The sequence below is a fragment of the Artibeus jamaicensis genome, unplaced genomic scaffold (assembly GCF_021234435.1).
Source record: "Artibeus jamaicensis isolate MK-2021 breed Jamaican fruit bat unplaced genomic scaffold, CSHL_Jam_final contig_456, whole genome shotgun sequence".
Lineage (NCBI taxonomy): Eukaryota > Metazoa > Chordata > Mammalia > Chiroptera > Phyllostomidae > Artibeus > Artibeus jamaicensis.
This window is the reverse complement of record NW_026521839.1, coordinates 494,685-616,580: the sequence shown is the minus strand read 5'-3', so window position 1 is coordinate 616,580 and position 121,896 is coordinate 494,685. Positions and strand designations below refer to the sequence as shown.

General features: G+C 37.6%; 1 protein-coding gene across 2 annotated transcripts; it reads left to right on the top strand.

The window, feature by feature from the left end:
* The first annotated feature begins 7,696 nt into the window (after window positions 1-7,696).
* Window positions 7,697-90,775, top strand: RBM27 (RNA binding motif protein 27). 2 transcript variants are annotated; one of them, XM_037163339.2, is made up of 21 exons: window positions 7,697-7,947; window positions 23,608-23,726; window positions 26,826-26,950; window positions 32,326-32,417; window positions 33,092-33,285; window positions 34,037-34,297; window positions 36,128-36,424; window positions 38,355-38,489; window positions 46,688-46,852; window positions 48,433-48,582; window positions 51,677-51,821; window positions 52,384-52,537; window positions 54,766-55,044; window positions 56,348-56,488; window positions 62,866-62,985; window positions 64,055-64,129; window positions 64,268-64,432; window positions 65,854-65,958; window positions 66,081-66,272; window positions 81,671-81,781; window positions 83,308-90,775. In XM_037163339.2, the coding sequence occupies exons 1-21, from the start codon at window positions 7,889-7,891 to the stop codon at window positions 83,389-83,391; spliced, it is 3,168 nt and encodes a 1,055-aa protein (XP_037019234.2). In that variant the 5' UTR covers window positions 7,697-7,888; the 3' UTR covers window positions 83,392-90,775. The 2 variants fall into 2 exon arrangements, with proteins under 2 accessions (XP_037019234.2, XP_037019233.2); XM_037163338.2 differs by having other exon boundaries at window positions 34,034-34,297; window positions 83,308-90,774.
* The last annotated feature ends 31,121 nt before the right edge of the window (window positions 90,776-121,896 follow it).

The following is a 121,896-nucleotide window of genomic DNA, read 5'->3' as shown; positions in this document are numbered from 1 at the left end:
CATCAAGATCATTTTTCAAAACTCCACAACAAAACTCACTTCTTGTTTTTTTTCCAAACCCACCCTGCCAGTATCTCCACACAATTCAACTGAGTCAGCATTCCTAAGTTTAGATCTGTAAAGCTATAATTAGCTTTGGCTTGTCTTTGAGTAGTTTTGTATTTGTTTTTCATGCATATTTACCTAACTTCCCCACTCTTGAATAACATAGTCAAGGAAGAAGTTGCAGGCACTTCTTTTAATAATTCTGTTCCATAAGCACGTGGCACTCAAAGAATATGGGTGTCACTTCCCTACCCTATTAGATACCTTTTGTTTTTTTAATTATTTTTTTCTCCATTACTGTTCTACTTTTACTTTTTATGCATCCTGAATGGTGAATAGATTTTTTTTATGATACAAGAAATGAGTATAGGGAAGAACGAAGAATCCTTTCAGGACTTACGGGCTTAGCTAATCTTGGGATTGCTGTGGTGTAACCTCTGACAGTTAATGGGCCTTAGAGGAAGACTGTGTGCATTGGTTGTGTTAGCAGGCTTTGGGGCAAGATGCTTGGGTCTGAATGAACTGTCCCATGCTAGCTTTGTTCCTTCAACTTGGGACTGTATAAAAGGTGGTGGATGATCATAATACCTACCCCTCAGGCCTGTTGTGAGAAAATGAGCTCACCAAGCCAGGCAATTAGCCAAATACCTAGTCTGTGGTAAGTGCTCAGGAAATATTAAACTAAAGAAAAAGGAAAGAAAAAAGTGAAGGATACTGGAAGCCAGTTTGATCAGTGCTTTGTGTTCCCCCAAAGTTCATATGTTGAAATCCTAATGACCAATGAAATGGTATTACAAGGAGGGGCCTTTGCTTAGGTCAAAAGGGTGGAGCCCACACAAATGAGATTAGTGCCTTATAAAAGAGAGCCCACATTTGAGAACCAATGTCACCCCAATAAATTCAATAAAAGTAAATAAATAAACATTTAAATCTAAAAAAGGAAACCCTCAAACCTTCCATCCCCTTTCACCTTTTGAATACAAAGAGAAGTGTGTGACCCAGAACAAAGCTTTCACTCAGCCCTGTTGGCACCCTGATCTCAGACTTCTAGCCTCCAGAACTGTAAAAAGTGAATTGTCTATAAGCCAACAGTTATAAGCCACCCAGTCTGTGATATAATTTGTTATAGCAGCTTGGACAGACTAAGTCAATTAACAGAAATTCTAAATCTGACTGACATGAGCTAGGAACAAGTAGCCATATTCATTAGGGAGACTTTTTATACTTAGACAAATGTAACCAAATTAGAGAAATTGCACTTCTCAGGTACAAATATTTTGAGAAACCCTTGTTGCCCTGATTTCTTCTAAAAAGGTAGTATTTGTCATGCTCAGGAATTAGAAATCACTCACTCACACCATTCCAGATTTGGGATCTACAAGCTTCAGTCAGCCACCTTGTCAACATTCCACAGAGCATCGCCAGCCCTGTCATAGGCTCAAATGGAAAATGTGACACCTGAGTCATCAAAACACTGCTTGTCACCACCATGACCATCACCAATGTGGAGTAGTCTAAGGGCTCCTTAAGAAATGGAAGGAAAGACAACTGTAATTGAACAACAATAAAGTAATTATGAAAAAAACAAGTGGAAAGAAGTAAGAAAGAAAGGAAGGTGGACAGGTAGGAAGGAAGGAAGGAAGGAGAAACAAAGACAACCAATGACATTATTGGGATTCTAATTCCAGTGACTATATTTTTAAAATTAATTTTGTGCATTTATTGTTTGTGATTCCTATTTCACAGTATCAATGAAATTATAGGGGTCTCAACTATATAAATTGGGGGCACAACCATAGTTCTACTTTTTTTCTCTTAATTGGTCAGGTTCCCAATATCTTAGCAGCCAGAAGTCAGTATCTTTCTGTGCCTGTTACTCCATATACTGAGAGTAGTGTCTAGTCAGATTGCCACACACCTTGGTGTCATCCTCAATTCCTCTTTGTGTTTCATATGGACAATTAATCTGTCAGTAAAACGAATTGACTCTACCTTCAAAAATATAACCAAAATCCAACCTTTTCTCCTCATTTCATTTACTGTGAGACTAGTCCAAACCACCAGCAACTTTTGCTTTGCTTATTGCCTCCTAACTGGTTTTCCTACCTCTACTTTTGTCCCCTCCAGTCTGATGATCATATGGCAGCCATAATGACCTTGATTGAAAAATTTTAAATGAGATATAATTTTATTCCTCTGCTTGAAACCTGCAGTGTCTTCCAGTCTCAGAATACAAATCCAAAGTCCCTACCATGACCACCAAAGTCCTTTGTGATCTGGCCTCTATTTCTGTAAGCTTTTCTATTGTCACTTGCCTCCTGAGCTCCCTCTGCGGCAGCTCCATTTTTTCCCCCTCTTTCTTGATACATGCAAAGCTAGTTCCTGCCTCAGGGTCTCCGTGAGTCCCTACAAAGCTCTTCTCTCACATATCCACATGAAGAACACCCTGCCTGTCTCCAGACCTCTGCTAAGAGTCCTTTTAACTTCCCCATCACTCTCATCTTCTCACTTTGCCTTATTTTTATTTATAGAAATATTCTCCCTGACCTATTATATTTATTTGTTATCATTCTCCTCCTGTTAAAATTGATCTCCAAGAGGATGCCTGTTTTCTTTATTGCTATATCCCTTGGGCCTATAACAGTGCTTTGACTATGGTAGGTTTTCAGTCAGTATTTCTCAAAAGAAAGAAAGGCTAAATGCATGCACTGAATGAGGCTAATCCATGCAGTGTTGCTGGGCAGAGTGCTTGGCAGGCGGAATATGAGTTATTATTTGATGCGTCCAAATCTCAAGGGGCTATTCAACCCAAAGAAGAGAAGGCAGTTCCCCTTGCCCCCCACCCCTAATATGAGAGGGATGACCAGAGAGAACTGAGAACTGGAGTCTAGTCAGTCCACTACTGTTGCTGCTTTCTGCTGTACATAAAAAAATGTCACTACTGCAGTGAAGCTTTGTACATTTTTCCTGGATGCTTCTCTAATCTCAAGGATGTCAGATCTGGGTCCCCACACAGGTCCAGCAGGAAACCATGAAGCACTTGGTGAATAGGGTAAGGACTGTTTCTGGGATGTGCACACCCAGAGATGCCACTTTGAAACTTTTCTTCCTGTTGACACTACGCTCAACTGCGTAAAGTGACTTTTTTTAAAAATTGACATACTTCTAGGCATATGCAGTTGCCAGAAATAATGTAGAGAAAACTCTTCACACTTTTCCCAATTTCCTTAATGGTTAACATTTGTAAAACTATACTACAATATCATAATCAGAATACTGACGATGATACTCGCTTTACTTATATTCATTTGTGCATGTTTGTATGTGTGTCTATAAGCTTTTCCATAAATTAAATTATATACATAAATTAAATTTTATACAATGTTATCACCACTGTAGTTCCTGTATCTACCACTACAGTCAAGATACAGAACAGTTCCAACCGCACATGTTGTTGCCCTTTAATACCACATCCACTTGTGCCCCCATCTCCCTCCTCTGCTCCTAAAATTCTGTCATTTTCTAAATACTATATAAATAGATATATATACATATAAATATGTAACATTTGGAGTTTGTCTTTTCTCCTCACTCATCATAATTTGTCCAAATTATTGCATGTATCAATAGTCTCTTCCTTTTTGTTGCTGAGTAGCATGCTCTGCTACATATGTATTGCACTTTGTTTTATCACTCACCTGTTTAAGGTCATCTGGGTCGATTCCAGGTTTTGACTATTATAAATAAAGCTGCTATACACATTCATGCATATGTTTTTATACGTGAATATAAGTTTTCATTTCTCTGGGATAAAAGCCCACGAGTGTAATTGTTGGGTCATATGCCAGTTGCAGGTTTAGTGTTTAGAGAAAACACTAAAAACAACATGTTGTTTTTCAGAGTATCTGTACTTTTTACATTATACCAGCAAAATATGCATAATCCAGTTTCTTTGCATCTTTATCACCATTAAATATTGTCAGTTTTTAAAATATCAGCCACTTCTATAGTTATGCAATATAAAGCAATTTTTTAAAAAACCTCATAACTCAATTCTTCTAGGAAAACAAACCTATATTTACATAACAAAGAGAGTATCTGATTGTCTCATTTGTGGGCCATCTCACCTTGTCTTTGAATAACTAGGATTCAAGTGATTTTTACTGAGGTGACTTTTTCTGAGCCAGGTGGTTACTTGTTCCAGAAGACACAGACTCAGGAGAGACTGATATTTTTGATGGTTGTATTGTTTAATTAAATAATCATCTATAAATATACAGGAAATAGAGGGCCTGTTTATAAGTATGAGTTTTCTGGTTTGTAATTCTACCATAGCTTAGTTTAATTGCATGTAAGGGAAGCACATTATGATTGAAAATTTCACAGAGAAAATTGGAAAATTATTCTCAACCACTTTTATTGTACATCTGGAACAGCTCTTGGCCACAGGGTGAAGAATAAGGACAAACAAAACAAAACAATTTGTGGGCACGCTCTAATCTGATACTGGAAAGGCCTATCTACCCTGTCAACACTTGCATGAAATTTCATTGTTGACAGTTTTTTTCTGGTTGAGCCCCAGTTATCCTCAAACCAAGAAAGGGAACTTGCCTTAAACAAGGATGGTTTAGACCATCTTCTTGTCACTCTCTTTTTAATGCCCCATATTAATAATCCCTGTGTTCTTAAATACATTGGTATCTCTTTCTCCCTCCTCTGTGAAGATAAACTGAGAAAAAGTCAAGCTTTGTTAAGTATCCACCTTAATTAAGGAAAGCAAATTTATTAAATATCAGTCCTTCTCTCTATTAATCAAGAATACTGCCAAAGAGATGGTGAAGGGCTCATTAGATATTTTTAATGACTTTTGAATGAACCACATATTTCATATTTCATTGTTTGGTAATGACATAGTTAAATGAAGGTTGTAGGTGTGGGCTTTGGAGTCAAATACACACAGTCAAAGCTGGGTCTTCGCACAGATTGGCTTGATCTTCCTGAGATGCAGTGCTCTTTCTGTAAATATTGTTTACTACCCAGGGGTACTGTGAGGATGAAAGGCAATATAATACACTGAAATATTTAGCATAGGGCATGTGCTCAACAACTGTGGCTATGATTATTATTTCTGATGCCTGACTATTAGACCATCAGAAATCCGAGTTTCCAGAAGGCAGTGGATGAATATAACTTTTCAAACTTTTGTCTCTGCCCCAGCCCAGAGCACAGAAACTGGCACATGGTAACCAGCATTCAATATCAGAGTGTTGAATTAATATGTATATGTATACATTGCATGCGGGAGAGCTCAATAACTGCATGGCTGAAATCAATGCCTCATTCAGTCACAAACTGTGAGTGAGTCAATTCTGTGCATAGGACGGATGTTACCGAATAAAGTATATGGATAATTCCGGGGCATGGTCATTGACCAAATCTAAATCAGCTATTTAGCAAATGAAGTGAGTCAGGCATGGGAGTAGGATTGACTATATTGTACCCTACCAGCCCCCTTCTGGAGAAACAACTTTTCTACAGATGCTACTTTTTCAAGATACAGTTTGGGATTCAATATCTACATTCAAAGCACTAGTCCTAATATGTATATAATGTATTCAATCTAGAAAAGTAATATAATAGCATCATAATTTGGAAAATAAAGGAAAGAAAAAAGATTATCAGGGTCCCCAAATCCCAATATTACTTCTGTAACCATGTCTGTTCTACTCCCTGTAAGATGCTTGGTTAAATGATATCCTTGGACATCACTAGGAAACCAGTGTTGCTGCACCCTCATCTCTGAAATAAGGCCATGAAAAATCTGTTCTATAAATACATCTGAAAAGTACTGTACTTTGAAATTATTGCGGGAGAGTGGTTTATCGTGATAAAGGCAATTTCAGGTCTATTATACTATCAAGTTCCAGTCTAGCTTTAGGCCTAATTAAGTCACTTTTACCTCCCTCTTTTAACTTTGTATAACACTTTATCTCCTTAGGGAAAATAAGTAAAGGAACAATGTTGATAGGTATAAAGAAAGAAGGGGAGGAGGAGAGAGGGAAAAAGAGACAGCAGTTGGGTGTGAGAAAGATCTGGGCTTGTTCTCAGAAAATCTGAATGCTCCTCAGCTCCATTTGCAGACATGTGTGATTCTGGGTTAACTACTCAGTCTCTTTGTGCTTTTTTGTTCATTTGCACAGTTGGAGAGAGAGGTCAATAAAGGTGGTTTATTAGATGATTTCTAGGTGCATTTTGCTTTTATTAGTTTATGTAAGGGGGACACGAACTGAAGTCAGCAGGGCAAACTGTGTGCCCCCTGTTTCTGTGAAGTAACCATGGCTTTTATACTTTAAGTGGTTGAAGGAGATCAAGACAATAAGATGTCATGTGGAAATTATGTAAAATTGACATATTCATGTAAGTTTTACTAGAAGTCAGCCACAATAATTCGTTTACATATTATCTGTGGCTTGTTTCATGCCTAGAGCACAGAGCTGAGTAGTGCTAGAGACCTGATGGCCCACAAAACCAAAAATATTTACTATCTAGCACTTTTCAGAAAAGTTCACCTACACCTGCTCAATGTGCATATAGTATACCTGCTTATTTTGGGTTGACTCATCTATTTTGTATGATATGTGCGCTCATCAGGTATTTTTCAAAATATTATTATAATGCATAATCCCATAAACTGCTCAGCTTCCTAAGAAGAGGGACTCTGTTTTGTTCACAATTAGAACCCTAATGCCTTACTCACAGTGCAGGCATATAGCAGGTGCTCAATGTTCATTGTTGAATAAACATTTTAACACCAGTGCCAAGCCGATTTCAAAACTCCAAAAGGAATTTCTCATCTAGTACAAACTAAGTTGCCTATTTTGGTAAGAGAGATCTAAAAACAGTATTTTAAAAACTTTTTTGCTGACCAAAATTCTCCCTGCATAAAATCCCCACTGAATTTTAGATATGCTATGAAAAGAGAATTTAAAAAATAAATTGGAATAGTTTTCCTGCCTAAATAAAGCATACGTGAAAAATACTTGGTAAGGTTTAAATGGCCTCAGCTCTTTACATCCGCGTGCCACGTTTTAAAAATGAGGATTATTGGAATCCAAGGCATGGTTGTCGGAAGCACTCTGCGTTTTTAAGCAGAGCGGCAAAAAAAAAAAAAAAAAAAAAAACCACCCCAAAACACAAGCCATGTGCGCTGATCAAAGTGAGTGTGTAAAGAACAAGATAAAATTTTGCATTCCTTGCAAAGTGAACATGTTGCATGTTGTGTTTCAGATTTATTACAGTTGAGTCATTTCGGGACACTAGTGTGTTTCCAGAAGAAAAGAGAGAAAGAAATCAAACTGAGGGACTTCTCCCAGGCACTAGCAACAGCGGACACCAGTATTCCAAGGCGGGTGGTGGCATGGTCAAAAAAAGGCGCCGCGGCCCCTTTAAGAGGTAGAGCACCTTCTCCAAGATACCATCTTGCACCAAGAGTTCACGTAAGCTCTCCACCTACCTTGCTATATCCCTCCCTGACTGGGCAAGACTGATCGGCGGGGAGAACGAGCCTTCTCATTGGGCTTGCATACGCAGCCTTCTCTCTTCTATTGGCTCTTACGCCCGCCACTCGGCGCTATGTCCCGCCCTCCTAAGCCGTTGGGCTCGGTTGAGTGAGGGCTCTGGGGTTAGTTCCTGTTAGGCCCGGGCCAGCGGAGTAGGTTGAAGTCTCGTAAGATGCCCGGTGGGCTGGGGCACCGGGAGCTGTGAAGAAGGCGTGAGGAGGCGACAAGGGAAGACCTCGGCAGGCCCGAACGAGAGCGGCGGCCGAGCCCGCCTTCCCTGCACCATGCTCATAGAGGATGTGGATGCCCTCAAGTCCTGGCTGGCCAAGTTACTGGAGCCGATGTGAGTGAGCCCAGCTCGGCCGGGGCCGGCGAACGTGGGGCGTTGGGGGCCCGCGGGGCGGGGGTGGGGTGGGGGAAAGCGGCGTGAAGGAGGGCGCCGCGGAGGGGCCGTGGTCTGGAGGTCCCAGCGTCGTCTTCCCTGTAGTACTATCACCATTATGGGGGGGAGGGGAGGGAGAGCTAGGGGCACACAGACCGTGTGGCTGTGGGGGCGGGGGGTGTGTGGAGGGCTTTTTAAGTATAAATCTTGTGGTGCTAGGAGGGGTGACAGGAATAGTGAGGTAGTAGAAAATATTGCTGTTTGAGAACTGCGAGCGATATCAGGGCTATCGAGGGGGTTTAAAATGTGAGTATTGGGATCTGGAAGGGAATAGAAGGATATTGAAGGCTTTACAAACAACGTTCCGGCACTAAAAGATCTAGAAGCGAAGAGAGTATCAGGGCCTCTCAAACCCTGAGGGCCGGTAGGGTTGGTAGGAACATTGAGGACTACATAAGCTCCGAGTTGAGGAATATTAAGGTATTTGAAAAATATGGGGTAGTTGAAAGGGAAATATAGACTGCGAAATATGTTAGGAATTATTGGAAAACTGGCAAGGATTTTAAGGGATGTAGAAGTATTGAGTTGATAGTACTAGGAGAACTGGTGACTTTTAAATACTATTTGGGGTTGGGGAAAAATTTGGATTTTGATATGTTCCATTGGGAGTTGTAAGGGCTACCTTGGTATCTAATAACAAATAATATTGGAGGAAAGACCGAAAGGGGTATACCTGCAGCATGTCAGGATTTTTAGATAAGGTGAAAAGGATAAGAGTTTTGTAAATATTGGAAGACCGAGAGGGCAACTGGAGATGTTGAGTAGGATTATTGTTGAGGTGCTGAAAAGAATGAGGAGCTTGTTTCAAGATATTTTGGTTAGTATTAGGGACCCATGAAAGGGAGAGCAGAGGTATCAACTCTTCTTTGTTTTGTAACCATTATAAAGGGGTGGGAGTGTATGTTTGGGACACGAACGTGTCTGTAGATGGTCTGTGGAGCACATCTCTTAGAGGGAAGGCTGGAGATTGGGTTGGAGAGAGGTGATAATCCTCTTGGGGAAGAAGGAAAGGGAAAGGGCAGTTTCCTGCCCCCTCCTGTGTGCTGCTTATCTTTCTGTTGGAGCTGGGGGCTTTCTTGCTTCAAGAAAAGGGGTAGAGGAAGAGATGAGCAGGCTTTGATTCATTAAATCAGATCACTTTAGTGGAAAAACGGGGTTTTTCAGAGGTGGAAGTGAGGGGTAGTAGAGGGGTGTGGAGGTAGGGTGAAGTTGGGGCTGTTGAGAAAGCTACTTCCTTTATTTTTTGGTCCTCCTGAGAAATCTTGTTAACGGATTTCTGTTTTGTTAACGCTAGTTTTTTGAGGTGGGATGGTGACACCTAGGCAAAGAGTCATTGGCAGTCCTCTCTGTCCTTTCAAAGGTAGGATGGGTAAGGGAGGCAGCATTAGGGGAATTCTGGTGTCTGAAATGGTGTTTGTATTCTGAGGATGAGGAGTATGTGACAAGAGCACAGGAAGAAAAAAGTGCATACTAGGGGCTGCTGAGTTTACTGTAGTGATGGTTTAAAGTGAAAGTGAATTGTTGACACACTTGAAGGTTTGTAAAAGAGATGAGCCTCTTGGATGTGCATCGCACTCTTTCTATAGTGAAAAGTTTTGGAACACGAAAATGAAGGTGGATTGTGTTGGAGGTGAGGAATAATGAAATCAGTCATATATGGAAAAGGTGGAAGAAAGAAAGAACTCTGTGTTTAAAAGTTCTTTACCTTTAATGTTATTTAACATTAAAAAAAAAACCCAAATCTTGGATCCTGCTTTTGTACACATGCTATTCATGTTGCCTTGTGTGTGTGTGTGTGTGACAGTTTTTCATACAAGTTCTGATTTTGTTTGTTGGTAGAGATCCTTTAAAAAGTATTGAATGTATATTTTATGTCTGGGTAGAAGATGACACATTTTAATATTATTGTTTGTTGCTTTTCTTTTTAAAGCTTCTCAAAATATTTTACTCTGGGTAGTGTTTTTTGTTTTTTCTTCCTTAATGTCAAAAGTTAGTTTGGGTAGGAACTTAAATCTCCTGAAGGTCTTTTCACTCAGCTTTGTTGGCTCTATACATGTTTGTAGATATTCAGTCATTTTTGTGGGTAAAATTATCTTTCAAAATTATTATTTGAGTTTAGTTTCCCCATTTGTTCTGAGTTTATGTTCAACTGAAAGCATACATCATGCTTCTTTCCTTTCTGTTGTCTTTAATTTTTGTTACTTTTTTAGGATTAAAAATAATCTAGAATTACTAAAGTTAGACTTTACCAATATAGTGGCATTCATAGAGCTTGAAAATAAAAATACTTCTTTTTAACTCACATAAGTAATGGTTTGGGGTGGAAGTGTTAAGAAATAATAAATATAAATACAGATATTGCATACATTTTCATTTTTAGTATGTTGTCATGGGAGGTTATTTTTGTTTGTTTAGACATCCTAAATGTAATAAATGATATGCTGAAGAGGGTTGTACTTGTAAATTTAGTCTTTGCGTATTCCAGATTAAGGAAAATTTTCATGGCTGATTGACATGTTGCTACAACATAGCATTTCAGAGCACTTGTTAGACTTTCAGATAGATGTAGTTGGCAATGGATATATTGGAATCATATTGTGGTACATGATTACCCACTGCACTTTTTATTTAGCTTAATTTACAGTTAACTAAATTTATATATTTTTTTAACTTTAGGGGTTTTGGGGTGGGCTGGGATGGGAGTAAAAGACAGAATACTGTAGTTGAAAAATAATTAAATAAAAAAATTAAAAAAGAACTTTAGGGGTTTTTAAGCATGTTATATCTTATCATTGGTGAAACAAAGGCATGTAAGAAGGTTATTTCTAAACCAATCTAGTTTACATATGATTATTCCCTGTGGACAAGTTAGAAGTATTATGTGCTGTAAGAGTTCATCTTTTACCTTCCTCTCTTTTTGTAGATATGGGCATACCTATTATTTGTACTAGAGGAAAGACAGAAGTAGGGAGCTTGGGAGAAATGACTCCTTAACTGGTGGGAGAAAATCCAGTACCATTTTTATTGGCAATGTAGTAAAGGGGAAAGAAACCATCTTAGTTAAGAAGTTTCTATCTATTTTCCTACTGCTGCATAAAAAGACTGAACTCACAGATTTTTGGGGGGTTCTTATTTTCCTCATTTTCAAAATATTCTAGAGGTCCTGGCTGGGTAGCTAAGTTATTTAGAGTGTCATTCTGATACACTAAGGTTGGGGGTTCGATTCCTGATCAGGGTACATACAAGAATCAACCAATGAAGTCATAAATAAGTGGAACAAATTGATGTTGCACATTCATTCTCTCTTCTTCCTTCTCCCTCCCTTTCTTCCTCTCCCCCTTCTCTCTTGCTCTAAAAATAATTTTTTTTAATATCCTAGATATCCTAGTTGTACAGCCTGTGTAGGGATAATGCACATTTAGGAGATGTCACAGTTTCATTCTATCAGAAATAACTGTTTAAGTATGGGAACCCCGTAAAAAGTAAGGTTCTAAGTAAATCTCAGGGATAAATTAATCACTGAAGAAATTTCTACACATTTAGAAAAAGTTCAGGCTAAACTTTTCCTTAAAAGTTTTTTTATTTGTTGATTTTAGAGAGATGAAAGGAGAAAGAGAGAAACATCGATTGGTTGATCCACTTATTTATGTATTCATTGGTTGACTCATGTATATGCCCTGATCAGGGATCAAACCTACAACCTTGGCATATCAGGACGATGCTCTAACCAACTAAAATACGTGGCCATGGCCAAGTGTTTTTAAATAACATGCATTTCTACCTGAAGTGTCTTTAATGGGGAGTATTTTAAGTTACTTGTATAATATATATTAAATATATATAAACATACGCAATTCACTGCTATTTGGCTTATTGTAAAAATTAGTCTTTTTGAAAAAGTGTCATATTTTTGGAGAGTTGTACATACCTGTCCATCCTAGTTAAGTATCGTTATATGTGTAAATCAGGGCATTTGGTTTCTAGTTCTGTGTCTGCAATTCATTGTGCTACTTTGGAGAAATTGCCTAACTTTTTTCTATTGAACGATGTTAATTTTATTATTAGCCTTTTACCTACCTCACAAACATGATTTGAATATTAATGATGCAGACTTAATAGTGCTTTGTGTACCTCAGAATCATTAAATATAGATGAAATTTTATGGTTTTGGAATGCGAAAATATACTAAACTCTTCCTGCAAGAGTAGTTTACTTACTAATGTTAAGTAAGCACCACTGCCACTTACAAAATAATAATCAGTCTTGTGCATGACAGAGCTAGAGTCTTATCGTGGGCAAGAATTGCTAATGAAAGCTATAGACTTGATGGACAGTGTTCGTGAGTACAGGCCATATTAAGGTCTTTGTAAGTATAATAGGAGACTGAATATGGTATTGCCATCTCTGATAGAAAAGGCAGCAATAAGGTTCACAGACTGAGATTATTTTATTGGTTCATATTTATTGGTTTAGTGGTCATGGAAGGTATACTTTGATTTAACTCTGTAAAGTTTACATGCGGCTACAGATACGCAATTTTTATCAAGTTAAAATGACTAGTAATCTCTGCAGTTGCTCAAATGGTAGGATAAATGATCACCTTGCAGCTGTTAGACTTTACCTCTGTGATAAATTAACTACTTGGGTGAAATGAGTATTTTGGAGGTATGTTCATAAAGTTGAGAGTACTGATAATTTTCTCACATGTACTTTATGGCTTCAAAGAATTAGTGTGTCTTCAAAGTGCTGTAGCACTTGTTCAAGGAGACCATTCACTGTTTCATAGAAGAGGACTTATTTTGACCAGAAGACTTCTCGGCAAGTTGTAGTATACTAAGTTAAGAGCATACTTGTTCTTATGTTTTTTGCTATGCCTCCTAAATATGTCTAACTTCATTCTTCTGGCCCAATTGCTATAGGCTAGAAACCAGAAGTTGCTTTTATAGTTCTGTGTATCCTACAACTGTCTTCTCATCCTTGATTTGAGAGAGAGATGGAGAGACAGAGAGAAAGGGACATAATGTGAGAGAGAAGCATCAATTGCTTGCCTCTTATACCTGCCCTGACTGGGGATCAAACCTGCAACCTTTTGGTGTATGAGACACTGCTCCAACCAAATGAGCCACCAGGCCAGTGCATTAACTTCCCTTTTAACCATTTGTTATTTTGTACTGTAATTATTTGTTTTCATACCTATCTCTTGGCCAGTGACTGCAGGGCAAAGTCTGTCTTGCTCAAAGTAATTCCATTACCCAGAAAGATGCTTAGTACTTGGTAAATATTCAGTAAAAGTTTAAATGAATCCATGTGCTCATATGTATATTTAGGTTGGTAGACAATTAGAAAAGTAATGGTCCAACATTCTGGGTATCCTTCCAAAATAAATGATTTCTGCTCTAGGACCCATAGTCCAAATAACAAAGTAATATTTGCAGCTGACCCATGCATGGATATATTTTCCCCCAAATAAATATAGGAGTGTTTTATCTCATATCCTATTCATTCATGAAAGCCCCCTCATTTATTAAGGGAAAGATGAAAGCTTTTACTTGAAAAGAAGTAGAAGTACCAATATTTACCTTATTTATTTACTTATTTATTTAAAATATATTGTATTGATTATGCCATTACAGTTGTTCTATTTCCCCCCTTCATTCCCCTCTACCCTGCACACCCGCTCCCTCACCATTCCCCCCCTTTAGTTTATGACCACGTGTCTCAAGTTCTTTAGCTTCTACATTTCCCATACTGTTCTTGCCCTCCCTCCTATTTTCTACCTACCATCTATGCTACTTATTTTCTGTACCTTCTCCCCCCTTCTACTCCTCCCACTTCCCTGTTGCTAACCCTCCATGTGATCTTCATTTCTGTGGTTCTGCTCCTAATCTATCTGTCCTCTTAGTTTGCTTTTGTTTTAGGTGTGGTTGTTAATATCTGTGAGTTTGCTGTCTTTTTACTGTACATATTTTTTATCTTCTTTTTCTTAGGTAAATCCCTTTAACATTTCACATAATAAGGGCTTGGTGATGATGAACTCCTTGAATTTGATCTTATCTGAGAAGCACTTTATCTGTCCTTCCATTCTAAATGAAAGCTTTGCTGGATAGAGCAGTCTTGGATGTAGGTCCTTGCCTTTCATGACTTGGAATACCTCTTTCCAGCCCCTTCTTGCCTGTAAGGTGTCTTTTGAGAAATCTGCTGACAGTTCATGGGAAGTCCTTTGTAGGTGACTGTCCCCTTATCTCTTGCTGCTTCTAGGATTCTCTCCTTCATTTTAATCTTGGCTAATGTAATGATGATGTGCCTTGGTGTGTTCCTTCTTGGGTCCAACTTCTTTGGGACTCCGTGAGCTTCCTGGACTTCCTGGAAGTCTATTTCCTTTGCCAGATTGGGGAAGTTCTGCTTTATTATTTGTTCAGATAAGTTTTCTGCTTGTGGCTGTTCCTCTTCCCCTTCTGGTACCCCTATAATTCGGATGTTGGAACTTTTAAAGATGTCCTGGAGTTTCCTAAGACTCTCCTCATTTTTTTGAATTCTTGTTTCTTCGTATTTTTCTGTTTGGTCATTTTTTCCTCTTTCTGGTCCACTCCTTTGATTTGAGTCCCAGTTTCCTTTCCATTACTATTGGTTTCCTGTGCATTTCCATTCATTTCAATGAGTTTAGCCTTCATATGTTTCTCTAATTTGTGACTAAAATCAACCAGTTCTGTGAGCATCCTGATCACCAGTGTTTTTAACTGTGCATCTGAAAGTTTGGTTATTTCTTCGCTTAGATTTATCGGCTCTGGGGCTCTGAGTTCTTGAGCCATGTTTTGATCTGTTCATGCCTGTTATGTATGAGGAGCGGAGCCTTAGTTTTTCAGCAGGGCGGGGCCACCCAGGTCACTGGTTTGTGACGCTGTATGTGGGGGCGGGTCAGAGAGGCCACCCAGGTCGCTGGTTTGTGACGAAGTACGTGGGGGCGGGGTCAGAGAGGGACAATGGTGGTATCTCCACTTCCTGCCACTGGGGCCCGCAAGGTCTGTCTCACCGCTCGCTCCTTCACTGGTTTATCTGCACTCGAATGTGTGACCACGGAAAGCCCATAGTGAGTCCACCGCCTTGTGCCCTCAGTGGGTCTGCCTGCTACTCCACACCTGGGATCCGCCCATAGCTGCCCGTGCGCCTGGGTTGTGCGCTGGGTCGGTCCAGTGGATCTTTCCTGCCTGACCCCACTCTGCTGCTGGCTCTGCCCCTCTTACTGGTTTGGCTGAAGGGTTCATTGTTGTCAGACTTCCGTATAGTTAAATTTTCTGTGGTTTGGCTGCGTTTTTGTTGCTAAAACTTTGTTGTTTTTAAACTTGATTGTGTGAGAAAGCACAGTGCTTCCACCTACGCCTCCATCTTGGCGGAAGTCCCAATATTTATCTTTAATATGTGTTAACAGGTTCTTAGAACTTAATAGTTACTCACTTAATATTCTTTGAGGAACTAAGCTCAGATTTTACTTATTTTTTATCTTATCAAAGAGGCAGACTTTTTGTTCTTTTATTTATTACTTCTTTTTTTTTCCTTGTTTTTTTTAAAATTTATTTATTTTTTTAAATTGATTATGCTGTTACAGTTGTTCTATTCCCCCCTTCATTCCCCTCCACCCTGCCCCCCCAACCCCACCATTACCCCCCTTTAGTTTATGTCCATGTGTCTTAAGTCCTTTAGATTCTATATTTCCCATGCTATTCTTGCCCCCCCCATCTATTTTCTATCTACTGTCTATGCTACTTATTTTCTGTACCTTCTCCCCCCATCTCCTCCTCCCACTCCCCTGTTGCTAACCCTCCTTGAGATCTTCATTTCTATATTTCCACTCCTGATCTAGCTGTTCTTTTAGTTTGCTTTTGTTTTAGGTATGGTTGTTAATAACTGTGAGCTTGTTGTTCTTTCACTGTTCATGTTTCTGTAACTTCTTTTTCTTAGATAAGTCCCTTTAACATTTCATATAATAAGGGCTTGGTGATGATGAACTCCTTGAATTTGATCTTATCTGAGAAGCACCTTATCTGTCCTTCCATTCTAAATGAAAGTTTTGCTGGATAGAGCAATCTTGGTTGTAGGTCTTTAGATTTCATGACTTGGAATATTTCTTTCCAGCCCCTTCTTGCCTGTAAGGTCTCTTTTGAGAAATCTGCTGACAGTCTGATGGGGACTCCTTTGTAGGTGATTGTCCCCTTAGCTCTTGCTGCTTCTAGGATTCTCTCCTTCATTTTAATTTTGGCTAATGTAATTATGATATGCCTTGGTGTGTTTCTTCTTGAGTCCAACTTTTTTGGTACTCTCTGGGCTTCTTGGATTTCTTGGAAGTCTATTTCCTTTGCCAGATTGGGGAAATTTTCTTTTATTATTTGTTCAAATAGTTTTTCCACTGGTGGTTGTGTCTTTCCCCCTTCTGGTACCCCTATAATTCGGATATTGGAGCGTTTAAAGATGTCCTGGAGGTTCCTAAGACTCTCCTCATTTCTTTGAATTCTTGCTCCTTGACTCTTTTCTGTTTGGCCATTATTTGGTTTCTTCTGGTCCACTCCATTGATTTGAGTCCCAGTTTCCTTTTCATCTCTATGGGTTTCCTGTGGAATTCCATTCATTTCCCTTAATTTAGCCTTCATATGTTTCTCTAATTTGTGGCTATAATCAACCAGATCTGTGAGGAAGCTGATGACCAGTGTTTTAAACTGTGCGTCTGAGAGTTTTGCTATTTCTTCGTCGCTTAGATTTATCTCTGGGGCTTTGAGGTCTCCCTGCGACATTTTTGGTCTGTTCTGGCCCTTTAAATGTGAGAAGCTGGCGCCTTGGACTCCCAGGTCGCTGGGTTGTGACGCTGTATGTGGGGGCGTGGTCAGAGCGGGGAAATGGCGGCGCCCTCTATCGCCGCAGCGGCCGGTCCAACCGCCCACTCCCTCGCTCGAGCGCAATTAGGCAACCGCAGTCAACTTGCTGTACCGCCTCCCCACTGTCTCCTCTGCGGTCGCTCACTAGGTCCAATCCTGGGTTTGGAACCCGTGCGTCTGGATTCGCGCGTCTGGATTCCGCGCCCGGGTCCGACCGAGCCCTCCTTTGCAACTCCTCACCAGACGCCGGTTTCGCCCCTTACCAGTCGGGCTGAAGAATTTGTTGTTAGCGGACTTCCGAAAAGTTCAGTTTTCCGTGTTCTGGTTGTGTTTTCTGATGCTAATATTTAGTTGTCCCTAAACTTGGTTGTGTGAGGAGGCACGGCACATCCACCTAAACCTCCATCTTGGTGGAAGTCTCAAAATCCAAGAGGATTCTAATCCTAATCCTCTTTTTTTTTTTTTAAGGTTTTATTCATTTGTCTTTAGAGGGGAAGGGAAGGAGAGAGGGAGAGAAATGTCAGTGTATGGTTACATCTCATGCATCCCCTGCTGGGAACTGGCCCACAACCTAGGCATGTGCCCTGACTGGGAATCGAACCTCGGTTATTTGGTCCGCAGGCTCTCTCTCAATCCACTGAGCTACACGAGCCAGGGCTATTTATTACTTCTTTAACAAAGTAAAAATAAAAGCACCATACAACAAATATAAAAAGGAGAGAAAAGAATAACATTTTTAACGAACTTTTAAAAAGACTTTATTTATTTACTTTTAGAGAGTGGGGAAAGGGGAGAAAGAGAGGGAGAGAAACATCAATATGTGGTTGCCTCTTGCACACCCCATGCTCGGGGCCTGGCCTGCAACCCAGCCATGTGCCGTGACTGGGAATTGAACTGGTGACCCTTTGGTTCGCAGCCCTCGCTCAATCCATTGAGCTACACCAGCTAGGGCAAGAATAACAGTTTTAATGGATATTTATTTCCAGTTTCTCGTCATTGTATGAACTTTCTTATAGCTAAAATCAGACTCAAATATATAGGTTTTTTTTTTTTTTTTAGATTTTATTTAGCCTGGTTAGTGTAGCTCAGTGGATTGAGCACGGGCCTGCTAACCAAAGAACCATGGTTCGATTCCCAGTCAGGGCACATGCCTGGGTTGCAGGCCAGTTTCCCAGCAGGGGATGCATGAGAGGCAACCATACATTGATATTTCCCTCTCTCCTTCCCTTCCCCTCTAAAGATAAATAAATAAACGTTTTTTTAAAAGATTTTATTCTGGGGGTGGGGGTGGGCTGGGATGGGAGTACAAAACAGAAAACTGTACTTGAACAATAATTAAATAAATTTTAAAAAAGGTTTTATTTATTTATGTTTAGAGAGAGGGGAAGAGAGGGAGAGAAACATCACTGTGTGGTTGCCCTACTGGGGACCTGGCCCACAACCCAGGCATGTGCCCTGCCTGGAAATAGTACTGGCGACCCTTCAGTTCACAGCCTGCACTCAAATGCACTGGGATACACCAGCCAGGGCTACAGTTTTTTATCTTGATTTCTCCAATTGACATTACATCAGAAGCATTTTTCATACTTGTGTATTGTCTTCAAAACCATCACTTTGGTTTTTTTTTAATTAGAAAGTATGTTTGTTTATTGATTTTACAAAGAGTGGAAGGGGGAGAGAGAGAAACATCAGTTGGTTGCCTCCCATACATACCCGACATGTGATCAAACCCACAAACTTCTGGACAATGCTCCCACCAACTGAGTCACACTAGTCAGGGCTGTAACCATCACTTTGGGTGCCCAGTGTTTCATAAACATTCAACAATCAGAATGATTACTTTGACTTTATCTTTTCTGTTTAAAAATAATGCTGTGTTTATACAATAAACATATATTTTTAGTGTGTCTTAGGAACCAGTATTGTTTTCTGTATTTGGCTTTATTCTGAGCTTAGTTTCCCATAAGCACAGCTACTATACAAGTCAAAGAATGTGAACATTTTAAAATGTTTTATTTATTTATTTTTAGAGAGAGGGGAAGGGAGGGAGATTGGGAGGGAAACATTGATCACTTGTGTCACGGCACATGCCGTGACTCATCTGGACCTGGGAGAGAACCACAACCCAGGGAACTAGCGACCTTTCCCTTTGAGGGACAGCACCCAACCAACTGAGCCATGCTGGTCAGGGCTACTTTTTTTATTTTTAAAATAACTTAAGAGAGAGATAATTTAAACATGTTCTTAGAACATTGTTATGCAAGATGTAAATTTTAAGGTTTTTACATTTGTAACTTCATTAAACTTTAGGAACTTTTTCTTTAAACTGAAGGGTAACTGTTGAGACAAATTAATTTCACATGTAGATATACATTAGAAAACTGTATGTGCTGTAAAATAAAGTTTACTTGTGTGGGATTGCAGCTTGCTTTTAGTTTCATGGGTATGCTGTCTGCCCGATCTTGCCTGATTTTGATTGGATCACTTAATTTGTCTAATATATGCAGATTTAGTTACCTGTAAAATGAATAATAATTCATTGATTATGCTGTTAAGGCATTTTAAAGACTCTGGGAGTAATTTTAGATAAGTATTATTACCTTTGAAAATCTCTTTGTTATAAGCCCCTTTTTGTCTAGAAATGTATATAACATAGCAATGAAGCCAAAATTTTCAAATCTTTTTATTCCAAAGTATGCTGGATCTATATAGATAAGCAAAAATGAATTTTCGTAAACTTTGGTTACAAATAAATAGCTGAAAGGTGTTACTCCTCTTGGATATTACTTCTTGAGTAAGAAAGAAATAAAAGTGGTCCGGCATTTGTCTTATTCTCTATCAAGGGTCTCAGTCATGTGCAGAATTTTATGGCACACTTTTGAATGTCTCATTGTGCTTCTTTAGCATGCGACCATAGCTGCTGCAGTATTGTAATTGCCTATTTTTCAAGATTTTGTAGTAAGGGGTGGTGAAAAAAAAAAGAATAAACATAAAGGTACAGAAAATTACAACAAAACTGCCCATTGTTTTTTAAGTTTTACCATTCAGTTGGTGCCAGTTATTTTTTTAAGCTTTTATTTATTTTTAGAGAGAGGGGAAGGGAGGGAGAAAGAGGGAGAGAAACATGGATGTGAGAGAAAACCAAAGATCTCTTGACTCTCCCCAAGTGGGGACCAAACCTTCAATCCAGGCATGACCATGCTGACTGGGAATCAAACCGGTAGCCTCTCACTTTGCAGGACAATCCCCAACCAGCTGGGCTACACTAGTCAGGGCCTGGTGCGAGTTATTATTTCAGACTGGCAATTTTACCTCTATAAGGCACTTTATGGGTACGTATTAGGAGCCATTAATTTAAATGATCCCATTCCTTTGGCTACAAACATTCTTTTGTATTTGGTGCAGAATTCTGTCAGTTATTAACAGTTAGTTCACTCGCATTAAATAAGTATTTAGAGTCAGCGATCACTTTCTTTTCCTTGTGTCTAGTATTCTTCTACTCTTATACCTCCTATAACTATTTGTCTTGAGTTTTAACACCATCACATCAAATATATATTTCATCAGGAGCAGCCTAACTCTACATTTGTTTTTCAGAGTCTAAATACTAAGCATATGAGTAATAAGATATCTGGCTATGTTTAACCCACCTCATTTATCCAGTACTCTTGAGTGTTTTGCCTGTTTTTCACTAGAACCCTTATATCCCTACCCAGCATTATACTGTCTTGTTGAATGTTCTCATAACACCAGAAAAAATAATATTGCCTCTTTATGCCATTCTTATTTTTTCAAAAAGATTTTATTTATTTATTTCGAAAGAGAGGGGAAGGGAAGGATAAGAAAAGGTAGAGAAATACCGATGCGCGAGAGGATCTGTTGCCTCTTGCACCCCCTGCAGCCAGGGACCTGGCCCCCAACCCAAGCATGTACCCTGACTGGAAATCGAGCCAGGGACCTTTTGGTTTGCAGGAGGATGTCCAAATCACTGAGCCACTCCAGTTACTGTGTTCTGACTTCTTTTTAAAAATCTGCGCTTGCTGGTGTGGCTCAGTGGATTGAGTACCAGCCTGCAGATCACAGGGTTGCCAGTTCCGTTTGGTCAGGGTAACATGCCTGGGTAGCTGGCCAGGCCTCTGGTTGGGGGCATGTGTGAGGCAGCCAATTGGTGTTTCTCTCACACATCGATACTTCTTTCCTGCTTGTTCTCCCTACCTTCCCCTCTCTCTAAAAATAAATAAAGTCTTTTAAAAATCTTTTTTCCCCCTGTTTAGAATATTTTTCTTATTCAGGATCTGAACTTTCTAAGTAAAGATAGATATGCGATTCCCCCCTCCATTTGAATGTTGATCGGAATTATACTGATCAGTGTGTTCTTGGGAGTGAAATTAAGTCTACCTACGTATTTCTATTTTGAGGTAGTAATGGGATAGCTAAGGTGGACATGGCATGTATAACTTTTTTGAAGGTAGAAATGCTATATATCCATTTTAGATTTAAACAATTGGATTTACTAAGGTAATTTGTTCAAAATGATCCAAACTGTAATTTATACATTTTACTTGAGAAAAATGCTAACTTTCTTTTAAATGGCATGTGTTTATTAATATGTATCTCATCATCTTTGACTCATAGTCTCTCCTAGTGCATTTTGACCTTTGCCCATAATTTATTTTTATTTGCTCTGAGTTTTATAAAATTGATAGTCATTGAAATTTGCTTTGAGAATTTGGTGCATGAATGTGCATGTGTGTTTTAAGAACCAACTTTTCCCACAAAACCTTAATATTGGTGATGAAAAAAATTCTATTTTATTGAATTATGAACTTTAAAAAGAGACCAAAAGGAGAAAGTAAAAGTGCTGGTGCTTAGTCTTTTTTTGTTGTTGTTTGCTAATCTCATAAAGTTGTTGGAAATGTGATTGAAACTAACTTTCTGATTGATAGGGGAGTCCCAAAGATTATAGAACAAGATCCGTTAGATTTGAATAGTATTTGACAGGGATATGATCTCTTTGCTTTCATATTAATTTTAATTACCTTGATCCTGAGGTTTTAAAATTTTTATTATTTTTCAAACTTTTATTTAGTTATTTTTCAAGTACAGTTTTTTTGTCTATTTCTCCCATCCCAGCCTCCCCTGCCCCTTGCTCTCCACCTCCCTCCCATTTCCACCCGCCTTAGTTCTCGTCCCTGTGTCCTTCCTATTTGTTCCTCCAAATCCCTCCCCCTTTTTCCCCTTAACTTCCCTTCCCTCTCCCCTCTGGTCACTGTCCCCTTGTTCTCTATTTCAGTGTCTTTGTTTTTTTTCTTTCTGCTTGCTTGTTTGTTTTGTTGTTTAGCTTCCTGTTAAAGGTGAGATCATATGGTATTTGTCTTTCCACCCCTGGCCTATTTCACTCAGCATAATGCTTTCCAGTTCCATCCATGTTGTTGCAAAGGGTAGTAGCTCCTTTCTCTCTGCTGCATAGAATTCCATTGTGTATATGTACCACAATTTTTGGATCCATTCATTTACTGATGGGCACCTAGGTTGCTTCCAACTCTTGGCTATTGTAAATTGTACTGCTATGAACATTGTGGTGCATAGGTTCTTTGATATTGATGTTTTAGGATTCTTAGGATATAATCCTAGCACTGGAATTGTTGGGTCAAAAGACAGGTCGATTTTTATTTTTCTGAGAAAATTCCATACTGTTTTCCATAATGGTTGTACCAGTCTGCAGTCCCACCAACAGTAAACTAAGGACCCCTTTATCCCCACAACCTCTCCCACATTTGTTGTTTGTTGCTTTGTTTATGATAGCCATCCTGACCGGTGTAAAGCGGTATCTCATTGTGGTTTTAATTTGCATCTCTCTGATAGCTAATGATATTGAGCATCCTGAGTTTTTAAATTTTAGCTTTACAACAACCCTATGAAGCCACAAAAGATGTTACTTAAATGTACATTCATGAGGGAAATAGAATATTAAAAAATACATATTTGCAACATAAAACTTCAACTTTGTTGTAAGGTAGATATAATGTTAAGTCTGACACATTGGAGGTGGCAACTTGAGGATCATGTGCTGCCCTGGCATAGGAGAAAATTTTGGTTTTCAAAGTTGGGTTACTACTGACTAGGCAAAAAATGTGAAGCAGGTCAAGGTTATCTCTACTGCCCTTCCACCACTTTTCTTAGCCTTTCTGTTCTAACTCCCAGATCTTTTCTCTCTTGCTTATAGCTACTAAAGTGTTTGCCAGTAATAATTAAGGTACCACCCTTTTTGTGTTCTCACTTTTTAAAAAAGGTCCTTAAGATACTCACGAGGTAGATGAACAGTGTAGTCGATCTCCATTTTTGGGTGCTGGTGCCTAGAGTTAGAGGAAATGGGGGAAATTGTCCTGTCACTTTTGCTCCTTCTTTCTCATTGGTCACATGAAACAGATAGCTCCAGAGACATTGAGATTTGGTTCAAAAGTCTGGGTATAATTAGAATATTGAAAAGAGGAGACAAACTATTTTATGAAAATTAGCAGAAAAGGAAGATCTTACTCATTCTCTGTGTATGCTGTTTGTTATAATAGTCACTTGTGTTTGCAGTCACTTTAAAATGAAATTTTCACCATTAGCTTTCCAAAATAGAGGTGATTTGATTAATGATACTACATTTGGATGGAAAAAGTTTAAAATTTTGTGTTGTCTCTTTAACTAGATGTGATGCTGACCCTTCAGCCTTAGCCAACTATGTAGTAGCACTGGTCAAGAAGGACAAACCTGAGAAAGAATTGAAAGCCTTTTGCGCTGATCAGCTTGACGTCTTTTTACAAAAAGGTAATTACTATGGGCCTTCCTTCAAGTATTTAAGATTTTCAATTTAAAATTTCCTGATAAAGTCTTGAAGATGCAAGCTTGAAAGGAAATTGGTCAGTGTCCTTTAATACTTGAATATATCCATTCATGCTTAATTATTTATCATGTATTTTGGCAGAACTGTTTTTCCCTTTTCTTGTCTGTTTCTTTCCTATGTTAAGGCAGTGTTAACAAATGCTTTTTAGGTGAACAGGTCCCTTGTGGCTTGTGGCAGGGCCTACTTGATTGGTGGGGGTGTGATTTAAGAGTAATGAAACTGCTTATTTTTACAGTTTATTAAGATAATGAAGCTGTTTTTTCCTCCTTTTGACTGGGGCTTTTTGGTCTCCATGAAGAGATGGGCATAATCCTCTTCTCTTTGTGCCTTTAACTTCCCATCTTTTTACCAAAGTCCTTTCTGTAGTACACAAAGAATCCTAAGAGTTCTCTTCTGCTGCTTTTCTGACCTCATTTCCTACCTGCCTCCCTAGTGTTTATTCTAGCCACACTGACTACCTTGCTGTTTTTTTTTGTTTTTTTTTTTGTTTTTCAGCATGCCAAACATGTTCCCCACTCAGGGCTTTTGAATTCTCTTTAAATCTTCCTGGAGCATGGTTTCTCCCTTATGGTTTCTGTTTTCTTTTCAGATGTCATCTTAGAGCAGCAATTTCCAACCTTTTTTCATCTCATGGTGCATATAAACTTATTATTAAAATTCTGTGGCATACCAAAAAATACATTTTTTGCCAATCTTGACAAAAAATAGGTATAATTTTGATTCATTCACATTGGACAGCTATTGTTGTGTCGGTTGTCATTTTTTAAATTTCGCAATCTAAAGATAAAGAGCTCAGTGCCTCTAACTAAATAGGTGTTGCATGTTTTAAAAATTCTTGAGGCACACTGGTTGAAAATCTCTTAGTTTCTTCTTAGTGCCCTGTATGCTTATGCCTATAGTCACTCTCTTCCCAACCTTGCTTTATTTATTTTTTTCATGGCACTTGTCATTCCCTTTCATGTTATATGTTGATTTGCCTGTTTATATGTACTCTCCCCCAGACCCCATTTTGTCTTTCCCTTTGTTGAGTAGAGACTTAGAACCTACAGTGCCTGGCACACAGAAGATACTCTGTAAATATTGCTGAATACAAGAACAGAAATGTGGATTATTTACACTTACTGATTGATCTGTTTATTGGTGGTGGTCCTTTAACTCATATTTACTGAGAAAGAAAAGAGTAATTGTGGTTCCTCAGTCTAAAACATAAGATTACATATTTTTTGTGCTATTTTAAGGCTTTTCTATGAAAAAAAATTACTGATATCTAAAGAATTCCTCCCCAGTATATATATTTTCTTTTCTAAGTATATTAATTTGTATTACTCGGTTTCCATTAAAGATGAGTCCTATAAAATGTAGAGCCACATTGCAAAGACATTTGAGGTAAGAGGCAAATGTATGTTTAGGCATCTAAGAATTCCTTGTTATAAAAGCTTTAACATTTTTAGTAACTTTTTAAAAAGAATTAACAAAAACAATAGACATGAAGAAGAATTTTAAAGAAGAAAATAAATTGCCATACATTTGCCACCAGAGAGAAAATAACTGATCATAGAAATAAAGGCTTTTCAAGGGTTTGATTAATTTATTTTTTAAAGTTTTATAACAGTTAACAAATTGTAACAGTTTTATAATCATGAAAAATAACACAAATTAATAGCATAAAGATGCTTTTCTGTAGGAAAATTAGATGTTTTAAAAATAGCTGTTTATGTAAAATGTGTAATTACAATGTAAGCAGAGTCTGTGTTGTACTTTTAATATGCTCTTTATTCCTTAGGATAGGACCAATGAAAGTTTTTAAAATTTGATTCAAATAACAAATATTTTGACATTTGTATTTTTAATAAATTCATCTGGTTCTCTCAGTCCAAAAATGTTACAAAACTGAGCCGCCTTTAAAACACAAAAAGATTCTTTTATATAATTTTCATGTCTAAATTTTTTCAGCTGATATAAAAATACTTTTAATTAAACTTTTGAGTAGGCAGTGCATGTAATCCAGCACAAAAAGGGGTGCTGTGAAAATTGTCTTTCATCTGCTCTCTTCCCACCACCGGTACGCATTTTTTGTGCCTTGTCAGTTTTTTTGCAAATATAAACATACAAATATTTATTGTATCTTTGAGAACTGATATTATTAGTACTCAATTCTTTCTACGTTTACTGTGTATTCTGTTGTATGTTTGTCACATAATTTATTTAGCTAGTCTCTTATTCATGGAAATTTGTTTTTCCCCCAATTGCTTACTGTTACGTACTGAAAAAAAAAACCCTGAAATTATCTTAGGGACGGTGGGCCCCTTGTACAGGCTTCTGCTATTTGAATGTTCTAGGAACCCATCTGTATCAGTGTACTGACTGGCTTTGTTGTGAGAGGCTGTGTTCAGCTTCAGTGAATTTTTTTTTAAAGATTCTTTCAGTGCATTTGCTCATTTCACAATGGGTGATTTACCAGTGCCTGCACCTTGCTGAGTGTTCAGCAGTTTTTGACCAGAAATAGCATGAGCCCCATGCCCCACTCACCCTATTCACCTGATCTCGCCCTGAGTGACTTTAAAAAATTTCCCTGAATGAGAAAAGTCCTCAGAGGGGATTGTTTTGCCAGTGTGGAAGAGGTGAAACAAACCAGCAGAAGGACTGAAAGGGATAAAAATCAAGGAGTTCAAAAACTGTTTTGAGCAATGGAAAAAAAAAACATCTCAATAGGTGTATTGCATCAAATGGAGAATACTTTGAAGGTAACTGAAGTTTAAACATGAGAATAAATACACAGTTTTTTATAAATTCTGGTTTTGGGGAGTGTGACCTGCATACGTCACTTTGTGCATGTGCAAGTATGTGCAAAGGACGTAAAAGCCCAGAGGTCCGATTCTCTCCCCAAAGGGGTTAGACTCATTTTTAGTCCCATCAACAATATAGGAGATGTTTAATTTTCCTCTACTTTGTTAATAGAGTGTGTGTTGTCAGATTTTTAGTTTCTGTTTAGGAAATGCTTAAGTAGTATTTTTTTTCTTCAGAAACTTCAGGTTTTGTGGATAAACTATTTGAAAGTCTCTATACTAAGAACTACCTTTCACCTTTGGAACCAGTTAAGCTTGAGCCAAAACCACCAGTCCAAGAAAAAGAAGAAATTAAAGAAGAGGTAATGCAGAGTTTTCTTTGGCTTTTGGGGCATCTTAGGTTCTGTTAATTAATATTCTTAATTGGAAGTTGACCTCTTTCGAGGTGATTATCTATTGACTGAAATTTGTGGGGCATGGGCATGGTGCACATTTTCTTTCAGGGCTTCTTAGTTCCCTGGACTTGAAGAGTTGGAAGAATTTTGGATTGCTTGTTTAGAGATCCAAGAAATATTTTAGTAATATTGAGGAATTCAGAGAATTCATATCCAGTGATTTTTAGAAAAAGAAAGCTTGGGTAAACATGTAGGTTTAACTAGAATTAAAGTACTAATGAAAACTCAAGAAAACTCATTAGGTAACACATTTTCATATAAATAGAGAAACCATTCCCTCTTTTTTAACCAAATAGAGTTTTTTATAGTTAATGTAATTATAAATGTCACTCCTAGGACAGAAAAGGAAAAAAATGTTTTTACAATGTTGAAATACAGAAACATAGTTATAGGTAGTTTGAATTTTTGTATCAAAGAAGAAATTTTACAAAGTTCATTTTGTAATTCTTTTTATGTATACATAACATAATACTATGATAAGTCTGTAAGTTTTAGAAGCAAGCTGCATGAATTAAAAATATTAGATTGGCCAAAAAGTTTATTTGTTTTTGGTAAAATGTCTCCAGTGGTGCTTAGTTGTCTTTAATTTCATTCAAAACAGTTTTGTTAGATTATATTGTGACACCTTTCATATCAGCGTGCATTTTTTAAAAAACTTATGAAAATTGGTGAATTTTTTGTGTAGCCATTTTAATATTGAAGATGGAAGAAAATAAACAATGTTTCTAGTATATTATGCTTTATTTCAAGAAAGATTAAAATGTAACTGAAATAAAATGAAAAAAGAAAAAGATTTGTGCATTGTATGGAGAAGGTCAAAAGTGGTCAAACCTGTCAAAAGTGGTTTGCAAAGTTTCATGCTGAAGATTTCTCACTGGATGATGCTCCACGGTCAGGCAGACCAGTTAAAGTTGATAGTGATCAAATTGCAACATTAATTGAGAACAATCAGTGTTGTACCATGAGGAGGATAGCCCACATAATTCAAAATATCCAAATCAATAAAGTTATTGGCAAATGAAAAATGTGTCGTTTATTTTATGGAAGAAACCATACAGGCTTTTTGGCTAACCCAATAGTAGCTCTAAACTAAGTTACTTAACTGTTTCATTTGCACATCAGCAAAATAATGATCATAGTAGTACTTGTCTCACTGAGGATTAAATGAGATTTTCTGTACGTACACACATCCTAGTCTAGGGCCTGGCACATAAGTGTTGGTTATTATACAGAAATATTTTACAACTTTCTTTTTTTGTTTGTTTGTTTTTAGTTCTATTTTATTCCTTTTTATTGAATTTATTGTGGTGACACTGATCAACAGAATTATCCAGGTTTCAGGTGCACTGTTCTACAACACATCATCTGTACACTGTATTGTGTGCTCGCTATCCCAAGTCCAATTTTTTGTTTTTATTAATAATTACTTAATAAACTTTTTTAGAGAATAATTTTAAAATACAAAGATTACAAGAATACTACCACAGACACCCATATACCATCTGCCTAGGTTTACTTTTGAAGATTTGCCCCATTTGCTCTCTTTATCCATACTCAGAATTTTTTTTCTGAATCATTTTGGAGTAAGTTAGACACATCATGATCCTTGACCTCTAAATATTCAGTGTGTATATTCTTTTAACTAGTAGTACCATTATTAGTTTCAGTAAATTTAACTTTTGATAAAATAATCTATCTTTATTCCATTTTTATCAGTCGACCAGTAATGTCCAATTTTTATAGCCTGGTGTTTTTTTCCCTCTTCATTCTAAGGATCACATATTGTATTTAGTTGTTATTTCTGATACATTTTTAGTTGCTAGGCTGATAGAATTGATTCAACATTAAAAGAAAACAAAATGTGGCTATCCTTAATTAAGATTGTTTGACACCACTATCACTTTTTTTTTTGTCTCACGCCCTTTGTCTTATAAAATCTTTAAAATTCAAAAAGCCTCCCAATATGTTTTTTTCAAGTAATGGAAATAGGAAGACACTTTTCTCTCTTACTTGATAGTGTAGAATTTTGGTCTGTGGTATGTAGGTTAAATAATAGTGAAAATTTTTGTCCATTTATATTGTCATTGAAGGTCAGTGGATTAGAAACATCTATTTGAAAGATGGCTGGTTTGAATATAAGAGAAAAATTGCATTATCTTGAGTTTTGAAAGTTTTTTTAAATTTAATCTTTTTTTTCATTACCATTTAGTCCCCTCTACCCGCTTCCCCCCAGCAATCACCACAATTTTCCATGTCCATGATTGAAAGAAGTTTTAAAAAAATGCTGCAATTATTTCATTTTGTATCTTTGAAGCAAATCCAAATTTTGAAAGTTAACCAAAATAGATACCAGCTTCTTTGTATAGCTAGCTCAAATGATGCTGTCTGGCATTTCTAAGATTTTATATATAACTTAATTTTCATTACTGACATAAGTAATATATGAATATAATAGTTTCTAATAATTCTGTTGGACAATGTGGAAGGAAAGGGGTTTGAGGTAGCACATACCTTTGGCTAACTGTCTCTTTTTTGGTCTGTACTTAGTTGATGTGGTTGCTCTGAGCAGGGCGCAGAGGAGTAGATCCATCGAAGGACTAGCTTTTTTGACTCTTTGGTCCTGAGCTACGTTACACCATCATCAGTTAGTTGTTTTACAATTAGACTGAGTCACAGGGGGAACCAGGTGAAAGAATATGGATCTTGGAACAACTGGCGTCCTGTTGCTACAAAAACACTTGGTAGATATATGCTAGGATTTATGAAGAAACATGCATTTTATATGTAGTTGGAAAATTACTTATAAATTTAGCATGGTTATAATTTGTTATTAAACCCTTTACCCTGAGTTTATGAACATGCAAAAGAGCAATCTATGAAGATAATAGATCTAAATTCCTTATTCACACTATATCCCGATCATCTGAAATGTTAGAAGGCAGTTTTCTTAGACCCAGCACAGGGAGCCGTGCCTAGAAATTTGAGATCTTCTGGCACAGTTCTTCCCCTTCCCCCTTTTGTTTGTATGGGAGTACCTTTATTTCACTTTAATTTTATTAATTTTTAAAAGATTTTATTTATTTATCTTTAGAAGGGAAGGAGAGAGGGAGAGAAATATCAGTGTATGGTTGCCTCTGGTGTGTCCCCTGCTGGGAACCGGCCCCTGCTGGGAACTGGCCTGCATCCCAGGCATGTGTCCTGACTGGGAATCAAACTGCGATCCTTTGGTTCGCAGGCCCATGCTCAATCCATTGAGCTACATCACCCAGGGCTCATTTTAATTTTTTAAAAAACCTATTATAGAAAATTTTCAACAGACATCAAAAAGAGACAGCATATGAATTCCCAAGTATTCATCACCCCACCCTCAATAACCCATCAACCAAAGGCCAGCCTGTCCCGTCCATAGTACTATGTACTACACTCTTTTCTTTTCATAAATATTTTATCTTATTTTTAAATTAATAAAGGGGAGAGGGGAAGGGAAAGAGAAAGAGAGGGAGAAAAACATCAGTGTGTGGTTGACTCTCACATTGCCTGCACTCAGTCCACTTAGCAACACCACCCAGGGCTGTAGTATACTTTTATATCTAAAATGGTCCTATGGGGTGGGGGCTGTTAGACTTGTATAGTATGATAGACTAAGATAATAAATAATAAAAACTTGTTAAATAAGTGTATAATGATCAGACTATTAATTGATAAGAGGTAGAAAATTTAAGTCAGGCGGACAAGAAAGAAGAATAACTTCAAATTAGCATGCCTGGTTATAATCTGATTTTATTTTAAAAATCTACTTTTCATATTCTTAGAATGGTAGCATAAAAGTAGATAAGAGGTTTGGGTGTATGAAGTCAACACATATAGTGAATTAAAGAACTGTAAGTATAATGCCATATAACTCATTTCAGAATAAAAGTTTAAAATAATTTCGGGAAAACAATCTTATCACAGGAAGTCGTGTACAAAACACAGTGGTTTTTATTATTTCCAGAGTTGTGCAGTTATCACCACTGTCCATTTTTGAATAGTTTCATTGTCCAAAAAAGAAATCCCATACCTGTTAGATATCACTCTCCCAAGTCCTCCCTCCTACTGCCCGAGCTCTAGGTAACTATTAATCTACTTCATATCTTCATGGATTTGCCTATTCTGCACATTTCCTATAAGTGGAATCATACACTATGTAATCTTTTTTGACTGGCTTCCTTCACCTATTTAACATACTGCTTTCAAGGTTCATCCAGGGTGTAGTTATATCAGTATGTCATTTTTTTATGGCTTAATGGATAGTGTATATGTATAGCACGTTTTCTTTGTCGAGTCATCAGTTGATGGATATTTGGGTTGATAGAAGGGTGGTTAACATTTTGGGCTGTTAGGAGAAATGCTGTTGTGAACATTCCATTCACAAGTTTTTGAGTGGCCTTATGTTTTTATTTCTCCTTGATTCTTTGACTTTTTAAGAGTATTTTTCCCCCTAGGAATTAATACATGTTCATCAAAAAAGTCCTTGATGGGAGTCCTTGATGGTTTGTGGGAGGATGACCACAAACACAGAACAGCAAAAAGATGTTCAAGTTGATATATTTTAAGTCTCAGTCTTTAAATCTTCATACCTGCCTATATATTTCGTTCTTTTCCTCACCTGCTTTTTAAAAAACTGTTTTATTTTTATTTTTTATTTTATTGAAGAAATTCAGTCTTTCATCTTGTAGAGTTTTCCACTGTTTGGATTTTTTTCATTGCATCCTAGTGGAGTAGTGTATCCTCTGTATTTCCTGAAAATTGGTAGAGAGAATGATTTTCAAACCTAATCTAATGATTGTATAGTGTTTTTGTACCATATGGTTGCCATACTGTAACTGCCATTTTATAGCTCATTAACTTTTTATTCTTGAAACCTTTTCTATGAAATCTAGAGTTCTTTTCAAATGAATTATATGTATGAGTGTATTTTATAATTAGGAAAACATAAATCATTTTACTATATGATGCTTAGAAATAGAGATTTGTTATTACTTCTGTTTGAACTTCTGTTTTCCTCCTACACTGCTATTTTGTCTTAAGTTAAAATTTAAAAATCAACATATTGTTGGTAAAGTAATTACAGCATCTTTTTTATCCGTCCCTGTTTTCAGACTTCTTAGGATGTGATTTAACTTTAGTATTTCAGTTGATTTATTTGTTCTCTCTTTGTGCCAGAAAGGTCATCATCAGGTGGATGTGTTTCGTAATTTGTGGGAGGACTGTTCTTGTTTCTAATAAATGTTTTCATATAGGTATTTCAGGAGCCAGTGGAGGAAGAACGAGAAGGCAGAAAAAAGAAATATCCTAGTCCCCAGAAGACTCGTTCAGAATCTAGTGAACGAAGGTTTGTATATACTTTTAATTAGGAGGACATTGGTAACTCACTTTTCAGCTATGCTGCAAGGGCATTAAAGGGATTTTTAAGATATGAACTGACTTCTCTCTCTCTGAACTAAGTAAAGAAATTTATCTTTCTTCCTTCCATTCTTTCTTTTTGTTTTGTCATGCTTTGTCTTCCTTTATAAACAGTCATTGTTATGTGCTTTCCCCAAGAGCTCAGAGGTGGGAGCAGTCTCCTTAGAGAATAATAATGAAATGTTCCATTTGGTTAGGGGTGTTTAGTATTAAAATAATCCATAGCTTTTTTATATTATAATTAATTCATTTTATATTTTGAATAATCAGCCTACCATCAAAAAAATTAGTCTTTATTTAGGAAAACTTTGTTTTGAGACTTCTTTTCTAGCTTTAAATATCTCTTTTTCCCCCACCCCCTCCATACTTTGGATTTACCTCTTTTTTTTTTTTTTCCTCATTTCTTCCCTCCCATGTACTTGAGGGAATGTTGTTTCTTTTCATGTAGTGGATTAGAGAAATTATGTAGTGGTGTTATGGCTTTCTAAAAAAGCATAGATGTTACGAGTTTTGATGTATCAAGGAGGATATTTCATTCCACTGATGCGTTTGCAGACTTGGTTTCTATAGTGTACCTATGGCTTTTATATCCGTGTATTATAGAACATGTGAGAAGAAAAGAGAAGATGGCAAGTGGAGAGACTATGACAGGTACTTTGAGCGAAATGAATTGTACCGTGAGAAGTATGACTGGAGAAGGGGCAGGAGTAAGAGCCGAAGTAAGAGCCGAGGCCTAAGTCGAAGTCGAAGCCGAAGTAGGGGGCGTAGCAAAGACCGGGATCCAAATAGGAATGTCGGTGAGTAGATAAGGCTTCCCCTTAAAGACTCCCATAGTTGCTTATCTTCCTTTATCACAAGAGTACCAGAAACTTCTCTTAAAGGCAAATGTACCTTTAATATATCTGAGCGGTGTAAAATCTGTAACTGTCTCCAAAACTTAATACTGATTTTATTACAAAGGGCTTTATTCTCTGGATAGTGTCAAAGGAGTTTGACTCAAAAGAAGTGATTTATAAATGCATCATAGTATGTACATGCGTTGACTTAAGCCATTTGTATAATAGAAATAAATATCCTTTGATCAACAAAGCTACCTCTGGAGGAAGAGGATTGTTGGCCTGTCTCCTAGAACCCCCCCAAAAAAGAGTTGCATTAAGGTTGTCTTGAGTTTATAAAAATTAAAAAGAAAAAATTTAAGTAGATTACTGGGCTCCCAACCACTGATCTGGTGGGATATTAGTTTGGAAGTAAATTCTTGGATAGCATTTTTATTAAATGTGAGAGAAGAAGCTGGCCTTTCTTCATTGTGTATTGGTGTTGGTGTTACAGAAGATGATTTTACACAAGTCATTGGTCAAGATATATCACTTTGTTGATGTTCCTGCCTTTAGAATACGTTAATAATGAAAGCACTTTGAAATATCAATAGCTCAGTAAGCTTATTGTACTTCAGTATTCTCATCTTTTCTATTTTTTAAGTGAAAAAAATAAACATTATAAGAATAAATGTCTAATCTAACTCATTTCTTATTTTTGTTTCTAAAGCAGAGCACAGGGAAAGATCCAAGTTTAAGAGTGAAAGGAATGACTTGGAGAGTTCATATGTTCCTGTGTCTGCACCACCTCCAAACTCTTCTGAGCAGTATTCCTCTGGGGCACAGACTATCCCCAGCACTGTTACTGTGATCGCACCTGCGCACCACTCTGAAAACACAACGGAGAGTTGGTCCAATTACTATAACAATCATAGCTCTTCCAATTCTTTCGGTCGAAACCCACCCCCAAAGAGGCGCTGCAGAGATTATGATGGTAAACATTACCTTTTATGCTGTACCCAAAAATACTAGTAAAGCAGATGTTGCTAACATTGCATAACTTTTCATTGAATTTCAGATTTTATGAAAAGAGGTGAATGAAGAGGTGAATCTCTTTTGGCAAATGTTTATTTACTTGTTTAATTTAGTAGTTTGGTTCTTGTTAAGAAAGGGTTCAAATTTAATCTTTTGTATTTTGCTCTTGTTACTCCAGACACTTAATATACCACAGAATCTAGTAGACATTAAGGGTTACAACTTCTTTGGTGTTTGGTGCTGGGACTTTGTTATTTGTGCACTTTCCATTTGAATGAATGAATTGGTGTGTATTTTTTAAAACATTTTATTAAGAAAATATTATATAAGTAGACAAAATAATATAATTAACCCTGGTGTGCCCGTGACTTCACATCAACAGTGACTAACTCATTTTCATCTATATCCCATCATTTCTCTGTGACCTATATAGTATTTGAAGCAAATCACAGACATAACTTTTTTCTATAAATATAGAATGTATATGTTTTTACATTTCATTTACTTTAAAGTAAGGAATAGAATAAACTCATAATTCAGTCATTACCTTACTTTCACCCTAGTCTCCCTAGTCACAGAGCTTCCTTCGTAAAGCCTGTTTAATGTAATTAATTTCTTGTGTATCTTTCCAAACATAGTCTCTGCATATGTACATAAACAAATACATATCTTCTCCCCCCTTTTTTACATCACTGTTAATATACTATTTACATTCTTTTAAAATTTTTTAAATTTATTTTTTATTTTGGAGAGGGGAAGGGAGGAAGGAAAAGAGGGTAAGAAACATGTATGTGAGAGAGAAGCATCGATTGGTTGCCTGGTTGCCTTCTTTACATTCCTCAGGGGACGGAGCCTACAACCCAGATGTGTCCTGCCCAGGAATTGAACTAGTGACCTTTTGGTTTGTGGGAGGATGACCAACTGAGCCACACTGTCCGGGACTATACTGTTCCCATTCTTCCTAATGTTTTTCACTTAACAATAAATATTTCTTTGTAGTCATCTTACATTAATATGTAAAGAACTTCCTCAATATTTTTTAGGTTTTTTAATGTCATATATGTACAAAAAATGTGTTTAACTTACTCTTTATTGATGCATTTTTGGGGTGTTTCTCATATTTTGCTGTTATAAACAATGCTGCAATCAATAATCCAGTACATGATGTCCACTTGAATATTTTATTTTATTTTTTAAGATATTGTTTATTTTTTAGAGAGAGGGGAAAGGAGGGAGAGAAATGTAAATGTGTGAAAGAAACATTGATCAGTTAGTTGCCTCTTGCATTCCCCCACTTGGGAATGTAGCACTCAACCAACTGAGCCACACCAGCCAGGGTTGAAGATTTTAAACTAAAGTTTCAACTTGCAGAAATAGTGAGAATAGTTGCTTTAGAATAATATCATGAAAATAGTAGTGGAAATTAGGTCATCTAATTCAAGCCTTTTATTTCCCTCCATCATACTCCCAGCCTTTGTTAAATTGCTATTTGTTTAAACTGAATTTTTATTATGAAAATTTCATAGCAAATAGGTTAATATGACTGTAATCAGTTTTTCACTTTGTTATTTGCTAACTCAACAGATCATAGTCTTACAGTGTATAAAGCAGAGTACACCTGCCTTCACCTCAGGGGTATGGGATGATTAACAATAACACTCAAGAAGGGTTTAGACTCCTTGGAGAAAAAACACTATAAATCAGATTGGTGGGTTTTTCAGGGACTTACTTTGTTTGTTTTTTGAATTCTTAAGTAGATTGTGGTAAGATTCTTCTTTTATTCTTACAGAAAGAGGATTTTGTGTACTTGGTGACCTTTGTCAGTTTGATCATGGAAATGATCCCTTGGTTGTTGATGAAGTTGCTCTGCCAAGCATGATTCCTTTCCCTCCACCTCCTGGGCTTCCTCCTCCACCACCTCCTGGAATGTTAATGCCTCCAATGCCAGGGCCAGGCCCTGGCCCTGGCCCTGGCCCTGGCCCTGGCCCTGGCCCAGGCCCAGGCCCAGGCCCAGGCCACAATATGAGACTTCCTGTTCCCCAAGGACATGGCCAACCTCCACCTTCTGTTGTGCTTCCCATACCAAGTAAGTATATGTTGATTGACTGTTTCTTTCTTTAGTGCAGAATTATATTTCAAAGAACCCATTTCTTTCAGCTAAAGTTAGTTTTTAAAAGTAAATTAATAATAGAATTTAGGTGCTGTTTCCTTTTTTCATCTATTGTTGTGTTGCATTATTTGTAGTTTCTCCAAAGTGTGAGTTTTATCAGCAGTTACTTAAGTTATATTGACCTGGAGTCAAAATCTTGCTAGTTGATAGCATCTTAAGAAAGCCAGTGTTTTGAAGATATCAGGAAAAAAACATGCCAGTAGTTTAATGAAATTTCCCAGGCTTTAAAGAAAAATTAAGAATATTGAAATAATTTAAAAAACACTTTATTGTGGAAAATTTCAAATATACAGAGAGATGGAATAATATGTGTACTACATGTACTGTCATCCAGTTTTAGTGGATTATCAATATTCATCTGTTTTTGGCTCATTTATCCCTACCCCCAAAATTGGGGGGCGGTTACTTATTTTTGATGGAGTAAATGTCAGGTGTCATCATTTTACCAGTGTATACTTCAGTGTGAGTCTGTTCACTGAAAGGACTGTTTTTGGCTTGTTTTTATTTTTTATAAAAATAATAATTAAGCCGTGGCTGGTGTGGCTCAGTGGATTGAGCGTGGGCCTGTAAACTAAGGGATTAGTTTGATTCTCAGTCAGGGCACATGCCTGGGTTGTAGGCTAGTTCCTGGTGGGGGACACACGAGAGGCAACCATACATTGATATTTCTCTCCCTCCACCCCTTCCCTTCCCTTCCCTTCTAAAGATAAATGAATAAAATGTTTAATGATAATAATAATAATTAATATGCTATAAACAAATCTACTAAAATTAAGATTAAGAAATGTTTGAAAATGATCATTTAAAAATCTTAAGAGTTGCTAATTTATCAGAAACAGAAGTAAAGCTAAATTTTTTAATGTAATTGAAAAATAGGTGAATAGTTTGTATGTGTGCAAAGATATATGAAAATACTTGACGACATTTCACATTGCCAGGAGATTGCAAATTATTATTTTAAAAAATGATTGTCATTCAGTTTACATGCTAAAGTACTACTTTAACTTTTCCTTTTTTTTATGTTGTTTTGAAATTATGCTAGAGTAACAAGAAGTTGCAAAAATAGTTTAGTTTAGATTTCGTGTACCCATCACCTAGCTTTCCTGCAGCAGTGTTCTTTATAGAACACATTTTATTCAAGTTTCTAAAGGTTTTGAGACATGTAATGCATAGATGTGGTCAATAGAAATGTGGTTCTTTTAACTTGGCATTTGTGAATATTTAGTACTGTCATGTAAATGGTATAATTATAAAACTCAAGATTTTATTCTCAGGAAAATAGCATCTTTATTTATAGGAATTCTCAGAATAGAAGTTAAATCCTAGACTATCATTTCCCCCTAACATTTTGCTATGGAATATTTTAAGCAAACAGTAAAGTCGAAAGAAGTATACACTGAACACCCATATACTCACCATCTAGGTTTTACAATAAACATTTTACTATATTTGTATTATCACATATCTTTTAATCTCTCCATTTTTGTGTACTTATTCATTTTACAGTGTGTTGTATTCAGTCATTAGTATACATAAAACATGTTTACCATTAGCTTAAGACTTCTATAGAACTTTATCATCACCCCAGATTGTTTGTTCAAGTCTCTTCCCAGCCATTTTCTATTCCCATCCCCCAGGGGCTACCAATACTGCTTTTTTTCACCGTAGAACAGTTTTGTCTATCCTAGAAATAAAATGTCATTTTAATTATGTGACCTTACAGTGCTTAAGCATCCATATATCAAATTCCTTAAATCTGTTCTAAGCCAAGTAGGTGTTTTAAGTATGAATATCCAGATTGGTACTTGTGTATTAATGCTCTGTCTTTCACTCTTTGTTATCTCAGGGCCACCCATAACACAGTCAAGCTTAATAAACAACCGTGACCAGCCTGGGACAAGTGCAGTGCCCAATCTTGCACCAGTGGGAGCAAGACTACCTCCTCCTTTACCCCAGAACCTCCTTTATACAGTTTCAGAACGTAAGTAAATGTTGTTTGACTTAAAATTTCTAGGGCATAGAGAAGCCAAGGTTTTTTATATCCGTGTTATACTTTTTAAAAATATATTTAATTTGTATTCTAATGGATCATGATATATAAAATTATATTTGTATTGACAGGGTAGTTTACTGTGTAGGTATGCTATATAGTTGGATTTTAATTTTTGTGATAATGGGAGAGAAGAGCAAAGCCTTGTGTTTTGGAGAAATCTGTTCTGCTGTATAGTAGCAACATTTAATTTTCTAATGGAAATTTATTTTGAAGCTTCTGTTAAAAAATTGTTTCTCTGATTGAATTTCTAAAACATAAGGATTATCTCCTAAGAGGATACAAAAAAATTGGATAAAGTGTGCCTAATATTTTTTTAAATTGTATGCTGAAATGAAGACAGAGCATAATTCAAATTATAATATTTAGTGGTTAGGCTGTTTATGGTATTTATGTTTAACTGTAGTAATATGTTTTTCTTGGATCCTAATTCTTTTTATTTATCAAGTGCTTTTTTCTTGTTTTTAGTTTACCAGAGCTTTTAAAAAATTTCTTTCTTTAAAAACATAAAAGTAAGGTAGTTGGTAACTTTATAAATAAATTTATTTTTTATATAACTGTGTTTATCATTAACATTTTTTCATCTCTATCATATTATGGGGAGGCAGTTCAGCAAGTAATTAAGCTCAGGTTCAAATCCTGGTTTCATCCTGTCACTGTTACTGTCTATGACTTTGGGCAAGTAACTTGTCTGTGTATCTCAATTTTCTGTTCTCTAAAATGGAGATCATAATAACATTACTCACCTCATTAAGGTTGTTTTGAGGAATAAATGAATTAATACATATAAAGCATCTAGAATAGTACTTGGCATCTAGTAAACTATATATAAAGATTAGTTAGTATACTGTTGTATTTATTATTTCCTCCTTAAGCTTCAGCCTCCTGAAATCTGTTATCTTTTCCTTAAGTCTCTCCCTCCACCATTCCTGTCTTTATTTGCCTGTAGATATGCTACCCATGTAATCACCTGGAATTGAAACTTTGATGTGACTACCTCATTGCTTGGCTTTTTTATATCTAGTTGATCAAAAATGTTCTTTTTTTTCTCTGAAGTAACCCTTTCTGTCTATTCTTACTGTGGCTTCTGCCCTCATCCACACTTGAATCCTGGCACATACTAGGCTTTTAGTAAATACTGAGGATTATTTATTGCTACTGGCTTCACCCCACTAAGTTATGTCACATGATGTTGCTAAACTAATTTTTCTGAGAGAACCAACAGTGAGTTCTTCATGAGATATTGTCAGTGGCCACTTACTTCCTTTGAAATCATAGGTGAATCTCTCTCTGTGGCTTCTAACTCTTTTCTACAATTTACTTTGCCCTTCTTGGTAGTGAGTTTTCACTATTCCCTGCCTCTTCTCTGGTCAGGTTGGTTATGCCCTGTCATGGCTCAATTTGTTTTCCTATCTTCATTCCTAGTAATAGCGTCTCCTATTCTTTTAATGCCCAAATCTAATACATACATGGGAAACGTTATTGCTCTGTTCTAAACTCCTACCATATCAAAAACCTTTTATCACAAAATGATAAACAATTGTATGTAGGCCTATTGTTTGATTTCTTTTCATGTATATAAACCTTGTTCAACGGAGCTTCAGAACAGAAACCATATCTGATTCTTAAGTAATAGTTCTTCCTGCGTCACACTTGTATCTCACAGTCTTCTAATTACTATAGTGTTATTTTACAGTGCATGTTTGTTTTACTGTGTCTCTCATTTTTTAATTTTGGAAAATTTCAAACCTACGTAAAAATAAGATAGTATAATTCATCCAGCCTCAATAGTTATCAATCCTTTCTCCATCTGTTCCCCCTGAATCAGATCTTAACATTATTTCTTAATGCCTTTGAACTGTAAATATGAACATGGATTATTTATCTGAGAGTTGAGTCTGTTCTATGTAGCACATCTTCATACTATTAAATTTAGCACTGTGACTCATGATCAAAATTCTGTTTTGTTCTAATTGTTAAAAATTTCTGGCAATTACTGTTTTAATATGAAGTTTAACATTGGGACTTACTGTATAAAAATTTAATTTTGATTTTAATTTTTAAAAAACCTGGAAGTTACCATTTCATTGACTCAACTTAATATTAATTAATTCAGCATTTATTGGAGGCCTACTATGTCCCAGGCATTTTGCTAGACACTAAAGAGCCAAGATGAACAAGATATCTGACCTCATGTGTTTTTGAAGACTGTTTTTATTTTTTAAAGCAAGACTCTCTTATAGTAAAATCAGTAAAGGCCTTTTAGAACAGAAATTTTAAGCATGTGTTTTTCAGAGGCTAGAAACATTTCTAAGAATATTTGGGGGACCAGTATAGTGAGCAACTTTTATTTTGCTATGTCAAGGAATTTACATGAAAACATCTAATATTTTAATCTTTTTTTTTCTAAATATTTATTTATCTTTAGAGGGGAAGGGAAGGAGAGAGGGAGAGAAACATCAATGTATGGTTGCCTTTCATGCGTCCCCTGCTGGGAACTGGCCAACAGGGAACTGGTCTGCAACCCAGGCATGTGCCCTGACTGGGAATCGAGCCGAGATTGTCTGGTTTATTTCAATCTTAAAAATACATTTTTATACCCCAGAAAGATGGATAAAGGACCCCGAGATAAAGGAAAATCTTTTTATATTCAATTTTATGAAATATTAATGATATGTTTTTCCGTTTTGTCTCAGACCAGTAAAAGGTGATAACTTCCCATTGGCGTTTGTGAATTAAAGTTTTAGAGGATTGTCTTACATCTGTGTCAGTATCTCTAATGAGTTTTACCGTAGTTTGTTGGCAAATGAATATATTGAAAGAAAATATTTATGTTGGACAATTTAAGTCCCTTTTACTATGCAAACTACTTTTTTCCTTTTTTGAAAGTTAAGATTTGATTCTAAAATATATGGAGAAATTTGAAAAGAGATCTTTCCTGATAACAATCTAAACATTGAAGGGATTTTTTTTGGTATAGTTATTTAATTATACTCTTTTTATATCTTTTTATTCAGTTGATTTAAAAATAGTTTCTGAGCCCTAGCTGGTGTAGCTCAGTGGATTGAGCACAAGCCTGTGAACCAAAGGATCGCAGTTCGACTCCCATTCAGGGCACATGCCTGGATTGCAGGCCAGTTCCCAGCAGGGAATGCACAAGAGGCAACCATACATTGATATTTCTCTCCCTCTCTCCTTCCCTTCCCCTCTAAAGATTAATAAATAAAATCTTTAAGAAAATAGTTTCTGTGTTTAAAAAAAATTGCCTTTGAGAATTATTCAAGTTTACTTTTCAAAAAATTAGCACTTCAGTTCAAAGTAAAAAGCTATATGTATGTTTGCATTGTAATAGAGAACTTGAGCTATGCTGAAAAGTTTTTAACAAGTTGAGAAAGTGAAAATTATGGATATTTTATTATTAAAATTACCATTAAAATTCACAGCACAAAAAGTGGTGTAAGTGAAGAACAGTATCAAATGGCATTTACTTGTGAAAATTATGTCACTAGAGTACACAGAAAAGTGAAATCGGGATTTTTGGAGTTAAAAGTAGGACTGTGCTCAGTGCTAGCTACGTACTGAGAATATACAGATAAACAAGGAATGATTTTTCTTTTTTTTTAAATATTTTATTTATTTACTTTTAGAGAGAGGTGAAGAGAGGAGAAAGAGAGAGAGAGAAAGATCAGTGTGTGAGAGATATATTGATTGGCTGCCTTTTGTGCCCCTAACTGGGGAACCTGGCCTGCATCCCAGGTACCTACCCCGACTGGGAATCGAACTTGAGACCTTTTGGTTCCCAGGCTGGCACTCAGTCCACTGAGCCACACTAGCTAGCCAGGGCTAATTTTTCTCTTAAGAAGCAAATATTTAATAATGGGGAAGAAATATATAAAAACACAAAACCCCAAACCAGTGGTAGTGTATTAAATCTAAATGAACAGAGTGCCTCAGAAACACAAGTGACAAAGGACCTAATTCTGCCAAAAACAAAACCCTCACCTAGTCTATAATTATCAGTAGTCCTAGAAGAGAAAAATTGAATGTTAAAAGAGGAAAAAACAACCAACTGTGAAACTGGGTAGGATGTATGCTATTTAAAAGTTGTCAAATGGTTCTGGTTTAAGGGGAAAAAACCTTTGAAATTTTGTTGTTTTTGTTAAAGCATCACAGATACTCTGAAAAGGACTTAAATAATGAGGTGTAATTGGAATTGTCTGGAAAGACAGTGGTGTTTTACACCTATTAAAATTAACTATGTCCTCTGAAATATTTGAATGTTTTGCTCAAATTTGAAGTCAACAACTTAGCCAGTGTCCTTTATTTTCATTTTCACAGGATCATTTTTAAGTTGACTCTTTTCTGTCTTACATTGGGTCTGGTTTTGTTGCTTCTTTGAAGAAGACAGGGTAGAAATATTTTATGACTGCTAAGCTTATTGTACTAGGTGTGTGGAAAAGTAATAGTACAATATAATGTCATGGATTCTAGAGCCTGATTCTTAGGTTGAAGACAGTTGTCCACTTTCAGATAAATTTACATAAATTATCTTTGTCTTTCCGAAAATACATTTTCTGTTATCAACAGTGTAAGATAATTCAAACACTATATTCCTAAACTCAAGGCTGCTCATTTTGTGGAATGTGTATTATTTCTTTGTGCAGAATTGTGGATTTTGACATATAGAGAAGTGAATCAGTGTCCAGCAGAATCATTCTATATTGTCAATGGTTTTTCTCCCCTTGTTTATGACTTGAATTTGTATTGCATTAGTTATCATTTTGCCCATTTCAACATAGTGATATTCATCCAAAGAAATAATTATCATTGGGATACTTTTAATAAATAAGCTCTCATCTCTTTAAATGACTCTTCATTGAGTTCCTGCTATGCACTAGGCATGGCGTAGGCCCTAGAACTTCAGAAGGTGGGCCAGGGAGGGACTGTGGATTCACTAATAGAGAACATACATGATAAATTTGGCCAACAATTAGAAGGTATAGCTTTATATTTTTTCTAATTGGGCTTTTCATTTAAAACTTATTTTAGAATTTTTTCCCCCTGTGAATGCACTAAAAGTCACAATGAGGAAACTTACAAAGAGTAGCTAAAATTTGAGTTTGAATAAAGACTATCTTCAACTCACTGGAGTTAATAATAATGTGAAAATGTTGCTATCGGGTATGTAAGATAAGGACCAACGTAAGATAGGAACATGAGCTTGGTATGTTTGAAGTCTGGAATTACCCAGTCACTGTGCACTGGTTAAAACTGAATTGACTGTATATACATTGTGAATGGCTCATCTTCACCATTGTTATAACATATTTGATTTTTTAAAAACTTTTTATTATGGAAAATTTCAGATATACACAGGAGAGTAAATATTCTATAGTAGTTTTTATGCATTCATTTACCATCTTCAGTGTTATCAACATATGGTTAAAAAACTTAATTATCTTTCTCTAAAAGATACGGATTAAACACGCACAATGATAGCGCTTTATCACACTCCCCAAAAAGTTGATAACAGTTATCCTTTGTCAAGTACGCAGTGAGTTCAGTGTTGGTGTTTCTCACTTGTGCTGTCAATGTTCTTTTACAGCTGATGCATTTGAAGCTGGATCCAAACAAGGTTACACAGTATATTTAGTTGATATATTTCTTTTAAGTTTTTAAATCTACAACAATTTTCCATATGTTTCTTTTTTTTTTCCTCCCTTGTTATTTATCAAAGAAACAGGTCATTCGTCCTGGAGAATTCTTTTTTTACTTTCTGGTCTTGGGACATTGCTTCTCCTGGTGTCATATAAAACATTTCTCTATCCCCTGTATTTCCTGAAAATTGGTTAGATCTAGAAATAGGTTCATATTTGGCTTTTTCTTTTTTGGCATGAATATTTTTGATGGAGTTATATACTTCCTACTGCAGTACCATATTAGGTACATAATAACCTAGTTGTCTCTGTTCTGTTATAAAGATTCATCAGTGTGTACAGGTTTTGTCCTCCCCATCCATCCATTTTAAAGGTTGCTGATGGTTTTGGCAGCCATTGTGATTATTGCCTAGATCTGTTGTTTCATTAGCAGTTATAAAAGTGTCATATTGTAATTATATAATTTCTGGTACATTTATTGGCTAGCATTCTACAAAGTAAAACTCAGTGATAATTATTTGGTTAACCTGAAATTTTTGCAGGAAAGAAAGCATAAATGCTTGTTTTCTTTTACTTACCAGTTTTGGAATAATGAGTTGGTTTCTTAGTATCTTCCAGAAGGGACCACTGTATTTTTAAAAATATCATAATGAACTCATACATTTTTAACATTTAATGTATTTCACTCCCTTACAGCCTTTTCAGTGTCCACATTTCATCTTTGATCATTGGGATCTTCTTCATGTTGGCTCCTGCAGGTGGTTTTGTTTTTGACAGGCTAGTGTTTGATAGCCATCGTGCTTCTGGAAGGATATGGTATACCAAGGTGCACCACCAGCCTTATCTAATAACATATCTTCCCAGACCTAGAAACAGTCTTTAATCAACAGAACTCTTTAATTTTGAAATAGTATTTAGAGAATTCAATTGGTATTGAAGAAAATTAGGGTTCATCTGAATAAATGACAATCTTTCCAAAGTGTTTGAACACATGTCCTTTGACATTTGTTTTTAAAAGAGACACTGTGCAAACTAGCCTTCTGGTTTCCACTTTGAGATAATTAATTAAATATACTGTTACACAGAGTCCTGCATCACAAATTTAAACTAGTCACATGGCCTGAGATTGTACTTCTTGTTTTTTCTTTAGCATGCTACTTCATTCTGCAAGGAATTCTCTGCAGTAGGTCATCCTCACAACTATTTTTAGATCATTGAGGATATGTTGTTTTTGCAATATAATGATTGATCCTTTTCTAATGTAAGTGTTTGAAAATATTGGTGCTGAATCCATAGTATGTATTCTGCTAATACTGTGTGTCACCTCCTTTGCTCCATATATAGAAAGAGAAGGTAATAAAAGTTTAACACATCCATTTTCTTCCCTCTACATTTCCTGTGAAATGAAATGGTTGCTTTGTGCCTTGTCCTATTAAGTATATTAAAAATCTTGTGAAATTTTACAGTTTTTAGGGTGATTTCATAGGGTGTTTTAAAAGATTGTGTATTCACTTTATTTTTTCTTGTGTCACATAGTGAATGTCTAACTTTAGTTGTAAAATACTGAATTAATCTTATAAGTAAGTCTCATAGGGGTAGTCAGTGAAAAAGTACTATCAGTGAAAAAGTACTATAAAGGGAGATCTTGCTCCTTGATACCTTTTCTTTTTTAATCTTATCCTACAAAATTTGTCTTCCTTGAGTCTGACATTCTTGCATCTATGTATAAGATCTAAAGGTTTTCTCTTTCATAAAGTAGTTCTTAATATCTGAGATTATTTCATATGTACAGTGGTGGCTTATCTGTTTATCTGGGAGTTTGTTCTTTTTTCCTGTTTCTCTATATTAGTTATCTACCTGCTTAAGGGATAACAGATTTTCACTATTCAGATTTTTTCTTTTGAGTGTTTCTTGTTATCTGAGGTTTTGCTTGTGGTGGTGTTTCTTTCTTTCTTTTTTTTTTTTTTGAGTTCTTTTATTACTGTTTTTTTCTGCTCCCAGATATGGGAGTGTGTTTTGTGCCAACCTGAAATTATGTGAGTTTGAGGAGGAGTATTTTTTTGTTTGTTTTTTAGTGGGCATGACAGCCTTTATAACCACATGTCTCAATGGATGCAATTCTCTACATGACTAATAATAATAGCACAGGGTTCCTTTGTCTAATAACTTGACATGGTTGATTTTTCAGTTTTAGGTATAATTAGCACATAGTTATTCCACTAAGCTTATAAAAGATGAAAATTATGCAGTCATAATACATAATTCTTATTCTTTCTTTATACCTCAGTGCATCCTAAGCAGTTTGCATATCGATTTCTTGAGTTACAAAGAAGTCTCAGTAATCTCTTCCTCAAATACTGTTCCTATTGGTGTACTTTCTCTGTTCTTGGCTGGAGTCTGGGAAGTACATCACTGCCTAAGAGAAGCTTGTGACTCTCAATCCCAGCTGCCCTCCTATTCTTTCCTCTATAGGACAGCCCATGTACTCTCGTGAACATGGTGCTGTTGCATCTGAGCGACTTCAGTTGGGAACACCGCCTCCTCTGTTGGCAGCTCGTTTGGTGCCACCTCGAAACCTCATGGGATCCTCCATTGGGTACCATACCTCAGTCTCCAGCCCTACCCCTCTGGTCCCAGGTAAGCGTTGCTACAGATGGCCATCCACTTCTCCGATCTTTTGTAGCATAAGATGGCTAGCCTAAGAGATGATCTGGCATCCTGCTGTGCCATCACTAATTCTCCTTAAAGCTCTTAGTGTGTTGCCACCCCCCCCATTCTGCTTCTTTGGTTTGTCCCTAGTGGCTCCTAGATGATTAGGCTTCATGTGTGTCTATCATCTCTGATGTCTTTTGTATTTACTTCCATTGCCTTAGTAACAAAAGTCATGCTTGTTTCTTAAACTAGTTTTTAATCTGATAGATTTCTAATCAGTTATATATTATAAGAAAAACTGGGCTAATTTTTTTTAAAACATCTGGTTTTGTGTTGGTTGTGGACAAATGTGCTCCCCCCCCCCCCGCCTATTATTGTGTGGAATGGCTGTATAATTTCCTGAAAACTCATTTCTCCTACTGACAAGTAACATTTTGAAGATCTTTGTACTGCTTTGTGGGTGTGTCATGAAGTTTTTAATATTTCTCACTTTGTGTTTAGATTTTAGTTTATTATAATTAACTAAAGGACTTTTTAAAGTTTCTTGGGTACTTTGGATTCCCAGGAATTATAGAACAAAGTCATGTGATTATGTAACTTCTTTAAAACTTTCTGCAGCTTTAAGTAGATTTTTTTTGTCAAGAGAACAAAATGGTACCTGAAAACTTTATTATAATTTGATGGTCTTATACCCTGAATCACAGAAATGATTGGTCAATATTAAAGATCTTTTAGTTGAAATTTAATATGAACGATATAAAGAATTTTTCCATTAAAGGGAAAAATAAGAGATGCAAGCACTTCTAAATTACATTTGCAAAAAAATGCAATTTAGCATGTTTACTCGATCTTAACCCTTTCATTTTATGTAGAATGAAGAGGATCTATTCTATTCGGATATCAACATTCAAAAATTATTTAATACTAACAAAATACTTAGTATTGGAATTTAAAAAATGAAATTTTTAGTTGTAGAGAAAACAAAAGGGACATGATAGAAATGGCATTGATGGGGTAGATTGTAATAACATGATGATTTCATTGATAAATGTAAAATTTACCTTATTTTGCTTTTTGAAATAAAATATTTGAAATATTATGTATGAAACCAGCTATTATCTCCCCAGTGTAAAGTGCAGATAACCTAAGTAATAGATCTATTTTCCTCCTAATTAAAAGAGTACCTAGAAGTTGGTGACACATAACGAAAGAGGAAAACTCAACCAGTCTATTATATAAAGTGTTCCATGTTTGTGAAAATTTCTCTTAAAAATGTCCATTGAAGTTGGAATGAGGTGATTTATAGGATAAAAATGAGTAGTTAAATAAATCTGGAAGCATATTAATAGTTAATGAGAATTAATTTGTGTATCTGTATTTTGTGATGGAGCACTTTTATTTCTCTTCTGATAGGTGTATCTGTATACTGTAGTTCATAAATATATGTGGATTGATACAATTAAATTTATTGAAGGAAATTTACTTTTTTCCATTTATTTTATAGTAATGAGAAATTATTTAAGTATGTTCTGATTTGTTACATGTTTTGTTTTATTTTTCCTCAGATACGTATGAACCAGATGGTTATAATCCAGAAGCTCCTAGTATTACCAGTTCTGGTAGATCTCAGTACAGACAGTTCTTCTCAAGAACACAGACACAGCGCCCAAACCTGATTGGCCTGACATCTGGAGATATGGATGCAAATCCAAGAGGTGAGAGCACCTCAAACTTTTTCTGATGCTAAGTGTTGTGCAGGAGTTGATAATAACATTTCTGACTTCACTGAGGTCTAAAAATATTTACATACTATCTCTGAAGGGTGCTATATAATCACCTAAATAAATGTTCTTGAACAACTTTATCTCCAAAGTTTATTTTAAAGCTATAATCAGAAAGTATCTCTAAATAAAAATTATACTAGTGGTATTTAATTGCTTTTTTTAGGATTTTAGGCTGTTTAGCTATGTACCAGGCACTGTGCTAGATACTAAGCATAGAAAAATGAAGTGACTTAGAATCTTGTCCTCAAAGAATGAACCAGTTATTTAAGGGCCTCCTTTGTATTGTAATTTGTAAGAGCTGTATTCTGTACTAGTAACAATTGAGAATCTAAAATCTTGCAGTGAAACCATTTGACCATTTTTAGTGTTTATGATTGTAGCCATATGTTAGGACCTTTAGAAAGAATAGTCATAAACCTTAGAAGATGAAATTCAAGCATTTACCTTCAGAATGGGTTGATAACTTCCTTTTTCCTTCTCAAAAATGTTTGGGTGAATATGATGAGATTTCAATTTTTTATTATCGTTAGATTTTCATTATTTAATTCAGTTTGAACGATTAGCCATAGGCCAACCTAACAAGATTTTTCTGCTTTAATTATACAGTGAGTATTTTCCTATCCTGATTTTTTAACCTTTTTTAAAAAACATATTTATTTTCAGAGAGAGGGGAAGGGAAGGAGAGAGGGAGAGAAATATCAATGTGTGGTTGCCTCTCATGTGTCCCCACTGGGAACTGGCCTGCAACCTAGGCATGTGCCCCGACTGGGAATCGAACCATGATCCTTTGCTTCACAGGCCCGCGCTCAATCCACTGAGCTGCACCAGCCAGGGCCTGCTTTTTTAACTTTTTTTTACTAACACTAATAACACCACTACAGGTCAACAGTTTGGTGTCTACTAAACCACATGCTTTTATATCTATTATTATCTTTTATTTTCCTTACCAACAAATCTTTTGAAAAGGTACTACTTTATTGTCTTTTTATAGATACAGATATTCAGGATTAGAGAGCTTAAAGAACTACCCCAAGTCATACAGCTCTTAATGGCAGAACTGAAATTTGAACCCTGGTCTAATTCCAAAGAATATGCTCTTACCTTCTATGTTTATAGTAAAGCATATATTTTTACCAAATTATGGTAATTAGCAGGAAGATCATATTCTCGGAATTTCAAGTCTTTGTCACTAGCCTGATCTGTCTGTATATTTATATACAGTAATCCATTAATCTTTCTCAGTGTAGAAGTTATATGGTTTTTATACAACAGGCTTTTTTTGTCTTCTTGGGCAAGTCGACCTCTAAGTTATGTCTCTTTTTTTTTTTAACACTTCTTTTTTTTTAAAATATTTTATTTATTTATTTTTAGAGAGAGAGGGGAAGGGAAGGAGAAAGAGTGGGAGAGAAACATCAATGTGTGGTTGCCTCTCATGAGTGCCCTGCTGGGAACTGGCCTGCAACCCAGGCATGTGCCCTGACTGGGAATCGAACCGCAATACTCTGGTTCGCAGGCCCGTGCTCAATCCACTGAGCTACACCAGCCAGGGCTAAGCTATGTCTCTTTATAAATCACTTCAGTCAAGAACAGCATTAGGCAATATCAGGTAGTGATGGTAACTGTTTTAGGGACAACATAATGGCATCTTACATTCCAGAATGCTTTATGTCATCACAATTGCTCTCTCATCTGTTAGCCTCTGAAAACAGAGAGGCCTAGAAGGTCTGGGATCATATTTTACTAATTTATACCCAAGATATAACACAATTATCAAGCTATAGCAGATGCTTAAGAAATATATGAATGAATGAATGAATCTACATAATAATTTTCCTTTCACATAGATGAAATGGAAAATAGCATAAGCAACCCCCATTCTTATTGTAGTATTTAGCCCTCCGTATGTTACTTTGCTGCTGATTTCACTTTTGATGTAATTGCTAAAGATAAGGAGAATACTCAGAGTATTAACAGGCATTATATTGTGTTAATTTACATTTTTGTTCATCACCTTTCTCCCACCCAGAAATAATTCATTGTAAGGTCAGTTTCTTATAATATTTTAGTCTTAACTGTTGTAAATGAAATGTGCTAGTTTTTATTGATTTTGGACTCTTCCTGTCAACTTTAAGTTAAAAAATTTTTTTAATTTTTTAAAAATTTAATTATTGTTCAAGTACAGTTTTCTGTTTTTTTACTCCCAGCCCAGCCCCCCCCAGTGCTTCCCCGCCCCCCCCAGATTTTTAAGCCTATAGAAAATCAAAGAAGTGCAATGAACACCTGAATACCTTCACTTAGATTCACCAATTGTTAACGTTTTGTCACCTTTGGACACAAATGCTTGCTTGTGTGCCTGTGCACTCTGACTTCCTCTCCTTTTCCCTTACATTTTTTTAAAAATTAAATTTATTGGGTGACATTGTTTAATACATTATATAGGTTTCAGGTGTATAGTTCTATAATACATCATCTGTATATTGCACTGTACAAAGTCTAGTCTCCTTCTGTCAATCATATATTTGGCCCTGTTTACCCTCTTCATCCCCTCACATTTTTTTCTTGAATCACTTGAATTGTAGATTGTGACACTTTTGTTTACATCTAAGAATAAGACATAGTCCTATTCTTAGATGTTACTGTGTTACTGTCACACATAAGAAAATTATAATTCCATAGTAGTAGCCTATCCTGGTGAACTTCTTATTTAATTACATCAGGAGACAAATAATATTACTGTTCATGGTGCTGAGTTTGATTGTTTGCCTGGGGTGATAATTCATCATTGTTCTGTCTCTCCATTGTAAAGTGAATAGTTCATAGCGTGATACTTTGGCACCAGATAAATACCTTGTTTTCCAACAAAGTAGGAAAAGGAGGTAATTGAAGTTTTGCTTAGGTTTTTCTGAAAAGGAAATAGTTGGGTGCTATTCACAGTGATTCTTAGCTTTTGGACTAAATACGTTAGTCATTTGAAATTCCCCAAATGTAATGCATTGTCAGTAATATTAATTTTTGTTTTCAACAGCTGCTAACATTGTCATCCAGACTGAACCTCCAGTTCCTGTTTCAATTAATAGCAACATAACCAGAGTAGTTCTTGAACCAGATAGCCGAAAAAGAGCAGTGGGTGGTTTGGAAGGGCCACTCACAAAGAAACCTTGGCTGGGAAAGTAAGATAATTTGCTGATTAGTAACATCTGATAGTTGTTTTTATTATTTTGTTGAATTAGTAAATTTGTATAATTAAGAGTTGTCATTAATAATTAATCATTCTGTGTGTCTCAAAGGTAGCATTCTCAGAGATACCCTTAGAATGTGTTAAAAATTGAAAAGCTAACAGAATGTAATATTGTAAATATTAATAATTTATATTTACTTCTTTCTAGGCTTAACCTGATATTAAGAATTCATGAGACTCTGGAAATGAATAAAAAAGAAAAAATTCTGTAATCTTGCAGAAGTTAAAAAATGCACCATAAAAATGTTATTCTGATCTTGCTTTAGTGTTAGATTCCTTGATTATTGTGGTTGATCTTGTTAGCATGATTTTTAATCTTAGTTTTGCGATTTCCATTTAATAAGGATGTAAAAAACTTTTAATACTTTTAAGAATTTTGAGTGCTTACAAAAGACACTCTTAGTAAATACAACCTTACATTCTTGCTGACATGTCATCTCTTGGCTAGGCATAAGGTAAGAGAATTAACCAAGATTTATTATTTTTCCTTTCAGGCAAGGGAATAACAGTCAGAGTAAACCAGGATTCTTGAGAAAGAATCAGTATACAAATACCAAATTAGAAGTCAAGAAAATCCCTCAGGAATTGAACAACATCACCAAGCTCAATGAACACTTCAGCAAATTTGGAACTATTGTGAACATCCAGGTACATGTGGCTATTTTGGTGACAGAATCCATGCATTTTAGCATTTTTGAAAATATTTCTACCAGCTTACCTTGTTTAAAAGAGCCAGTGATTAGTTTGGTTACCTGTGCTATCACTACATATCTGTATGTCTAATTTAATGATGAAATTGTTAAGCTGAATTTGTTTTTTTAAACTGACTTAGTTCTTTTCTGCAAATTCACACTAATTAAGTGTTAAGACACTGCACTAGCTATTGTACTTTTATAGTTCTGTCTCTGGACAAATGACTTTATTGCCTGCTTTAATATTCTAACTAGGTACGTGAGATTCTTGGTAATTTCTAAGATTGTAATTTTGTCTACCAACTGACTCTTATATTGTGGTGAAGTAGTTATTGCTTAAGGATCATCCTGAGAATTTTAGGCAGCACAACATGTTTTCTCACATCAAATTGTAGCTTTTCTATTTTGCTGTCTACTTACTAAATATTTTAAATTGGAAATTTGTGATTGGGTGTTATGCTATAATTGAGGATATTTGGAAACCTACTTAAGTTACAGTTTCAGTCAGTTACCTCTGATATTTAGTGTTTCCATCAAACCAAAATACAATCTATATAACTGAGTTTGAGAAGGTAGTATAGGGAGACTTGATATTTCAAAGAATTGAGGTATACTATTGTTTTTGAGAGATTTTTGAGCAAGTTTTCCCCCTGAGTGCTGAACTAATGCATGTTTAATTTTATAGATAATTGGGAATCCGTTAAATAAAAATAAATAAGCAAATCACCCAAATCTCAACCCTTAGCAATAATAATTATTAATCTTTTGATGAAAAGACATACTGTATTTATATGGAAGAATACATATGTACATAAACACACTTTCTCTTTTTAAAAATGCTTCACACACTTAAGAAAATACAAAAGATAAGACCATACCAAAAGTCTATCTTTTTTCTCTTAAGTTTTTCCTAGGTTATTATTCTTTTATGGCATTTAGAAAACTTAGCTTAGTATAGATGGGTGTATTGGTCTGCTTCAGTTGCCATAACAAATTCCATGAACTAGGTGGCTGAAACAATAAAAATTTATTTGGGGTAAATCTAAGAATAAGGTGCTGGCCAAAAGGGTTTCTGATGAGTACTCTCTTTCTGGCTTGTAGATGGCCACCTTCTTGCTACGTCCTCACATGGCAGAGGGAAGATATCTCTTCCTGTAAGGCCAATAGTCCAGTCTGATTAGGGCGCCACCTTTATGACTGCATTTAACCTCAATTACATCTTAAAAGTTAATTCTTAAATAGTCATATATGGGGTTAAGGGCTTCAACATAACAAATTTTGGAAGGGCCATTATTTAGTCCATAGCAATAGACCATAATTTATTGAACTCTTTCCTGTAGTTGGGAGTTTATGTCGTTTTTATTATTTTATATAAAAACAATGCTCTGGTGAGCTTCTGTATGGATAAAGCTTTCATTATTTTTTATGGTGCACTGCTGAATTAAAGGGAATTTTAAGACCTTTTATTTGAACTGCCAGATCATTCTCCAAAAGGGTTATGCCAATTGATACCTCCAAATGCAATGTCTAAAACCTCATCAACACTATAATATGCATCCATTAAATTTTAAAATTAAGCTTAAGTGAAAAATTGTTTAATTTGCTTTTTTTCTTACTATGTAGACCATGACCACTTACAGCTCTTTTGGATTTACCTATCCATTGTCTTTGCCTATTTTTTTATGGAAGACATTTATAATAATGCTCTTTCAAGCCTTTGGTTATCATACATGTTAAAAATAACTTTTCTCACTTGTCATTCATTTTGTTTATGTCATATTTGGACTGACAGGTTATAAAATTTTATGTTGCCAAATCTGTTGCTTGCTTTTATGGATCCTACCTTTATAGGTATGCTTACATGGGCTTTTTCAAACCCCGAGATTATATAAATACCCACCTTTTTTCTCCTGGGTTTGTATGGGGTGTTTTGTTTCTTATTGTAAAATATTTTCTCTCTGTGGAGTTAATTTGAGTGTGAGATATCATGGAGGGATCCAATGTTCTTCGATATATAACTTTGAAATAGGCATATCTTTTAGGGGATAGAGAACTTTATTTACAAAGGATTCATAATGGATTTCAGCAGGCTGTTTTCTACTTCTGAATTCTTAATTTACTTGCATTTAACTATTTGTTATATCTTGAGTTTTCGGTTTTGTTGCTTTTGTTTTTTTCTCATAGGTTGCTTTTAAGGGAGATCCAGAAGCAGCCCTCATCCAGTATCTTACCAATGAGGAGGCCAGGAAAGCCATTTCCAGCACTGAAGCAGTTCTAAACAACCGATTCATCCGAGTCCTGTGGTATAGAGAGAATAATGAGCAACCAGCACTACAGTCCCCAGCACAGCTGCTCCTGCAACAGCAGCAAACACTTAGTCACTTGTCACAGCAGCACCATCACCTGCCTCAGCACCTTCATCAGCAGTCTTCTCCCGCAACGGTACATGGAGGTATCCAGAAGGTAATGTGCTGTTCACAGGGAATTTGTGGTCCTTTGGTCTTCTACATTACAGCCCTTCAGTTTGATCTGCAGACCAGCAGCATCTAATGTCCTGAGAGCAATTTCTTGGGCCTCACCCCAACATATTGAATCAGAATTCCTGTGGTAGGGCCCAAGAATCTTTATTTTAACAAGCTCTCCAGGTGATTCTTTTATACTCTAAAGTTTGAGAGTCACTTACTGGGGTATAAATTCCTGGGCCTTGTCTTTCCATACCTATAGTCAATCTCTAGATATAGGGCCCATAAATCTTCATGTTTAAGAAATACCCTTAGTGATTCCTCTTAATATTAAAGTCTACCACTGAACAATTATGAACCTAGAACTTAATGAGTTTTGGGATTAGAATCAGTTACCCTTGTACCCATCTTTTTGTTCTACTTTTTTTCATTTAGAAAAATTCTCTTCATTTTAAAACTGAAACGGAAGCTGCAAGGAATGAGATTTTTGTTTGTTCTATCCATTCTATCCCTAGTACCTGAAAACAAGACCTGGTACATATTGCTCAAAATACATTTCAATGAACAGATGAAGGAAAGAAAGAACAAACATTAAACCATGCATTAAAACCATTTAGATATTGGTGATCATGATTATTTCCTCCTAGGTGTTTTGTTTAAATGCATTCAGATTTTTTAACTTATTCCTTAAGTAGTCTTAACTTCATCATCCTGCTTATTTGCACCTATCTCTGCTTTTGTTTTGTCTAGGTCCCACTTCATATTAGGGCCCAAAGGTAAATGCTTCCCCTAGACTTTGGCTAAATGGTATATAAACAAGTAATATCATCACCTCTGTGATCGTTAGACCCTTTTATGTTAATGAAGACTAATATGTATTATGTTCAGGGGTGGTCATAATACTATTAATTTATAAGTAAGCTGCTGTCAATTAAAACTCTTATATCTGTAAAAACATATTGAAGGAATTTTTTAAACTATTAGAAATTTTTCTCTGTATGAGTATATACACTTGTATGCATGCATTTTGTTGTGACATACTTCAGATGAGATTGGGTAAGTTCAGGGTGGTATGGCTGTAGACTTGTTGTGACATATTTCAGACATTCAAAAAAGAATGAATGATAATAATCATTGGTGTATCTTCACTTAAAAAGTAAATCTTACAAATAACTAAAGCACCTTTTCTTTCCATTTTCTTTCTTACCTTTCTCTCCAGGGTAATCACTATCTTAAATTTGTATCATTCTTAAGCATTTAAAAACCTTTTATCACATACATATGTATTTATTTTATATATTCAGATGATGAACAAACCACAGACACCAGGTGCATATGTTCTTAACAAAGTTCCTGTGAAACATCGTCTTGGACATGCAGCTACTAACCAGAGTGATACAGCACACTTGTTGAATCAGTCAGGTGGTGCTGGAGAGGATTGCCAGGTATATGTTTCTGTGAACTTCATGTATATTTAGAGTTGTCAGTGACACAAAGAAATTAACAAATTGTTAGTAATTCAGATTTGTTATGTCTTATTTCTCTCAAATAAGTGATAGCTAATGTAAGTGTGGCAAATATACTTCCCAAATTTCCATGATTCAGCTAGAAGTTTGCTAAAGTTTTTTGTTTTCTGTTTGAAGCTAAATAGGAATTTGAGAATTTTGGACATTTATTAATAGGATCAATGTCTTTATTAATTGATATCTTTTATAATTTTTCTCTTTAAGAACATAGTAAAGGATTCTGTTATAATTAAAAGCTAAACATTGACTATATTTTAAGTAGTTTCTTTTGCTTTTAGGAATATATTTATAAACAGTGGCTCTCCACCCAGCATGGCGATTATTTCAGAGAACTAGGAAAACTGAAAAAGAACATTATGAGGGGGCTAGCTGTACTAGACATTAAAAGTACTGTGAAGCCTTTATAACTAAAACAATTTGATACTGGCACATGAAGAGACCATCAGTGGACCAGAATAGAAGATCGAAAAATAGGCTCACTTCCAAAAGGAATTTGTTTGCCACCACAGTATCTCAGATCAGTGGGACAAATATAGACTTCATGATAGTGGTGTTGGGACAATTGGTTAGCCATATGGAATAGATAGAATTTGATCCATTTTTAAAATTACATAATAAACTAGGATAATTTTCACAAGGATAAGAGATTTTAGTTGCTGATAGAAATGCTAAATGGTCCCTGGCTGGTGTAGCTGAGTGGATTGAGTGTGGGCTGTGAACCAAAGGGTCGCTGGTTCAATTCCAGTCAGGGCACATGCCTGGGTTGCTGGCCAGGTCCCCAGTGGGGGCCACATGAGAGGCAATTGCACATTGATATTTCTCTCTCCTCTCTCTAAAAATAATAAATAAATAAAATCTTTTTTAAAAATGCTAAGTGGTACAGCCCCCATGACAGGAAATTTGGCAGTGTCTGGCAGAATTATGTATGTATTTATTCTAACCAGTAATCTTCCTTCTAATAACTGATGCCAAAGCACTGCTAAGCAAACTATGAAAAGACATGTTCAAGACCTATAAACTCTTTATAATAGCAAAAGACTGGAAACAATTCAAATATTCATCAGTAGAGGACTAGTTACTTAACATGCAATACATCTATACCACAGGTAGCAAACACAAGGCCTGTGGGCCGAATCCGACCCTCCATCTTATTTTGTCCAGCCTGGTATCTTGTTACTACCCAATGGTAGCACTGAGCTTCTTGCCCCTAGTTAAGACGCAGTTATATTTACACAGTTCTAAGATAACATTTGGTTGTTGGAAGGCAACTTCAAGGCAGATGTGCCCCTTGGTGAAAATGAGTTTGACACCCCTCATCTACAAGATAGTATATGTGAAAATTTGCAAAGGAATGAGTGATACACACACACACGCACACACACACACACACACACATACATATACACATACATGGTTCGATTCTTAGTCAGGGCACATGCATTCCTTACAGGCCAGGTGTTGTGAGGGGCAACCAGTCAGTGTTTCTCTCCCTCTCTTTCTTTCTCCCTACGTTCCCCACCTTGTAAAAATAAATAAGTAAAACCATTTTTAATACATTTTATTGATTATGCAATTACAGTTGTCCCATTCTCCCCCTTCATTTCCCTCCACCCTGCATATACCCCAACCCCCTCATTCCCCTCCTTTAGTTCATGTCCATTCTATAGACTAAATTCTGTGTTTCCCATAAAATTCTTGCCCTCCCCCGTCTATTTTCTCCCCACCGTCTGTGCTACTTATTCTCTGTACCTTCTCCCCCTCTCTCCTCCTCCCCTATTGCTAACCCTCCATGTGATATCCATTTCTGTGGTTCTGCTTCTGATCTAGCTGTCTGCTTAGTTTGATTTTGTTTTAGGTATGGTTCTTAATAACTGTGAGCTTACTGTCCTTTCACTGTTCATATTTTTTATCTTCTTTTTCTTAGGTAAGTCCCTTTAACATTTCATGTAATAAGGGCTTGGTGATGATGAACTCCTTGAACTTGACCTTATCTGAGAAGCACTTTATCTGTCCTTCCATTCTAAATGAAAGCTTTGCTGGATAGAGCAGTCTTGGATGTAGGTCCTTGCCTTTCATGATTTGGAATACTTCTTTCCAGCCCCTTCTTGCCTACAAGGTCTCTTTTGAGAAATCCACTGGCAGTCTGATGGGAACTCCTTTGTAGGTGACTGTCCCCTTATCTCTTCCTGCTTCTAGAATTCTCTCCTTCATTTTAATCTTGGCTAGTGTAATTATGATGTGCTTTGACATGTTTCTCTTTTGAGTCCACCTTCTTTGGGACTCTCTGAGCCTCCTACACTTCCTGGAAGTCTATTTCCTTTGCCAGATTGGGGAAGTTCTCCTTCATTATTTGTTCACATAAGTTTCCCACTTGTTGCTCTTCCTCTCCCCCTTCTGGTACCCCTATAATTCAGATGTTAGAACATTTAAAGCTGGCCTGGAGGTTCCTAAGCCTCTCGTTGTTTTTTTTTGAATTCTTGTTTCTTTATTCTTTTGTTTAGTTGTTTCTTCCTTCTGGTCTACTCAACTGATTTTAGTTCCAGTTTCCTTCCCATCACTGTTGTTTCCCTGTGCATTTTGCTTCATTTCATTTAGTGTAGTCTTCATTTTTTTTATCTAACTTGTGACTAAAATCAACCAGTTCTGTGAGCATCCTGATCACCAGTGTTTTGAACTGTTCATCTGATAGGCTGGCTATCTCTTGGTCTCTTAGAAGTGTTGGCTCTGGGGCTTTGAGATATTCTTCTTCTTGAGCCATAATGTTTTGGTCTGTGTGTACCTGTCATGTATGAGGGGTGGTGCCTTAGATGTTCACCAGGGTGGGTCAACCCAGTCACTGGGTTGTGATGCTGTGTGTGTGGGTGGAGTAAGAGAGGGGCAATGGCGTTTTTTCTGCTCTGTCTTGTGTTTTGTCCCCTCTGCTGCTTCCCGTAAGCAAATTGGGTCCTTCTGGTGCTGGTTCCTGGGTGTATAGGCTTGTGCACCCTCCTGGACCCTGTAGGTCTCTCCAGTGAACTCTCTGTGAGCTTGGGAGCCTCTCCCAGCACCTCGACCCCCCAAAGTTTTTTCAGTTGGTGCTTTTAGGCTTTAATTCCCGTCACTGGGGCCTTGGGTTGCGTAGTCTCTCTCACTGCCCATTTTTTGTGCCTGGTTTATCTGCGCACAAGTGTGTATCTACAGTAAGCCAGCCCCCTTGTGAGCCTTACTGGGTTTGCTTGTTTTGTGTTCACATCCGCCCATGTGCCCAGGTCCACAGGTCCACTGGTTGGACCTTTTAACCACCACCTTTTCCACCGGCTGCTGACTGCGCTCCTCTTACCAGTCTGGATGAATGGTTTGTTGTTGTCGGACTTCAGTACAGTTCAATTTCCTGTCTGTTTTGGTTGTGTTTTTGTTTCTAAATCTTTGTTCTTAAATTTGGTTGTGCGAGGAGGTACAGTGTTTCCACCTACGCCTCCATCTTGGCCAGAAATCTATTTTTTTTTAAATACATATTTTATTTATTTATCTTTAGAGAGGAAGGGAAGGAGAGAAACATCAATGTGTGGTTGCCTCTCGTGAGTCCCCTGCCGGGAACTGGCCTGCAACCCAGGCATGTGCCCTGACTGGGAATTGAACCGCGATCGTTTGGTTCGCAGCCCCGCGCTCAATCCACTGAGCTATGCCAGCCAGGGCCAGAAATCTATTTTTTTAAAGGACTTATTTTAGGTTTAGTCTGTGTTATGTGTTTGGGAAACAGGGTTAAGAAACTTGTAAGAAAACAGGAGTATTTCTATGATCAGGTATAAGTCTAGCTAGAAGGAGGAAAGACCAGAATGAAGCTAAAATATCAGTAAAAAAGCTGTAGTCATTTCTGTTAGCCAGGAAAGAGAGGTATAGTCATTTTTATAATTTGAATAGAATTTGCATTTCTTTCTGTGTTCTGTCATGATTGTGGAGTGATCTTGTTATTGTCATGATCCATCGTGGTCACAAGAGTGACCTGTCTGAGGTTGATATTCTGTCAAACTGTTTATTTTTAAAAGGAGGACCTAGCTGTGAGTGGCAGGCCAGCTCCTAGGTGTGAGAATTTGCTGTCCTTTTTAATCACAATTAAAATTAAGAGAGAGAAGAAAAATATGTGATTGCTTCAGAAATACAACACTAGGGACTTAGGGCCAAGATGGAGGCGTAGGTGGAAACATTGTGCCTCCTCACACAACAAAGTTTAAAGACAACAAAGATTTAGTAACAAAATTGCAACCAAAACACACAGAAAATTGAACTATATGAAAGTCCCACAACAACGAACCATTCAGCCAGACCGGTAAGAGGGGCAGAGTTAATGGCTGGCAGAAAGGGGTCGCATAGGAAAAAGTGGCCAGACTGACCCAGGTGCGTAGGTGGTGGTTGGCAGATCCCAGGCGTGGGGTGGCAACGGGCAGACCCAGTGAGGGTGCAAGGTGGCTGGCTGACCAGTCAGTCCCACATTTATGCGCAGATAAACCAGGCAAAGGAATGAGCAGTGAGACAGACCGTGCAACCCAGGGCCCCAGCAACAGGAATTGAAGCCTAAAAGCACCAGTTGAAAAACTTTCAGGAGTTGAGGTGCCAGGAGAGGCTCCCAAGCTCACAGAGAGTTCGTTGGAGAGACCCACAGGGTCTGGGAGGGTGCACAATCCCACACACCTGGAAACGAGCACCAGAAGGGCCCAATTTGCTTGCGGGAAGCAGCAGAGGAGACCTAAATCTGAGAGAGCAGAAAAAATGCCATTGTCCCTCTCTCACCCCTCCCCCACATACAGCATCACAAAGCAGCAACCTGGGTTGCCCTGCCTTGGTGAATACTTAGACCTAAGGCTCCACCCCTCATACATAACAGGCACAAACAGACCACAACATTTTGGCTCAAGAAGAACAGCTGAAAGCCCCAGAGCCAACATTTCTAAGCAACCAAGAGATAGCCGGCCTATCAGATGAACAGTTCAAGACACTGGTCATCAGGATGCTTGAAGAACTGGTTGATTTTAGTCACAAATTAGATGAACAAATGAAGGCTAAACTAAGTGAAATGAAGGGAAATGCACAGGGAAACAACAGTGATGGGAAGGAAACTGGAACTAAAATCAGTTGAGTAGACCAGAAGGAAGAAAAAAATGACCAAACGAATGAAGAAACAAGAATTCAAAAAAAAAAAAAAACGAGAGGCTTAGGAACCTCCAGGGCATCTTTAACATTTGAATTATAGGGGTACCAGAAGGGGAAGAGGAAGAGCAACAAGTGGGAAACTTATTTGAACAAATAATGAAGGAGAACTTCCCCAATCTGGCAAAGGAAATAGACTCCTAGGAAGTGTAGGAGGCTCAGAGAGTCCCAAAGAAGGTGGACTCAAAAGAGAAACATGTCAAAGCACATCATAATTACACTAGCCAAGATTAAAATGAAGGAGAGAATTCTAGAAGCAGGAAGAGATAAGGGGACAGTCACCTACAAAGGAGTTCCCATCAGACTGCCAGTGGATTTCTCAAAAGAGACCTTGTAGGCAAGAAGGGGCTGGAAAGAAGTATTCCAAGTCATGAAAGGCAAGGACCTACATCCAAGATTGCTCTATCCAGCAAAGTTTTCATTTAGAATGGAAGGGCAGGTAAAGTGCTTCTCAGATAAGGTCAAGTTCAAGGAGTTCATCATCACCAAGCCCTTATTACATGAAATGTTAAAGGGACTTACCTAAGAAAAAGAAGATAAAAAATATGAACAGTGAAAAGACAGCAAACTCACAGTTATTAAGAACCATACCTAAAACAAAATCAAACTAAGCAGACAGCTAGATCAGGAGCAGAACCATAGAAATGGATATCACATGGAGGGTTAGCAACAGGGGAGTGGGAGGAGAAGAGAGGGGGAGAAGGTAGAATAAGTAGCATAGATGGTAGGTAGAAAATAGATGGGGGGAGGGAAGAATAGTATGATAAATGTAGAAGCTAAAGAACTTTTGCCAGATGGACCTAAACTAAAGGGGAATGATGGGGGAGGGCTGTGCAGGGTGGAGAGGAATGAAGGGGGAGAAATGGGGCAACTGTAATGGCATAATCAATAAAATATATTAAAAAACAAATACAACTATTGCTAAAAATTAATTTTTGTTTTTATAGTTGAGTGTCAGTTGAATTATATATAAAGAGCTAGCAGTATAAATATAGTTTTTAAATGTAAAGTATAAAATTGTACTCCAAGAACAACAGAAATATATACGATCTTTATTGAAAATGACTTTGAAGCATTTCTAATATTTTATTTATCATATTCATTTTTCACAGATGTTTCCATCTTCATGCCATCAAAAAATGATTTATAGCTCCTCAAACTTAAAGACTCCTTCAAAGCTTTGTTCAGGGTCTAAATCTCATGATGTTCAAGAAGTTCTTAAAAAGAAGCAGGTAACAGCTTTGACTTTTTTTCCTTAAACAGAAAAGGACCCACTGAATTCTTAAAAGATTATGTTAATAATCATGTTTATTTAGCTGCTGCTGAATGTGGTGTACCTTTTGTTCAAGGTGCACAAGCAGAAAAAAATGTTTTATAATTGCCTTTTGGTGGCTACATTGAGCACAATGAAAGATCTTTTTCTGTGTAAAAGTAAACATCCAAGCTGTCATGGTTTTTGGTCTCCCAAGACATAGAAACAGATATTTATTTCATTATTTATTGGTTTCTTTTTTTTCTGGCTTTGTAAGTTAGACAATGTTTCACATAAAATATAACCTTTATGCCCTGGCTGGTGTGCCTCAGTGGATTGAGAACTGATCAGGGAACCAAAAAGGTTACCAATTCAATTCCCAATCAGGACACATGCCTGGGTTGCAAGCCAGGTTCCCAGGAAGGGCATGCAAGAGGCAACCAGTCAATATATGTCAATCACAATGATGTTTCTCTCCCTTTCTTCCTTCGGTTCTCTTTGAAAGTAAATAAGATCTTTAAAATATATATATATAACCTTTATGTAGATATTATTCACGACTCAATTCTAAGTTTCATATTATCTTAGATTGAAATTCACATAGTTTTTCAAGTGAAATTATGTATTATTTCAGTGTAATTCAAGATTTAATCAACAGGGGTGGGAGGCAGCATTTGCCTGGTAAAAGCCATAGATTTTGCTACTGTTTTTAGCCGGTAATCTACCCCACATTTTTAAACTTCTAAAATAAGGATTTGGTTTATTACATCAGCAAGTGAGACCAGCTCTTGTTTTTCCTCATAGATAACATTCAAGTAATTCAAGTGAGTAAACCTCACAGATACAGTTAGTTAGTGTTCAGCATTTTAAATAAGTACAGTTATAAAAGTAACCCTTTTATACTGGAAGTGTTGGGAAAATATATTTAAAGGTTTTGTCTCTGGTTTCTGATATTTTTTGATTAGGAGGAAAAATCTTGTCATAGGGATGTCCCAGAAGAAATGAGTTGGCAAATTTTGTTTAAATTTTTTTTTTACCTGTTCATGTAGGAAGCAATGAAGCTACAACAAGATATGAGGAAAAAAAGGCAAGAAGTATTAGAAAAACAAATAGAATGCCAGAAGGTAAGACAAGGAGCTCATTATTTCCATTTTGGTATTGATGTATAGAATGGATTTTACAAAGATATCCCTAATGGTAAGAATCTTAAGGATTGTTATAAACTTTACTAAGCATAGTTTTACTTTCTGTTTGTTTTATAGATGCTAATATCCAAGCTAGAAAAAAATAAAAATATGAAACCAGAAGAGAGGGCAAATATAATGAAGACTTTGAAAGAGCTTGGTGAAAAGATCTCACAACTGAAAGATGAGTTAAAAACATCTTCTGCAGTCTCCACACCATCTAAAGTGAAGACCAAAACAGAGGTATCTGTTTGCATTTTGTATTCAACATAGGGCTATCAAGCGTCTGTTACATGCTTGGCACTTTAAAACTACAGTGGAACCCTGTACTAGATGGCTAATAGTCTCATGGGGAGACAATTATAATAACAAGTTTTTAAAATATTTCTATAGATGCTGTGTGCTCTCTTTGAAAGAGGTTATAATACCCCATTTGAATAAAGGCGTGTTTTTTTTATTGAAATTTTTGCTTCTCTGTGCTGGAGATGAAACCACTAGAGTGATAGTGGGCAAACAAGTTACTTACTATTTTAGCCAGCAGTTTTTTTTTAAATTCTATAATACTGTTGTAATAAAATAATTTTATTAATAAAAAATATTTGCTTTAATACGGGTAAAAATGTGGCATTCTATTGGAATGAATAATCTAAAATTCTATATCTGTTTAAGTCTAATTGTATTTCCATTTGTTTTCTTATTATAGGTGAATATTTGCTTTACATAGTGGTTCCTTTATATCATAGCTCTGTAGTTGGATTTTAGATTAATTTTAAGTGCTTTGAGAACTGATAATAAATTTGTCAGATATGTAGAACACAATTTTTTAAAATTTTATTTATTTATTTTTAGAGAGAGGAAGGGAGGGAGAAAGGGAGAGAAACATCAACGTGTGGTTGCCTCTCATGTGGCCCCCACTGAGGGACTTGGCCTGCAACCCAGGCATGTGCCCTGACTGGGAATCGAACCGGCAACCCTTCGGTTTGCAGCCTGCGCTCAATCCACTGAGCTACACTAGCCAGGGCAAAACACAATTTTTAATGTAAAATATTATATTACTTTTCAAATTGTGGTTCTGTACTAGCATAGGAATGTAAAGTGTTTTATTAAGATTTCTTTTTAAAAATATAATTTAAAAGTTTATATTGAAATTTTCCACAATTATAGAAAGAACATGTGCACATTTCAAAAATTAAAGGGAATATATATGGTAGAAAAATAATCTTACACTCATGTACCTGAAGATTATCTGTCTCTCACCAAAAAGAAAAAGTGGCAATAGTTAGAGTTCATAACAGTTAAGTAACTGTTATGTTTGTACCATTATTGACTTTTTACTATATATTTATTTTTCCCCATTATGTTTTATTTATGATGTTTTATTATGTGAAAATTATTCTCAGCTTCCTCATCTTAGATGACTGTTTTCAAGGTCTGAGTTTTTGTTCATCTTCAGCAGTAATACTGCTTATTGTTTTTACTGAGACCCATAATACCCTCTATGCATTGTCAGTATTATGTCTGTAAAGCTACTTTCTCTAACACCCTCATGTTTATTCATCTTCTCACTCTCATTTTCCCAAAAGAGATGTATGTCACTCTGTAAGTATAATATTCTGAATAAGATCTTGTAAATAATCTCAAAAATACACTGAATTTTTTCAAAGGCTCAGAAAGAACTATTAGATACTGAATTGGACCTTCACAAGAGGCTGTCCTCCGGAGAAGACACAACAGAATTACGGAAAAAACTCAGTCAGTTACAGGTTGAGGTGAGACCTAAGAGGAGTTACTGACCACTACATTTAACATCTGAAAAAATAGCTTTCTCTTTTTCTGTTTTCCAAGGTTTAGTCTAAAAGTGTATATTCGATCTTCGGTTGTTGTTATTCAGGCTGCACGATTAGGTATCTTACCAGTGGGTCGAGGAAAGACCATGTCCTCCCAAGGTCGAGGAAGAGGCCGGGGTCGTGGAGGAAGAGGAAGGGGCTCACTAAATCACATGGTGGTGGACCACCGGCCCAAAACACTTTCAGTCGGGGGACTCATTGAAGAGGAAAAAGAAGACTTACTTCAGCATTTCTCAGTAAGTTTTTTAAGTAGCAAATACAAACTCCAAAACCACTTTATTCAGCATTTCTTAGCTTCATTCTATATAAATGTCACATGTTTTATAGATTAGAAAAGTAAAAACATGGGTATTAGCAAAATTTTTAAAAATAAATTTGAAGGTCAAGAAGTAGCTCATGTTCTGGAATTCCATAATACTCCTCATAAGTGCATTTGTAGTGACAAGTTGTTCCAAAGCTGTCTTTGATTTTTGTTTTAGGGTTATTACATAGTTTACCAGGTTTTCATAGTTAATAAGTGAAAATAATCTGAGATGAGAGGCAAAATTCAAAGGAGGAATTTATTAGGATAAGAGACATGGTTAGTTATGTTCTGTATGTATGTACAACCATTTACTTTTAAACAAACATGCAGAGATTTGATACAGGTAAATATCTATTATTTGCACATAAATACTATATTCTCTTTCCAACCACTTATTCATTCAGTAAATATTTATTGAGTGGGAGATAGAGCATTGCATACATGATCTCATTTAGTCTTAAATAATCATATAAAGTACATATGAGATCCCATGTGTGCAGGTGGGAAAACTAAAGCTTGAATGTTAAGTTAACCAAGATCTAACAGTTAACTGACACAATTGGCTATTAACATCAGGATCCGTATTCCTAAGACAACTTTTTAAAGATTTTATTTCTTTTTAAATAAAGGGAGAAAAACATGGACATGAGAATAAAAACATTGATCAGTTTCCTATCATGTGCACCCCAACTTGGGGGCTGAACTCACAACAACCCAGACATGTGATCTGACCAGGAATTGAACCAGCAACCCATTGCGGGGATAACACCCAAACTACTGAGCTGCACTGGTCATGGCTCAGAGAACATTTTAAAGAGAAAGCATTTTCAACCTTATTACTATATTTTGCCATGTAGAATGCACTTCTGTGCATAATGGGCACCCACATTTTAGCACTATTTTCCTGTATAATTGTGCATCCTTATTTTTCCCTCAAAAGTTTGGGCAAAAGGAATGTATTATGTACATGACAAAATATGCCAAGTGTGAAAGTTTCTTATTAGTTTAGTGCCCATTAATCCTGTTTCACCCTGACTATTGAAGAATGGTGGGTTAGAAAGTGTCCAGATTTTAGAACCTTTGAGGTGTGGCTAGTTGACTGTTGAGTCAGTTCTTTTCACTAGTTTGCCTCTTTTGTTTTCTCTTTTTGTAAAGTGGTAGGGTTAAGTGACTTCTTTGAAGGTAGTAGATGGAGTACTATGCGTGGGTAGGGTATTCTGTATAAGCTGAGTGAATGTTACCGTATTTTTTGAACCATATGATACACTTAGGTTTTAGAGGAAAAAAGGGGGGCAAAATTTTGAAGCAAAAAATGTGGTAAAATATTTAATAACATAAATAACATAGTATTTCACCAGTGTAAATGTAAACAGAACTCAACAGCAGCATTAACAGCCATTATTTCTCCCAAATTGGGGGTGGGGGTGCGTCTTACAGTCCTAAAAACAGTGTTGTACGGGGTTTGTTTTTATTTTAAATTAATTAATTTTTGTCTTGAGTGTATAAAATTAAAACCTCCATACCAAATAAGTTGGGCATAGAGTCAGTGCCAGTTCTGGTGAGGTGATACTGGGTGTTGTAAAGCATAATTTTTATAAATTTGTCTCTGCAGAAAGTTCTAGTTATAAAACGTAGGCAATCATAGGAAACTTCATGCTCTGCCCTGAGGGTCACTGGAGGATTGTATGTAAATGTTTTTAACCCAGGAGTCATGTTCATACGGATCTCTTTCCTTCTCTTAAGTAGAATAATTTCAGAGCATCTAATGATAATCAGTTTTTACATGCATGCATTTGATAAATCTAAAATACAACATTTGGTTTCTGGAAGGGGGTATGGCTAGGCAATTGGGGAAGGAGCAAAGCCAAGGCAGTGAGGTAACTTCAAGGAGATGCTGCCACTGGTTTTGATGGTGTTTTGTGTTTGTTTGTTTTTGTTTGTTTTGATAAAGTAAGTCTTTATTAGACTTTCTCTAGTACTAGAAACACATTTAATAACAGATACTTGGGCACTATAGTATGCCTTCTTTGAAAGATACAGAAATACATATGCCTAGGTGTTAGTGTAAATAGATGTAGCAGGCTTAAAGGGTAACTATTTGAGGTCTTACATTCCACAAAGGCTAAGGTAAAATGTGTATTTTCAATATCTTTTTACTATCGGTTATAATTGTAAAATGATCATGGAAGATTCCTATCTGTATGAAAGATGATGGATGGATTTTGGAGAAGGTATTCTGAAGAATGAGGACCTAATTCTGGAGTTCTTCAGTTTATTTTGTATTCAGCAATCCATTTGTAAGAATTTAACACAAGGGAGTTTTAGAGTTGTATGCAAATGTTATTGCTAAGTATACTCAGTGTAGCATGCTTTATATTTAGTTAAAAATGAAGATAATCTAAATAATGACGAGTACGTTGTTGGTATTAAAACATTTTTAAAGAATAGTGACATGAGAAAATTCTTGGGATTAACTTTTTGGTTAAAATAAAGGTGGCATACCCTCTGGCCAGTGTGGGTCAGTTGGTTGGGCATCATCCCATGAACTGAAAGGTCATAGTTCCATTTCCAGTCAGGGCACATGCTTAGATTGCATGTTCAGAAGCCGTGTAGGCCATGTGCGAAAGGCAACCAATTAGCGATTCTCTCTCATCAATGTTTCTCTCTCTCCCCCTTCCTTCTGCTGTTGCTGAGGGGAGGGCCGCGGAATTGGGATACAAGATTAAAACATAAACAAAAAAAAAAATGGCCCTGGCTGGTGTGGCTCTGTGGATTGAGCACAGGCCTGCGAACCAAACAACCACGGTTCAACTCCCATTCGGGGCACATGCCTGGGTTGCAGGCCAGTTCCTAGCAGGGGATCCATGAGAGGCAACCATACATTGATATTTCTCTCCCTCTCTCCTTTCCTTCCCCTCTAAAGATAAATAAATAAAATCTTTTAAAAAATGAAAGTACAGTAAATTGTTAGTTCTGGGTGGCAGATTTCAAGTTAGTTTTAAGTATTTTTCCTTCTTAGTACTTTATTTTCCCAGCTTTCCAACTAAACATATATTACTTTTTAAATTAGATATTTTAAACTCACATTTACTTTCAGGTGAAGTGTTAGTGTTCCTATGGTATATTTTAAAACCAAATTTGAGGATATGTGTTAATCTTGGGCTTTTAGGTCCCATGTATCTATATAAAAGTATGTGTAAAATAAAAGTATACACAAATTTAAAATGCATAAACATTTAATATGTAATGCAAGCTGTATATATAGCAAAAATAAAATGTATGTAATAATAGATAAATATTTTTATATTTCAGGTCAACAAACTTTATTTTAATCCTCACCTCAGGATATATTTATTGATTTTAGACAGAGAAGGAGGGTAGGGAGAGAGAGAAGCATCAATCTGAGAGAGAAACATCGATTGGTTGCCTCCTACCCCCACCCTAAACAAGAATCTAACTTGCAATTTAGGTATGTGCCCTGACCAGGGATAGAACCATCAACTATTTGGTGTGCTGGATGATGCTCCAACCAACTGAGCCACTGAGCTAGGGCAGCAGATTTTTTCTATAAAGGATCAGATTGCCCCCCCCCTCCCGTTTCCCTCTTGTTCTTTTTCTTTAAAAATATAAGAGCTATTCTTAGCTCACAGCCATTGAAAAAAAAGGTGCCAAGCCACATTTGGCCTTGAGGCTATTGTTTGCAGATCCCTGATATATATTATTGTGTTATTTTATATGTTAAATATTTTAGTTTAAAAATATGAAATAGTCCTGGCTGGTGTGGCTCAGTGAATTGAGTGCAGGCTGGGAACCAAAGGGTCACTGGTTCAATTCCTAGTCAGGGCACATGCCTCAGTTGTGGGCCAGATCCCCAATGGGGGCCACATGAGAGGTAATCATACATTGATGTTTCTTTTTCTTCCTCCCTTCCCCTCTCTCTAAAAATGCATGAATGAATGAATGAATGAAATAAGAATATATAATACATAAATAGGATTTTATATATTTATACATTAAAATCAGTGAGTCTAAAAATAACTTTATGGATGTGTTTTTATTTATGTATCTTTCATTTGACAGAGTCTGAGGATATTAAAGATCTTTCTCAAGAATTTCCTTTAAATATTTTCTTTTTCTAAATATATTTGATTAATTATGCCATTACAGTTGTTCTATTTCCCCCCTTCATTCCCCTCCACCCTGCACACCCCCTCCCCCACCATTCCCCCCCTTTAGTTTATGACCAAGTGTCTCAAGTTCTTTAGATTCTATATTTCCCATACTATTCTTGCCCTCCCCCCTATCTGTTTTCTACCTACCGTCTATGCTACTTATTTTCTGTTTCTGTACCTTCTCCCCACTTCTCCTTCTCCCACTCCCCTGTTGCTAACCCTCCACATGATCTTCATTTCTGTGGTTCTGCTCCTGAGTTAGCTGTCCACTTAGTTTGCTTTTGTTTTAGGTGTGGTTCTTAATAACTGTGAGTTTGCTGTCCTTTCACTCTTCATCTTTATCTTCTTTTTCTTAGGTAAGTCCCTTTAACATTTCATGCAATAAGGGCTTGGTGATGATGAACTCCTTGAACTTGACCTTATCTGAGAAGCACTTTATCTGCCCTTGCATTCTAAATGAAAGCTTTGCTGGATAGAGCAGTCTTGGATGTAGGTCCTTGCCTTTCATGATTTGGAATACTTCTTTCCAGCCCCTTCTTGCCTACAAGGTCTCTTTTGAGAAATCCACTGGCAGTCTGATGGGAACTCCTTTGTAGGTGACTGTCCCCTTATCTCTTGCTGCTTCTAGGATTCTCTCCTTCATTTCAATCTTGGCTAATGTAATGATGATGTGCCTTGGTGTGTTCCTCCTTGGGTCCACCTTCTTTGGGACTCTGTGAGCTTCCTGGACTTCCTGGAAGTCTATTTCCTTTGCCAGATTGTTGGTGTTCTCCTTTATATAAAGTTTTCCACTCGTGGCTGTTCTTCTTCTCCTTCTGATACCCCTATAATTCAGGTGTTAGAATGTTTAAAGATGTCTGAGAGGCTCCTAAGCCTCTCCTCATTTTTTTGAATTCTTATTTCTTCATTCTTTTCTGTTTGGTAGTTTCTTTCTTCCTTCTGATCCACTGGATTGATTTGAGTCCCAGTTTTCTTCCTGTCACTATTGGTTCCCTGTGCATTTCCCTTCATTTCACCTAGTGTAGCCTTCATTTTTTCATCTACTTTGCAACCAAAATCAACCAGTTCTTCAAGCATCCTGATCACCAGTGCTTTGAACTGTGCATCTGATAGGTTGGCTATCTGTTCATTGCTTAGTTGTATTTGCTGTGGAGCTTTGATCTGTTCTTCCATTCGGGCCATAATATTTTGGTCTGGTCGTACCTGTTACGTATGAAGGGTGGAGCCTTAGGTGTTTACCAGGACAGGTCAACCCAGTCACTGGGTTGTGATGCTGTATGTGTGGGTGGGTCAGAGAGGAAACAATGGCGCTTGCTCCTCTCTAGTATTTCAGTCCCTTCCCCTCCACCCACAAGCAAATTGGGCCCTTTTGGTGCTGATTCCCTGGTGAGTGGGCTTGTGTATGTTTTAGGACCCTGTGGGTCTCTCCAACAAACTCTCCTGTGAGGCTGGGAGTCTCTCCCTGCACCTCAGCCCCTACAAGTGTTTTTAATTGGCGCTTTTAGGCTTTATTTCCCAGCCCTGGGGCCCTGGGTTGGGCAGTCTGTCTGGCTGCTCGTTTGCCAGGGTTATCTGCACGCAAATATGTGACTACAGTCAACCAACAGCCTTGCACACCTCACTGGGTCTGCTCGTTTCCTCCATGTACCAGGGATCTGCTAGCCCCGAGCCTCCTGGGCCCAGGGTCTGCCAATTATTGCTTTTTCTTGCCGTGACCCTTCTCTGTCGGCCACTGAGTCCGCCCCTCTTACTGGTCTGGATGAATGTTTGTCGGACCTCCATGCAGTTCAGTTTTCTGTCAGATCTGGTTGTTTTTTTGTTTCTAAATTTTTGTTGATCTTAATTTGGTTGTGTGAGGATGCACAGTGTTTCTACCTATGCCTCTATCTTGGCCGAAAGTACCTAAGATTATATTTTTGAGATTCATTCCTGTTGTTACATGTAGTACTAGTTTGCCATTTTTATTGCATAATTTTTAGTTTTATATATATATATATCAATTTATTTTCTCCTTTTCCTATTAATAGGTATTTGGACTGTTTTCTTATTTAATTTGTTGGGATGACATTGGTTTATAAAATTATGTAGGTTTCAGGTGTACAATTCTATAATCATCTGCATATTGTATTGTGTGTTCACCACCCCAAGTCAAGTCTCCTTCCATCATCATTTTTTCTCCCTTTACTATCTTAAACCTCTTCCCACTTTCCTGTCCCTCTGGTAATCACCACACTGCTATTTGTATCTGTGTTTTTTTGTTTTTGTTTTTAGTTTTGGGGGTTTTTACTTTACTTTTTTACCTAGCTGCCCAACCCCACCTTCCCTCTGACAGCTGTCAGTCTGTTATCTATGAGTCTGTCTCTATATTGTTAGTTTATTTTGTTCATTAGATTCCATATATAAGTGAAATCATATGGTATTTGTCTTTCTCTGACTGACATTCCCACCAACAGTGCATGAGGCTTCCCTTTTCCTCACATCCTGGCCAATACTTGTTTGTTGATGTATTGACGGTAGCCATTCTGACAGGTATGAGATGATACCTCATTGTGGTTTTAATGTGCATTGCTCTGATGATTCATGACATTGCATTTCTTTTCATATGTCTTTTGGCCATATGTATGTCCTCTTTTTTATTTATTTCATTTATTTTTTAAATTTTTTTAATTGATTATGCTGTTACAGTTGTTCTATTCCCCCTTTCATTCCCCTCCACCCTACCCTCCCATTTCCACCATTACCCCCCTTTAATTTATGACCATGTGTCTCAAGTCCTTTAGATTCTATATTTCCCATGCTATTCTTGCCCCCCCCCATCTATTTTCTATCTACTGTCTATGCTACTTATTTTCTGCACCTTCTCCCCCCTTCTCCTCCTCCCACTCCCCTGTTGCTAACCCTCCTTGAGATCTTCATTTCTATGTTTCCACTCCTGATTTAGCTGTCCTTTTAGTTTGCTTTTGTTTTAGGTGTGGTTGTTAATAACTGAGTTTGTTGTCCTTTCACTGTTCATGTTTCTCTAACTTCTTTTTCTTAGGTAAGTCCCTTTAACATTTTATGCAATAAGGGCTTGGTGATGATGAACTCCTTGAATTTGACCTTATCTGAGAAGCACTTTATCTGTCCTTCCATTCTAAATGAGAGTTTTGCTGGATAGAGCAATCTTGGTTGTAGGTCTTTGGATTTCATGACTTGGAATATCTCTTTCCAGCCTCTTCTTGCCTATAAGGTCTCTTTTGAGAAATCCGCTGACAGTCTGATGGGGACTCCTTTGTAGGTGACTGTCCCCTTAGCTCTTGCTGCTTCTAGGATTCTCTCCTTCATTTTAATCTTGGCTAATGTAATTATGATGTGCCTTGGTGTGTTCCTTCTTGGGTCCATCTTCTTTGGTACTCTCTGAGCTTCCTGAATTTCCTGGAAGTCTATTTCCTTTGCCAGATTGGGGAAATTCTCCTTCATTATTTGTTCAAATAAGTTTTCCACTGGTGGCTGTGCCTTTCCCCCTTCTGGTACCCCTATAATTCGGATGTTGGAGCGTTTAAAGATGTCCTGGAGGTTCCTAAGACTCTCCTCATTTCTTTGAATTCTTGCTTCTTGACTCTTTTCTGTTTGGCCATTATTTGCTTTCTTCTGGTCCACTCCATTGATTTGAGTCCCAGTTTCCTTTTCATTGCTATTGGTGTCCTGTGCACTTCCATTCATTTCAATTAGTTTCGCCTTCATATGTTTGTCTAATTTGTGGCTATAATCAACCAGTTCTGTGAGGATCCTGATCACCAGTGTTTTAAACTGTGCGTCTGAGAGTTTTGCTATTTCTTCATCACTTAGATCTATAGGCTCTGGGGCTTTGAGATCTTCTTGCTCCATTTTTGCTCTGTTCGCGTGGGGGCGTGGTCAGAGCGGGGAAATGGCGACCCCCTCTGCTGTTTCTCACAGCTGGGTGAGGATTAGTGTCTTAGGTGGTTCACCTGGGCCGGGCCACTCAGAGTCGCTGGGTTATGACGCTGTATGTGGAGGTGGGGTCAGAGCAGGGAAATGGCGGTGCCCTCCACTGCTGGCTGCTTGCCATGGGGACCCACCGGGCCTTGGTCCAACCGCCCACTCCCTCGCCTGTCCACCCGTGCACAAATGCGCGACCACAGTCAACACGCAGCCCAGCTCCCCTGCTGTCTCCCGCGGTAGCTCGCCTGGTCGCTCGCCTGCTTGCTCACTAGGTCCAACCCTGCGCCTGGATTCCGCGTGCCTGAGTCCGTCTGACCGAGTCCTTCTGTGCAACCCCGCTTCACCAGCCGCTGGTTTCGCCCCTTACCGGTCAGGCTGAAGAATTTGTTGTTAACAGATTTCCGAAAAGTTCAATTTTCCGTGTTCTGGCTGTGTTTTCTGTTGCTAAAATTTAGTTATCTCTAAACTTGGCTGTGTGAGAAGGCATGGCACATCCACCTATGCCTCCATCTTGGCGGAAGTCCTGTATGTCCTCTTTAGGGAAGTTTTTATACAGGACCTTTGCCCATTTTTTAATTGGATTGTTTGGGTTTTGGTGTTGAGTTATATGTCTCATACATTTTGAGTATTAACCTCTCACTAGAGCTGTCTTAGGCAAATATGTTCCTATTCAGTGGGTTGTCTTTTTCATTTTCTTGAGGGTTTCCTTTGCTGTGCAAAATCTTTTTAGTTTGATGTAGTCTTGTTTGCTTATTTTTACTTCTTTTCCCTTTGTCCAAGGAGGAAAAAATAGTGCTATGAGAAATGTTCAAGAATTTAGCACCTGTCTTTTCTGTTAGGATTTTTAGGTTTTTAAGTTTAACATTTAATTAAGTCTTTAACTCATTCTGAGTTTGTTTTTGTATACAGTGAACTAGTTCCTTTATTTTTTGCATGTATCTGTCCAATTTCCCCAGATCCATTTATTGAATAAACTATATTTATTTCATTATGTGTTCTTGTCTTCTCTTATTTAACTTTATGTATTTATTTTATAGAGAGAGAAGGGAGGGAGAAAGAGAGGGAGAGAAACAACAGTTGGTTGCCTCTTGCACGCTCCCCTCGCTGCGACTGAACCCACAACCCAGGCATGTGCCTTAACTGGAGAATTAAAATGAGAACCTTTCACTTTGTGGGATGTTGCCCAACCAACTGAGCCATACCAGCCCGGGCTATTCTTGCCTTCTTTATCAAATATTAATTGATCATAAAGGCACGGGTTTATTTCTGGGCTCTCTGTTTTATTCCATTAATCCACATTTCTGTTTTTATGTTAGTACCATGCTATTTTGATTACTGTGGCCTTGCAGTATAGTTTGATAATATGTAACATGATTCCTCCAAATTTGTTGTTCTTTTTCAAGATTAATGTGGCTATTCTGCGTCTTTTCTGGTTCGATGTAAATTTTTGGAATATTTGTTCTGTGAAATATGCCATTGGTATCTTGGTAAGAATTGTGTTGGATCTGTAGATTGCTTTGAGTATAATATGGGTTTTTAATGATGTTAATTCTTCCTATCCATGAACATGGTATATTCATTCACTTATTTGTATCTTCTTCGGTTTCTTTCCTTATTGTTATGTAATTAATTACGGATCTTTTGCATCATTGGATAAGTTTATTCCTGTAATTTTTGGGGGCACAGTGGTAAATGAGATTGTTTTCTTAGTTTATCTGATAGTTCATTACTGGTATATAAAAATGCACTGATTTCTGGGTATTTATTTTGTATCTTATTACGTAAATTCACTTTATCAGTTCTAATAATTTTTTGGTGGAATCTTCAGGGTTCTCTACATACAGTATCATGTTGTATGCAAGTAATGACAGTTTTACTTTTTCCTTTTCAATTTGGGTTCCTTTTATTCTTGTCTGATCACTATGGCTAGGACATCTAGTACTATGTTGAATAAAAGTGGTGAAAGTGGACATCCCTGTCATGTTTCTGATCTTAAGGGAAATGCTTTTAGTTTTTTCTCATTGAGTATGATGTTAACTTTTGGTTTGTCATATATAACCTTCATTACGTTGAGGTATGTTCCCTCCATTCCCACTTTGCTGAGAATTTTTATCATAAATGGATATTGGATTTTATCAAAGGCTTTTTCTGTATGTAGTCATAAGATCTTGTCATTTTAATTCATTATTTTTATGTGATATATTACATTTACTGATTTATAGATATTGTCCCAACCTTGCATCCCTGGAAATAATCTCACTTGATCATGGTGTGTGATTTTTTTTTAATGTTTTGCTAGATCTGGTTCACTAATACTTTGTTGAGGATGTTAGCATCTATGTTCATCAGGGATGATGTAATTTTTTTTGTAATGTCTTTCTTTGGTTTTGGAATTAGGATAATGGTGGCATATAAAATAAATAGACTCCCTGGCTTTGGGAGTCTTTTCTCTTGAATATTTTGGAATAGTTTGAGGGCAGGTTTTAGTTCTTTGAATGTTTGGTTAAATTCATCTGTGACACCATTTGGTCCAGGACTTTTGTTTGTTGGGAGCTTTATGATAACTGCTTCAATTTCAGTAGTTGTAATCTGTGTCTTCAGTTTTTCTGTTTTTTTCCTGATTTGGTTTTATAAGATTGTATGTTTCTAGGAATTTATCTATTTCCTTCAGATTGTCTAATTTGTTGGCATGTAATTATTTTTACTCTTACAGTCCTTTGTAAGGATTCTGTGGTGTCAATCCTCTTTCATTTCTGATTTTATTTATTTGGGTCCGCTTTTTTCCTTAATGATTTTTCATTTCAGATATTATGTTCTTCATTTCTTGTTTTGGTTTCCTTATGTGTTTCATGTCTTTTTTTCATACTGTTGTTGCTCTAAGTTCCTTGCTCATTCTTACAACCATTTCTTTGAATTCTGTATCTGATAAATTGCTTACCTCTAGAAAATATAGCTCTTTTTCTGGTGATTTCTCATGTTCTTTCACTTGGGGGGGTTTTCTTTGTCTCCCTATTTTGGCTGCCTTTTTGTGTTTGTTTCTATATATTAGTTACATCTGCTATAACTTCTGGTCTTGGTAGGGTGGTCCTATGTAGTGGGTGTCCTTGGGGGACCAGTGGCACAGTTTCCTTGATCACCTGAGTTGGGTGCTCCAGGAATGCTTCTTGTGTGGGTTCTGTAGGCCTTCTTGTTGTAATTGTTTTTATTGCTCTTGGCCCATTCCTGTGTGGTTTCGCCCCTCAGACTGGCTGACTGTGGGATTCAGCCCTGACTACAGTCTGTGAGCTGCTGTGCAGGTGATGACCACATGAAGCAGAATTTGCCTTAGCGGGGTCTGGTGCCTGCTGAGATTTCCCTTTAAATATACTGCTTACGAGGTGAATTGGATCTTACTCTGATGCTGTCTGAAGGTGGCCACTAAGTGTATGGGTTTTGCAGCCTCTTGGGAGGAACCTTGGTGCATGCCAGTGTCAGACACTGCTTGTGACTGGCTTTGGGCAACCAGTTTAGAGCTATAAACTGATCCACAGTTTGTGGCTGCCTCTGCTGGGCATAGGAAGGATCAAGCTGCACACCAAGGCCGGCTTTTACCAGTCCCAGGGGCAGGTCAGCAAAAGTCCCAAGGCACCATTGAAAGAGTCTATGGTGATACTGAAGTCGCATGAGATAGGTTCTCAATGAATCACCAGGTAGGGTCAATATGTGTTCACCAGATCTGATACAGGTTTAAACTCAGTTTCAGTGTTGTGTCTGAGGCCATTTATCAAATGTCCCAGAGTATACCAAATCTAGCTTCCACCTGCTGGGTACTCACACACCTTTGTGGTAGGGTGGGGTATTGGGGAATTGTCATGGTGAAGCCAGCAGATTTTATCAGGGCCAAACAGACCAAGATTTGTCTGTGTGAAGGAAGGGCTCTGCACTGGTGGACGGACCATGTGCAGAAAATTGCCCCCATTCTAGAGCCCCACAACTTAGTGTTCCAGATTCTCACAGGAGCCAAATCTCAGCTGGGTGGGGCTACCTGGAGTTGAGAGGATGGGGCTAATAGATCTGCCAGAAGGTGCCAGTCAGGTTTACAGGAAAGTGGGGGCAATGGCCCCCTCCCCAAAGCCATGCCTCAGTCATTGGTGCCCTTGGAGTCCTCCCAGACCTCAACCACCAGCAGCTAACACCTTCATAGTAGCAAGCTCTGCAGGGTGGGGTGACAGAGAGTTGGGAGCATGGGGCTATTGCACTTCCCCAGGCTGATGCCAAATGGGGGGAGTGCTCCAAGAAGAATGGTGTCTGCATTGTGGGAGAGGAACTATGCACAGTGATCCTGGTGGCTGTCCCTTCAGCTCTCCCCAAAGCCCCAAACCCCAATCTTCCTTCATGTAACTCTAATCTGCTCCGCCCTCCCTCCACCAGAGACCAGGGTGGATGGCTACTGACGAGATTGTGTGCATGTTGTGCGGGCCCTTTAAGAGAGTGACTTTGTTTCTAGAATACCTGCTGCTTTTCACAGGCAGATGTTAGGTGCCTCTTCTCAGATCTGGTATTCTGGACTGGGGAACCTGATTTGGGGTTGAGACCCCACACTTCTCAGGGGGAATATTTGCAGCTGAGATATCCCTCTGGAATCAGCTGCTTCCCGGGGGAGTGTGGCAAGCCCTTTTCACGTCTCTGCCCTTCCGTCCAGTCTCCATGTGGCTTCTTTTGTAAGTTCTTGGTTATAAGACTTCAGCTAGTCCTCAGTTGGTTATTCAGGTTGCTTGCTCTGTATTTCAGTTGTAATTCCAGTTTGGTCCTGGAAGAAGGTGAATGTAACATCCTTCTACTCTGCCACCATCTTGGGATAGTGCCACTGATCTCACTTTATTTTTATGAATGGTGTTGCTGTTTAACATTTTTATGAATGTCATTTAGTATATATGCATACACATTTCTGTTGAATATACATGGAATTGTTGAATGAACCCCACGAATTTTATTAGATTCCCACCAATAGTGTATGAGAGTTCCCAGTGCGGCATAATTAAAATGCAGTTGACCCTTAAACAACACCAGAGTTAGGGGTGCTGACCACTCACGCAGTTGAAAAATCCTTGTATGATTTAGATTGGCCTTCTGAATACTTGGATTCCCCGCCATGGATTGAAAATAAAGTTGACACTTGAAATCTGTGTATAAATGGACTGGGCAGTTCAAACCTGAGTTATTCAAGGGTCAACTGTACATCTGTTTTTCTAATTACTAATCTAAATTGTTACACAGTGGGATTTCATATTTTTGGTCTCTGGCTGCACACAAACTAAATTTTTAACTCTTTATTAATATACAGGGTGGGGCAAAAGTAAGTTTACAATTGTGGGTGTACAAAACACAGAGTTTATTCTTGTATTATTTATTTTTATTACAAATGTAAACCTAGTTTTGCGTACTCCATATATACAGTATATTTAATATCATAAAGTTCCTTTGGGAGAACAGAACTATTACTCTTTTTGGTGGGCCACACAATTAATATAGGTTAAAAATCTGTATGTTATTCTGATTATAAATTAACAAATAACAGATATGGTCTAATGATCTAATTATAACATGACCATGATAGTTGATAACAGTGTATTATATAATTAAAATTGGTTAAGAGAGAACTTAAATGTTCTCACCAAAACAGCAGTTTAAAAACACAGGTAAATATGTGAAGTGATGTATGTGTAATTAACTTTATGGAGGGAATTATTTCCCAATTTATATATCAGATCATCATGTTGTATTAAATATCTTACAGTTTTGTCACTTAGACTACAATAAAACTAGAAAGAAAAATTCAAATAACACAAAAATGAACAGAACAAACTGAAACAGCCTCTCTGTAGTTGGACCATTTGTTACTCTAACGAGTAAGGACAAGGGTTGTCTGTTACACACATTACCTGATTTTTTATCCCCCAGGTTTACTGAGATATAATGGACATATTATTAGTTTGTATGTATTAGTTTAAGATGTATGACATAATGATTTCATATATGTATAATCGTGAAGGGATTACTAAAATACATTTAGCTAACATCACCTCGCATAGTTATTTCTTGTGATGAGAATTTTTAGAATCTACTCTCCTAGCAGCTACCTAATTTTTTTTAAATGGTAGATATGGTATTTGGATAGGGCTGTTTTGATACATTAATTCTATATGTTCCACAAGGCAAATGTTCAGTGTCAGATTATAAATGGTCATCCCCCATAAGGGATAATGGGAATTTTTCCTTAGATCACAGACCAGTACCTATGCAAAACAGTAATTAACTGGTATGGGTCTGGCCTACTGTACACTATTGCAATGCAGTGAGCTGAGTGTTCTGTGGAAACATTAGGCAAATGCTTCATGAAGCTCTTAACATTTATTTTAGAAAAGTAAAGTGACACCCCAAATTTAAAACTTTTATCCCATTTTTCAGAATTAAATCAAGAATTGGGGATACTCTACAATCCAGCATGGTTAATAGGAACACTGGAGGAATAACAAAGCTTTCCCTTATATGATGAAACTTTGTGGCCCTATTCTTTTGTCTTTGTTGTTTTGTCTTTTAAAATTCAACTTTTGCTTTCTCTTATTATTGAAATTTGCTGGGAAGGGGAAAACCGTTTATACTGTAGTACTGAGGAATAATTTGAAGCAGAGCAGGTTTACTTTGAGTTAGGATAGTAGGTGTTTAACACTTGTTGAGTATGTAGATGAGCTCGGGAGTACTTGTCATAGTTGTATGGCATTTCAGTACAGAAAATGGGAGGAGTTTTGTCAAATACAGGTGGGTTGTAAGAGATGCCATATGATGAATAAACAGTTTAAAAAAATAATGACTTAAATTTTTCAGGTTTCAGCCTAAGTAATGTAGATTATCAAAGTCAAAGGCCAATAATTATATTAAGACAATATTTGTTTATGATCCTTATATCATTTCTCCTAAGCAATTTATTATCAAACCAAGATGGCTTTTATTTACATGACAGAGAAATAAATCATGGGTTATCTTGGGCAAATCAGAACATATGATCCACTAATTAAAAGGGACATCAATTTTTTTAGCTTGCATTGGAGATTGTTTGTAAATCTACTTTAACAGATTTTTCTCCCCATCAGTTACACTTTTTAAGTATCACACCGTTTGAAGAAATAATTACTGAATATAAGTACAAACTTTTGTGTTTTTCTAAAATCTATTTTAGGCTGCAAACCAAGGGTCAAAATTTAAAGACCGTCGGCTACAAATATCATGGCACAAGGCCAAAGTGCCTTCTGTATCCACTGAGACTGAGGAAGAAGAAGTTAAGGAGGAGGTAATATAATGATTGAAAATAAGAGTTAGGGAATAAAAAGAAAGAAAAGTTGAATAGATTGTTTCCCAATTATAGATTTTTCTTGACATTAATGTAAATGGTAATAAAAATGTTTTGTTTTTTACAAATTATAGCTTTCTAATTTTTTGAGATGATTTTATTTATTTTTAGAGAGAGGGGACGAGAAGGAGAGAGTGAGGGAAAGAAACATCAATGTGTGGTTGCCTCTTGCGTATACAGTAGTGGGGGCCTGGCCCATAACCCAGGCATGTGTCCTGACTGGGAATCAAACTGGTGACCTTTTGGTTCACAGCCCATGCTCAGTCCACTGAACTACACCAGCCAGGGCTGAATTCTTTCTTGAATGCGACTAGTCTAAAAGTTTATTAAAGTAGGTAACAGGTACAGAAATATAAAAAGCTCTTTGAGTGATTATTTTCTGGTATAAGAGAGACTGTTCTTTTTTATTTGCATTTATTTGCACTCTAGTTGTATTTTTATTCTGGCAAATGAGGACACTGATTATATGAACAAATTAAATTTTAGCTGGTTGTTTTAGCTTTTCATTTTTGGGGGTTGCATAAATAATGGATTTTACTTTCATTCCATTTATGTATAATTGGTTAAAATAACAGTGTAAGAAAGTAAGACATAACAGGGAAGACTAGGAAAGTCAAGGACTTAAATAAGTATTAAATAATCAGCCTATTAAAATATATGAGAATTGATTTTGCTTTTTTACTCCTATATTTCTCATTAGTTTATTAAAATGGACACTCAACCAGCATTACAAATTACTCCTGATTTATGACAATTTTGGTTTAAGAGATATTTAGCATTTATGGTTGATCAAGAGTCTTTTAGCTCCACAGGTAATTTTATGTAACAAAAGCAGAAACATTTCCTTGTTAAAAAGAAGAAAAGAAAGAAACATCTCAGTATTTTGGGAATATTTCTAGCTACTTCTCCTTTGTGTAGCATTTTACATTCTTATATAAGATTTGGAATGTCATTGACATGGGGAAGTTAGTATATTCTCCCCTCATAATAATCAGATATAAAGGAAAAGTTTAGGAATGGTCACTTACTTACTTGCCTCATTTTACTTTTATTTTTCCTACTAAATGTTCACATATTATTTATTTTTCTGATGACATTAGAATAGAAATCCTAGTCTGTTCTAATTCTATTTTCTATTCAAACTAAGCAACGTTAGCAGGGGAGAATATACAGACAGGGTGGGACAAAATAGCTTTACATTTGTGAGTACATAAAACAGTTTATTCTCGTATTATTATTTATTAATCATATTATTTTTTTATATGAACAACTGTAAACCTACTCTTACTTTACTGTGTACATTTAAACATGTTTTAGGGTTTTGTTTTGTATGTGTTTTTTGTCTAGAAAGATACTTGTAAATCCTGCCTGAGCTTTTATATTTAGTCTCTTTGTCCTTTATTCTAAAATGTATTTTATTTAACTTGCTTGTACCACTAAGCAGATTTTTTCCTCTCTTTCTCCAGGAAACAGAAACCTCAGATTTGTTTTTGCCTGATGATGATGACGAAGATGAAGATGAATATGAGTCTCGTTCATGGCGAAGATGAAATCTGAAGCAAGCTGTATAATTTTTAGGAATATTGTTTAGAAGAACAACTTTTTAAATTTATTTAAAGAAGTCAATGAGCCAAAAAAATTTTTTATTTTTCTTTTCAAAACAGTAGATTTAAGGACAGCAAATTTGCTAATTAAATACATCTCATAACTGTTCGTGGTATTAAAGCACCAAAGGCCTAGTGACTTTTATGCAGTTGTGAAGATCCACAGAAATGACATGGATAATCTCTAGAGCCTTACTTTCCACACCATCTGTTTTTGTTGCTATTGGTGTTGGATTATGATGTAAATGACAGGGTGTTCAGAAATCTTATTTTGGATTATAATCTGCTGATAAAATTTCATTAAATGTCAAAGTTGCCTGGAATCTCTTAACTCTTAGCTATTATGGAAGGGTCGTCAGACAATAGGAGACATTTGTAATTAAAATACCCTTTTGCTTTCAAGAGTTCTCTTGGAAGAAAAGTAAATTTATTTTATTTTTTACTGAGGAGGAGCCCAGTTTGTGTTCAGTCTAAATTTTGAGGGGGTGGGGGTTATGTGCACTAGTAAATCCTATTTTAGTGTGAACCGTAACAAACTCTGTGTTCTTAAATGCTATAAGGTAATGATAGCTAGTTCCATAGTATTTTCATTCTGTCATTATAGTAACTCTCCTGGACTTCTGTTGCTGCTGATCCTTAATTTGCTTTGAAATTAGTGAGCATTGGTTCATTTTTTTTTAACATTTTCAGAATATAAAATGTTTTCACCTATTGCCCCTTTCTGTTCCCCATATTCTTTCTCCTACCTTTTTATTAATAGGCCTGACTTACCCGTTATTGAGATAAGTGATTCTTTTAGGCCACCAAGAGTCAACCCCCAATAAAAGTTTAAACCAGCACCTTGATAAATAAGTGTTTTGATGAGAATAATGAAAGAATTTATGGGGGAGAGTCAGTCACAGCTTTTTTTTTTTTTTTTGATGCTTTAGTTTAATAGTTCAACAAAAGGGTTAAAAAAATATCTGAAATTCTTTTCCTAAATTTAAACCATGGTGGTGAGGTGGTAAGGTTGGGGCTGGGGTAGGGTAGGGGGATGGTGTGCTAGTAATAAATGGGAGTCATAACTTGACTTTGATCAGATGACCTTATTTTTTGATAATTTTGTAGCTTGTTGCTATCCATGAACATATGCATCCTTCAATAGACAGTTTCCTTCACTGTGTGCATTCTTACTGTACACTATATAGAATATCTGTTGAGTAAAATATATGTAAATTTATGTCCTTGTGTTCTGAATGTTAGATGGAAAAGCAGAGGAGCAACACTACACTGTATTGACCCTTGGGGAAATAAACGATTAATGTACATAGGATGTCACTTTTTCAAAGATATACACATTTATGTTTTTATATATATGTGATGTGAAAATTTGAAACTTCCTGTTGGCTCCAGAAGGTTCTTGGTGATCACTATATCAACTATTTTGTTTCTTGAGGTAAAGACTGTTTCTCAAAATAGAAACTATTCATTAAGAAACTTAAAACCATCAGGACTCTAGATTTACTTAGCTACAAGAAGTTAAATCTCACGTTCTGATTATCTTTTCTACTCATTTTCCTGGAATGATGTGTCAAACCAGGATCATATTTATGTTCATGTAACTTTCCCTTCATATTGTAATAACAAGGACTTCCTCTTCCTAGGTGGTTGTTATATTTCCAATAACACTGAAACTAAAATAAGCTTATAAAAGAATGGAAAACGTTACAATGGGGTACCTAGAATAAGCAATCTTGCTCCTTCCTCCTCCATCATCTCTAATGAAATTTTCTTGATGTCTGTGGCTCAGTGGGTATATATTTTGAAAGATGCATTGTGGTGAATATTTTGAGTCCTGACAGTTTAAATGTGATAGAGGGAACAAAGGATTTATATATTTTTTGTACAAAGTTTTTTCTTAAACTGTATAATTTTGTAAATAATTTGTTTGGTTTTTTTTTTGTGTGTGTGTGTGTGTACTAAAACTACCAGCGTATAGATTTCAATAAGAATTGTTGTATTTTTGTATTTGGAAACTGAAAATTGCAGTAAATTAATGGAGCTGTAAGAAAATTTTCAGTAGACTGACAGTTCAACAGAATGAGATTCCTTTTCATGTGATTTTTTTAACCTCAAAATTGACATCTTACTACACTCTGTATGGGGAAAATTGAGGGTTTGTTTGCCTTTTTAGTTCTTGGGGGAGCGGGGGTGGAAGAGAAGAATGTTCAAGTGAAGAATAGATACTTTCCTAGTAATATTTGAGACCCTTTGTATAAAACTTTTTCAATATACTTATATAGTACTGAAATACTTTTAAAATGTTACAAGAATTCTAAAACATCTTTGACTCTTAAAAATGAATTCAAAATATGTGTTAAATGTAATATTTAAAAAAGTTAATGTTAGCATAAGATAGTTGAACATATATATTTTTTTCCTTTAGGATTTTGGATTCCCAACTCAAGTCCCCAACTGTTAGTATTTCTCCTAAAAATGACCATGACTTTTTTTTTTTTTTTTTTGCGTCTTCAGTTGCAGAGATAACATATACCATCCGAGGCAACCTCTATTCTTTTTAATGTGTATGACATGACATCTTTCTAAGTAGGTGATGACCAGTCTGCCTAGACCAGCCAGCCTGATTTACTAATGGATTGCTGCCCAAGCTTAAAAAGGGAACCCCAGGGAATGCAGAATTTCCCTCAATTTCTTCAGGTTGTATCAGTGAAATAATGTCACTAGCTAAGATGATAAATCGGAAAACAGTCTTGTTAGAGTGAAAAGGTCCTAGTGACGAATCATTTTTGCAAAAAGAAGGGGGAAAAAATCATGTGAAAAGGAATAGTGGTTCCTCTTTATGTATAGTATGCCTGTATTATAGTTTTTATCAAATTGTGAACTTGTGTAATAGTATAATAGGAGATATTGTTGAATTTCTAACTGTTTATACATTTAAATTCATATATGTAATGTTTGTTTTATCAATTACAATCTGAATTTCTAAGCATGTTGACTTTTGCAATAAAGATGCAATATGGAATGGTTCACGATTGGAAAAAAAGAAAAGAAAAAAGATAAAAGTATTATGAATTTAAAAGAATTTGGAAAATTTATGAACCATTCCAAAAATTATAATAATCACCAAAAGAGCTGTAATTCTGGCTTGTTCTGGAAAGAAAGAAAATGTGTGTGTATGCTTGCTTGTGTGTGAGCATGAGTGAGTAGTGGATATATGTGTGTGTGTGTTTTATGTTGAGTTTGTATACATGAAAGAATGCCACTCTGAATTTGGGCACTGAAGTCTCCAGCTATGAAATGTTCAGTAGAGTAACTCCCTCAATAGGGTGGTCTTGGAAATGAAAGAGAAAGGGATTAGAAGTATTACTTGTGAGTGAGCTTTGATAGCCATATTTCTTTGTTCAGGATGGGTCTTGGTATCCCAGATATAAAGCACAAGAAATTTTATGAAAGCCATTGTTATCTTGAGGATATTCAAGATGCCTGCCAACAATATGGGAAAAATGTTTTTTTGAAGCAGAATAGAGAGAGAAGAAAGAACATGTTGAAGAGGTGACCTCTGGTGGAGACTTGTAAGGAATGACAGAAGGAAGCTAAGGACTGGGAGGTGATGAGAAACAGAAGTTTATTGCTTGGGCTTGTAGTTTCTCGTTTTAAAAATTGGCTTCTTACAGAACTTCCCTTTAAATATTCATTGTCTAAGAAGAGTCATTTTGAAGGTCTCAGCTTATCCAGGAAAATAACTAAAGAATGGGAATAAATTTCATTTTCAGTCTTTTCAAATAAACAGATTGCATCTGTATTTTATGAATTAGGTAAATAGTAAATAAGCTGTGTGACCATTTGTTTTGAATAGATGATAATTCTATATATGTTTATAATAGTTCTGGGAATTTTAGCAGGGACAAACAATTCTACACATGGTTATATCTATGTAATAGTCAAATGTTTTACTAAAATAGATCATTAAAATTACTGGTTTTGTGTGGGTTTTTTTAAACTAACTTTCATGTAAATTATTCTAAAGCTAAGGGTAAATTTTGAATCATGAGCCTCAGTATACTACCTAGTCTGGATTTAATTATGTTCCAGTATCAGTAAATGGAAGATAGGAGCATTTATGTCAACACTTGGGATCGTTTTAGATGGCAGAGTCAGGGTTGCTTATACCAGCACATGTGCCATTTTTGAGGGGGCCAGTGACCACCAATTCAAAACTAAGGCTATCAGCTGCTGGTGCATGTGTTATGAATCACCTTCATTTATGCTCAACTGATTTTTTGCAGCCAAGTGATCTCTTTTCTACAGGATCATCTACCATTTGGTTTCGTACCTGGTTCTGCAATCAACCTTAGGTTAACTAAACCATCCCTGCATTCTGATAGGTGACTTGATACAGGTAAAATTAAGGTCAGAATAGTGTTTGGGGACTGTTGCAAGGTATTTGCAGTTTGGGTGTACACTTTTTTTAGGCTACCTCTGCAGACTTTATTTGTTTTTGACAGTGGTGGTCATTGAGCATGATAAACATTGCTGAAGGCCCTATCTAATCCCAGAGCCCATTAGCTTGTTGTCCATGAACTAAGCCTGTGTTTCCTATATCACTTCATATAATTCTCATAGTTTGATATAGTGGTCTATTAGTAATTAAAATGATATAGTTATTTTTTATATAGGGCTACTGGTTTAGTATTTGATTGCTCAAAATTGTTGTTTACTTTATGTTTTGTCAGGGTGTCAAGGTTGGAAACAAGCCGCCTTAGTTGCCCAGGCCTGTTCCTGTTAAAAACTTCATAAAAGTGAATGTCTTGTTAACAGTTTTGTAAAGTCCTTGTGATTCCATCTTTTCTAAGTTTGCCCCAGAGGGCTATTAGTGTGAGATACTGATATATTTCTCCCAATTTGAAGTTAAATTAGATAATGACTAATAGAGGCCTTGCCCAATTCTTTTGGTTTCTTGAGGATGATTTGGCCTCAAGGTTGAGGCTGTGCACGTGATTAGTTTGAGCTTTTAGACTTAACACTGCCTGTTTATTTGTGTAAACATTTGTTCCTGTGTAAACTGTTGAGTCCTGGTTCTGGAACCACCCTCCAACAAAAGGTTTGTTTATTGTAGGATTCAAGTTTTTAACACTTAGAGCCTGTAGGGGGCTCTAGGAGGCAAAATATAGTCAGCCTTAGAGCAGTGACCATCTTTGAGAGCAACTCAGTGGAAAATATTTTTCATTGCAATCCAACATACACATACACCCCCAAACAAAAGCCTACCAAACAGGCCCTGGCTGGCATAGCTCAGTGGATTGAGCTCGGGCCTGCGAACCACACGATTGCAGTTTGATTCCCAGTCAGGGCACGTGCCTGGGTTGCAGGCCAGTTCCTGGCAGGGGACTCATGAGAGGCAACCACACATTGATGTTTCTCTCCTCCCCTTCCTCTCTAAAGCTAAATAAATAAAATATTTAAAAAATAATATTAAAAAATAAAAACAAGTATATATATATATATATATTTTAAAAAGCTTACTAAACAATACCCTGACTACTCAGTATGCACCTGAAATACTTTATTCTTGTCAGGACCCACTGTTTGGCTTTCAGAATTTCAGGTTAAAAAACATTAGCTTATTGAGGTACAGGGTGAATTAGCATTTTAAATCATCTCTTCTTTGCTGTGTTATTCTACTCAAAATACTATTTTGAGTATGAAATGATACAATTTAACATTCTGTATTTTGCTTGGAAAAGTAGTCTACAGTCTGAAATTAAAGGTGGAAATGTAAACATCAATGTCTGTTTGATGTTCTTGAACCTGAAGTTACTCTCTAGATTTTTAATTTTTAAGATGGACAACTGTGAGTGACTTAACTTGCCTGCACTTTTATATTTTTGTCATTATTTGACCTGGGAAGGGAGTAGAATACTGGTATATTGGTGCTACCTTTTACGATATTCACATCACTTTCTAGAAATTCTTTATAAAAAAAAAAAGACCTATTTGTGAAGTCCATATACCTATAGCTCTTTAGTGTCTGAATCAATAAAAGACTATTTGGTATTGAGTTTTGCATTTAGAGTCACCTTAGCTATCAGCCATCAGTGTATGCCAAGCTTGATATCTCTGTGAGAAAATTGTATACATTCCAGCCTTGTGCCATTACATGTCACCATTTTAAAACATTCTCTCCTAGGTTTATGAGAAATAGGAGATATTGATAGATCCCTATATAAAATATGATGATGTAATTCTTGCCACTTTCCTTAGGCATGTCATTTTTATCTTTACATGTCTGAGCTTTTCTAGTTTGTAAAATATAAAGGGGAAAAATGTGAAGAGATTAAGAATGTGTTGACCAGAATGTTGCTGTATCTTCAGAAATCCACAGAAGGAGAACCATTAAGTGCAAAGTAATGAAATCAGCCCTAATCATTGAAGTGTAAGTTATTTGTACATTTCAGAATTTGTCCTCTCTGTATATTCCTTTTGGGATTCCTTAAGCAATAAAACCTGACTTTCCTGTAATACCTTGGTGCTGAGTAGATATTTTCAACTTATGTGGTTGATAAAATTTTAAACTGTTCACTTAAAAAATACCTGGCATATAGGAGTGGATCAATAGTTTTCCTGCATCCACCCTGTGTTGGTAGCAGCCCTTGGAAGATGCTCTTACTTTCCTTGTTCAGCTTTGAACTTGGTTTAAGAGAGATTAAGTGCTACCCTGGAGGTCTCACAGCCTGTCATGGTAGGAGTAGGATTTGAACAGATCTGACTCCAGAATGCATGCTCTTAACCTCTGTGCTCTGCTGCTAATAAAATGGAGTATTGCAAGTCTGTGGAATATCACTGGTCTTTCTTATTAGTGTCTGTCAAACACTGCCATTCTGGTCCCATCTATGTCATCTGCCTTGGATTGGCACCATGCTCCCATGGGGAGCAGCAACAATATGCTTTTAGGTAGCATATTGGAAACCATAGCAAACTTTATATATGCTAATTTGTGGGGAAACATTTTAAAGTAATTTTCGGTGACCTCCATAAGGTACAGCCAGCCAATTTGATACATTTTACAGTAATTTGGCTATATCATAACATGTTTATTTTATTTTCAATTTTATCTTAAATAATTTCCTGTGGCAAACCAAATTATGATAATCTTGCAGTATTTCTATCTTGTTTCTTTGTGTTTTTCAATATTTCTGGTGCCTTCTTTTAACCTTGGCATTAAAAAAATCATGTTGTACATAAATAAGTTACATGCTTCAATTTAATGATGTTTTTCATATAGTATACTGAATTTCCTAGACAGAAAGTGCTGAGAATAGCAGTGTTCATTTATAGTTATGTTTATGCCATAGATTTTTTAAAAAGAATATATTCTCAGTGAATAGAACTGATGTTCATGTTCTATTGTTTATGAATTATTTGACTTCTGTAAGTTTTTTATTTTAATAGTGCTAGTCTAAATCCTTATGGATTTCTAATTTTAACTATTTTGGCAACTAAAATGTTTATTGACTACTAATTGTGTGGTAGTAATTGTGATCTGAAAAAAAACAAAAAAACAAAGTTGTAAGCACCCTTGAGAGAAAGGGAGCTTTTATTCTTGACAAATTTAGTGGCCACTGGGAATATTTCCAATGTGGTAACTGTATCAGAAAAATTGCTGAGACAAAATGACTATAACATTTTCTTGATAACAGTACATGTTACTAGAAAGGTGTTTACCCCTAAAAGTTGGGTTGTGTCATTGAAAAATATTTTGCTGTCATCAAATACTTAAAAATCATGTGTATTTTTAAAGCATTGTCAACATGTTTTCCTTTGCAGTATTAAAGGGGGGATTTTTATACATAGAACTTAGTTTCTGAAAATCATAGTTTTGTATTTTTTTTAAATTTCTACCAATGACTTTGAAGCACTTCTCTCCCTGTGATTTATTTAAATCCTAATAAATTATACATTTCTGCACATTAGCTATTCATGTGAAAATTATTTAGAGTTATCTCAATAGAACCGTGCTGTGTGGTCTCCTGAGGCCCCAAGTATGTCAAAGAAGTTTCATCCACTCTTAGTTCTATGTTTTCAAATGACTCCTGTTAATAAAGCAGATAAAGCTGAAGGGAAGTCTTTAAAGATTGAAGTGAATGATTAAAATCTACTTAGAAGTGAGAACTTATTTATGCAAGCACTCTTTTTTTTTTTTTAATAGCAAGCTTCTGTGCTGAGTTCCTAATATTTTTTGGAAAGTTATTTGTGAACTGTAGGCATCTTTTCTCAGAAATGGCTGTATCTTGAAAAAAAGAAAAGAAACTAGTACTTTCAGGTGTTCAGAAAACTTTGAACATTGTCTGTAGAAAAAATGCACAGCATATTTTGTTTCTCCTTTTTTACAACCCAGGAGGACTGGCTTTTCGTTCACTTTGAGATTTGATTATTTTCACTAGTAGTGGTTTTGTGCTTCATAAACATAGAGTTGGGAGAAAGGATTTCGTAGATGGTTTCACTTGTTTTTCTTTAGGGCTACATAAATTCGACACAAAATAGAAAAGTACAAAGAGTTTTGATTATGTTTGACATTTTCAGTTGGGCTATCATCATTTTTGCACAGAATGTGTGTGTGTGTGTGTGTGTGTGTGTACACCATAAATAAGAAAACATCAGACAGGGTAAAATATTCTGCACACAGAAGCCCTTGAATAACTCAAGTAAATGGCTTGAATAACCAGCAAAAATAATTTTTATTAAAAATCTATCTCTGCCTTTTATTTGGTTAATTTTTATTTCATTCACCACAGTCAGTTTTAATGGTGCTAAGAAATTGTTGTAAACTTGGAAAAGGAATTGTGAAGACTATTATCATTATTGTTATTATGTAAAGATTTTATTTTTAGAGAGTGTGGAAGGGAGGGAGAAAAACAAACATCAGGTGTGAGAGCAGCATCGATGGGGTGCCCCCGCAACCCAGGCACATGTCCTGACTGGGTATCCAACCAATGATCTTTTGGTTCACAGGCCCCTGAACCACACAGGCCAGGGCAAGACTGTTATTATTTCCCATGAGTTTTGTTTTTCATTTTACTCAAGCATGGTGCCATTTTTTGTGTATACTTTTAATATCAATCTGGAAGAAGGAGGGCAAGCAGAACACTGAGGACCCACAGTTCTGATGCAGGTAGTTCACCTCCCACCATTGAGTGGTCAAGAAAATCCCAGCCTTATTTCGTCCTTTCAACAACTCTGTGAGGTGCACTAGGCGTTTTCCCTTTTTGTGTAAGGGGAAGAGAGGGGTGTGTCACTTCCAGTCTCAAAGCAAAACCAACAATTGAAGCTCCCTTATATCTGAGTTCAAAGTAAGTCTTTTAATCATTGCTCGATACTGTGTTCATGTCCCAGTTCATGCTACCTGGGTGAACTGGGGTTAATTCATCTTTTGAATGCTCAGTTTACTCTCATAAAATGGGCATTTGTGCCCCGGCTGGTGTGGCTCAGTGGATTGAGTACCAGCCTGCAAACTAGAGGGTTGCTGGTTTGATTCCCAGTCAGGTCACATGCCTGGGCTGCAGGCAAGGTCTTCAGTAGTGGTCGCAGGAGAAGCAACCACGCATTGATGTTTCTTTTCCTCTCTTTCTCCCTCCCTTCCATCTCTAAAATTAAATAAAATCTTATTTTAAAATGGGTATTTGTTCACAGGATGGCAATAAATGTTAAGTGAGTTCGTGTTTCTGTAAGTTCTCTGTGAAATGTAATCCACTATTAGCAGACCTTTTTTTCTAATTTTTATTGAATTGTTTGAGTGGAGTTATTCATACCTACAGTTCAATTTTCTACATTGGATATTAAATCTTGTGGAACTGCCTAAATGTGTTGAGCAATGCTGGAGAAAAGAGAAAGGAATACTTCATACCTGAGTTTGCACTTCTACATTTCATTCATATGCCCCTTAATCAATTAGATGCAGACAAACAGACTCTAGGCAGTGCCATTTCTAGTCCTTAGTAATTTAAAATGTACATTTCATCTAGCCATGAGGTAGGTCCCGTTGCTTACAAGTCACTTACTGCAGATGGTTGGAGGGGTCTCTTTCCTGACCAGAATCCCCTTACCAGTCTTTCACAGAAGAACATATTTCTCTACATATTGATGCAGTACACTACAGAAAAATATTTCCCCAAAGTCTCAATCCCTTTGACCTGGGAATTCATTTAACAGTCATATTTCAGAATCACCCTTCCTGGCTGTTTTGTTTACTGTATGATCTGCTGTAGTCGGATAAATCCTTTAGTGTGAATCTCTTAAGTAAAATGAGATTGTTCCTTGTTTTAACAATGCTGTACAGTGTATATTCTTGTATATAAAATGGTGGTCCATGAACTATGCTTTAGGGTGACCATTGGGAAACAAAATAGTAAAATTGATACTATTTTGCATATAGATTTGGGGAACACTGGAATTAGCTGTTATATATATCATAGTAACATGTATGTGAAGTAACTGCACAAATTGCTCATGCATTTTGTGTTTCTAGATAAAAGGCAGAAAAAATACTTAAAAGCAAGCTGTCATTTTCTCCATCTCTACAAAAAAGTATCAAAGGTACTGAAAAGAATTCTGAAAACTATTAAGCATTTCTTTAGTTACATTGTAACCATTTAAGCAAATGTATTGATTTGTTGAACATTCTGGAAGATAAAAATTGCTTTAAACACTCAAGGAATAGACACACATTTTGTTTAGAGAGAATGGTACCTTCCCTGTGCTTGCTCCCCCCTCCTCACTCTTAACTTACCCCACCATCATCAGAGTGACCACAGGGAAGCATTTTCTTTTTGAGACTGTTTTTATAGCTGTTTTACACTTTCTCAGGACTGCAAGCCTTCCCACCTTTGAAACCCATTCCCTCTAGCAAAGGGTTCCCCTTCAGGGTGAAAGGAGGCTGTGGCCCCATGACTCCCTCAGAGATGGCCAGCAGCAGTAGGCTTCATTCACTAGGCCCTGAGGGGGGGCTCTGCCCAAAGGCCTCCCCCCCACACTGCCACCCGCTGCCACGGATGAGAATAAGTCTACCAAGACATGATCTGCTTGGGGAGGAAAGGTAGCCGACCTCTCAAAGGAGAAGGGGCAAGAGCCTTTTCCTCAATGGGCTTTTATTGGGTTCAGTTTGCATAGGAATACAGGTAAAGCTCATCAATCATTGTCAGGCAGTTAGGATCAAACAATAGATAACATACAAAGAATTATGAGGGCTTATTCTGAGATGGTCAGTTAGCTAAAAAGCTATAAAACTTTGGGAAACAAACTCATTTCATGCTTGGACCCTTATCAGAAAATTGAGGGCATTCTTAGTAAAGCAGGTTTCACAGGATTTAGTGCCCCTGGGGACCCTGTCCTTTCCAGCACAGGGCTGTACCCATTTCTGGCATCATTTCAGGCTTAAGTCAGGCAGGGGAAGTAAGACAGCCAAAAGATTAGAAGACTCCTTATAGACAGAATGAGGACTCAGGCTATGTCAAAGCCGAGGGGTGAGGGTCCATCACCCCCTTTTTCTATAGCCCCTCAAGTCCTTCCCTGAGGGCCCCCTCATGACTATGCCTGTGTTAGGTCGTCCCTCCTTTGAGGAATCTTACCTGTCATTGGCTAACTGGTCAGGCTTGGCCAAGCAAGGTGAAATAAAGGGGGTAGAGGCAGTGCCTCTGCCTGGGTGATAAGCTCTGTCTCCTTAGTGGCTTATGGTCCCAAGGTCTCTCACTCAGCCTTAGGCCTGGGGAGTTATAGCTTCTGAAACCAGGCAGAGTGGCTCCCAACAAGCCGCTTTGTTTTCTGCCTCATTCTTCCTTATTGTTGGAGTGATTAACTTAATGTGATTACCCAGAAGCCAGAGGTGAGATTGCACTTCAAATTTAAAATCAAAACGGGATAGCAGGAGTGAAATTTTTGATAATGGCTTTATCTAAACTAGAGCTGGAACGTTATGTGAAGGGGCCTATAATGGCTTTATCTAAACTAGAGCTGGAACGTTATGTGAAGGGGCCTTTTCTACTGTAATGAATATTACCTGTGGATTCCATTATAACACTGTATGGTAACCCAAAGGGTATGCACAAAGCCTATCTCCTAACCAACACAGTGCTTTCTTCAGGCATCAAACCTGAGAATCATAGGATCATTCAAACCTTCACAATGGTATAGTACTTTCCACCTGGGGTCATGGATTACAGGAGAGTTTGGTGCTTTCTCATAGGAAAAATCACTTGCTCATGTCACTCTTTGTAGTGGTAATGATACTGAACATCTTTTTGAAGGATTTATCTGCTGCATGGCATCAGAAACAAATGGGTGTCATCTGCTCATTTGTTTTAAGGGTACATTAAATTATGTGATAAACATAGAAGAGACATTCTTGCCGTGTTTCCCCAAAGTAGTTGATTTTGCATTGCCTTAATGAAGCTAATAAGCTCAAGTTTTTAAGAAGAATTGTCTCCACCTTCTGAGCAATAGGAAGCTGGCAACACAGGGAAGAAAGGTCCTGGAATAGCTGTTTAATTGTCTTCCTCTGTCCCACTAGCTGCTTTAATTGTTATTGCAATACACTCTACAGACATTTTAGTAATGGGTACAATTAGGGAGGTGGCTTTTTAAAGGTGATAATTAAAGTAAAAATGCCTGAGCAGAAATTCATGCAGATCAGTTAAATCAGAGTGGGATGGAAGTTGAGACTTTGAAGACCTTCACAGGCACTTTAAAATTTTGTTGCAGTGCGGCACAAAACACACAACCAGTTGGGTGATCAGCAACCAGTTGGGTAATTTCTCTACTTCCCACCCCCACCTTTTTTTTTTTTTTTTTTTGGTTTATAAAGTGTTTGTGATTCTAGTTCAGATCAATTGCACCCTGCTCTGTGAGAAGTTATGTATTTTTACAGATCACACAACAGATAAGCATGTCCTTCAGGTCAGAAATGTAGGGAGAGAGAGAACCATGACCAGCATGGGCAGAAAGACCTAAATGGACTGTTGCCATACACCTGAGTGACCCTTTGAATTCACTTTGTCTCTGTGCAGAGTGCAGCATTAGCTAGAGGGTCTGGCAGGTTGTGTTGTTTAATAAAACATAGAAGAGAGACAGAAAGCTTTGGCTGCACATTGGGTTTGATTTTGTTGGGACAGATGATGGCACAGATGTGTTGCTCAGCCCCTGCCTGTCCACCCCGCCCACCCAGACACACCGCCATTTGGATAAATGAGCTATTTCCAGAGGGCTTGGTTTTAGGTAATAAGTTCTCCTCCCTTCCTGGTGTTTCTATATTAATTTCACACCCTAACGATTAGCCCAGGGTTCACTGATGCAAAGGGAGTATTGCAGGGGGTGGTAGAAAGCAGGGGAGGATGGAGATACTAAAAGAATCTGTTGTTCTCGTGTTGTTTCACACCTATGTCCTATTCCATCTCCCATTGGTCCTTGGCAGGAACCATCCCAGCTGGGCAGACACAGAGGAAAACCTACAGAAGCATTGAAGAGAGCTCAATGGAGGTGTGTGAATCAATTCATAGCAGTGAGAGGACTCTTGCTTTAAAGGTTAGATGGTTACTCTGGCCCATAGGAGAACATGTCTTTGATCCGCTACAGGCTCGGGCAGGGTCTGCCCTGCCCCAGTTGGTGGGTGGTGCATATTTCATGACTATACTACATTAGTTACTGAAAATAGACCCCCCCTGGTTATTTTGTGGTGAGTAAAGCAATATTTCAACCAAATGGGCTATCAGCCCATCAGCTGGCACTCACTCATTGACTGCTGCAGAAATCAGACAGGACCTGGTTTATGCACCAGCAATCTAACTCCATCTTCTCACCATGCAAGGAAGCATTAGACTGAAGGAGAGTGATTTTACTGTGGGGGGGGGAACCTCAAATTCATCCTAGTTTATGGCAGTGGATCTCTCATAAACATTGACACTCTTTCTAAATCATAGCAAAAGATGTGAGACATACGAACATGTCATGACACAGGATGCTAAGGCTCCCAGGCTTTGGAGAGCAGCTCCAGAGTCCAATTGCACACCAGACAGCCTTTAGGGAACTTTCAAAATTACAAGTTTCTGGGTTCCAGCTATAAAGATTCTTTTTTTTTTAAATTTTTTTATTGATTATGCTGTTACAGTTGTTCTATTCCCCCTTTCATTCCCTTCCACCCTACCCCCCCATCCCCACCATTACCTCCCCCCTTTAGTTTATGCCCATGTGTCTCAAGTCCTTTAGATTCTATATTTCCCATGCTATTCTTGCCCCCCATCTATTTTCTATCTACTGTCTATGCTACTTATTTTCTGTACCTTCTCCCCCCTTTACCTCTTCCCACTCCCCTGTTGCTAACCCTCCTTGAGATCTTTATTTCTATGTTTCCACTCCTGATCTAGCTTTTAGTTTGCTTTCGTTGTAGGTGTGGTTGTTAATAACTGAGTTTGTTGTCCTTTCACTGTTCATGTTTCTTTAACTTCTTTTTCTTAGATAAGTCCCTTTAACATTTCATATAATAAGGGCTTGGTGATGATGAACTCCTTGAATTTGATCTTATCTGAGAAGCACTTTATCTGTCCTTCCATTCTAAATGAAAGTTTTGCTGGATAGAGCAATCTTGGTTGTAGGTCTTTGGATTTCATGACTTGGAATACCTCTTTCCAGCCCCTTCTTGCCTGTAAGGTCTCTTTTGAGAAATCTGCTGACAGTCTGATGGGGACTCCTTTGTAGGTGACTGTCCCCTTAGCTCTTGCTGCTTCTAGGATTCTCTCCTTCATTTTAATCTTGGCTAATGTAATGATGATGTGCCTTGGTGTGTTCTTTCTTGGGTCCAACTTCTTTGGTACTCTCTGAGCTTCCTGGATTTCCTGGAAGTCTATTTCCTTTGCCAGATTGGGAAATTCTCCTTTATTATTTGTTCAAATAAGTTTTCCACTGGTGGCTGTTCCTTTCCCCCTTCTGGTACCCCTATAATTCGGATGTTGGAGCGTTTAAAGATGTCCTGGAGGTTCCTAAGACTCTCCTCATTTCTTTGAATTCTTGCTTCTTGACTCTTTTCTGTTTGGCCATTATTTGCTTTCTTCTGGTCCACTCCATTGATTTGAGTCCCAGTTTCCTTTTCATTGCTATTGGTGTCCTGTGCAATTCCATTCATTTCAATTAGTTTCGCCTTCATATATTTGTCTGATTTGTGGCTATAATCAACCAGTTCTGTGAGGATCCTGATCACCAATGTTTTAAACTGTGCGTCTGAGAGTTTTGCTATTTCTTCATCACTTAGATCTATAGGCTCTGGGGCTTTGAGATCTTCTTGCACCATTTTTGGTCTGTTCGCGCCCTTTAAGTGTGAGAAGCGGCGCCTTCAACTCCCAGGTCGCTGGGTTGTGACGCTGTATGTGGGGGCGTGGTCAGAGCAGGGAAATGGCGACCCCCTCTGCTGTTTCGCACAGCTGGGTGAGGAGCTGTGCTTAAGGTGGTTCACCTGGGCCGGGCCACTCAGAGTCGCTGGGTTATGACGCTGTTTGTGGAAGTGGGGTCAGAGCAGGGAAATGGCGGCGCCCTCCACTGCCGCTTGCCGCGGGGACCCGCCGGCCCTGGTCCAACTGCCCACTCCCTCGCCTGTCCACCCTCGCACAAATGCGCGACCACAGTTAACACGCAGCCCCGCTGCCCGCTGTCTCCCCCGCGGTCACTCGCCTGGTCGCCTGCTCGGTGGCTCACTAGGTCCAACCCTGCACCTGGATTCCGAGCATCTGGATTCCCCGCCTGAGTCTGTCTGAGCGAGTTTTCCTGTGCAACCCCGCTTCACCAGCCGCTGGTTTCACCCCTTACCGGTCAGGCTGAAGAATTTGTTGTTAACAGACTTCCGAAAAGTTCAATTTTCTGTGTTCTGGCTGTGTTTTCTGTTGCTAATATTTAGTTGTCTCTAAACTTGGTTGTGTGAGAAGGCACGGCATATCCTCCTATGCCTCCATCTTGGCAGAAGTCACCTGAAGATTCTAATTTAGTAGTCTTACAGAGGGACTTAAATATACACACATTCACAATTTTTTAAAGTTTCCCCAAGCAGTTCTAGCACATATCATGAAAAGTGCTTCTGAGGATCACTCCATATACTGATGACATGTAATTGAGCAGGCTGGGCATTGGTGATATTCCCAAAGATGGGTCGTCCCCTGTGACTCTTCAGCTACCACGTCTGAGTGCCCCAAGTGCCTTTGAAAGGATCCCTTTCTCTGTCTCCAGCATGGGTCAGGAGAGAGCACTGTAAAAGAACACACCAGTCTCCAAAAGTGCCCATCTGAGTCAATACATTGATACCAACCATCCTGTGACCCCTTCTTGGGACGTGCAGGGAATGGTGTTCTATTCAGAGGATCAGGAAAAACATTAGCATGACTGAGAATATGAGTTAGGAGGCAAGATGGAGCCTGTCACCGTCATTGTGTCACATAAGCTGCGGCTACAGAATGTGAATTCTATATAAAATTCCCAGCACTGTCATACTCATAAATTGACCACAACAAAGCTCTCTTGGAAATAATATTAATAATAACCCACAAAAACTGAGCACATGTTTTGGGCTGTTCTAAGAGCTCATTTATAACCTCTTAAGATAGGTCCTCTTATTATATGACTTTGAGGAGATTGAGGTTCTAGAAGGTGAGCTTGCTCATGTTACAAAGTTAGTAAGTGAAAGAGCTGGGATTTAAATCCAGATGGTCCAGCTCTCGGAAATAGCCCTCCAGTAATGGCTACCCTGTCCTACGGATCACAGAACACGACCTTTGCAAGTCAAAAAAAGGAACTACATAGAGTTTCTTTCTAGCAAGTTTCTATGAGGCAGAAATGAAGGTTTCCAATATTTTGGATTTGTATATGATGATTTCAAAATTTACAAACTTACCCTTCATTTATCATTCAGGAAAGAAGCTGAGTTTACAATGCTTTTGGAAATCAAGCAGCTTTCTAAATGTGGTCTTAAAGATTAGCCATCTCATCCTTTTCATTCTCTAACACTAGTTTTAGCCTTCATATATTCAACTCCTATGATTATTGCTTACTATAATACTTAAATATTGGAAAATATGAACAGAACTTGCTCTGACAATTTCACTGTGTCTTGCCATTTAGACAAACATTGTCTCGGGGGCAGTGATCCATCCACTATTATTGCTTCCTGTCATTACTGTATATATACATATTTTTTTCTATTTGTGCCTCTTTTATACTCATTCTGTTCTTCAAGGTTGTCTTTATGAAAATACATCTGTTTAGCTTTGGTGATTAGCAGAAACATTAGCAGACCTACTGTTTCAGAGCATATATAATTAATGGATGCTCCTCATTAATTTCTTCTGAAACTGACTCTTATTAGACTGCAGTTAGATATATTTCTTGAATTTAGAGCAGACATAAGAAGCAGGGACTCTCCACCCATTTTGAAAATAAGCCATTACTTTTTTTGGAAAATGATGACTTCAGAGCCCATCAATGGTAATAAAAGGGAACCTCTTTAATACGATGCAACACATGTCTTTTATTTGCTAAGGGCCTTCCATCACCAGGTGTCTGTTCTGGGGTCTTTCCTCTAATCTTCCACACAAACCTGCCATTTCCCCCCAGTTAACACAAGTAGCAAGTATTTGTTGTATGGGCATATTTACAAAATATTACAACAGACCAGCCTCTTAATCAGACGAATCCAAAACACGGGGATTCCTCTTGTCTCTCCACACTTGACCCCTTCCCTCTCCGCTTTGTAAAACAGCCCCACTTCATTGCCTGCTGGGAGTTTCTTCTAAGTTGATATACATACTGTGAAATTTTCGCTCTAGTTTCTTTCTCTTTAGTTCCCTCCCTTTCTGTTGATTAATACACATCCCTTTTAAATAATCTGTTCAAATTAATGGGCAAACAATAAAAAATATTGGTTCTGAGGCAAAAAGCCCAGTGAAATGCTTCCCTAGGAGCTTTAGTCTAATTAACAGATTTCTTTCTAGGAGAAAAATTAAATGCACATTAGTATTTACCTGATTCTGACACCCAGAGTAGGCAAAGCTTATCCTCCCACCCGCAAATGTCAACAAAATACTTTCTTGGATTTACCAAGGATCTCAAGACATTTACAGCTTGACTCTATGCTGACCTACATACACTTCACCCAACCAAGGGCAAACTGTGGTTGATTTAAAAAGAAAACAACAGAATTAGCAGAATAAGTTTATAATACAGAAGTAAGTGCCTCTGATGTAGTAATATATTTTATATCGCCTGCACGGCTATGCTAAAATTCTAAGTAATAGCAACCATTACAAAGGGAAGCTGTATTTCTTAGATGTTTTCTTAGCCATGCTGGCTCTTGAAGATCTTTCCCAAGGTAATGAAGTCAGGTGTTAATGAGAAATGTTGGTGTCAACCTGAAAGACCAACATTAGTAGATTGAGTTACTAAATTATAGTTTGGCAATACAGCTGAATAGACCCCACCCATTATAAATAATTCTGTCTAAATAAAAATTGCTTTTTGAACATGTGAGGCATAGTGCTGTTAAACAATAGTTTTACAGAATGTCTTTAAAAACATCTCATTTAATTTTACAATAATCCTTAAGGTGCATATTATTATCCCCATTTTACACATGAAAAACTAAAGCACAGAGAGATTAAGTACCTGGCTCAGGATCACACAGTGAAGAAAAGCCAGAACTTGCCTGTGAATCCAGGTGACATGAAATTTTTAAATTCTCTGAATCAAGATGGAGGCGTAAGTGGGAACACTGTACCCCCTCTCACAACCAAATTTAAGACCAACAAAGATTTAGAAACAAAAACACAGCCAAAACAGAAAATTGAACTGTACTGAAGTCCGACAACAACAGACCGGTAAGGGGCGGAGTCGGTGGCCAGTGGAAAGGGATTGAGACAGGAAAAAACGGTGGCTGCCGGACCAACCCAGGCGCACAGGTGGTAGTTGGCACATCCCAGGTGTAAGGTGGCAACAGGCAGACCCAGTGAGGCTCTCAAGGCGGATGCCTGACCACTGTCACACATTCATGCGCAGATAAAACAGGTGAAAAAAAGAACAGTGAGACAGACCATGCAACACAGGGCCCCAGAATCAGGAAATAAAGCCTAAAAGCACCAATTGGAAAAACTTTCCGAGGTTGAGGTGCTGGGGGAGGCTCCTAGCCTCACAGGAGAGTTCATTGGGGAGACTCACAGGGTCCTATAACGTACACAAGCCTACCCACCCAGAACCAGCACCAGAAGGGCTCAATTTGCTTGTGGGAAGCAGCAGAGGGGACAGAAATCTGAGAGAGAGTAGAACAAGCACCACTGTTCCCTCTCTGATCCCGCCCCCAGTCACAACCCAGCAACAAGGTTGACCCACCCTGGTGAACACCTAAGCCTCCGCCCCTCATACATAACAGGTGCAAACAGACCAAAACACTATGGCTCAAGAAGAAGAACAGCTCAAAGTCCCCGAGCCAATATATCTAAGCAACAAAGAGATAGCCAACCTATTGGATGCACAGTTCAAAACACTGGTGATAAGGATGCTCACAGAACTGGTTGATTTTGGTTGCAAAGTAGATGAAAAAAAATGAAGGCTACACTAAGTGAAATGAAAGAAAATGCACAGGGAAGCAATAGTGAGGGAAAGGAAACTGGGACTATAGAGTGGACCAGAAGGAAGAAACAACCAAACAGAAAAGGATGAAGAAACAAGAATTCAAAAAAATGAGGAGAGGCTTAGGAGCCTCTAGGACATCTTTTTTTTTTTTTAAGATTTTATTCATTTATTTTTAGAGGTGAAGGGAAGGAAAGAGAGAGAGAAATATCAATGTATGGTTGCCTCTTGTGTGTCCCCCACTGGGAACCAGCCTGGAACCCAGGCATGTGCCCTGACTGAGAATCGAACCACGATTGTCTGCTTCACAGGCCCGTGCTCAATCCACTGAGCTACACCAGCCAGGGCTCTAGGACATCTTTAAATGTTCCAATATTTGAATTATAGGGGTACCAGAAGGGGAAGAGGAACAGTCATGAGTGGAAAACTTTATATAAAGGAGAACTTCCCCAATCTGGCAAAGGAAATAGACTTCCAGGAAGTCCAGGAAGCTCACAGAGTCCCAAAGAAGTTGGACCCAACAAGGAACACACCAAGGCACATCATAATTACATTAGCCAAGATTAAAATGAAGGAGAGAATCCAAGAAGCAGCAAGAGATAAGGGGACAGTCACCTACAAAGAAGTTCCCATCAGACTGTCAGCTGATTTCTCAAAAGAGACCTTACAGGCAAGAAGGGGCTAGAAAGAAGTATTCCAAGTCATGAAAGGCAAGGACCTACAACCAAGATTGCTCTATCCAGCAAAGCTTTCATTTAGAATGGAAGGACAGATAAAGTGCTTCTCAGATAAGATCAAATTCAAGGAGTTCATCATCACCAAGCCCTTATTACATGAAATGTTAAAGGGACTTACCTAAGAAAAAGAAGATAAAAAAGATGAACAGTGAAAGGACAGCAAACTCACAATTATTAACAATCACACCTAAAACAAAAGCAAACTAAGTAGACAGCTAGATCAGGAGCAGAACCATAGAAATGGAGATCACATGGAGGGTTAGCAAGAAGGGGGTGGGAGGAGGAGAAGGGGGGAGAAGGTACAGAGAATAAGGAGCATAGATGGCAGGCAGAAAATAGACAGGGGGAGGGCAAGAATAGTATGGGAAATGTAGAAGCTAAAGAACTTGTGACACATGGACATGAACTAAAGGGGAGGATGTGGATGAGTGGTATGCAGGGTAGAGGGGAATGAAGGGGGGAAATGGGAAAACTATAATGGCATAATAGATAAAATATATTTTTAAATTGTCCAAATTGATTGCTGAAGGAGAAGAGGACATTATGAAACTGATTATCCAGTTTGCCACTATTTTAATTTTTTAAAGTTTTTATTATATTTTGTCTTTTACTAGTGATGATGTATCACTTTCACATTTTTAATAGAAAAAAATGCTTTTATATTTGAGATAAAATATATGGAATCATATTTGACATAAGTGTGTTGGCTCAATAGGACTACACTCCATATCTATTTCATACCAACCTAATGACCTTAAGATGACTTCTTTTCCTTAAGGTTGGTGTCCAACTTCAGAAAACACTTTATGTGTTAAAAAAAAATGACTCTGGAAAAAAGTATAAAGCCCTAGTTTGTTGTAAGATTTATTTCCACTGTAATTTAGAATTGGTGCATAAAGAAAAAACTAGGCAATGACTCTCACATATCTAAGCAATGGCAGTGTCCCCCACAGGCTGTGCTGAGAGCCTGCATGTGAGAGCTGGGTGACCGCACACATGGAAGAGTGCACACCAGCGCACTCACAACTCAATCTCAATATTGGATTCTTTAATAAATGATGCCATAAAGTTGTATTGAAGTGAATATACATTATTAGTATCGCTTACCATGTTTATGATCCACTCCACATCAAAGTGACATAAAAAGCAGAGTTAGTACCAATTAATATCCAATTGCTCATAAAACTTTAATTTGGACTTTCTTTCTCTTGATTGATACATCTTTTATAACTGAAAGGCTTCATCTCTTTATAACATATACTATCATTCAAGGCCACTTGTTTTAATCACTCTGCAACCCAGCATGAAATTGTCTAATAACTCACTGAGCTGCTGTCTGTCACAAGGGCCTGAAGTTACCGCAGTCTCTCAGAAGGAGCGGCAGCCCTCCTCAGAACAGTGAGAATTAATCAAACAGCAGATCAGTTCTCTGGCTGGGAAGTGATCTTGCCCACTGACTGATGAATGAAATACAGGGTTTTTCAGAGGCATATAGATATTTTCCCCCTTTTTTTCCACCCACTGGTTTGGATTTTGATAGCACAGCTGCAGAGTGAATAGCTGTGGGACTGTTGGAGCAGATTTTAGGAGAAGGTGACAGGTGAGAGAGCCATCCCCTGTCAGCTTGGTCTTATAACAGCAATTTGAGATAACTACTCATCCATGGCCAGTGCTAATTGGGATTGGACATGTGCTAAAAACAAACAGACAAAGAAACAAAACCCAATCCCTTTCATATTACCTTTATTAAGCCTGCTACAGATAGTGAATACAGAAAGGCTTCATTTTGTCTGGCTGTTGCAACAGCTGAGAGTTCTCCAGCCCATCAGAGGAAATTCCCAGCATGAGGCTGATGACCTACAAGACCCTGGCCCCTCCTCTCCCCCCAGAACACAAGCAAGACTTCCCAGCAGTCCAGGCCACTGCCATGTTTTAAAGGCTTCTGATACATTAGAATATATGTGTATATGTATGTATATATATACATCATACATATATACATATATGTGTAGATATATGTATATATACATTTACACACATATATTCTAATGTACTAACTAAATTAACAAGCAAAATAGAGACAAACTCGATTGACTCATAGATAGAGAGCGGGCTTTGGGGAAAGCTGGGTGGGGGTGGAGGGATTGAACAAAAACAAAAAAGCAAAAGGACTCATAAGCATGGACAACAGTGGGGTGACTGTGGGGGAGGAGTGTGGGTGGAGGTGAAAGAGGGTACAAGGGGGCTAAATGGTGATGGAAAATATAAATTAAAAGAAAAATATTATTCCAACTTAAAATTTAAACCTTTCCTAAGATGACCACATGCAGATGTCTGGTGCAGATGACTTGGCTGTGGAATCTTAATGGCAATATACAAACTTTATTTTGAGATTCATTTCAGAATCATAAGTCTAATACTTATTATATACATAAATATGTACCTCATAATTTTATATATGATCTATTGTATATACCTGCATCAGTACAAATTAGAGATTACTCTTTGAAAGAGCAGATGCCCATGAATCTGCTTCCTGCACTTCACTGAATGTCATGGCCTGACTTTGCCCCCAGTTTGCATGTTGACACTGTGACTGTATTCAGTGAGAGAACCTATAAGGAGATAAACTAAGTTTAAATGAGGCTATAAGGATGAGATGCTAAATCATCATGACTAGTGTCCTTATACCAGAGACGTGAAAGGCAGGTGCTCAGAGCAAAAGCCAGGCAAGAGCATATGGAGAAGACAGCCATCTACAGGCCAAGGTGAAAGGCCTCAGGAAAAACAGAATCTGTCGACACATTGATCTTGGACTTCCAGCCTCTAGAACTGTGAGAAAATAAATTTCCTATTGCTCCCCCACAAAAACAGAAAAGAAATAACAAAATGAGAGGATGAAACCAGCATATTTAAAAACTTCACATTAAGTAATATAAATGATTTTAGCATTTATAGAAGAGGAAGAAGAGAAGGAAGAAGGGAGAAGAGAGAAAAGAAAAACTACAATGACTTTGGGTATAAAAATCTCATTTGGAGAAATGAGATCTAAAGGTCACACCCAAAAGAGCCTCTTGGCCAACCCCTGTAATAAGTTTGGAGCCTTCATGTGGGAGGCAGACCCTGGGCAAATACCTGTGTGCAGTGCAAGTGGGGATGGGATCATATCTGGACCTTTGAACCATTTTAATATGTAGATCAAACCATCTTAAAGCATGTTTTCTTCACTGTTACTCTAGTGAGGAATGGGTTGGGAGATGCCTGAGTTAGAGGATCTTGTGGAGGGAACAGGCCAACTGAGTGTCTAGACACTCAAGCTGAGGGCATCCCTCCCTCCCTGGCTATGGCCAAATGTGGTAGAACGCTGAGAATGTTGATCCTGATGTCAGGCCTGCTTTCAGATAGCAGCTCCACACCTTCCTGCCTGTCGGATACTGGCCACATTGGCAGCCTGTGGGCTTTGGTTTTCTCAGCAGTGATTGAGGGTAATAAGGACAGCCCTGCTCCATGTAGCATTATTATGATGACTAAATCAGCTCACTGTCTCAAAGTACTTGGCACAGGGCCTGGCCCAGCATAAATGTTCAGTAAACACAGCTAGGTGTTATTATAAAACAGTTGCTGAGCTCAAGCCTCCAGAGCCAGGAGTGTGGATGAGTGGGGAGCTATACTCCTCTGCCTGCCAGGACAGCCGAGTATAGCTGCAAAAAGCACTATATGTCTAAGAAAATTCTGGAAGACAGCACTCACTTTAATTTCTAAATCATGATAATTCATACTTCCTATGAAGCTTAGAAAAAAATGTACCAAACACCAAAGGTATCCTCACCACTCAGCTTAAGAAATGAAACATTATGGACAATAAAGTGCAATGCAGCTGTTAGAATGAATGAGCTCAAGCGATGTGGATAAATCTCAAAAAAATAATGCCAATTGCGTAGAGCCAATGGCAATAAGATGCATGCAGTATGATGCCATTGATATCCAGTTTATAGACTTGTACAACACTGCTGTTTAGGAATCGTTTAGTGATGCCGACATAGGTAGGAACAGTGTCAGGATGTGCCAGGGATGACAATTCTTAGGAGCCTTTGAAGGATGGGAGAGCCTTTTAATTCCCACGTATCCTGGCTTTGTTCTCAGCAAAGCCTAGGCTAGGAGCCCCTCTCCCTGATGCCTTACACAGATGTTAGCCCCTGCAGAGTCAGCTTTCTAGGCAAACAGTGTTAAATACACTGAAAGCAAAATTCTTCCTTTGAATTTACTTGGCTCCCATTAAAGTCCAGGGGCACTCTTGGTAGGCCCCCTGCATACCATGGTATGACATACTCAACCTGAATTCTGAAGGTTGGATGTAACATAAAAGCAGCCAACCAACAGCATAATATATATGAAATGAAATCAATAAAAAGCGTATTTTCCCCCTATTGAAGATAGTCCTGGGAGGGTACATCACAGGAGCTAGGACAATGCTAGGGAGATGCTAACAGGAAGGATGAAGGGAGGGAGGGAGTGAGGGAGAGCTCGGGTGGAGAGCGTGGGGGACTGAGGAGAGAGGCAGTCAGTGTTGATACTCCTTAGCTATGTGAACCAGGGCTTACTGAGTAATATATTTTTTCTCTCATCTTTTAAAAAAACCTGTTAATTATCTATGCTTTTATGATAAAAGAGCAATTTCTGTTTTGTTTGTTCTGCTTTATCCTGTGAGGTTATCTATAATAAGGAATTATCTGAGATTTAATTTGTATCACCAAAGGTTGGTGCCAGGTTGCAAGATTGTGATGGATAAAAACTGATATTAGAGAGGGTGAAATGGTTTTGTTCAGACTGTTTTGATTTTTTATTTTTGTTTGTTTTTGCTATAACAATGTGGACCTTTTATATCTCATAAAAATAAAATGCAGGGCATTGCAATGAGTCCTTTGCCTCAGCTGTTTCATGTGTCCCTCATGATAAGCATACGAGGTGGCACTGGAGAGCTTCTGTGAAATGGGAGGGCCATTGAGAGCCAGGATCAAACAGGGAGTCCCCTTCCCAAATCGATACTCTCTCACTATGCAATATACTTTGAAACATATGCACGAAGAAGCATTCTTTGTTTGCTAACAAAGTCATTTTCAAATTGTACGTAAACTTTATCATAGTGCTTAGCTGCTGACAGGACTTTGGAAGTGAGCTAATGTGATCCTCTGTATCATAAAGCTTATATTCTTAGTGTGCATGGGGTCTGGTAGCTAAAACCTCAGTCTGGGAACTACAGTCCTGTTCCCTAATACCATCTTGGGCTAAAATTGCCCTGCTGTGGGAGACTCTTTCCCAGCTTTGCCCCTGCCTTTCCTAACTGTCCCCTCCACCCCAGGGCTGGGCTTCTGCAACCTTTTTCAGATGACGTGAGCTTGTCCTTTTAGGAGCCCTCCAGTGATAGAACCAGGGGTGGACACCTAGCTTAGGGGAAAGTAGCCATTGGTGGGCAGAGTCAGCCAGAATGTCTTCTGGAAATTTGGACAGAGAGAGAAGGTCAAGGAATAATACAGTCTCCTTTCTAGATCCGAATGCTGTAATATAGAAATGCCTGGACCCCTCGTATTTGTAAGTGCCTCCTAAAGCCAGGCTGTTTTGATCCTCAGCCTAGAGCAGCTTGTCATGCTGTCCTAGCTTTGCTGCTTGTACTCCCTCTCCCTTTGCAGAACTCTTTCCCTGATGGTCACTAAAGCTTTTGCTGACACATTGTCATTGCTTTGGGTTCTGTTTCCCAGGATTTCAGGTTATCTTGCATATAGTTTAGAAATATTTTCTTCTTACAGCAGATGATGGTTGTGGGGCCTCATCTCAATCTCAAAAAAGTGCTATTTTCAGAGCACTGTATCATGATATATATGTGTATATATATATATACACATATATATATATGTTTGTATTCTTTTTATTTCCAGGGAATAGTAGACATTTTCTGTCCTCTTAGCACCAGGCTCTAGGCAGTAGCGTCTTGTGACTTTGCAGAGACCCAGGAGACTGAACGTGAATATGGTCCGTGAAAAAGGGGCTTTATATCCCTTTGGGCTCCTTGGCTGTGAGCAATAAAAACTAAACCTGGCTAATTTAAACAAAAGAATTAATGGAAATATAGAGAAGCATACAGAATTGAAGTAAAGGCTGAAAATCTCAAGGAGTGGCAAGAAGCAGGCAGTGCTAAGGCAAGAGAAATGAAGGGACCATCCTTTCAGGTGTTGTCATTGTTGTGAAGGAGCTCCTACAATCCTTTCTAGTCCATTTAGGATTCAGAGTCCATGACAAGGACACATGCTTGGCTTATCTTGAGTCATATACCAAAACCATCATCCAAAAGAGGGTAGAACTCTTCACTGATGGTCCCACCAAGATGGCATCCACTCAGGAAGGGCTAGTTCCCCAAAGCAAAACTGGAGTGTATAACTGTAGAAGGGGGAACTGATGATGATCAGGTTAAAAATAGTTGTTCATTCTACTGCTTTAAAATTTCATTTGATCCCTCCCCAAGAGTGGCATTGTGAGCAGTCTCTAAGAAGAACTGCCATCTGTAGACTTGTCATCACAATCATGTATCAACCCCGCCCAGCTCTGTGTTACTTGGTATGGTGGGCTCATACTTGGTGTATGTGGACATGTGTGATGTACTATGGCAGTCCTCCAGACTTATGAGAGGCTGCGTGGTGCTACGTGTTAGGGTGAGACTACCAGCATTAGGATGTGATGCTTGGCTCTGTGTGACTAAAATCTTACATCATCTGTGGGGAGCAAGGAGAATCTGATCTATAACATCATTTAGAGACAGAGTTTTCTAAATGGTGTTATAAAAGTCAATAACTCTTCCTAATCAGGTCCCCGATTATGTCTACTTCATGTCAGGAAATGCTTCCTTCTCTTGATTTATTTACTTCTTTCCAATGAAAACAAATATTTCATCTTACTCAGTTTTGGATTGTGTCCATGTATATACTATGAGAGCTTCCCGGTTTATTCTCTATTTAAGTTCACAAAGATCATTGTCCTCTAAAATATTCATCACTTACTTTAAAGTAATTTTTAGCATGCAAGTAATGTATGTTTATTGTATAAAAATCAGAAAATAGAGGTTGGCCAAGTGGAAGATAATAGAAATCTGTAGTCAACCATACAAGTTTTTGTATGTATACCTCTAGATATTTTTCTTTCAGTGCTTAAAGTAGTTACATATTCAGTATATGTGCTCACAATTTTTAAAAAACTAAACCATGTTGATTGTATTGCTTTCATTTTCATTCAACCATAAGTTATCTTCTATAAGTATTAAATTTTTCTTTTGGATTAATACTTTCAGTAAGCTACATAGTTAATATTATGTTTGCTTACTGACTCTTTGTGGAGACAGACAATTTACCACATTTCTTTTATTTTCAAAATTTTTAATCACATTTGACATTCAATATTATTTTATATTAGTTTCAGGTATATAGCATAGTGGTAAATAATTATTTATTTTAAAAAGTTATCTCTGCCTCCCTGAAGAATCTGGTACCCACACTTTGCCACATTCCTTATTTTCTCCTTGTTGACTTCATTTGGATTTGCCCTCTTAATGCGACTACAAAACTCAGATTTTTTAAAAGTAATACAACAAAATCTCTGACACAATGGTGGTTTTTTTGTTTGTTTGTTTTTAATTTAATTACCCTGGGCAACAAAGTTTCCTCTTTGGTTGCCCAGAAGTGTTAAGAGTCTTTAAGCACGTGGCTGTATGCTTTATGAGGAATAAAATAGCAGCACTGTCTCCATTTCACCACTAAGAAAAGGGAGACAGACAGTGGGGAGGCCTTGGGAGAAGTTATTGACAGAGCCCAAAAGAGAACTTGTAGTCCTAATGGTCCAGTTCTCTAAGCAAACCACAAAGCCACACTGCTTCCCCTTCCGCTGCTTCAGGGCTGGGCTTGGAAAGCAAAGTGCTGCCTCCTCCTGGGGCTGAATGGCGATTTGCCATTCATGGCCGGTTGCTCTGTCAAGAGAGGCACAGACTTCCCCCATTCTCAATTGCGGGTGAAAGCTTGTTATCACTTGCAGCACCCATTGATCTGTTTCAACAATGACTCCTGAATTATAGGGCCCCTAAATGTTTGCTGCCAGAGAGATCTATACTGTGGATACAGTGATGGGTACTTACTGGAAACTATTGCCTGATAGATGAGTTTTGCTGTTTCGTCTCAATGAAATATCCCTGCACACTTGGAGATCTCTTTCCTCCCAGCTCTTTCCCTAGATTCTGGTATAATGTGTTGTGCCAGAAAATAGGGAAATACAATAACTTTCAAATGCCTTTACATTTAAAGTAAAGCCATATTGGTTGTGTGAGTACAGACATTTTTCAGAGGATGACTTGTCAATTTAAAAAAAAAGCTTTAAAAAATGTGCATGCCCATTTACTCAGCAGTTGGGTCTTGAGTAATTTATCCAAAAGGCATAATGGTGGAAGGAGGCAAAGGATGAGTGATAAGGATCTTCTCTGTAGTCTCATTTACAGTGATAAGAAAAATGAAGCCATTTCAAAGCTAAACAATAGGAGACTGGTTAAATGAATTATGATTTGGTTATGTAATGGTGGTATTCTATGCTCTTATTAAAAATAAGTTGTTAGTGTTTATAAGGACAAAGAAAGTTGTTCATGATATAATGATCAAGTTAGAAAAATAGGCTATAAAACAATTTGAGTTTGATAGTGGCTTTGTGGAAATACTTGTGTACACACCCTTACCATCTCTCAAATGCACGTAGAGCCCTGGCCCTACCTGTCTCTCTTGCTCTGTCTCCAAGCAGTCTTCCCCTTGACTCCTCTACCACAAGCCTTTTATCTGAACCCCCTTCAAATCTCAGCTCAGACATCATTTCCCACAAGTAGGGGTCACATTCCTCTTTAATGTTCTCAGGGTCACAATAGATGAGAAAGACATTTTCTGCACAGCACTATAGGAGTGAATAGTGTTATTGACCAAACATGGGGTATCCAAAAGTCTGGAAACAAGAAAATGTAATCCTTCCCTGCCTGGTGTGGCTCAGTAGGTTGGGCATCATCCCCCAAAGTGAAAGGTCAAGGCACATGCCTGGGTTTCAGGCCAGATCCCCAGTTGGGGCCATGCAAGAGGCAGCTGATTGATGTTTCTCTTTCACATCCATGTTTCTCTCCCTCTCTTCCTCCCTTCCCCTCTCTCTAAAAATAAATAAAGAAAATCTCTAAAGTAAAAGAAAATACCCTGTCATGAGTTACAATGTTAATTAACTATTCGTTATGTATTTTCCTATATTTTCAGGCTTTGTGGACACCTGTACTTCTGATTGCCCTCTGTGGAAGCACATGATTGGATCATGCATCCCTGGCCTCCATGGAGGTAAGAATGACTATGTGACTTATTTTGGTCTAAGAAATGAGGACAGAAACAACATGTATCAATTTCTCATAGAAGTCTTTAAGAATCAGTCAAATTTGCTATAATCTTTTCTCCCTGCCATGGACTTGTGGCTGTCCAATGGTAGAAATTCAGTCAGTGTTCATTGCTGAATGCACTTGACCTGAGCAGAGACCTCCTCTCATCCCCACTAGCATATGATGGACAGGTACTATGAGAGAGAAACATTCCTGCTATTTGAGACTGAGACATAGGGGTTGCTTGTTGCTGCAGCATAACTTGTCCTATCCTGACTAGCTGCAGTTGCCACTCACTTGTCACAGTTGTAGTTTTACATTTCCTAGTGTAATTTTTAGTCTCACATATGATGTATCTCTCTTAGCTGACAGACACAATACTGGAATGTGTAACCTCATCAGGGAATGAGGTAAACAGAGTCCCTGGCTCTCATGCAGTTCATCCTGGTGGAGGAGACAAAACTAAACAGATAAAGTCAAGACATACAAGAAAAGAAGTCATGTGCACAGCTTGGGAGCAGAGAGGTCCAGACAGAAAGGAAAGTAAATTCAGAGCAGGGTCCTGTTATTCCAGACTCTGGGGTGTAGAGAGCTGGGTGGGGAATGGGAAGTGCTCAGGAAGAAAGATGTAGAGGCAGTGGGGGAGGGGAGTAAATCACCTAGGACTTTGTGGACCTGGGAAAGTCCTGGGATTTTATTCTGAGTGTAATAGGAAGCTATGGGAAGCTTTTAATCAGGGGCATGATATGATGAAACTCTTTTTAAAAGAATCACTCTGGCTGTTGCTTTGAGAATAAACCAGAGACATGAGAGATAAAGGTCAGGAGGTCAGTGAGAAGGCAAGGGGTGCTTTGGAAGGCATGTTTAGAAGGGCAGCCTCTGAAGTCATTCAGATATGGGGTAAAGTCCAGGTTCACATATTTCTTAGCTGCATTATTATAGTAACTTAAAAATTTGGAGGGGATGCTTGGAAGATGGCAACGGAGTAGGACGGAGTGGATTCTAGCTCCTGTACTTGTGGGTGAAAATCTGGGCAGATCTACAGAGAAACAGCACAATAAACCATCGGTTACCCAGCATTTATGAAATTAAAAGACCAGAGATTGTGAACAACACTGAAACACCGACAGCAGCAGAGTCAGCTACCAGAGCTGGGACACATGCGGCCCCTGTGCTGCCGCCATAGCAACAGGCCTGAGAGCTGGGAGTCAGGTACGGGAGCCGGACACTCCAAACCCCTGTGACGGTCCTGGGCACCAGAGCAGTCAGCTACAGGAGCTGGGACATGGGGGCCCCTGTGCCGCTGCCATAGCAACAGGACTGGGCTGGAGGAGTGGGCTACTGGAGCCGGGACACTCAGCAGTGGTAGGCGACCAGCACAGGGACCAGCACAGAGACCAGCGTGAGAATATGTAAAGACGGAGAACATCAAGATACTTGAAGGAATCTGCACCACTGAACTTCACAGGTATCATACCACACAGGTTCACACCATAAACCCAGGGTGTCGGAACAGATCAATTTTAGAAGCTGACACTAACAAGAAGAGTCTCAAACAATGGGAAGACAAAGAAACAATCCCAAAATGAAAGAAAAAGCAGAAACTCCAAAAAGAGTGTTAGGTGAAATAGAGGCTAATCAACTATCAGATAGTGAATTCAAAGCACTGGTTATCACGAAGTTCAAAGAGCTCACAATGAGCTATCAGAAACTACAGGGGAACTACAATGATCTCTCTGCAAACTACAGCAACATGACAAAGGAAATAGAAAATATCAGCAAGGGACAAGAGGAAATGAAAAATACAATTTCTGAATTGAAGAACACAGTAGAAAGATTCAAAAGTAGGATAGATGAGGTGGAAGATAGGATTAGTGAGTTGGAGGACAAGGTAGAAAGCATCTCACAGAAAGAGCAAGAAAATGAAAAGAGGCTCAGAAAGAATGAAGAGGGATTAAGAGAAATGCAAGACAATATGAAACGTAATAATATCCGAATAATAGGAATACCAGAAGGAGAAGAAGAAGAACAAGGGATAGAAAACGTATTTGAAAGAATAATGAGAGAAAATTTCCCTAATTTGATGAGAGAAAAAGTCACACAAATCCAGGAATCACACAGAGTCCCAAACAAGAGGAACCCAAGGAGGCCCACTTCAAGACACATCATCATTAAAATGGCAAAATTCCAAGACAAAGAGAGAATCTTAAAGGCAGCAAGAGAGAAAAAAGAAGTAACATACAAGGGAGCCCCAATAAGGTTAGCTACTGACTTCTCAATGGAAACACTCAAGCAAGAAGAGAATGGCAAGAAATATTCCAAGTAATGAGAACCAGAGGCCTACAACCAAGGCTACTTTACCCAGCAAGGCTCTCAATCAAGATAGAAGGCCAAATAAAGAGCTTTCAAGACAAAAGAAGCCTAAAAGAATATGCCTCCACCAAACCAGCTCTACAAGAAATACTAAAAGGACTGCTTTAAGGGAAGGAAGGAAAAGAGGGAGACAGAGAGGAACACAGGTACAAAAATGGCAATGAATAAGTACCTATCAATAATAACCTTAAATGTAAATGGATTAAATGCTCCAATCAAAAGGCACAGAATAGCTCAATGGATAAGAAAGCAGGACCCACACATATGCTGCCTACAAGAGACCCACCTCAGGACAAAAGACCATCACAGACTAAAAGTGAAAGGCTGGAATCAAGTTTTCCAAGCAAACGGACAAGAAAAAAAAGCTGAGGTAGCAATTCTCATATCGGACAAAATAGACTTCAAAAAAAGGGCCATAAAGAGAGACCCAGAAGGTCACTTCATTATACTCAAGGGAAGAATCCACCAAGAAGACATTAACATTGTAAACATATATGCACCAAACATAGGGGAACCCAAATATATCAAGAAAATCTTAGAGGACTTCAAGAAAGATTTTGACAGCAACACAATTAGAGTAGGGGATTTTAACACCCCACTATCAAAAATGGACAGATCTTCCAAACAAAATATCAGCAAAGATATTGTGTCATTAAACAACACCCTAGATGAAATGGATTTAACTGATATATATAGAGCCCTTCATCCCAAAGAAACTAAATACACATTCTTTTCAAATGCACATGGAACATTTTCAAAGATAGACCACATGATAGGACACAAAACGAGCCCCCAAAAATTCAAGAAAATTGAAATTATACCAAGCATCTTCTCTGACCACAAGGGACTGAAATTGGAAACCAACCCCAAAGAAAAAAACCCAAAGCACCCAAAATCATGGAGACTGAATGGCATGCTATTAAACAATGAATGGGTCAAGAATGAAATTAGGGAAGAAATCAAAAAGTTTCTGGAAACAAATGAAAATGATCTCACAACAACCCAAAACTTATGGGACACAGTGAAGGCAGTCCTGAGAGGGAAGTTTATAGCAATGCAGGCCTACCTAAAGAAGATAGAAACATTTCAAACAAACAAGCTAATGTTACGCTGGCAAGAACTTGAGGAATAACAACAAAGACAGCCCAGAGCAGGCAGAAGGAAGGAAATAACCAAGATTAGAGCAGAATTAAATGACATAGAAACTAAAAGCGCAATTCTAAGGATCAATGAATGAATCCAGGACTTGGTTCTTTGAGAAGATAAACAAAATAGACAAGCCTTTCAGTAGGTCAAGAAAAGAAGAGAGAAGACACAAATAAACGCAATCAGAAATGAAAGAGGAGAGATTACAACTGATACCACAGAAATAGAAGGGATTGTAAGAAATTACTATGAAGAACTGTATGCCAAGAAATTTGAAAACCTAGGGGAAATGGACACATTTCTAGAAAAATACAATCTTCCAAAACTTAATGAGAAAGAAGCAGAAAATCTAAATACACCAATAACAGCAAAAGAAATTGAAGCAGTAATAAAAAAAAAAAACTCCCATTATGCAAAAGCCCTGGACCAGATGGTTTCACAGGAGAATTCTACAAAGCATTTAAGGAAGAGCTAACCCCTATTCTCCACAGACTATTCCAAAAAATCCTGAAGGATGGAAAACTCCCAAATTCTTTTTATGAAGCCAGCATCATCTTAATTCCAAAACCAGGTAGAGACACAACTAAGAAAGAAAACTCCAGGCCAATATCACTGATGAACATAGATGCTAAAATCTTCAACAAAATATTGGCAAATCGCATCCAACAATATATCAAAAAGATCATACACCATGACCAAGTGGGATTCATCCCAGGGATGCAAGGATGGTTCAATATTCGCAAATCAGTAAATGTAATACATCACATAAACAAAAGCAAAGACAAAAACCACATGATCGTATCAATAGACATGGAAAAAGCTTTTGATAAGGTACAACATCCATTTATGATAAAAACACTCAGCAAAGTGGGAATAGAGGGAGCATTCCTCAATATAACAAAGGCCATATATGAGAGACCTACAGCCAACATCATACTCAATGGGCAAAAACTAAAAGCTTTTCCACTAAGATCAGGAACAAGACAAGGATGTCCACTTTCACCACTTCTATTCAATACAGTATTGGAAGTTTTGGCCACAGTGATCAGGCAAGAAAAGGAAATAAAAGGCATCCAAATAGGAAAGGAGGAAGCAAAACTGTCACTGTTTGCAGATGACATGATAGTATACATGGAAAACCCTATAGACTTTACCCAAAAACTGCTCGAACTACTTAGTGAATTTGGCAAAACAGCTGGTTACAAAGTCAATATCCAGAAATCAAAAACATTTTTGTATACCAACAATGAATCAGCAGAAGCATAAATCAAAGAAAAAATCCCATTTGATATAGCAAAAAGAAAAATAAAATATCTGGGAATAAACCTAACTAAGGAGGTAAAAAACCTGTATGCAGAAAACTACACAGCCCTGAAGGAAGAAACCAAGGAAGACACAAACAAATGGAAACATATACCTGGTTCATGGATTGGAAAAATTAACATCAAAATGCTCATACTACCCAAAGCAACATACAGATTCAATGCCATACCTATTACAGTACCAATGGCATATTTCACAGACATAGAATAAACACTTCAAAAATTTATATGGAACCATAAACAACCTCGAATAGCAGCTGCACTTTTGAGAAAGAAGAACAAAGTAGGGGGGATCAGAATACCTGATATCAAACTGTATTACAAGGCCACTGTAATCAAAACAGCCTGATATGGGCATAAAAACAGGCACATAGACCAATGGATTAGAACGGAGAGCCCAGAAATCAACCCAACTCTCTACAGTCAATTAATATTCGACAAAGGGTGCAGTAACATAAAATGGAGAAAAGATAGCCTCTTCAACAAATGGTGTTGGGAGAACTGGACAGCTACATGCAAAAAAATGAAACTTGAGCACCAACTTACACCATACACCAAAATAAATTCAAGGTGGATAAAAGATTTAAATATAAGCTGTGACACTATTAAAGTCCTAGAGGAGAACATTGGCAAGAAAATCTCAGATATTTCATGCAGCAACATTTTTTTCTGATATGTCCCCTAGAGCAAGGAATATAAAGGAAAGAATAAACAAATGGGATCTCATCAAAATAAAAAGCTTCTGCATGGCTAAAGAAAACAGTATTAAATTAAAAAGACAACCAACTGTATGGGAAAACATATTTGCCAATGATACCTCAGACAAAGGTTTAATCTCCAAAATATACAAAGAACTTACGCGACTCCACTCTAAGAAGACAACCAACCCATTTAAAAAATGGGAAAAGGACTTGAACAGACACTTCTCCAAGGAGGACATACAGAATATCCAGAGACACATGAAACGATGCTCAATATCGTTAGCTATCAGAGAGATGCAAATTAAAACCACAATGAGATACCACTTTACACCAGTCAGGATGGCTATCATAAACAAAGCAACAAACAACAAATGTTGGGAGAGGTTGTGGGGAAAAGGGGTCCTTAGTTCACTGTTGGTGGGATTGCAGACTGGTACAACCATTATGGAAAACAGTATGGAATTTTCTCAGAAAAATAAAAATCGACCTTTGACCCAGCAATTCCATTGCTAGGATTATATCTTAAGAATCCTAAAACATCAATCTCAAAGAACCTATGCACCACAATGTTCATAGCAGCACAATTTACAATAGCCAAGAGTTGAAAGCAACCTAGGTGCCCATCAGTAAATGAGTGGATCTAAAAATTGTGGTACATATACACAATGGAATTCTATGCTGCAGAGAGAAAGAAGGAGCTACTGCCTTTTGCAACAACATGGATGGAACTGGAAAGCATTATGCTGAGTGAAATAGGCCAGGTGCTGAAAGACAAATACCATATGATCTCACCTTTAACAGGAAGCTAAACAACAAAACAAACAAGCAAGCAGAAAAAAAACAAAAAAAACAAAGACACTGAAATAGAGAACAAGGGGACAGTGACCAAAGGGGAGAAGGAAGGGAAGTTAAGGAGAAAAAGGGGGAGGGATTTGAAGGAACAAATAGGAAGGACACAGGGACGAGAACTAAGGGGGGTGGAAATGGGAGGGAGGTGGGGAGCATGGGGCAGGGGAGGCTGGGATGGGAGAAATAGACAAAAAACTGTACTTGAAAAATAACTAAATAAAATTTTTAAAAAATTGTGCCTGTTTTCACCCTGGTAAATGGGGATGCAAATAATACCTCCTGTCTTTGCTTGCCATGAGGATCAAATTCAATATTGCCCATGAAAACTTAATATGGTGCCTGCCTATTGTGAGTGCTTGGTAAATGCGTGCTTCCATGACTGCTGTCATTATTTTTATTATATGTATTGCTGTCCTTGTTTTCATCATGTGAGATTTGGGGAGAACATGAATAGTGATAGAATAGACTCTGTGTATAGGGATTCACTCACTTGTCTGTACCAAGTATAAGGAGCACTCACACCTAACCCTGGGAAGTAGGTAATAATGGTATCCCTAGTTTACACACAAGGAAACTAAAGCTCAGAGTGGTTAATTAATTTGCCCCAGGTCACAGAGCTGGGGAAGAGGCAAAGCAGGGATGCCAGCTCCTGTCCCTCAGATTCTAGAACCAGCACTCTAAAGCCATATCTCACACTATCTCCCAGCAGAGCCAGTGCCTCCTCTGCATGTGTCTTTTGGATGTGCCCACTGGGCAAGACATGTTGCTTGCTACCCATTCATTGGCCATTGTGATTATTGTGAATACATCCTTATGTGGTGTGCCCCAACCTCAGGAGCCTGACAGAAAGCTTGCTGCAATCTGCACCTACAGTTGGGCTAAGCAGGGTGTGGGGGTGTTCCTGGGGGACCAACTCTAGCTGCTGAGAACAATTCACCCGAACACTATTTTCCAAGTCTGTGGAGGTAAAGACTTTTTTATGGTTATTGGCATATTATAAACTCTTTTCAGGAGTTAGATACGTCAATCCTCGTCATTCTGTTCTTTAAGGAGCAGGCTGCAGGCACACCACACATGACTACCATGTCATGACACAGACGGAGCTAAGTCACGCTCACAGTTTCACAGACACAAGTCTAATGTGCCAGGGCAAAGTGTATGCATGCTTTCATTTGGGAAAGAGTAAAACCGATCCCTCAGGGAAGGATTGTGATGGGCACATCACAGATTTCACACACCCCTATGCTGGCATAGTGGCCCCTCAGGGGACCAAAATGGCCCTTTGCAAAGTGCCTATTAGTTTGCCTGATAAACCCTCTCCTGCCTACAACCCTGCCTTCCAGAAGCCTTGGGGCAACCATGTATTTAGAACAAGGCAAAGAGCACAGCGGAAGGAATGGGAAAACACAATAAAATGTACAGCAAAGCTGTAACTTAGTCACACAGTTAGAAGAGAAACAGTTATCCTTGTCCCAGTTACAGTGATTTTTGGAGAAAGCCTTCAAACCTCCAGTAAAAAAAGTAAAAGCTTCTGCTTCATTTTGGAACCAGCTATGTAATACATTTCATATGTATACAGAGAGAGATGGGGGAGAGAGAGGAGAAAGATTCATTACAATAGGTCTGAAATTATTAAATGCCTTTAAAAACTTTGTGATATTTTGAATGTGTGCATTTATTTAAATGCACACATTCAAAGTACATGGAAACTTCCCTTCAGTGCCCCCATAACTTCTAAAGTGAAGGTGGCCACACAGTTGTACTTATTTATTCTATTATGGGTAGACTCTTTGTTAAAAAAAAAGATTTTATTTTTATTTATTTTTAGAGAGAGGGAAAGAGAGAAGCAAAGAGAGAGAGATATCAATGTGAAAGAGAAATATTGATTGGTTGCCTCTCAAATGCTCCCCGACTGGGACCAAACCCACAACCCAGGCTTGTGCCCTGACTCAGAATCGAATTGCAGACCTTTTGCTTCGCAGGACGATGCCCAACCAACTGAGTCACAACAGTCAGGGCTATGTGTGGATTCTTAATCAGCCCCCTTGCCCAATTCAGTATAATAGGAGAAGACACTGTCGGGGACCATGCTTATGTAAAGACTGGGGTAAAACGCATATTCAGGCTCTTAATGAAGTTAGTTAACTAGCCTACCATAGCATTCATGTTTGCAGTCTGAATCCTGTAAACATTGCACAGAACAAGTCTCATTCCCTTAGTTTAGAGGGTGTCATCATGCACTAGGTTTCTCTGGG

Bases quoted from the DNA above. Each gene is read 5' to 3' on its own strand.
- RBM27 (XM_037163338.2), top strand. From the start codon at position 7,889: ATGCTCATAGAGGATGTGGATGCCCTCAAGTCCTGGCTGGCCAAGTTA. The intron at 51,822-52,383 runs GTAAGATAATTT...TTTTCCTTTCAG, and splicing joins AAGAAACCTTGGCTGGGAAA to GCAAGGGAATAACAGTCAGA. The intron at 64,433-65,853 runs GTATCTGTTTGC...ATTTTTTCAAAG, and splicing joins AAGTGAAGACCAAAACAGAG to GCTCAGAAAGAACTATTAGA.